Here is a 129,920-nt window from a genome sequence, read left to right on the forward strand (position 1 = left end):
TAACTATACTAACTATCTTCTCAGAAATATGTCGACATCTATCAATCGTAAGTCGGCAACTCGATGGCAGAAATATGCCACCATACCTTACTGCATCAATCCTCGGTTATATTGCATGGTGACATCAGCCATCCTTTATACAGCGTCCCCTTAACTTAGATTGCCTGACGTCATCACTTCTTGCTTGTATTGTCTGACGTCATCACTCCTCGCTTAGATTGCCTGACAACATCAAGGAACTGCAAAACGATGAACGTAATGTTTCCGCCGGTAGTTTCAATGTTTGCTTCGGCAAACATACGTTGCGTGTATTTTGATAAGGTATTAACACCTATGGACTGAAAACCAAGTAAAGGAGAACCTTTATACATAGCCGACGATATAACGGTCCGGACGGTGGAATAAGTTTAAAGCCCCCATACTCTCAAAGAAATATATATAAATGTTTACATGTTGACCTCTTCACAGTTTTCAGGCTTAATACATACCGAACAAGTTATCGCAAAAAAAAACCCGGAGGAAAATGTGTTTTTATGAAAGCATACGTGAAACCTCTAAAAAGGATAACTTGGTCCGACGGACAAAGTTTCTAATCAGTCCCAAAATGCAATGGGTGAGTTATCCGTCAACACAAAATGGAACAAAATGTACAAAACTGAGAACAAGATGGCGGAGGACGAGTGAAGACGTATTTGGTTTGATCTGAACTTTTTGTGAATTTTTACTGTGTGTGAACTTTTAAATGTTAACTCGTTTTTTAGATATATACTGTCATACTCCAGGTAAACATCCACCTAGTTTTAAAAAGACCACCTGGTCATTTTGAACGCATGGTTCGTTTATTATTCTCCGCGCCGGTGGGTGTGTGACCCTGCAGAAATAGACTGCTTGTATTACTATTAGTCATATTCATATTTCAACCGAAAAACTTACCTATAACACGAACTTTTAAACCAATACTTTTTTACCATAATTTCGGATATTTTACGTCCTCCTCTTGGTAATAGAAGGTCTGCTACTCTCCCAATAATCATCAGATACATAAATCCAAGATGGTGGCGGCCATTTCGGACAGCACAGCTCTAACAACTACTGTTGCCCACACGATTCCACAGTGTGATATACTCGTAACAACAGATAATTAGCTCAACATACAACAAATTCCAACTAAAAACTACATCTTGAGAAAAAAAATCTTCTCTATAGAAAAACATTGTCCCAAGACATCGGCAGTCAACTAAAAATCTAATGCAGCACAGACTGCTACGAACTATTGAAACATGAATTACTACTAGCATAAGAAAAACCTGACCTTCTGGATAAATTCGGTATCGCTTTCCAAACCGAAGTGTGTCAAGACCTTACAGGCATTTCACCTGAGCTAATAATAAAAGCCCACAACAAACTAAAAACAGGACTCCCGGGGAAAAAAACATAGGTTTACCATAAACTTGTACCACACGCAATGCTCCCTCTTGATCAACGGCAGAGATACTCCCCAATTTTAGGATGAAATTCTACCCGATATCTTTGATGAGTTGATGAAAACCTCCAACATGTCATCCCTGGATCGACATTTCGCCGCTCTCATTGACAGATGTCTGAAACAAAGTGTAGACGATCCAAATCAACATGTAAGTTTCTGTGGTAAACTCCTTCCTGTGGAAAACTCCTCTTGCGCCCAGAAATTCACAACAGGAACAGTCAGCTCCCGACTTTCCCCATCAGACGGCAGTAACTCCCATGATATCTCGAATGGTAGTCTCCATGATGATATATTATCTGACATCAATACATGTGTCCACTGTAAAACACCTGTGGAGGATGAGGGACTCGAAGGAATTGAATGTAATATATGTAAACAATGGAACCACGTTTCATGGGAGTACTTGGATGACAATTTTCTGGACTTCTTCCAAGAGTCTGATGATTGATCTGAAGCTCCATACAGCTGTCTCTCATGTAGACATCTTTCAGCAAGAACAGACATACTCCAAATACCAAAATGGCGTACCCATGACAACTCCCTTTTAATGCTAGAAGACCATGGCCGAGACGATGGAACCCATTTCCAATATATAGATAGTGAAATTCGTCCAAGAATTATAAACAATGAAACTAATCTTAAAGCTTAAACCTAAATCTGCAGATGTAGACAATCCATTGAGCAGCCCTATTCTAGGAGATGAGACATCACCGAAAATACCATCATCTACTGTTGTTGATTATACATCTTATCTGACTCCCACTTCACCTACAAAATCGCAGAATGTCCGGCTAACGAAACAAGCAAGTCAAAAACCTAAACCCAAGCCCAAACAAATGGACTCTGAGATAAAACAACAACTCAAGCTCTAGCTCCATGATCACAAAATTGGAGTCTAAGGTTAACGATCTTGAACGGAGCAACAGGTACCTACGTACTCAAGCCGTCTTAGCCTCAATCCCCGGCACGTCACAACAGTTACCTACTCTCAAACGGATAACTCCTACAACATTCAATAGCCGAGTACAGCATGAGGCCTTAACGTCCTTAGAAAATAAAATCCACCGTCTAGAGATAGAACAACTCCGCTCTCGAGTGACTCAAATGGCACATCTTGTTACATTACAGAATAGGCTTGAACTAGGAGCTACAGGACGTACTCTTTCCCAACATGCATTCCGCCACTGTACTCCTACAATCGTGACCCATCTCGGTTCCCACCGCCGCATATTTATGTTCTATTTCGGTTCCCGCCACCGCCCTTTCCTCAACCTTCGTACATACCACGTGTATCGCCATACGGGCCCGGAAATGTTCAGCTAACATCATATAATCCCACCATAAAACAGGATAATACTACATCCCCACCCGTCGCTGGGAATGATCAGTCTCTACTTCCTCGTAATTTCACTAATACACATAAAGTAAGAAAGGAAGGGTAACCAACAGGGAGTAAAAGGGGACAACAGCATAAAAATTGGAGAAGGCCAAAAGGCCCAACTTTGGGCGCGGAAAATAGCAATTGGAGGAATACAATTTGTAAAGCTACTACACCTAGATTTCAAACATAATCGGCGTACACAACTCTGAACGTTCCAATGGAGCAGGAACGGAAACGCAAAACACAGACCACTGAGCACCTTGGGACATATACTTCTGCCATCTATCCCCTTCAACCAACTCCTGCACAGCACTCGACTCCGAAAAAGGTGAAATTAGCTCATGTTATGATCACTTCGACACCGGATAGTAGTACAGCGAGCATACAATTATTCCCACCAACAGTAAAACAGAAAAATCCCTCGAATAATAGGGGTATCGCTGTTACTACCATCATCCTCAATATCTTGGAACGTGTTCTGAATCACAGGCACAACATCATTCTAAACCCATCGCAATCTAAGCTTCTATCCGGATTAACAAAAGGTACAGCATCTATTAACTCTGCCCTAGTCGTCACAGAATGCTTAAACGACGCCAAACTACAAAAGAAAACGCTTCTAATCACTACGCTTGAAGCCCAGAAGACATTTGATGTGGTCGACCACAATATCCTTCTTAACAAACTCCATGAAGACGGAATTACCGGACCAGATTGGCTCATGATTCATAACCTCTACACTGACGTTACTTCAAGAGTAAAATGGGAAGGACAGACATCGGAACCATTCAACGTAGCTCAGGGCGTACGTCAGGGAGGAGTTCTTTCAACTTCTCATTACAAAAGCTACAATAATCCACTTCTGCTCGACCTGGAGACGAAATGTGATGGCGCTAAAATTGGACATATCAGGATCCCACATACCACATGTGCTGACGACATCGCCCTTCTGTCCCACGACACACTGGATATGCAACACGTGCTAACTAGAGTGGAAAACTACTCAATAATGGAGCGATACCTACTTAACCCAACAAAGAGTAAAATGAAAATGTATAACTCCAAAGATTTAGAAAAAATCTCTTTTTATGATGGACCTGTCGAGATTGCCAACGAACTTACCCATCTGGGTATCTACCGTAACTACAAGAATACTGCTGATTGCGAGGATATGACTCAAACTGGCAGGAAAACCGCTTACTCCCTCATGGGATCAGGCTTTCACGGTGAAACTGGATCATCCAAAACTGTAAAACCACACATGTGGAATACATATGTAGTACCGAGAGTGACTTACGGTCTGGAAACCTTAAATACCACAAAGACACAAAAGAAACGACTGGAAGCATTTCAAGCAAAATATCTACGGCAAGTCCAACATCTTCCTGACAGAACAGCTATCTCTATTGTATTAGCTCTTATGGGATTCCACCAATCTCGTCCATCATACATAGGAACACTCTCAATCTGTTTCACAAGATTATCAGCAATCCGATGTCCGTGTAATATGACATTGCCTATAGACAACTAGCTATGAGATCAAGAGAGAACAGCAGCTGGTTCTCACACGTCAGAGACCTACTCGAACAGTACAACCTACCTACAGCTTATACTCTGTTTGAACGACCTCCCAGAAGAAAGCAGTGGAAGGAAATGTTAAACAAAGGCTTAGCCTCGTGTGTACAAGCGTCGTGGAGGGATAAAATATTGACGAAGTCGTCTCTGAGATATGTAAACCCTAATGCACTCAAACTGAATCAACCTCATTATGTCTATTCGACTGTTAGGGAACAACGTACACGATGTCCAACGAGCTGAATGTAAGTCTCGTCTGCTTACGGGATCGTATACTCTACAGGCCAACAGATCGGCCTTTAATCAATACAAAGTGGACCCTGGGTGTAGACTGTGCCGCAGTGGCCCCGAGGACCGTAAACACTTCCTGGCTGAATGTACTTCTTTTCGAGACATCAGGCAACAGACACAGCATCGATTACTGGAACTTTCGGTCATAAACGAACGACCTTCACTGCTACAGAATCCTGACCTTTTACACAGCTCATCCTGGACAGCACTCACCCAACGATCAGCAAAACCCATGTATTTACGCCTAATGAGATAACCCGTCTTGAACTGTATAGCAGAGAATTCATCTACAAGCTACATTAATTGACGTTGCCAGCTGCTCCAAGTACTAATTGATTAAAAGAGAGTGGTAGACCTTTTTACCCCCTGTACTCATGCAAGATTTTAACCAACTGATGAACTTTTTACGAACTTTTAAACTTTACCCATGATTCCCCTAACCAGAACTTTGATGATATTTTAAGGGGACATGGACAGTGTATATATATTCCTAAGGCCACTGTATATATTCGTTGCGTGTGCATACTTATGTACAGTAAATTTTATTCGTGGGAAATTCCAGAGATCAACTATAATAACTTTATCTACACTGCGGTCAACGCAGTGGTGCCTCGCAAAGAATCCGAGGGAATCTACTAAGAAACCTGAATGGCGGAACGCCGAAAGCGTGGTCCCGCCAAAACGCAGACAGATTCTGACAAAAAGAAACGTAAAAGGGACTGGAATCGATAAAGCCCCATAATTTTCGTAGGAAAAGAATTGATTCGTTAGGAACTTAGCAACAGGAGAAAAAGGGAAAGACTCGAATTCCGATATTGCCGGACGTCTTTTTGATTACTGGTTAACTTTTTTCGTATTCCTCGAATATTGTCGAGACTTCACCCATCTGAATTTTATCGATTTTTTGTAGTATGCATATTGCTATATTTTAAAATCTAGTATTTACATGTAGTTGTATGTTTGTTTATATTGATCAGTTATTACGATACTACTTTGCTCATATGTTCAAAGGAAAGCATTATTAGGCAAGTTCACGTTTACTCGATCTGTAAGTAACGGACATGTGTGTAGTTTATGTGTTGTGTACGTTGTTGTAGCGTCGTTCTCGGCTACGCGACAAATCTTGCGATAAAATAAATGCGGCGAGTTATTTTGATACTCTGATGTTGCAAGGTCATTTTAATGATAGGAGAGCGTGAATGAGCATCTTGGAATGCAATTAATACATTTATGTACATGTAACTAGAATTTAAGGTTAACCACTAAGTAGTCCATGTCCTTAACCAATAAGTAATTATCTCCTTAACCACTTAGTAACTAATGTCCTTAACCACTAAGTAATTAATGTCCTTAACCACTGAGTAATTAATGTCCTTAACCATTAAATAATTAATCTCCTTAACCATTAAATAATTAATCTCCTTAACCACTTAGTAATTAATCTCCTTAACCACTAAATAATTAATTTCCTTAACCACCGGGTAATTATCTTCTTAACTACTTAGTAATTAATGTCCTTAACCACTATGTAATTAATCTCCTTAACCACTATGTAATTAATCTCCTTAACCACTATGTAATTAATGTCCTTAACCACTTAGTAATTAATGTCCTTAACCACTAAATAATTAATTTCCTTAACCACCGGGTAATTATCTCCTTAACTACTTAGTAATTAATGTCCTTAACCACTATGTAATTAATGTCCTTAACCACTAAGTAATTAATGTCCTTAACCACTAAGTAATTAATATCCTTAACCACTAAGTAATTAATGTCCTTAACCACTATGTAATTAATCTCCTTAACCACTAAGTAATTAATGTCCTTAACCACTATGTAATTAATCTCCTTAACCACTAAGTAATTAATGTCCTTAACCACTATGTAATTAATGTCCTTAACCACTATGTAATTAATGTCCTTAACCACTATGTAATTAATGTCCTTAACTACTGAGTAATTAATGTCCTTAACTACTTAGTAATTAATCTCCTTAACCACTTAGTAATTAATCTCCTTAACCACTGAGTAATTAATCTCCTTAACCACCGGGTAATTATCTCCTTAACTACTTAGTAATTATCTCCTTAACCACTAAATAATTATCTCCTTAACCACTATGTAATTAATCTCCTTAACCATTAAGTAATTAATCTCCTTTACCACTAAGTAATTATCTCCTTAACCACTATGTAATTAATCTCCTTAACCATTAAGTAATTAATCTCCTTTACCACTAAGTAATTAATGTCCTTAACCACTAAGTAATTAATGTCCTTAACCACTAAGTAATTAATGTCCTTAACCACTATGTAATTAATCTCCTTAACCACTAATTAATTAATGTCCTTAACCACTATGTAATTAATCTCCTTAACCACTATGTAATTAATCTCCTTAACCACTTAGTAATTAATGTCCTTAACCACTAAGTAATTAATGTCCTTAACCACTATGTAATTAATCTCCTTAACCACTAATTAATTAATGTCCTTAACCACTATGTAATTAATGTCCTTAACCACTATGTAATTAATCTCCTTAACCACTATGTAATTAATCTCCTTAACCACTATGTAATTAATCTCCTTAACCACTATGTAATTAATGTCCTTAACCACTATGTAATTAATCTCCTTAACCATTAAGTAATTAATGTCCTTAACCACTATGTAATTAATGTCCTTAACCACTAAGTAATTAATGTCCTTAACCACTAAGTAATTAATGTCCTTAACCACTATGTAATTAATCTCCTTAACCACTAATTAATTAATGTCCTTAACCACTATGTAATTAATGTCCTTAACCACTAAGTAATTAATGTCCTTAACCACTAAGTAATTAATGTCCTTAACCACTAAGTAATTAATGTACTTCATGAGGTGATGTATGTTAACTTTAAGTTTCCTATGTCTATAATAATCATTAAAAATATTTAATCCTCTCTGTCAATCTTGCAGACAATCGGAGAACATAATTGTGTCGTCCGCATAGAGCAAAACATAAGCCAGGGTGCAGAGATCGAAAGTGAACTTGACATCTCGAGTATCGAGGATGCGCCGGTTTAAAACTGATCCTAGCTGTAGCCTATTTTATACAATGTAATTATTAACATAATTTAAACCACTGCATACTCTAACCCTAGCGGTGTTGTCTTAACATGGACTTTAACAGAAAAAAGTTTCCCCACACACAGTTCTAATCTGGTTAAGTTTTGTATTATATTTAGTTTTGCTTAACCTGCTGAAGTTATTTATTACAGGTATTGACATTAAGGGTTTAACGACTGGAATTCAAAATTCAAAACCCGAGATCCAGTCTACACCGTAGCAGTTTTCGATTTACAGAGGCATTTTACAAGGATATGTCGATTTTCACGTTTGTATTATTTTAAGAATTATTTATATCACAAATAAACATTACATTATCGGAGACAAATCAACTAGAGTCTAATAATATTGTGTTTGGTGATGTATCGGATTTTTTTCATTGTCGGGGGGGGGGGGGGGGGGGGGGGGGGGGGGTGCTTCTCGTAGGACATGCTTTAATTACATCAAAATTTGCTATCAGGGACGTACAGTATATATTATAGATATAATACATAATGTAGCTCAATTGTCAGGGTCCAGGTATATATCAGAGTACAGCATAAACAGAATAGTTGGTGAATGATGACGTCACATATATTTGGACCACGAGTAATTACATAAGCTGATATAAAACTTGGACTTTGATTCATAAACTCTATACTACACATACTTTACTATATGAATAACATACATGTGACTAGGTCTTTCCAGCGAACCGTAACCGATGACCGTGTGTAAAATACCTGTGTATCGAGAGCATATATACAGGCCCACAAGGTTTCCAAACTTCCGGGTTGTCCCTAAGTGCGTACACTCGCATAACGATGGGCTAGTCGCACTAATAGGGTTGTTTTAAACTTTAGACGGGAAATATGTCATTTCTGTGTACTCGAAATGCTAGTCAGCCTGTCATATAGGTCTTAATCACGAAGTACCGGTGGATTCTGATGTCAGACATAGGAGAGACACCAGTATACATGGTTATAATTCTACATCACAGCATGGACGGATTTTAACTAGTGATCATACACGATAGTTCACACTCGTGAGTGAATATATATTTCAAAGGATTTTAGGCACGTTGCATAACAGTGTTTGATAAGCAAAACAGTGAATCTGATTTGTTTTAAAAATGGGAAGTACTTCATGGCTGATCCGAGCAGGATTCGCAGTAGCTGTCCATGTGTTTGGGTTATTGACGTCATCACAGGTAAGTTATTAAGTAATTACAGGTGACATGATCACACATGTATATAGTGTTTGACTTCGAAGTAGATGTCTTTAATTTAGTGAAACATGATGTAATGGAGTAGACAAACACAATTAAATATGATTGGTTAGCTTGATTTGGTCGTCAGTTGGGAAAGCTTAACATGACGAAATTGACGTCAGGTTAATTTAATACCTCTAGATAACGCTTGGAGGGGTATAGGAGGTGGGGGGTTAGACGATGTGAAGGGGAGGAGGGATTTGAAGGGGTTGTAAGGGCGGAGGAGATTATAGGAGGGGTTGGAGGGGTTGTATGAGTGAAGGGATTTAGGGGAGGGGTAGGGGGTTGAGGGATTTAGGGGGGGAGGAGTAGAAGAATGTTGTAAAGGGGTTAAAAGGGGAGGAATCTAGGGGAGGTATAGAGATGGAGAAATTTATGGGAGTAGGGGTGAAGGGATTAAGGGGTTAGGGTGGAGGGATTGAGCGGGGGGGGGGGGGGGGGGGGGGGGGGGTAGGGATTGAGAGGTTAGGGGTGGAGGGATTGAAGTGAGGTATAGGAATGGGGGAATTTAAGAGTGAAAGATTTAGGGGAAGTGCAGGGGACGAGGGGATTAGGGGAGGTGTTAAGTCTGGGAATTGAGGGAAGTTGTAGGGGAGGAATGATTTTAGGGAGGAGTAAGGTTAGGGATTCAAGGGAATCGTAGATGTTGAGATGATTAGGGGAGAGGTGTAAGGTTAGTGGGAATGGTAGGAGTAGATGTTGAGATGATTAGGGGAGAGGTGTAAGGTTAGTGGGAATGGTAGGAGTAGATGTTGAGATGATTAGGGGAGAGGTGTGTAATGTTAGTGGGAATGGTAGGAGTAGATTTTGAGATGATTAGGGGAGAGGTGTAAGGTTAGTGGGAATGGTAGGAGTAGATGGATTGAGGGGATTAGGGGAGAGGTGTAAGGTTAGTGGGAATGGTAGGAGTAGATGGATTGAGGGGATTAGGGAGAGGTGTAAGGTTAGTGGGAATGGTAGGAGTAGATGTTGAGATGATTAGGGGAGAGGTGTAAGGTTAGTGGGAATGGTAGGAGTAGATGGATTGAGGGGATTAGGGGAGAGGTGTAAGGTTAGTGGGAATGGTAGGAGTAGATGTTGAGATGATTAGGGGAGAGGTGTAAGGTTAGTGGGAATGGTAGGAGTAGATGTTGAGATGATTAGGGAGAGGTGTAAGGTTAGTGGGAATGGTAGGAGTAGATGGATTGAGGGGATTAAGAGGGATTTAAAAGAGGGATTTAGGGGAAGTGTAGTTAGATATAGTTAGTGCCGAAGAATGTTATCAAAACGATAGTATACAGCTAAAACTCAGCAGGACTAGGGGCTAAAAGATATCCGTGACACCCCGAAAGGTAAGTAGGTCAAATCTTGTCTGTGAAATATATGTTAAAAATAACGAAAAGGGGAGGTATCTACCCCAATAGTTTTGATTTAGTGGATATTCAAAATGTATGTTGTTTTCTTACGTATGCATTTATTTGTTTTCTGTGTCTGTATATTATTTCTCGATTTCTATGGTATAGAAGTTTTAAAAACACGTCTATACAATTATATGTGTATTAAAGGCCTTTTAAGATAAATTTAAAAATAGACTCCACACAATGGTTCAATCGAACCAGGAAGTTTTCGTCGGTAAACCTGGTAGATTGGTTTACTGTTTACTACGTATTATGTTCATTGTAATGTGTTACCGAGAAAGTGAATATTTATGACCTTTTGAACTTTCCCCAGAAACAGCAGAGAAATACAGCATGATTGTTATAAGCCTCACCAATAATAGCCAACACAACAGTATTGTACTGTAGTGTCAATAACGTTTATCAAAATGGATGCAACTGTTCAAATTAAATCATTTCGTGTATAAAATGCATTAAAGTGGACGTCGTTTGTTTACATAAGACTACGGGGGACTGTGTTAACAGTCAATTTAAATGTTCATATCGATGATAAGTATGTTGATTTTACTGTTCAAAATCATAATATTACGTATCACTTAAGTGCACCTGTGTAAGGTCTGACCGATTTTATTGGGTTATCACTGTATAAAAGGAGAAAGGGACTTTCATTCTTAGCAAATGTAGCAAAATTTAAAAATAAATTAATAAAAATATGCAATAAGGTAAGAAAAGAAAATTTGGTGCGTGTGTGTGTGCGTGTGGGTGAGGATACCAGTTTTTTGTTATCTTCATTTATGAAGACTAAAACTAAACTCTTTGAAGGAGAGATCCTTAAAAGCAGACAGTGTGGCGCAACAGCAATTGTCTCTTGGTCTGCATACAATTGGCGCTCATTATAGAATAGAACTATGGCAATTCATGACCCATATCATAATATTTTAAAAGGCCGACAAACCACTAGAAACCTACAGAACTATCGACAAGTCTTCCAAAGAATAAACTGCATTCAGAAAAGGTTTTTTTTCAGTAGATGTACCATGCATTTTTTTCTTTAATCGTGTTGAAAATATTTTGATTATTATGTTCTTGGTTATTATAATATGTCGGCAGAAAATGATTTACATATACCTGGTCCTGGGGGTAGGCGACTAACCCGGACTCCATACGGTCACGAAAAATGCTTTCCACAAAGAAACAATTAATAGTATCTTCGCTGTCTATATGCCTGAATTTTAAAATCAACAAGATGTGAGTGATACGCATAATATGCGTAAGAGGCCGATACAGACACTCGGGGTTTTCCAATAGCTACACAGAGGCGTGACATAGGGTCGTGACACAGGGGTGTGACACAGAACCATAACCAAAGGAAAGTCCTTATGTATCAGGGGTTGGGGATTCGTGCTAAGTACCGAGACCTTTGATACAAGGGACAGTGAAAATATATAATGTATGTTTGGTCATGCTATTTTTCAGAAAATGATTAAATAAAAAACAAAAGTGATACTATATATAGTCTAGTATAACTTTATTTTTATCTGTGTGTGACTGACATCGCGATCAGTATCTGTCGACCTGATATTGATATTTTTACGATTTCTGTGATGATGATGTCATCATCACGTGTCGTATTTCGCCTCGATCCACACCTGGTGATTAACTTACCTGGAAGGATTATGTGTAAAGTTTGACACTTTATGCAGGTACAATCGGCGCATTCTGACATCTGATGTGATAATAAACGAAACACTGATGTGATAATAAACGAAACACTGATGTGATAATAAACGAAACACTGATGTGATAATAAACGAAACACTGAAATGTACATGTATCGATAGTATAAATGTACACTGATCTATAGTATAAATGTACATGTATCGATAAACTGACAGTACACTGATCTATAGTATAAATGTACATGTATCGATAAACTGACAGTACACTGATCTATAGTATAAATGTATATGTATCGCTAAACTGACAGTACACTGATCTATAGTATAATGTACATATATCGATAAACTGACAGTACACTGATCTATAGTATAATGTACATATATCGATAAACTGACAGTACACTGATCTATAGTATAATGTACATGTATCGATAAAGTGACAGTACACTGATCTATAGTATAAATGTATATGTATCGATAAACTGACAGTACACTGATCTATAGTATAAATGTACATGTATCGATAAACTGACAGTACACGGATCTATAGTATAAATGTACATGTATCGATAAACTGACAGTACACTGATCTATAGTATAAATGTATACAGGGCTTTTTCTCACTGGTTTGGGAAAGGGCCTTTTGTCTCATTTTGGGAAGAAAATTGGTGAATTGGGAAAGATTTTTTCAAGAGTAAACTGCAAATTTTGGGAATTTGGCTAAAATGTGAAATAATTTCAATTGGGAATGGGGCCCATTAACGGCCCCAAGAAGCCCCCAGAAAAAGCCCTGGTATATGTATCGATAAACTGACAGTACACTGATCTATAGTATAAATGTATATGTATCGATAAACTGACAGTACACTGATCTATAGTATAAATGTACATATATCGATAAACTGACAGTACACTGATCTATAGTATAAATGTACATGTATCGATAGTATAAATGTACACTGATCTATAGTATAAATGTACATGTATCGATAAAGTGACAGTACACTGATCTATAGTATAAATGTATATGTATCGATAAACTGACAGTACACTGATCTATAGTATAAATGTACATGTATCGATAAACTGACAGTACACTGATCTATAGTATAATGTACATGTATCGATAGTATAAATGTACACTGATCTATAGTATAAATGTACATGTATCGATAAACTGACAGTACACTGATCTATAGTATAATGTACATGTATCGATAAACTGACAGTACACTGATCTATAGTATAATGTACATGTATCGATAAACTGACAGTACACTGATCTATAGTATAAATGTACATGTATCGATAAAGTGACAGTACACGGATCTATAGTATAAATGTACATGTATCGAGAGTATAAATGTACACTGATCTATAGTATAAATGTACATATATCGATAAACTGACAGTACACTGATCTATAGTATAATGTACATGTATCGATAAACTGACAGTACACTGATCTATAGTATAAATGTACATATATCGATAGTATAAATGTACACTGATCTATAGTATAATGTACATGTATCGATAAAGTGACAGTACACTGATCTATAGTATAATGTATATATATCGATAAACTGACAGTACACTGATCTATAGTATAAATGTACATGTATCGATAAACTGACAGTACACTGATCTATAGTATAAATGTACATGTATCGATAAACTGACAGTACACTGATCTATAGTATAAATGTACATGTATCGATAAACTGACAGTACACTGATCTATAGTATAAATGTACATATATCGATAAACTGACAGTACACGGATCTATAGTATAAATGTACATATATCGATAAACTGACAGTACACTGATCTATAGTATAAATGTACATGTATCGATAAACTGACAGTACACTGATCTATAGTATAATGTACATATATCGATAAACTGACAGTACACTGATCTATAGTAATAATGTACATGTATCGATAAACTGACAGTACACTGATCTATAGTATAAATGTACATATATCGATAAACTGACAGTACACTGATCTATAGTATAAATGTACATGTATCGATAAAGTGACAGTACACTGATCTATAGTATAAATGTACATGTATCGATAAACTGACAGTACATGTACACTGATCTATAGTATAAATGTACATGTATCGATAAACTGACAGTACATGTACACTGATCTATAGTATAAATGTACATGTATCGATAAACTGACAGTACATGTACACTGATCTATAGTATAAATGTACATGTATCGATAAACTGACAGTACACTGATCTATAGTATAATGTACATGTATCGATAAACTGACAGTACACTGATCTATAGTATATTATTATACCTCAGACTTGTATCACAGCTTCTGATTAGTGAAAACCATGTCACGTGATTAAAAACATTCGTTATGTCAACCACAACTTTCCAAATAATTCATTATTGACTTGCGTCGTTTAAAAACATCAACCCCCGAATATCAAAGATTGGACCCCCAAAAAAATTTTGCGGGAGGGGGGAAGGAAAAACCCCGAAGTTTTAAAAAAGTACCCACGAGAAGGGGGTTTTGCGGAAAAAAAGGGGGGGGATTTGCCAACAAGAGGGTTTGGCAAAGTAGAAAGAAAAGGTTAAAAAAAAAGGGAAGTGGGGGGGGTTTTAAACACTGAAAAAAGGAGAAAAGGGGAAAAAATTTTGACCCCCCAAAATTAAAATTTTCAACGGGAGAAAGGCCGGGAAAAAAAGAGGGGTTTTTAAAAAAATTTTTAAACCCCTTTGTAGTTAAAAATTATTGAAAAATAATTTAAAAATTTTTTTTGGAAAAAAAACCCCCCCCGTTTAGAAAGACCACCCGGAGGGTTGAGAGGGGGCCCCCCGGGGGTGAAAAAACCCCAAGGGGGGCTTTTTTTAAAAAAAGGGGGAAAAAATTTTTTTAAATAAAAAAAAACAAAAGGAAAAAAAGGAAAAAATTTTTTAATTTTAATAACTTTTTTAAGAAAATTTTTTAAAAAGGCCCCAGGGGGGCCCCCGGAAAAAAAAGGAATTTAATTTTTAAGTAAATTTTTAAAAAACCCTTTGGAGGAGGCAAAAAGGGAAATTTTAAAGAATCCCCCCCTTTTAAATCCTTTGGTTTTTTTTTTTTTTTGAAATTCCCAATTCCCCCCAAAGACTGGTGGGAACCTTTTTTTCCAAATTCAATTCTTTTAATTTCCCCCCCCTTTTGGGGGGGGGTTTGGACCCGAGGGGGCTACGGGGGGTTTTAAACTTTTTTTGGGGGTGGTCAAAATAAGTTTTTTTAAAAGTGACATGGTTTTAACAGAATTTTACAATTGAGGTATAATAATAAAAAAAAATTACTTACCTTGTTCCGGGGGTTTTTTCCCAAAAGGGGGATTAACCCCGGGGGCAAGGGCCCCGGGGAACACCTCAAGGGGGGGCCAATTCATGTAAACCCGGAACAAGGGCAAAATTGTACAATTACATTATCGATAAACCCGTAACTGCTATAATAAATAATTTAAAAAAAAATTTAAAAAGGGGAAAAATAAGGGGATTTTTTATAATTTTCCCAAAAGGAAAAATTTTTGGGGTGAATTTAACCCCAAAAAACCCCTTCAATTGTTTTAAAAAGGGAAACTATTTAAAAAATTTTTTTAAATTTTTTTTCTTTTTTTTTTGGGGTTTTTTTTTTTTGTAAATTTAAATTCATTTCTTTTTTTTGGGATTAAATTAAAAGGGACTCCCGTTTTTTGGGGTTTACCCCTTAAAAATGGTTTGTTACCTCGGGGAAAATTTTTATTAAAGCATGATTCCACGGGAAATTTTGCAAAATTTTTTTTTTAAAAAACCATGAAAAGGGAGGGAAAAGGGGAGAATAACCAATTTAAAAAGGCCCAACCCCCCCCCCCCCAACCCAAAAATTAACCCGGAGCCACAAAAAAATGGAGGAGAGAATAAAAAATTCCCATTTTAAAGCCAAACGGAAAATTCCCCACCGGAAAAGAGTTTGGGGGCCCCAAAAAAATTGGGGGGAAACATTACATTTTTTTAAAACCAATTTTTTAACCCAAAAAAAAAAAAAAAAAAAAAACGGGAAAAGAAACCCAAATTTTTGGGGAAAAAAAAAAAAAAAAACAAAATTCAAACCCCTAAAGGGAAAAATTTTAAAAAAATTTTTCTTTGCAAGGGGGGTTTCAAGTATGGAAAAAAAAAATTTTTTACCAAAAAACCAAAGGGGGAAAAAAATGAGCCCTAAAAAAATTAGGCGAGGGTTTTTGGGGAGAATCCCAAAAAAAACAAAATGCCAAAAAAAAATAGGGAAAAGAAAAAAAAAAAGTTTAAGCAATTTTTTTTGAAACTAAAAAAAAAAAAAACCCCCAAAACCCCTTAAAAGCTTCCTTATGGGGTTTTTTTAAAAATTTAAAAAAAAAAAGGGGGCAATCCCCTTTATAAAAAAAAAAAAAAAAAAGGGGTTTTGGGCCATTCTTTTTCTAAAAAAAATTAAATAAAAAAAAAAAAATTAAAGGTAAATTTAAAGTGCCCCCTTTTTTATTGGGGTTTTTTAAATATAAAAATTAAAATTTAATACGATTTTAAAAAATTTCTTTTTTCAAACCCCCCAAAAAGTAAATTTTTTTATTCCTGGGAATTTGGGGGGGGAAAAATACTTACATGACTTTTTCCCGTTGGAAAGATTTCTAAATAAAAAAAAAATTTTAATTTTTAAAAATTTTTTAAAATTTTTTTCCCCTTACAATTTAAAGGGGTTTCTAAAAAAATTTTAAAAATTTCATTGTTGGGGTTAAAATTTTTTATCTAATTTTGGAATTTTTTGGGGAAATATAAATAGTTTAAATTTAAAAAAATTAAAAAAATAAAACCAATAAACCTTAAAAAAAAATATAAAAAAAAAAATTTTTAATAAATAAATTATTTTAAAAAAAGAAAAATCAAAACTAATATTATGTGAACACCTAATTTACTCGGATAAATAAATGTGAAAATACAAAACATACAGTTCAAATATCTCATACTTAATTTGGATAAATATTATGTGAAAACGTAGAAGATGAATGCCAAGGTGCATGTATCCTACTTTATTGGGATAAATAATTGTGAAAATATAGAAGATGGAATTCAAAGATCCCATACTTTACTGGGATAAAAATGTAAAAAAAAAATATATAGACGATAAAGTTCGAAGATCCTATACTTTACTGGAATAAATAAATGTGAAACTGGGATAGGAATATTTAAAAATTCAGAAGGTAAATTTAAAGTGTCCCATTTTTGAATATTGGATGATTTTGAAATACTGCAGATAAGAATCTAAATACGTCGTGTGTAAGGAAATCGTGGATACAGGTGTCACCCCAGTTAAACTGTAAATCTGTCTCTTTTATGAATCCCTGTGCGACATCTCTGATCTAAGTAACTTGTACAGGACCGTGTGGTAAAGCATGTCTAGAATAAATTATAAATTTTAATTTCTTATACACCGCATGTCGTTTATATAATGTGCTATGTACCATGTACATGTACAAGGGTTGTGCTATATTAAACTAATTGCTATTCCGTTCCGGATTGAAACATATTTTATCATAATTGAAGAATCAATTTGCATAGGAAGAGTATAGACTATTACATAAAATTAACCTTTATCACACTAATTCAAAAACAATACAAAACTAAACTAAAAAGAATATATAAAAACAAAACAAACTAACGTAACTAAGAAAACGAATAAAGACCTGTTATCACGATGGAGTATACACATACCACAGACAAACAGGCCCTTCTTTCTCAGTTCTAATCACTGGTTTAGGAGTAAGAAGCTCTAAAGTATGAACTTAGTATTACAAAAAAATGTATCAAAAAAAAATATATTGGAAATTTTGTCATAATCACTTAAATTAGATAATGTAGAAATTAAATAGAAATGTAATCCATCCTTCAATGAATTGCAGGTTTTGCAGTCATTGTAGTTTTGAAATACTCCTTAATCTGCCCCTAACGAGATCAAGATCTTGTTCTCATGATCTAGATTTTACATTATTTACGATTTTGTATAGAAATAATTTCTTTTTCTCATCTAGCGACATCAGCTGATCACGAAATACTGGTAGGTGTTTCATTGAAGGTTTTACATACATATTTTATGAATGCATACAGTATGTAGATGTCATTATTATGAGCGATTTTAGTGCCTCGAGGACTGGCGTCATTATTGACAACTTTAGATAGGTAATTGGAATCTTATAATATAGGATTCAACAGGATAACGGCACAATTCTCCTCTGAGGCCAAACTGCTCATTTATATGACTAATGTACATATGCATCCTTGTATGTTTACAGAATTTAAGATGGACTTTTATAATGTCTTACCGTATCAAAGGGATAGTTAAAATGTTTGCTTTTTGTCCTGATCTGGTCTTTACACTAAGATTGTACTTTCATACAAATCCATATACATGTACCAAATTTCTGAGTTGTATATCAAAATTTACTGGACAAGTGAATAAAATAATGTGCATTGTACTTTGACAAGGTTCGACATCTTTATGTTTTAATTGCAAATAATGCTTTACATCGCTATATAAGCAAACGAGAGACATTGGTAAAAATACATGTGTACCATATTATTCCAATTGATGGAAATATTCGATATCGGAGGACCCGGATTAGATACGCCCTGGGGCCTGTCCCGTTTTCGCGGAAAAGGCTTGACGCCATATACAAAGTTCTTCCTTTTTTAAGATAGTGGGGATGGTTGTTGTACATATATAACAATGCTAGTTTTACACTTTAGCATCGCGATCTCAATAGCTTGGTGTATGATGACAATAATGTCGGTGTGGTCTTCAAGTATAAACTTCCGGGTTGCTCACTTTCATTCATTACAATATACTGTAGTCTGTATATGGCTGCATATGATGTCAGCCTCTCGAGGCTTACCGCGACAGTTAACAAATGTCACTAACATCGACAAGCAGCAGTTATCACCACGAGATATAAATGAGATGGTGTGGTTTGGTTTGTTTAACGTCCTATTAACAGCCAGGGTCATTTAAGGACGCCGGAGTACCCGGAGAAAAACCACCGGCCTACGCTCAGTACCTAGAAACTGCCCTACGTGGGTTTCGAACTCGCAACCCAGAGGAGGAGGACTAGTGTTAAAGTGTCGGGACACCTTAACCACTCTGCCACCGCGGTCCCCGAAGATAATGAGAAAAAAAAGTACAATTTACCAATGAAATTTCAGAAATGATCAATATTTCAACAAATCCAGTAATGGCGTTAAAATGGCGTCATCGCTATTCATTGATGTTTAAACTGAAATTACTACGAATTCATTAATGAAGATGCATTCTAAAAAAATGCCATTTTATCAGTTCAGGTACAGATAAAGTGAAGGTAGAATGCGTGACTAATACAGATTTTGCTATAATTCAAAATCGGTTACAATTATCAGTACGGGATGGCATTTCAATGATATACGCATATTGGTCCTGACTGACTCCAAGGGACTGGTCACAGGCGCTCGCCCCATCTGTCGATGTATTGATGGTGGTGTCAAAGTGGGTCAAATTGACTAATTCTCTTCAATCATAGAACAATATTTTGGTATTTCATTAAGAATATGGATTTCTTGACCCTAGAGTATCACGTTTTCCCCTGGGGAGGGGTAACTAATACTATACATTTTAATTATATAGAGAAATCACATTGATGCATCATTTGTTTAATTGCCATTGGAAATAATTCAAACATGGCGATAATAATCAGTATGTGATGGCAGTTTGACAGCGTGTATCGATTGGTTCCAACTAACCCCCGATTCTGATTGGTTCCAACTAACCCCCGATTCTGATTGGTTCCAACTAACCCCCGAGTCTGATTGGTGGAGCAAAAAATTGGTCGAAATGACTGATCCTATTATGTACTGCTACAAATTGTAACACATTTTATGATTTAAAACACCTATTTATAACAATCCCACGATCAAATGTCGCTGATCAAGTTAAGTTATCGTTGATATATGGTCATTTAAAATGCCAAATACTGAAAAATACGTTTTACATGTACTCGCTGGTCGTTTATCAACATAATTCTTACAGGTGTTGGTTCAATTTATATATTTGTCGTTTGGTGAAGGTTGTCTTCTTATGTTGTTTGGCAAATGATTTCTTCAATTAACGACTGACAGTTAAAAATATTAAAGGGATCACGTGGTCCAGTTCATTACAAACTTTCTGTCTCTCTAGAAGACGCTTTCTATTCTGGAACACATGGTCAGTTTTATTTTGTGACTTCATCTGTATCTGTGATTTACAAATGTGTATCTTATTCATATTCTCTCTCATTTTGTCGGGTTTGAGTTAGATTCACTGTTTATCCGCTGGTGTTATCGTGTTGCTTTCCGATTACTATACAATTGAATGTAACTTTATACATATGTATATACACTGTAGGTATTTGTGTGGAACGAACTTGCCACAAATACCGATAGTCCGTCATTGATGTATGGGCCGTACCGTGTACCAACATTAGGTATTCTAGGTTTATGTGGTCAAACTGACCACAGAAAGCCATTATTTACCTAGCCATCTATTGTATAGGGACCTTGAATGTCCCGTATCTATATATCAAAATTGTCAGCGGTAAACATGTAGTGGTTACACCTCAGCTTGAAATGTAGGGTCATAATTATCATGGCATCAATTAATACTTTTTACTAAATATATATTTAGTTCGAATGGCGACCAGTTTTACCGGAAAAGACAATTTTGTTTTCACAGTTTTGAGAAACAATTTAATACCTATCTTGTAATCAACGGTATTGATATGTGTCATTGTAGAAGCTTACGATGAATATCCTGTTAAATCTAGATAGAATATCAATCATTACATACAAAGTATTTATTTTAGATATCACTCGGAAGACATAAGAAAATACTGTTTAAGTAAGGCTGTTTCCATTAGACAGGAATGACTAGGAGGGCGATATTCACTTCATACTGAAATGCCTTTTCCGTTCAGCTAAGAATTGAATACACTAAGACACGTTAACGTAGGAATACCTCTGTTTACAAATTAATCTTAAATATTTTCAATTTATTGTAATATTAAAGAATTAAATAACCTGGATCAGTTAATGTACCATGAGAGTGCACTTCAATCAATTTGATGGCAAATAATCGATACATAATATTGTATTACTTTTGTATTATATTCGGTCATGAATTATTACGTATTCAGGTGTACCGACACTTTAACACTAGCCCTCCACCACTGGGTTGCGAGTTCGAAACCTTCGTGGGGCAGTTGCCAGGTACTGACCGTAGGCAGGTGGTTTTTCTCCGGGTACTCCGGCTTTCCTCCACCTCCAAAACCTGGCACGTCCTTAAATGACACTGGCTGTTAATAGGAAGTTAAACAAAAACAAACCAAACCATATTACGTATTCTGAACGTAATATTACATGTGTACACGTGTATCCCTATCGTATATTAGTGTAATATTACATGTGTACACGTGTACTCCGCCTGAATCTGACGTTGAATATACATTTTATTGATTTTTTTTATATCGATAAAATGTAAATGCTCAAGATGAATAAAGCATTTGAATGATAATAATTCAGATATCACTGTTATTCAAGTATAACTTCCTCCCTTTTTTCTATTAAAATGTATTCCATTATCACTGAAGTCCTAGTATGATGAGACTGAGGAATGACATTACGTCTGATACCTTACATTACGATTGTGGTTGTTTTTGTAACTTTATTATGTTACCTACATGTACCATACCATTTATGATAGCTTATCTTGTCATTCCCTATCAAATTATGTTTTTCTCTGAGAAGATATCAAAATCCACTCCATTTCTTCACAATAATAAACAATTAAGTGTTCAATTTTAAAACTGATTAATAATTCTCAACAGTTTAACACATGGACACCATGTGACTTGTTATTGACCCCTTACACCGTATACTAAAGTATTATGTGAGTATGCGTTGGCTAAAATGTGGAAATTTTACATGCTCACTCATCTGTATAGCGATTCCGGTTTTCCCCGTCACACATTTGTGATTCACGTTCGGGGTCGTCAAGGTCATAACACACAGACATATGAATACATTAGCAATATAAGATTGATGGATCTATACTTGATACTCTCGATGGGTTAGTCTATACAAAGGGCAGGTTTAACCTAGCAATTAATAACGGTTTATATCTAAAACGTTTCCTGTTCTCTATGATTAACGGTTTATATCTTAAAACGTTTCCTGTTCTCTATTAATAACGGTTGATATCTAAAACGTTTCCTGTTCTCTATGATTAACGGTTTATATCTTAAAACGTTTCCTGTTTTCTATGAATAACGGTTAATATCTAAAATGTCTCCTGTTCTCTATGATTAACGGTTGATATCTAAAACGTTTCCTGTTCTCTATTAATAACGGTTAATATCTAAAATGTCTCCTGTTCTCTATGAATAACGGTTTATATCTTAAAACGTTTCCTGTTTTCTATGAATAACGGTTAATATCTAAAACGTCTCCTGTTCTCTATTAATAACGGTTGATATCTAAAACGTTTCCTGTTCTCTATGATTAACGGTTGATATCTAAAACGTTTCCTGTTCTCTATGAATAACGGTTGATATCTAAAACGTTTCCTGTTCTCTATGATTAACAGTTTTTATCTAAAACGTTTCCTGTTCTCTATGATTAACGGTTTTTATCTAAAACGTTTCCTGTTCTCAATGATTAACGGTTTATATCTTAAAACGTCTCCTGTTCTCTATTAATAACGGTTTATATCTTAAAACGTTTCCTGTTCTCTATTAATAACGGTTTATATCTTAAAACGTTTCCTGTTCTCAATGATTAACGGCTTATATCTTAAAACGTTTCCTGTTCTCTATTAATAACGGTTTATATCTTAAAACGTTTCCTGTTCTCTATTAATAACGGTTTATATCTTAAAACGTTTCCTGTTCTCAATGATTAACGGCTTATATCTAAAACGTTTCCTGTTCTCTATGATTAACGGTTTATATCTTAAAACGTTTCCTGTTCTCTATTAATAACGGTTTATATCTTAAAACGTTTCCTGTTCTCAATGATTAACGGCTTATATTTAAAACGTTTCCTGTTCTCTATGATTAACGGTTTATATCTTAAAACGTTTCCTGTTCTCTATTAATAACGGTTTATATCTTAAAACGTTTCCTGTTCTCAATGATTAACGGCTTATATCTAAAACGTTTCCTGTTCTCTATGATTAACGGTTTATATCTTAAAACGTTTCCTGTTCTCTATTAATAACGGTTTATATCTTAAAACGTCTCCTGTTCTCTATGATTAACGGTTTATATCTTAAAACGTTTCCTGTTCTCTATGATTAACGGTTTATATCTTAAAACGTTTCCTGTTCTCTATTAATAACTGTTTAAATCTAAAACGTTTCCTGTTCTCTATTAATAACTGTTTAAATCTAAAACGTTTCCTGTTCTCTATGAATAACTGTTTAAATCTAAAACGTTTCCTGTTCTCTATGATTAACGGTTCATATATAAAACGTTTCCTGTTCTCTATGATTAACGGTTTATATCTGAAAACGTTTCCTGTTCTCTATTAATAACTGTTTAAATCTAAAACGTTTCCTGTTCTCTATGAATAACTGTTTAAATCTAAAACGTTTCCTGTTCTCTATGATTAACGGTTTATTTCTAAAACGTTTCCTGTTCTCTATTAATAACTGTTTAAATCTAAAACGTTTCCTGTTCTCTATGAATAACTGTTTAAATCTAAAACGTTTCCTGTTCTCTATGATTAACAGTTTATTTCTAAAACGTTTCCTGTTCTCTATTAATAACGGTTTATATCTAAAACGTTTCCTGTTCTCTATGATTAACGGTTCATATCTAAAACGTTTCCTGTTCTCTATTAATAACGGTTTATATCTGAAACGTTTCCTGTTCTCTATGATTAACGGTTGATATCTAAAACGTTTCCTGTTCTCTATGATTAACGGTTGATATCTAAAACGTTTCCTGTTCTCTATGATTAACGGTTGATATCTAAAACGTTTCTTGTTCTCTATGATTAACGGTTTATATCTAAAACGTCTCCTGTTCTCTATCAATAACGGTTTATTTATAAAGTTGTGGAGGCAGTTTGATTTTATTCTTCTCTATAACTAATGGAGGTGATTGGTGTGGTTCAGTTTTACTTTTTTCTATAACTTTTGATATATTAAGTAATACAGGGGATTGTTGTAGTTTAGTTTTACTGTTCTCTATATAATAAACAGTTAATATATTAAATAATGGAAGTGATTGTTGTTCTGTGTACTTGTTGTCCTGAGTGCGCCCTCCGCCATGCGTAAACTTTTCACATTTCAAACTTCTTCCCAAATTCCACTGGATGGATTTAGCTGAAACTTGCCTTGAATGATCCTCAGATGGTCCTGACCAAGTGTTGTTATTTTTTGGGTCGGTCCGAAATCAAAAATTGGCCGCCATGTCCGCCATCTTGAAAAACAGATTTTGAACTTCTTCTCCAGTTCCACTGGTGCCAATGAAGTAGAAATTGATGAGGATGTTAAGGAAGGGGAGCCAACAAAGTGTTGTTATTTTTCGGCTTCGTAAAAAACTTTGCCATGACAGCCATGGCGGCCATTTTGTAACATGATTACACATCTACCCAAGTTCCACCGGTAGGATTCAGCTCTAACTTACCTGAAATGATCCTGAGATGGTCCATACCAAAGTGTTGTTTATTTTCTGGTCGGTCCAAAATCCACAATGGCCGCCATGGTCAACAATGCCATCATACTTGCCGCTGAGTATGTATACTACAATAGTACAGTAGTATAGAGTCAGATGACCGGTAAGACCCTTTGGATTCGTGTTTAATTTCCAGACGGAGGGATTAATATAGATAATATATTTCATTCTCAGCTCACTGTACAAGGGGCATTTAAGAATGAAGTGATATATTCATCCTCGATGTCAGTAAGACAAACAGGGCAGGTTCTAAGATGCCTAGGTACATTTCTATGTCTACCTGATTCGATAAGAAGACAATGGGAAGATAAACGTTATCTAACAATAGCTTTTTTCTAAATTAGCAGGAATTAGTTTTAAAAATTAAGTTTGCAACGTTAGTTGATCTACAACATGCCTGTATCAAACACATTTCGGCGATGACACAAAACAAATCTCCCATTCTTGTTTGAAATTGTCTAACAATCGTTGTTTTACGATAGCTATGGAATAACATATATCTGTGACGTGTAAGGAAACCGACATGCCCATCATACCTAGTGTCAGAGCACAGCTCGTGTTTTTCTTTGCCAATCCAGTTTTAACCATTTGGTTTCACCTCACAATCGTTGTACATATATTCGTACCATGCTTTTAATATACAATTCTTGGCTGAGGTTAATTTACACCAGTATTTATGTATATTCAATTTACGAGAGAGGACCATTGGAAACCTTCCCAATGCAAAGTATACCATAGCATTTGGTGTCGATCGTTTAATTCCAAGAATATTTTTACAAAAATCTAAATGTAATTTCTCAATATCGGACACAAAGTGATCACTTGTTATTTAAACAGTTGCGATAGTTATCAGTATTTGAGATAAGGATGTTAGGTTGAGGAAGTTATGAACAGCCGCTACTTCCTACAGTAAAGGTTTAGAGCTAGACTAGTCTGTTACATTCCTGGTATACACATTTGTAAGTACGTTCAATCTAAGGATCACATCTCACATAGTTAAAAGTGTTATCATCATACAGGTAACTGATAAGCCTTTAGGGTTGATATATTAAATATAAAGATAAATAATACAGCTCTGCGTAAGGCTTTCTCTGTGAAAGAATACGAAACAAATCAAAAGAAATTTTAATGGCAAAATAAACTCATAAATAAATTGACTCTCACTTATTTTTTTTATTTAGACAAGAAAGCTTATTGATAAAAACTTAATTATCAGTCTTACTGTCTTAACTATTTAAGGACTCACAACACTAAATCAGCCAATCAACTTGTGTTTCATATGAACCAAGTCCCTGAAGAAAATGTATTTCTTAGGTTTTTAGCTATTTTCTAACTAGATAACATATGGAACGGGTAGTTTCTATATATGAGAATAAAGAGTAGGGTCTTGAATGACGGAGGGGGGGGGGGGGGGGGGGGGGGGGGGGGGGGGGGGGGGGGGGGGGGGGGGGGACTGTAAATGTCAGGATCACTGTCTTTTGAGTACCAGTGTGCTCTTATTTGCTATCAAGTCTAAACAATTATTTCATTTTTCAGGTAGCAACAACTTCCATCTATAAATTTCCTATCATTTGAACTTCACATGAACGATTGAAGGGATGGAGAAACTAGTAATAATATATATAGTGAAAAAAAGTTAGTTGTGTGAGCTCTCAACTGAATACTCTCTTACTATAAGTTAAACCTTACTATTGTCACATTGGGATCATCGTCTAAAACATTGTGAGTGCCTTTTCCACTGTGTAATCACGTTATGGTAAGCGGGTTGTGCCAAAGTAATGATACAGTTATCCTGTCATAATATGCAGCTATTCCAGACATAAATCTGATATTCATTGATTTCGGGAAAACTGCTATTCAATATCTTAAGTTTAATGCATCGAATTCATTTTAACACTATTCTCCACTTAATGTACGTATTTGTCTTAAACAATTCAATCAAAGCGCAGACATAATTCAATTTCAATTAACAATAAATAAATGAGTAAATACAGAGAGTAAATAAATAAATGAATAAAAAAATGGTCAATCGGATACGCCATTCTCACCTTAAGGTGACAACCGTTGGTAAGAAACATATTTATTGTATAAATGTATATTGATGTGATTGTGATAGGCGGAGGTACATCATTGTTCAATATTCTTAAGACAGTAATCCTTTCAAATAACACACAATTAGATACATGTATAAACAAATTAGATATAAACAATAGGATATAAACGAATTAATTTAAACAATAGGATATAAACAAATTAATTTAAACAATAGGATATAAACAATTATTTATAAATGATTCGTTATGAATACCAAGATACAAACAATTAGATTTAAATAGAGTATATTCCCATAGACCCTTTCTGTCAAAACATGACTGACCGGATATATGAGTTTAAATTAATGTGATAATATCAAATATGCAAATGGGATCAGACACAAGTTAAAAAAAAAAGACTTGTAATCCGTCTTCTCTCGGGGACAGACATGCACAGCACGTAACAACCAGATAGGAAGATGGTTGCTAACAAGCAGCATATTCCACGAGCGGCTTGACATGAGGTAGGACACATCACCTGGATTACAAATTACCTGGCAGGTGTCGGTGACTTTATATTTTGACCTCGTTTTATCGACTTTGAGTTAGAACATTCAGGACTTAAACGCCACAAATAATCACGTTTTATCTAACATGAACTATAAAAACAAACCATTAGGGATATCCACCGGACACATTTCTACATCTATATATAAGCATTTGTCAATCTCAGCAGACATAACCAGGATGTAGGCAAAACCTGTTTGAAGGAAAACAATGTATCTACACATGACAGATTTGTTGGTTTTTGTCCCATCATGAAGATATGTTTCAAATTTAATAAAGAAAATAAGCGTTATTAATAAAAATTTACTATCACGATAACTTATTGATCATGGAAACATCTGACATAAAGATGCGACTTCGTGATGAAAAATAGTTCATGTATTTTATACAAATTTTATATAAAAGTGTAATATCATAGAATGTCTCGTGCGTTATGGTGCTTTGTTAACATTATCCTTAGAGGTATGATGTGGTATGATACAAATGTATTAGGAGAAATTGAACTTCCACATAAAGGAGTCGTGATGATTTTAGGTTTGTCAGGTTATTGACTTTAGTTTAATACTAACATTGTAACAAAATCTATCAGCATTCCTGGTCGTTGACGTATAAGAATTCAACAGATAGTATACACAATGTATATCTATATACCGGATACCAGGTAAAACAACACCAAGCTGCCTACATAACAAAGCAATATTATGACATACATGCATACTACAGTAAATATCAACGATATATCGGAATGTCTTTATAACACACCAGAAAGTATTGACTCGCCACTAGATTATCTCCCCTTTGATTAAAACTTATGAATCGGACCTATCGAGACACCAGAGGGCCCAGTTTTTTCAGAGGTTATAAGTTTAATTACATGATTAGTGAAACTTCATTTCCCCTTTACTTTTGTGTTTTCTTTGAAATTCGGAGGATTTGGAGAGAACGATGAGTGCTGCATTGTCCCTACTTGCAGTCAAGTTAGCTTTACCACAAATTATTTTATCAAGATTATGAAATTGTTGCTAAATCGTGATTAGCTTAATCATCTTTTGAACAATTAGGCCCAATTATAGAGCTAAATTTTATCTATAATTTGATGTTTTAGAGACAAGGAACAGTCACTAGTATTACATCTCAAAATAATGCTGCTAATAATTTCCAAACGAGATATTCAAGCATGATCAAGCAGCAGAGAATTTATCCGCCATTGTGAAATAAAACAACCTATTAAGGCAGCCCCATTCGACAAAGAACCCCCCCCCCCCCCCCCCCCCCCCCCCCCTAAAAAGTATTGCGATGCGAAAGTATGGTGTTAAACAACCAAACAATCAACTTATAACGCATACACACATATCTCTGCTACTGACTTTTCTGTTTGAATCGAATTTCAAAGTTTAATATACTTAAGCATGTTAATGCCACCGGATTACCACCAGATACAAGTCTATTTATACAATATATGGCACGAATTCAGCTAACAAAGAGAACATCGTGCTGGTCTTATCTACAGATCGTGTTCCCTACTAAGGGTCAAATAGTTTTCTTATCACAGAAATTTCCTGTCGTGCGGCGATATCATTCGTTCAGATGACATCATTCAACCAACAACCAAAGTGTACTTCAAGTTTTGTATTCATGCAGGAATACACGTACAGTGTATGTTTTGTGCGTGGGTGCGCGTGTGCGTGGGTGCGTGTATGCGTGTGTGCGTGTGTGCGTGCGTGTGTGTTATGTGAAAAATGTAAGTAACTGAGTTTTCACTCGGGGTGTTAACTCTGTGTGCTATAGTGTCATTAACTCCAACGTGTATGACGTGAAATATTACTTTCATCAACACTACACGCACATGAACTAGTGTTATGTCTGATCACTGAACACACCAGCCTCCGACAACGGCTACTTCCATTATATTACATCACCATGAAACACTATCTCATTGTATAGGGTGATATTTTGCACCGTCATTTCCCCCCAGGAAGATTTAGTTGCTATAAATATATTCATGTAACAAACCGATCAACAGAGGGTTATCTCAATATCTTTAAACCTTATCACGGTCTTCATCAACTCTCATCTACGTTTGCCCGCAAGGAGTCGAAATCTACGTCTCGGTTCGTGATGTCGGGGCAAGTAATTTAGATTCGGCAAAAGCTTTTCGTTAAAACCCTGTTCATTATAAAGATTGTTTTGATGAATAATGTGAAAGCAGATTTTCCACGTCATACTTGAAAACTAAAAATCATACATTATGACTGCTTCCCGTCAGGTTTTTCTCGCCTTGGACGAACAATCGTGCTTTAGTGATAATTTTATGGCGGCGTCGCCGTCGTCAACATTTTATCTGAAACACTTCATATTGAGAGCTGTTGCTCAAAAGTTGTAAGTCAAACTTTAACATAACTGCATAATTAGAACACATAATGGAGATCTCGAAAATCCTTCATTTACAGAATATTATTTAGAATTGATGGTCCAGTCACTCTGGGAATCAGGGATGCTCGGAATCTAGACCTAAGGCTTTGTGCTGATCAAGGTTCTAAAAAGGATTATGTTATTCTAACCAGACCTGGACTATAGTTGTATTGTATTATGGATATCCGAGTTCACTTCTATACCGTACTATACATATTACGTGAATTCTATATTTTTGGTGTTTATGTTTGGATTAAAAATCTTAGATTTTGATAAATTCACATATGGCCTTTATTGCTCTTCCAAATGACTTGAACCAGTTTATAGACAAGTTCTTTAGCATATCAGATTGTTGTTGTCACTGTTCAGGTAGAGTTTAGGAAAATCAAACGTATATACTGTAATAATCTGAAATATTCTGAATACCAATATATATGTCGTAACTAAAATGGATTACAAAGTCAAAAACTATTATCAAATTACCAAATATTAAGAACGTGGCTTGGGTCTTTGTGTTGGTAGAAACCGGAATCCACAGACAACCCTACGGTGACTGATGACCCCATACTTTACCACGTACGACAGGTCAAGGTGAATGCGTTATAGGTGACCGGAAGTATAGCAATAATAAAACAAAACTTTATCATGATAAAACAATAAGATATTAGCTAACGGTTAACACTGCTACACAGTATGTACGTCCACATAGTAGGACTAATGGACCTACTCATGCTGACTCCTCCGCTCATTAGAGACTGCGTCATGGTAACCTCAGGTTTTACACAGCGTCACTAACTGTACAAACTTCCTGGTCCAGGATGTTTAAGTGTTTAGATTAGATAGACCATAAGTGTGTTAGTATGGTCACAGTGATGTTGATAAGATACTGATAAGGCAGCCATACTCTAACGGTTTGGTTTGGTTTGGTTATTTTGTTTAACGTCCTATTAACAGCTAAGGTCATTTAAGGACGGCCTCCCGTGCGTGCGACATACATGCGTGTGGTGAGTGCGTATGTGTGTTTTGGGAGGCTGCGGTATGTTCGTGTTAAGTCTCCTTGTGATAGGCCGGAACTTTTGCCGATTTATAGTGCTACCTCACTGAAGCATACTGCCGAAGACACCCAGCAGGACACCCCAACCGGTCACATTATACTGCCAACGGATAAAAATATAGATGGCCAAAGCCTATATAACCATCCCAGCATACAGGGTATGCTTGAGAAGAAATTACGTTTCGGTGAAATGCATGCATTTGTTCAACTTGACCTTTATTGTACTCAGAGAGAAATTCGAGTCTAGTACAATGATACAGACTTAAACATATAGTTTAGTCAACCGACGAATTTGAAATTGGTCATTACCTCACTTGTAATAAAGTGTATACATAATCGGTAAAAAAATCGGCAGGACCCTAGAAACACTTGAAAATGCACGGCCACTTCCTCATTGTAAATGTGTACCAACATATGTTACGTAAAGCAGAACCGGTTTTACAAGTGCTATCAATGCACTTCTGTTCGGATAAAGTTTATTTATAAAACTAGGGTTGTTTAGGGATAAATGTCTGACCTCGATTTGCATGGATATAAGTGCTGTCTGAAACCTTAATTCTACTGTGTCGTTAAAACATATGTAATGCGTACAACACTTAAACCCGTTCGTAAAGGTAAATGCAATAGATATTTCTTATTGATGAAAAACTACTTGTCTATCTACCTTTGGGTATTTAGTGACCATGTCTAACTAAAACAGATAGAATACAAATATACTCCATGGCGTTAATATCTCGGCAATTAAGCTAATAAGTCGACATATTTTTCGGTTTATGTCGACATATTTCTTTATGATGTTGACATCTTCTCGGAAATATGTCGACATCTTTATGTCGTAAGTCGGCAACTCAATGCCAGAAATATGCCACCATAATTATTTTAAGGTATTTTGATGTTTTATGACTGGTCGTTTTGATGATTTTTTTGAGATTCTTATAGATAAACTCATTATTTTGTACAGCTAAAACGGAGATCAATGTGAAGGTCCCGTATGTGTAGTATACCATAATTATAATATAGAACCATATGAGTTTAATTGATATGTTTATGGAAGCAGCTTTCAAAAACAGGACAATAAAGCTAGTTTAAAAACCAATTAAAAGGTACGTGTTGCTTTGGGTAAAACCACGACATAATGAATATAACTGGTATAAAGTCAGTAATTATAGGAATGATTGTAAGGGTATTATAAAGAACATTATTAACACGTTAAAACCTAAATCTCTTGTGTACTTTTTGAAAGTAAACATATCTAAATTCGTATTGATCGTGTTGTTCATATCAAACAAACCAGGACGGTTAAATGATTGGTCAGATTATACAAGGAAGTTAGTCGCCTGCTGATAAAACATGCATTGTCGTTTACGCTGATACGGTGTCAGGCTAATGCATACTGATAAATCAACCGTAATCTCGAGAAATGATCTGAAAACATAAACAAAAACAGAACATAAATATATATCCTGAAAAATGAAAACGAGAATAGACATGTCGAGACATCGCGGGACTTCCCGACCATGCGTATATGCGATATTTTGGTAGTGCCTTTGTAGTTTTAAAACTTTATCATTTCAAACTTTGCACAATTCAATTTTACAAATATTTTGTTTGTTCATGATATATAAAAACGATTTAAAAAGACTATCGAAATCAAGCATCTGAAACATTCAGAGCTGCACAGAATGGACGAAAACACAATTGTTGTATAACATACATTTTATTTACTTCAGGATCATATAATACAGTGTTATATCAAACCTTCCGCATATTAACTGTAAATTGTAAAGTTTGAGACACATGTATGTAGTTTTGATTTGTATTGGTATCTATACCATTATATACTATTCGCTTTAATCTCGGTAAACATGTGTAATATAGAATCAAGAAATAAGTATTTTTAAAATGTTTGTATTTAATATTTCTTAAACGTTATCTGCTTGAACAAAAACAGTGATGTGTTGTGTCTGATACAATCCATTAGGTAGGAAGTACATTCCTCTCTGGCTGTGATTTATCTGTCAGTGATTGCACGTGACGGTGATTGATAAAATATAAGGAAGACATCCTTAATACATACAGAAGTAACGCGTCGGGACTGATACTGCAGACTGATAGTGGATGTTCGAGAAGGAAGGAGATAGGGAGCTCTTATCTACGATAGTAGATGTTCGAGAAGGAAGGAGATAGGGAACTCTTATCTACGATAGTAGATGTTCGAGAAGGAAGGAGATAGGGAACTCTTATCTACAACTTTGTCTATTGATAATGTCTTTATGTGACACTTTCTTACATAAGTAGTTTTATGTTCTATGCTTTTGTGGTAACTGGATGATAAATTGAAATGAATAAATTCAAGGAGGTTAGATCCGGAACCATTTTTGGATTTCCGTATACATCTTTCAACGTGATTTTACGCTGTTTTTCATAATCTGTAAGGTATAATGGAGACAGCAAAATTTAGTTGTGCATCTTTATTATTCTTGTCCGAAAGTTACAATACAAGTTCATAGATTGTACAAACAACTGAGAGTCAGAATGACTTAGGGGGTCAGATCGGTCTGCTAAAACATTGAAATGAAGCACAAGCAAATGAATAGTACCATTTAAAATAAATAAACAGTCAAACTTGTGATAAGTGGCCACTCAAGACAACCCTAACATATAAGTAGTGTAATGTGCTTAGCCATGAATATGAAACAATACAGGCGTGTCATCCTTCGAATCAATGATATCAGGGTCCAAAAGTATGCAAATCCGGAAAGGAAGTCGGTAAATCCGAAATGGGACAGAATATATGTTTATTCTATTTATTATTACTTTAACAAAAAAAAATTCTGGATATTTTCAAAATGACCACGAAAGACTTCCATATACTGTTGACCAATGTTACTATTGGTTAAATTGTAAACGTAACATACAATGTACAGTTAAACAATTGGTAAAGATTGTCTAAAAATGCATTCAATGAATTGCAGCGACAATAATGATTGGATACAGTGATTCAAACTTCAGCTAAAAAAAACGAAAAAAAGGGAGAACAAAAAAACAAAACAAAAACAAAAACAAAAACAAAAAGATAGTGAATGGACTTATTATGACATTACATTAAGATACCCATATTGTTATGCTTTTAATAGAATTGGTATTCACTTTTAAGATGTTTCACGATCTCAAAATTTTAAAAATGAAGTTTCATTGTGTTTTGTAGGTGATATTGGACGATAAGCTGTTGTTCTGTAACTCGACCGCCAACATCACCTCTGATTGTTGTCTTCCTTGCGACATCAACGCCACCTGTAACAACACGTGTCCGGAGGGACAGCTTTCTCTTAACTTCACTCAACGTTTTCCAACATGTGTATTTTCAAATGACACCGACGCAAGTTCGACGTCCTCTGAGGACACGTCACGTGATTTTCTGGTCGTCTGTGTGGAGGCGTGTCCTGTGAAGTATTACACGGCAAGAAGCCGCTGTGAGAAATGTGATGACGTTTGTGAGAGATGCATTGGACCTGGAATCAAAGAAAATTGTACCTGCTCCTTACGTTACAATGGCCAATGTGTGGAGACTTGTCGTGAAGGATTCTACAATGATACCGGTATTTGCACCAAGTGTGATGACGCATGTAAAAATTGCAGCGCCTCCGGTCGTGGAATTGAAATTTGCAATTGTAAATTTGAATTTAATGGCACGTGCTTTGATTCTTGCTATCCAAACATTACTGATTGTGATGTTGATGGTGATGACGAAAACAATTTGACCATCATTATCGCCGCATCTGCTGGAGGTGCAGCTGCTGTCATAGTCGTCGTCGTCGTCGTCATTGTCATTATTGTCAAGGGTTGTCGTCGTAAGAGAAAAACCAAGTCACGTATGAGTACCATTATTGTAAGTATGTTTTACTCTCTCTCTCTCTCTCTCTCTCTCTCTCTCTCTCTCTCTCTCTCTCTCTCTCTGTCTGTCTGTCTGTCTGTCTGTCTGTCTCTCTCTCTCTCTCTCTCTCTGTCTGTCTGTCTGTCTCTCTCTGTCTCTCTCTCTCTGTCTCTCTGTCTGTCTGTCTCTCTGTCTCTCTCTCTCTCTCTCTCTCTCTCTCTCTCTCTCTCTCTCTCTCTCTCTCTCTCTCTCGTGGATATACCGGTATTCGTGGATATATGAAAATATTAACAATATTAACATCCGATGCACACATGTTATTCGTTCTTCCTGTTTTCCTGCTCATTCGACTGTTTCATAATAGAACAAGCAAATATTATTCTGTGACCGAACTTTCGAATTTGACATTTAAAAGAACTATGAATGAATAAGTTCGTGTATATTGAATCTCCTTCCATCATCAAAAATATTGCAGGAAAACAGAGACGTAGCCAAAGACGAGGAAGAGGAGACGGACATCCAACTCCCTATGCAGATCAAAGGGAAAAAACCAGGCAAATACGAAAACGTACAGGTACTAGGTGGCGCGGTATCGGCACAGGCGCAAGATACCCAAGACAAAATGACAAGATACGCAAAGGACCCGACTCTTCCCCGAGGGAAAACGCTTCAGGTATTAAATTGCTTTTCCTCTAACGTCTTTTATTCCTACTGTAGCGTCTTGATTTGGTTTAAAGATTATATAGTTAATTTTACATGAATATTGATTTAAATGACATTAGTGATAATATTTATTTATCTGTCTATCTCACAAATCGGTTTTTGATACGGTTATATGGCAGAATAGTATAACAGCGATGAACTCAGTATTGTATACAGACACAGTTGTAATTAAGACTTTCTGTTCTCATTATAAGGACCAAATGGATGCGTCTAACCGCCAGTCTACTTTGTATGAAAACGAGGATTCCATCAAACTCCACCGAAACCTAGTGAAAAGGGAAGACAGTAATACGAAGTTAAAGCATGGAGTCTTCAGCAAACTGAAACAGTCCGTCAAGAACAGGAAGTCGAAAAAGAAGCGTGATAGCCATGGAGGTATTTCCGGTTCGTCAAATCCCGTTTTCAATGATTTTGTTTCTAGTACTGACGGTGATGAATATGTAGATATGTCTGGGAAAATTCAAGAAGAACCAGAACAAGAGGATTATGTTCAAGTTACCCAACAAAAACATGATGAACCACAGGAAGACTATGAGAATTTCCAAAATACGTCCAAAATCGACACAGCAGATGAGCCACAGGACGACTACGAAAATTTCAGAAATACTTCTAGGATTTCTAATATAGACGATGAACCGCAGGATGAGTACGAAAATTTCGGTATGACATCTATAGCTGAAAGAACAGACGATGAACCACAGGACGATTATGAAAATTTCGGCAACACTTCCAAGGTTGGTGTTATAGACGATGATCCACAAGAAGAGTATGAAAATTTTAGGCCTGTAACGACGTTTCAGGAGGAATCACCTTACATCAATGTCAAAAATTTCCGTAAAGAAACAACATGAGGTGGTGCATAATCTAGGCCATTCGACTGACAGTCCAGGTCATTAGTTGGCTCAACACATTCACGTAAAACATGTATCCACTGTCTGTGTAGTTGTCTTGTGTGTTTAAGAAGACGTGTTAACCATACACAGATAATGTTATGTAAAAAAATAGTGCTATAATCACCAGACCCAGGCATCATTTTATAAACCACAGTATTAGTTCCTCCTTCTTTTTTGGTGCTTGGTAAGTGAGCTTACCTTGAACATACAATCTGTTATTGCGATATCATAGCTATATATATGTACTTACAGTTCTGAATAATGAAATATATCGTGCACACTATTGAACTGTAAATGGTGTCTCGTTTCGTCCTTTAACGTGTCTATAAGATCCCACCTCTCCTACTTGGTTGGTTGACAAAGACCATAACGAATACATGTATGTATAATATATATATATATCGTAGAGTATATCTTCAATGCATAATATCCATACATAAAGTCCGCGTAGCGGATTCTTACAGAAGTTTGAAAACAAAATTTGTTTCATACCCCGATGAAACTAAAATAAAATTGACATCAACGCTTATAATTAATTTTTGAAAATGATTTTCTAATTTAAGACATGTTTTATGTGCAATTTTACTGGTTTTAAATGGGATTCTTTTTCTCAAATCAATACGCAACGTCAATTGTCGTATTGTGACGTCACATTTTTCGCGCCATTCTCGGAATTTCTTTCATAGGAGAAGGAAAAGAATTTTTCGACCAATCACATTTGAGTATTTACCATGAAAACAAAGAAAAGTTAATTATAACACATATGTTTAATATATATCGCAAAGTATACCTTCAATGCATAATATCCATGCTTAAAGTGTTTCCCGTATCTCCACCTCTCCTTTAGTTACAAAGATCATAACACATATGTTTAGTATATATCGCAAAGTATATCTTCAATGCATAATATCCATGCATATTTTTTTTATAAAATAATATTACAAAATGAATCGCATATGCATAATGAATAACATAATTAGTAACAAAATATAGTTTGTATTATTGATTACCAAGTTGATTCTATAACAAAGTAAGAGTTATTGAATGACTTTGTGAATGATTTCTCTTTTTAAATCCCTACTGTGAATGTGTTATTTTTGTATGAAATATATGTAACATACAGTTATACGTATGAGGCAAGTATTATTTTATATAATGAAATATGCAAAGACTTGTTAGAGTGTCTTGTATTACATTGTTGAGTATGATAGAGTAATAGATGTTACGCCCTCCATACCATTACAACTGGGTCTTTGGTGTTCAAGGTTCGATTAGCTTAAGACATTATATTTTATGAAATTATTAATGTAATTTCTTTAAAATATTGTTTTACCCTTACAACATTCTACGTGTAATATCTATGACAAACCAAATCTACAGAGTAATATACATAAATTTCCAAATATTGATTTTAAGCTATTTTTATTGACAATTAAGAAAATTTCTGCACCCATCCCATGCTGTGTGTAGTTGTAGAAATATACAATTGTCAAAGCGTCAAAGGTGTTATGAATGTAAATAGTGATTTTTTAATGGGATACATGTATATAGTAAACTCTGTGTGTATTGATTGGAAGCGTGATGAATACATTGAAACTTATTGTTCAGGTGTACAAAAATGTATGTAGTGCAAAATAATCGCCATTTTTACGCGTATAAGACAGAACGTCAGTACCTTCGTTGTAACAGCTCGTCATCGTCTTTTCATAGCGTCATCAGCCTTTTCATAACGTCATCATCCTTTTTATAACGTCATCAGTCTTTTATAACGTCATCAGCCTTTTCATAACGTCATCAGCCTTTTCATAGCGTCATCAGCCTTTTCATAACGTCATCATCCTTTTTATAACGTCATCAGCCTTTTCATAACGTCATCAGTCTTTTTATAACGTCATCAGCCTTTTCATAACGTCATCAGCCTTTTCATAACGTCATCAGCCTTTTTATAACGTCATCATCCTTTTTATAACGTCATCATCCTTTTCATAACGTCATCAGCCTTTTTATAACGTCATCAGCCTTTTTATAACGTCATCATCCTTTTCATTATGGCATAACCTTTTCATAACGTGATCAGCCTTTTCATAACTTCATTAGCCTTTTCATTATGGCACCAACCTTTGCAACATTTACATCGATCATTAGTCTTTTCATCATTGTCCGAAAAAACGTTCATGCCTGGGTTATATAATAATGGAGTTTATTGGAGTTTATTAGAGTACTCTCTCCTTTTCACTTTTCGTATGTACTATAAGGCCACTTATAACTGATGTAGACATTAAATTGATTTACACTGCTATGACTGCCATATGCTATTGATACAAGTAACAGAATGTAATCTCACATGCTAATCTGAATGCTGTATCAAGCGTAATATACACTGTGTGGTTGGTAACAATAGGAAGCAGATTTTTTTCCTGGAACAATTTTATAGGAGACATGTGCGTGTTTTTGTACGGATGTCTTTTTTAAGACGCGTCGTCCGACGTCTGTCCGTCCATCAACATTTCCTTTAATCGTCACTTGTCCTGAACAACAAGTAGGATTTGAATTAAATTTGGTCGCAATCATTTGCGGGCAAGTTAATCTGATGTTGCATAAATGAAGAGTGTGGCTTCCCTTGGACCAGATGAATAGTGGCCCAAAAAGGTGAAATAGAGAACCTTACAATAGTACTTAATGAATTTCGATCAAATTTGGAAGAAGACTTATTGGGCAAAGGAGATCCAGTGTTCTATGAATACAGGACGTGGGCCCATGGGGTCGGGATAACGGGGCCCAATAGTCCTTTACAGGTTAGTATATTAAAATTGCGTCTGGTCCTAGATGACCGAATTGATTTTGATCAAATTTTGCTTGATGCATTATTTGGTGAAGGAAATCTATTATTGTGTAAGTGGATGATGTGACTCCCCTTTGACTGGAGGGGCGGTGTCTAATACGGGTAATATGAATAGATCATTCAAATTGCTTCTAGTCCTGAACGACAGAATGGATTTGGATGAAACATTGTCTGAGGCCAGAGGGACTGCAGTCTGCAGTAGGAATAACAGGGTTGATCTTAACTATCCTTGGGAGAGGGCTCTAAAATAGGAAAATAGTAACAAATTAGAATGTTTGTCATGATCAGTGGGCAGTGTAGGACTTCAAGGCATCATGTTCATAAGTATTGCATGTTTTATTTGATAATCGTTTTTAACAAGGACGTCATAATGTTTTTGTAGTTATGATTATTTTTATTGTCTTATTTTTATACGATTTGCTAACCTAGTTAGAAAATGATAGTAAGTATAAAATCACTTTAATTCCAATCGTGCCGAATTATCCCAATTCTTAGTTATATTTATATTGCACTTATAAGCAGATGGCTTTGTTCAATTTTGTTGGTTCAAGATCAAGTTTACACTGCTTTAATATGTCTTAAGTGTTTTAATCATATTTTGTAGTCCCTATCGCGAACTATGTATAATTCACGTCCATTATTGACCTGACTGCCCCACTAACCAATAACGAATGTTTGATACCGTAAAATATGCTTTTATAATCATGTGTGTATCACGTGATAGTGATTGTTCTACTGCTTTTACTGCTGAACATGTTTGTAAATGTTTTCAAATTGCATCTCCATGGAGCGATTTACTGTAAACGTTGATCTTTTCGCGAGGGGGGTTAATTTCGCGATTTTCATATGTAAACTATACGCGTGGGGGTAATTTTCGCGACGACCCACCTTCGTTTGTAGTACGAGATTACGCAAATTGATATCAACTTAATACGCGTGGGGGACTTTTCGCGATCAAAAGCGAAAATTTTCCCCTCGCGTAAATTTCCACGTTTACAGTATACAGTTTTTACTATATCATTAATATTATTGACATGTCACGTATAATGCACGGTCATTTTACTGATGACCATGTATTTCAGGAACGGTTAAGATATGATAAATACAATACACTGTTAGTGTGGCCCTGACTATGTATGTCAAATCATGAATCCGATGGCCGTTATACTATTCAAGACCTCTGTAGATATTCCATAAATTTGATCAGTAATGCTATACAGCACTCATATTATACCGTATTACATATTGACGGACCGCCATTGCATGCATGATTCATATTGTTTAATCATCTACTACATACAGAAAGTATGGGTATATGGGTGACTAGAAGGCAATATGTAACTTCCCATGACGTCACCAGAATTGTATCTGTTATTTATATAATATTATTTGTGGACAGATTTAGAATACAAAATCATCATTCCAATGGCAATTTAGTGTCCTCGCACAGGAGGGCCGTCATTCATATGCTCTCTCTATCAACTTCTTGTGTTTTGTTTGTAATATTTGCATATATACTCCACGTGTATATTATATAAGCCTTTTCCAAAACTTGGTTAAATTCCTCTCGTAATTAGATTTCATTTGGACCTTTAACGTTCATAAATTCGTCACAAAAGAATTGCGTAACTTACTATAGTAATTGAGAAACTAGCTCATCTGCAGATATGTGAATGAGATACATTCAAAGTAATAGCGTAGCTTATTGACTTCACGTTTTTTGTTAGCTATCGTATCAGTGGGAGAGAGGAGGTTGGTCAAATATTGATATATATTATTGACATATGTGATTGCTGTAGACGATAGAATTCTCCAATAATTAATTGGAAAAAAACATGTCATTCTCAAAAGGCGATCAAATGGCTTACCAACACTTGTAATTGCAATTGCAGCAATTATGAATGAATGTTTTTGTTAAAGTTTTCTTGCTTATAAAGTAAGTTGTTCACATTTATTACTAGACGCCGACCTATTTGTTCACATGTATTACTAGGCGCCGAGCAAGTTGTTCACATTTATTACAAGGCACCGACCTATTTGTTCACATGTATTACAAGGCACCGACCTATTTGTTCACATGTATTACTAGGCGCCGACCAAGTTGTTCACATGTATTACTAGGCGCCGACCAAGTTGGTCACATTTATTACAAGGCGTTGACCAAGTCGTTCACATCATTAAAGAACAGGACCAAGAATATGACTTCTTATCTTAATTACAATTTCACGCGCCTTATCATGACAAATTGTTATCATTGTTATGTATACTACCAATATATGTGTACTATGTAGAGCTGTTATTGTTGTATGTGTAAGATAATCCTTTTAGATCACGTAAAAATCTATACATCAATGAAAACGTAATAAATAAATAAACAAATTGACGTTTTTCCTTTTTCTTTATCCTGCGTTAACATCAATTGACACTGTCGAATGTGTTCGCCTGCACTTTACGACTGGATGTGTATATGTGTGTCAATATAATTATGATAAAATAATGTGGTTAAAACAATGAGGTGAATGCACCCCTAACACCCCAACACACCCACACTTCGCACACATCGCACCTTAATCAATGACTAAACAACCAATACCTGCTCCCAAGAGCAGATAACTCCTTTTTACGATTGGCCTCTACGGTTTTCCATATTTTGGCCTCTAGCATGAAATGCCTCGATGGATTAAACAGCAGCAGGTGCCGATTGATATCCTTATACGTATTTTATTGAAAGTTTTTTTCTTTGTATCTTTTTGTGAATCCCCATATGTTGTTACAAATACGTCTAAGGGGACATTGTATAAAGGTATTATAACACTGGAAATGCTATCATCAAACAAGTAGTTTTATACATGTCTGTGACCAGGCCTTACCTACACACTACAAAGTAATGATCACATGTAATTTAGCATTCTAATAAAAGATCACCTTCAATCTTTTAAGATAGTTTAAACTTTAAAATATTATTATATGTATTGCTTTATTATTGTATTGAGTAATTATATAACCTCTGTACTGTCATCTAGAGTCCACATGAATGCACAATCTGAATAAAAATACACATTTTAAACGCTGCAAAATGAAAACATAATCCAGCTTCAGTGTGAATTTGTTTAATTCATATGACACGACAAATAACTACAAATAAATAACGAACGATACACAACACAACAATTTATATGGTCACCACCATGTGTGAGAGATGGCCACCAAGTAATAAATACACAATCTCCGAAATATCACATACAGGACAAGTATCGTCGGACTTCAAACTCGCCATATTCCATATCCATATAACTTCAAGAATGTCCAGAAAAGTTAGCTATTGTATTTCCATCGATAAGTATTGTTAAAGTTAACTCAATCCTTTCTTAACTCCGCGATTTCTTAAACAATGGAGAGAGAAAGAGACAGAAAATGGACGTCTCAAAATCAGGGATCGCTTCAGAAACCCGAACTTAGATGTGTTAACATCAGATGAAATGAGACTGTCGAAATACATCAAATTGTACACAGATGTGTACATACATGTATTCCAATAACCAATATATAATATCTATTCCGATTTGGCATGGCTTTGGAACTTTGTCCATTCTGCGTTCTGTTTGTCCAAGTCAGTATTGTCATCCTCCTCGACCTCTTCCTCCCCTTGCCCTTCCTCCTCTTCATTTTCATCTTCCTCGTCCTCTTCATCGCTCTCTTCATCTTCAAATTCCTCGTCTTCTTCTTCTTCTTCCGCGCATTGCGCACGAAGCTTTAATCGCTTCCGTTCCCGTCGAGCGGCATCTCTGCGAGACTTCCGGCTTGCACGCACTTGCTGAATAAGCAAATAAAAGGTGCCTACAACAAAGCCTATTGTACAGATCATCTGTACCATGTCAATGTACCACTGTGACCACGTTTTTGGTACAATTTCCAAAAGCTCCAAATCAAAAGTCACGTACGCATTCTCTACAATGGAATTAAACAGAACAATGATTTAGTCTGGCCGATATCTGATAATATACATGCAAACAATTTATTCCTAAATGAATCCGCTTATTTCAAATGTATGGAGGTGTTGTTGTTTTTGTTTTTGTTATAGAAATGACTGAATAAGACTTTAATATTGAGTGATAATACAATGAAACATTTTCTATTCGTATTTACTTTGATTAACAGCATTTTTATTAATTATATACATACCTGGAATAACCTCTGGAATACCCTTTTCCCCCCAGGCTAGGTGAGGTGGGATCTTTAGTCTCCTCTTTTCTCTTTTAAAATTAGAAAATATCAATTGAATTAGAAACTGCGAAATCCTTATCGTGAAGACTATATCCTGTTTTGATTATGTCGCTATCGTATACAGTTAACTACCTGGCGATGTCATTTAGTCAGGCTTCGAAACCCTTTTTTTTCATTCTAATATTAAAACGCTTAGTATAAAGAGAAAAATGATGTACAAGTACACTCGTGTAATTGTACTTCTTAGTTTCATTATGGGGAGAGTGAATAGGTAGACTTGAAATATCATTTTTTATTAATCACTCTTCATTTTGTTCACAAAAAGCAAGAATTCATTGTTATTATCAAGGAAACTTAATTTCAGCTAGTTTGCTCAATCTGATGACAATGTAACATAACGTGTATTGGATAATCCGTATTAAAGTTCGATTTTACGACTTAAAACTGAAAAAAAATTACCATTTAAAAAAAAAATTTATATTGTGTGCAATAATCTAATAATCAACTTATTTAAAAAGTTTCTTTTGGTTGCAAAGATATACAGGTATATAACCTGGTTTAAATAAATATGTTGGTATCCCTTATTGATATAATTTTCGCCCAATATTCCGAAGAAGCAATTATATATTGGATGTTGTGTCAAAACGAACATTCCTGCAAGGATTCAGTAAATCAATGATGGTTGTTTAAGTTATTCTTAATTTCGTTGGAGTTTTCGAAAGAGAATATATTTAGTAGGAAAAGATCATTGAAAATGTTTGCCAAATACTCCAACTACGCCATATCAAAATGTTGTCCTCAAGCAAAAGTATGGATAGCAAAGTACACACAACTGAAAACTCAAAGACGAATATATTGGAATTGATTTTACATTGAATTATCAATTGTCAACTTAATAATCTAGTATTTCAGATGTCTTCGTATCTATTTTAGAGGTTCCATATCAATCTTGAAACAGTAAACATATTTTTACGGAGTTTTATTGATTTGAAGCTTGAGTACTAAAAAGACGAAATTTCAAATAATTTGGATTAAAACAAGATTTTGTTTGAAAAATCACAACTATGGAAATCCACAAGGGTTAAGCAGGGAAAGTAAAATAAAAAAAAATTCAGATCTTGCAAAAACGTAGTCATCGTAAGGAAACGAAAACATAACTAACATCACCATACCTGTAGGTGTCTGTTTAGACTGGCATCGAAGAACATACTCATTTAATTGATTTATCTTCTTCATTATGCAATACTTAAAACACTGCACATTTACAGCAGATACAAAAAGAGTATGATACTTACCCAATGCAGATGTTGGTAATACCAGCCTCTACACCTGGAAAATAAACAATGCCCCATACAACAATTAGTTTGTAAATTAATAACATAATTAGCCTTGGTGATATTCTATCAATAGTGTAACATGGAACGTTTCTATTGGCTACGCCAGTCAGAAATCTATTATGATGTCGACTATAATGAGGACCTACAGTCCTACAGAACCAAGCCATGCAAATTAATATATACATGTACTAATACCAACGAGGTTCTACAAGAAAGCTACATAAATCAAGCTATACAAATATATATACGAATACTATGCCCTACATAAGTTATTAGGGTGCTGAAATCTTCGCTTAAAAAAAAGTAGTCGAAAGGGTCCAACAAATGTTAAAACACATTTAGTCATAAGATAGCTGTGCATAATTACAATGCCTTACCCATGACACATACACATTAAACCTATGTATAAAGAAATATATATATCAGGGCTCCTATCGGGGGTACCATGGTCATAAAACTTAGATATATAGCCATTAAAAAATAACAGAAAATATTGATATAGAAAAACAATTTTGATTGAAATTCTAACTCGATAAACAGACAGCAATAAAAGAACAAAAATATAGATTTGCCTGGAGACTGATAAAACCCTTAGGTATGTTTATATATAAATGTAAGGCAGTACCTGGAATCACCATCCCTTTTCCAATAATAAACACCATTTTCTCCCCAGGTGCTTCTTCTGTGTCCTCAGACGTCGCAAATTTTGTCTCGTTGTCATTGAACCAGATCTGAAATACATATATGTATAAATCATCATCAAGAACAAAAAGAGACCTGTTTAGAAACAACACAGTATTAAGGACATAAATATGCAAATATCTACTGCCAATATAATTCAGTATGACAATGAATTGACAAATTATCAAGGTTTACCTTGTAAGCATATTGTTGTTTTGACTAAATCACATCTATAAACAAAAATTGCGCAAATATTGATAAAGACCGAAATAATTTTTAAATGATTGAAAAAATGCAGGTTTTCAATGTTACTACAGAGAAGTTTTTTTCTGATACGTCGATACATTTGCTCACTTTAAAATCATTAACCTTCGAGGTTTGATTTTCGTTTATTTCGTGGGTATACTTGATGGACGAATTAAAATTTCCACTAATTACTAAAAACTTCAAAGTACATATATGAAGATATTCTTTATCCACGAATTCATGTCCCCGCGAAATAGCATTTTTTGAGAGAACAAAGAGATTTTAACCCCACAAAAAATATATGATTTTACAGTGTCATTATATTAACATTTAACACACACAGATATGTCTTACGTATAAATGTAAAATTTTCTTTATTGTCATTTAATGACACGTAACGAGGAATAGTTGATTATGTGATATGAACCATTGTTATTCCATCACTAAAGGTAACTTACATCAAAGTCGAAGACTGCTGTATCGCCTTCTTTAGCCTTTACTTTGCAAGCATCGGGCATGTGCTGTGGAAGATAATAACAAAATGACATTACCTGTATGATAAATAACGCATCATGTAGAAAAAAAGGAAAAAAAACAAACAAAAACAAAAAACAAAATATGTAATAGATCATTTTGTGGTTTCCATAAGAAGACTATCAAAGTGTGATTCAGAGAAGGAATTGTCAGCCGAAGGCGTTATCTAATAATGAGCTTTGGTATTCCTATGAAGCTTCTGTTTCACTTTTTTAAAAATTTATTTCAGCCACCTCCCCCCCCCCCCCCCACCCCCCCCCACCCCCCCCACCCCCCCCCCCCCCCCCCCCCCCACCCACCCACCCCACACACACCCCCACACCCCCACCCCCATCCCACCCCCAAAAAGTCCCGTATGCGTAAACAGCGTAACAATATTGATAAGACCTTGCAATATTAATTCTAGCGCGATTAAACTTGTTAATTGAGTCTAAATTATAATTGTGAAAAATTATCGGTTTTTGGTTACCGTCACTTTTTATATTTAGCGTTTTAGTTCGCGGAGCATTTTGTCATTTTCCGCCTGTCTTAAAACTAAAATATTATGTTTCGTTTGAATACAGGTGGTAACTCGCCTAATTTATTTTTTTAATTCAGTTATATATTCTGGTATTAAAAAGATATGTATGCTCAAATACTGATGTGTTTTACTTACCTCCTCACAAACGTTTATAGAAGAGAGTGGTTCGAGAAATGTCAAGTGGCTTATTCATCTGGTTTTGCAATATATAATTATACATCATATATTAAAAAGTTTAGCTATTTACAGTCTGTAAATATGTACTGCTAATCTTCCATTGTATATCGTAAATCTGCTTTATCATGCAGGTATTGGCATTCTAAGATATTTTTATTTTGATGGTTTTGAAATAATTTTATCTTTTTATTTAATTTGCTTAATATTTCGCCTATGTGTTAACGGTTTTCATTTCAATGATACTGTATGAAAGCTGTACCTTGATAAATATCTCCCATGTATAAATATGATTTATGTTTGATATTAGTTCCTTGTTTACAACTTGCATCACATATTGTGTTTATTGACAGATAACACGGTTGAGCGTTGGCTTGAAGCGAGAGTGATATATAATAATAAAAATATTTATCTAGCTATATCAACTGTACGTGTCACCACATACAGGCACATGATGAGTAGTGGCAAAACCCGGAAGTGTGATTGTCACATGTGCCCCTGGCAATTACCCGTATGTGTACGACCCTGCGGTGAAAAGTGTGTCGCGTATGGTCATTAAAATACAGAAGTATAAAACCGTTTGATTTCTTACAAAATGAATCGGTGATTATCGGCGTTATCAGTTTGTACTATTGTGACATTAAGTATTTTACATTTCTTATACCATTCATTCCATATAAATACCAATTTCTAAGACGATGGACATATCGACATTGTTATACAATTCAATGATTTGACAAGTCAAATTCAATAGTTAAGCTTACATTTAGACTCAAAACAATTGTCTTCACATTTCAATTTGGTCCGAAACGTATTCACTTGCTAGTAGCGTGTCTGATAAAACAAAATTGGTAATATTTCACTTATGTGAAAAAAACAACATTAGAAGTCATAAACATGTAGCAGTCAAACCAATTGACAACAATTATGATATACATATCAAAGTCTAATGTACCAACGAAACGTATATGTGATTATCATTACTGGTAATCAATGACGTGTATATGAAATCAGCAACATAGATGTATTTTGAATATGTTAAATATTATTACATCGATTATATCCAGTACTGTCCTTTGATTTAACCTTAAAATTCCTTAAAGATAATGAAAATGTAATTGCCAATTTTTAAAATAAACCTGATATCTTTGTTTTGATTAATTTTAAAATCATGTCGATAAAGCCAATTAGGTTAATTAAACTGACGTTATCAAAAACTAAATTTGGCGAGAGCAGCGTTTAACAAAAACTGACAGTTACTCAATCCTTTGTATCATAAAATTAAAGCTAGCTATTACTAACCATTGTTCTCGATATAAATATTGATATTCAAAACGTAAAATTTAGATTGAAAACCGTTATATCTTACACTAAAACATCCCCTAAAGTGTCGTTTCTGGCAACAATGATACATTAGGTTTTACCGATATGTCGACAACCCAATATTGTAAGAGTTCTTGAAAATCTTGAATTTCAGAACTGATTATCTACATTATACAGCAATCTACACGCTGTGTTAAAACTTAATTGTATATTTACAAAAAGAACAAATCACCCCTGCTTCATTCAAATAACACTACATCCATGTTGGCCAATCCCCACGAGCATCGACCCATTTCTTCAAATCTCACAAAAACATCTGCATTTTTCTAAACCTACGCACGACCAACTTGACCTCAGTTGTGCTTGTTATTTCCATGTTATCACTCACCACAGTGTCAATTTTTAGTTCCGACTGTATAAGAATTTTTCCTGTACCAGCTGGCTTATCCAATATTGTAGGTTCCTGGAACATTCTTTGAAATTGCCCGGTTGTCCGTCCTAAAATGGACATGGCCATTACGAGTATCACTAAGCGAAGACACATGATCACTGGTCAAGGTTTCCACACCAAACTGACCACAAATTCAACGTCCCTTTTTTAAAGTTACACTAAAGACCTTTATCAAGATAACCATCCGGGTACATTGTCAATGACCATGCCTGTGATCGTCACTCACAAAATCAATCATGCGCAACGATATGTCGGTTTCTTAGAATTCAAACCGAGGATCAAGGAAGGTACTTGTACTGATGGTAGACGTTGACTACCCTCAGGGCCATATATACTTCGTCAATAAGTGGTTAAGCTGTACACCTACTACCTGGACTTCACAATCAGTCAATTCAAGAAAATGTTTATCGCCTTTATACATTTGTTAGAACTTCCTTTTAGAAAAATAGCATTTGATTGTAAAAAATCTGTAACACATTAGAAATATTTTTCTGTAACCAATATTATTTATTTACTCATCTATTAATATTCATTTATCAATCAGTTTTATTTGATATAAAGGACGGAGTTAAGTGAGTCTTATTCCAAAAATGAGGAATAGTGTTTCCGCAGGAAGTCATTTTTTCATACTACTATGATAATTATTATATATATAAATGACTGATAACAATAAAAAAAAAATCAACAAATATTTAGATAAGATTTAAAAAACCAACTTAATACATTAGTATATTTTATGAATACAATATATAATTATATCAATAATGATATTAACTTCAATACTAATATAAATTACTTAAGATTGACCAGGATATGACCGCTGCTAGATTCAGTATCAAGATTAGCGTAGTGAATTATAATTAAATAGAGGTTACACAACGAGTGGTTGTTGGATATGGAATTTATTTCACACGAGTAAGTTATTTTTTAAAAGTTACAAAAGACACGAGCTTTAGCGAGTGTTTTTTGCAACTTTTAAAAAATAACTTACGAGTGTGAAATAAATTCAATATCCAACAATTTCGAGTCGTGTGACCTGTTTCTACCACAATAATATCGGCTTGAATCAAAGGGAAACGTGGCCAAGTATAATTTCGCGTATGCAAATAAAGTGTACCGGTGACGTCCGAGACCCGGTGATGTGACGTCATTAGATTATTGATGACGTCAATAACAATTGCAGCTTGGGTCAAAGTTCACCGTGTTAGCCAATCAAAATGCGTACAGAGTTTATACCACGTGTGGTATAAACAGATTGTTAATCAACAGCTGTAATGATTAACTGATGGTCAGAGAGTTGAATAACACAGGGTATTGTGGTAGAAGGTATATTTCACTGAGCTATTTGCCGCATTATATGCCAGGGCGCAGGCGATTTAAAGTCCTGACAGACGTACTTTAATGAAAATAATAAATTAAAAACACAGTTAACAAACACTGAGGTTATAGTAAGTTCGAAATAAGAGAAACATGGTAATGATTACTGTGTTTTGTATGATGTTGATCAGATATCGGACAAAAAGATGTGGCAATGTAGTATGTAGTGACGATAGACTGCAAAGCACCCTTTCAAATTCGAATTTTTAAATTTGATTGGCAGTCTACAACATTGACAATTATTTTGCATCAGGATTAAAACTAAAGGGAAAACATAACCACATTCAGATTCCAGAATGAGTGACATATACTTTATTAAAGAAAACGATTTTTCTGAAGTGAAGGAATCCAATGCTTTGCATATTCCTCCATTTTCCTGAGTTGTCTCCCTTCTATACCACATCCCCCTTTAAGGTATCACACAACTATATCCGCCAATCAACTAGTGTTTCACCTTGACCAAGCTCCTGAAGAAAGTGTGTTTCATAGGTTTGTAGCTGTTTTCCTGAGTAAATAAGATATGAAATGGTTACTTTCTATATATGAGAATAAAGAGTAGGGTCTTGGGATTTGGCGAATGAAAAATATACACTCCTACTGAAAATAGAATGACGTTGGATTCCAGGTGTAAAAAGGCGGATATCCCCGTAAATGTAAATGTCAGAGTTACTGTCTTTCGAGTACCCGATAGAAAAAACTTCCTACTTTAATTTGATATAAACGTCACATCATTTTAACTTCAAACGAGCGAATTCAGGGATGGAGTCACTAGTAATAACATATAGCTAATTATTTAGTTGTGTGAGCCCCTTAAAGGCAAGGAAGCAACTTCAACAATGTAGGTTAGTTTTTATTCACGTTTTTCGTGTTATTTTAAAAATTTCGAGAAAAATACATTATGTCGGTATAAAACCCCTTTGCAATTCAACATTTATTCATGTCAATATTCATTTTCCTGACCTTCATGCTTAAATCCCACAGGCCTCTTTTAGTATGTTTTATATTTAATTTATATTCCGGATCGATAAGGTTGCCCGTTTCGGGTATTACTATGTCTGCAGACCTGGAGGTCGTGTGATGCTTTATTTATTTATCTAAGTAAAACCCTTTATAATATAGAGTGTACACACAAGTAAAAATGATATATAACCCAAAACCGTAAAAAAAGGAACACATGAAAAGCTGGGAAGGCGGTGGGTAATGGGGGGGGGGGGGGGGGGGGGGCTGACATTTTTTCGACAACCAAGGCGGTTGTTCTGTTGCAAAGACAACATAGATAACCTGTGTGGTTTGTGTATTAGTTACATCATACGAAATACGATGGTAATTATTATTACATTACCCTGGCAACGTCTACACTAAGTGTGATACTTTTGTATAACATAACATTAGGTAATGCTACGCGTATTGTAAAAATCATGTGGTTTTATAACAATAAGCATGGTAACAACGCTTAATAAAATAAATACTACATTAAGCGCTGTTTTTACATTGAGAGTTGCAACAAGAGCATATTCATGAACGCTCAGGTTTTTGTGTCTGTGGAACTCTTAGAAATAGTTACGCCGCTGTGTCAACCAATCAAAAGCATTACAATCGGCACCGTTTTACGTCATGGTTGAAAAACAAGCCAAAGCAAATGCTTGTTACAAACACTATGAAACGAAACCCGTATTGTGTTATTACTTAGTTCAGGTCTCTCTCTTCCAAGAAAGCAATCTAAGTACGAATATGTTTTGTAGTATTTTCAAACAAATATTGGGTTCCAACGAGTATCACACATAATCCATTAGTTTCTTACTAATAATATCTTACTATAAAAAAGCAAGTATAATATTCAAGGATTTTATTTGAGCAGCCAATAAATAGAGGTTACACAACGAGTGGTTGTTGTATATGGTATTTCTTTCACTCGAGTTAGTTATTTTTTCAAAAACTACAAAAACACGAGCTTTAGCGAATGTTTTTTGTAACTTTTGAAAAATAACTAACGAGAGTGAAAGAAATAACATACAAAACCACGAGTGTGTATGACCTGTTTCTACCAGAATAGAAAAGCTATTCTGAGGATGAATTATTGACCTGTTTTGTGTCAACGTGTTATTTTTTCATTGTTAGAAATGGGGTAAGGATATGGCCTGATTTAAAATGCCGTTAATTAATATGCAAAACTGACAAATTCGAAAATGTATGGAAATATTAAAATTCATATCAATTCATAACAAAATCATAAGTAGGTTTATTCTTTCAAAGCTATAAATTGATAAAAAAATCTTTATTTATTCTCAAGAATATAACAAAACAACTGCAAACCGTGTCAACAAATCAAAACACAGAGTTTATTCGATATGTGGTATAAACTGAATGTTATTCAACAGTTGTTATGATTATTCCATGCCTTTTGTGGTAGATTTTTAACAACACCTAAACATGTTACCCATAACCTAATTACAAGTATCTGATAAACATTACTGTGATTTAAACATACTGACATATATTTACCCCGGCCTATATGTTAGTATTCACGTTTAAACAAATATAAATGAACAAACTTCCATTTTCTCAACTGTAACCAAACGAGCCTTCTTGATTTTAAGCTGAAGCAAACTACACTTTTACTTGCTTAAGATGGCAGAGAATCGATGAGATTAATTCCAAATTGAAAACAGAAAAGGGTAAAACTAACATTTAAAACAAGTAAACTCACCAATATTTGGGAAATTAATACTGCCGAGTCAACGTATACTGATTATAAATATACTACCGATAACAACATGTAGATGTAAACAATATGACACATTGCATATGCGTGCGTCACTGGTCTAAGTATTCATAATTCCAATACATATCTTAATAGAAAATGTATCGTAATGTAAATACACGTGTGTATGATCCATTGATGTAGAGATTTATTGACCTAGCAATGGAACCAAGATAGCATCGCCTTTAGCCATTTCCAACTAGTACATTTGTATCTCGGTTAAAGTTAGTTTTTTTTATAAAACAAAAAAATGCTTCTGCTGTATGTCAGTGGAAGTGTGTCATATTGACGTGTCCTTTAGTAAGGCGAGTGATAAGTCGTGGGCGGGAGGTTATCAGGACGATAACCCCAATACATCGACATTGGACTATCGATCCTATATACGTACAACCACATGATATTAACAAATACCATAAATGTTGTTAAAATGAAAACAAAAAATAGGAAAGAGAGCTCATTGCTACCAGATAAATATTTACACATTTACAGCCAGTGTATGTTAATACAAAAGAACAACATTCTGAAATAGAGTTTATATAGTCATTGAAACATACATTGCATAATGTGCACCGTAAGACTTGGGTTCCTAGTTTCCTCACAAGGAATTCCACAGCAAATGATAGGTTTGCATCTGTTGAATACATTGGCAATAAACGTATGTACAATTGTATGACAAAAGCTTCCTGTTGAATTAGGTAAAACGCAGATCATTGTAAAATATATCCAGTAATTCCATTGCGATTTGATACACTTCACAAACTCCCAGCCTATGTAACCTAACGCATTACATACTGTTTTTGAGTTTAGTCAAGAGTCCAGAAGCTTTATTTAACGTAGCGTTGTAACGTTAGAAATGTACAGCCATTCAAACGTAAGTATATTTTTCAATGATATCCCTGTATACACTAATTACAACAGAAACAATACAAGTTCACAGCAGTGAATTATATGACAAAGACTGGAAGCAAACATCCGCTACGATCCAATCACCAACGTGCATAATCCATACTTAGCATTTATATCCACCACTTTTGACCGCAAAATAACAACAACATGATAGAATGCTAAACAGTAAAGTTTACGACGTGCAGTATAATTTGGGACTCCTCTAATGTTTTGTGTCTTAACACTAAGAACTACATTAATGTACGAGGGCCGATTGATATGCTGCGAGTCGCATACTGAGGATCTGAATTTCCCGGACATATTGTATTGTTTTTCAACATAATCCCCTTCAGTATTTATACACTTTTGCCAGCGGTGTTTAAGGGCCTACACGTCACTTTTGTATAACGTCTTTTCTTGGCTGTTCAGAAAGTCATCCACTGTATGGCATGTATGACGTCATCATTAGACTGACAGTTGGTGCCTGAAATAGCTGTTTTTAGTTTTGGAAACAGGGCGGACTCTCAATCAATTTAAAGCCACAATCGGGAATGGCAGCCATGACAATGGCAGACTTGTGAACAGGGACATTGTCCTGATGGAATAACACACCTTTAGTGTTTGTCCGTTTTTGAGACAATACATCTGCAGAATACAATCTACATCCAAGAAAACCGAGGCCATAACCTTCCCAGCTGATGAAATAGCATTTGCCTTCTTTGGCGGGGGAGAGCCAGGGTGCTTTGTTTCGATTGTTGTTTGGCCTCTAGGGTAAAATGATGGACCCATGTTTCCTTAATAGTGACAAATCTCTGAAGAAAGTTGACAGGATCTTCCTCAAAAGGTTAAGATTAGCACGCGATAATGTGCGCCTGGTGTGTTTCTGATCAACTGTCAGAAGCCATGGTACCCATCGGGCCGAAAGCTTTCTCATTGCAAAATCCTCGGTAGGAATAGAATGTTTTCTTTCCTATGAAATGCCAACTCTACTGGCTATATATCTTTCTGTGACTCGTCTGTCAGTCATAACAATATCATGAACTTTATCTACCATTTCTGGAGTTGCAACATTGACAGTCCTGTCCGGACAGCGGTCATCCTCAAGGCGCTGTCCGCCGCTCTTGAATTCATACACCCACCTTTTCACAGTAGCATTTGAAGGGGCATCTTTCCCTAGTGTTGCTACATGTACAGTGTGATTATGTATATCCCTAGGTGTTAAACATTTTATGCAAATATTGGATCGCTGATCTTTCACCGATTTTTTTCCATTTTGCAAAAGACGTTTGTCTTGTTTACTTAAGAGTTCTACCTCGTCGATATAAACTTCCCAAGTGAGACCAGTACACGGCCCTATATAGAGAATAGTATGGCTTTATACAGAGAATAGTAGGACTTTAAAAGAACACCCTGGAGTACCTCCTTCAATACGAGGCTCACAACATATCAATCAGCCTTCACGACCCAAAGAAACAATTCAGAAAAAACGGCTGAATATACGTCATTTATTATCTCAGATGTGCAAGCGTCAGAAACCATTTTTACTGTAACAAGTGAATAGTCGTTTTACCCGATGGTGAACATTGAAGTCGTTAGACTAAGTAAATGCAGTACATATATGTATAGTTAAATTGACTACCGTTATTGTTTTGATTCACCAATGAAATGTCAAATTATATCATTTTTTTAAATGTCTTTTGTTATTTCCAATATGAATTCGGCTAGTTTAAAAGTGCTAGATTATTTGTGTTAGATAAAACCTTGTGGAACACAAACTCAAACCATCGTCTTATCAGTTTCGTGATAGACATCAAACATGAAAGTCCTGATAGCTGTCGTTTGCCTACTGGCACGTAAGTCATTTATATAGTCCGTCAAAATGGAATCATGAAATTATTAAATTAGCCAAATGATTTTCATATTTATCTCTGTAAAATGAATTGCTATAATTAATAATCGGATTAGATGAACACTTCGTTTTTAAAATGAAGCAATTCCAATGTCCTTTTATATCACTGCTATATAATTATTTCTTTTGAACTCTATACGTTAAGAGATGAAACACGTGATATCTTTGATTGATTCGCTACTTAATGAAGTAATTTCATGATATAATGATGTTTATTAATCAAGTTGTATAGCAATAATTGGGATAACGCATTGCCTGTTCATTACAATAATAGTAAATGTGCTTTATCAAGTATGGGGTAAGAATTACGATATTTTCCTTTCTTACTTATTAAGATATGGGATACAATTATGACATTGTATTGTTTATTAAGTACATGTAATAGGATTAGAGTTGTGAAATTGTTTTATTTGTTAAGTTATTGATTATAATTGTGATATTGTATTGTCTATTAAGTTTATGGTGTAAGACTTATAATACTGTGTTGTTTATTAAGAATATGAGGTAAGAGTTTCGATATAGCATATCTTATTAAATTGTAGGGTTAGAGTTTTGATATGGCATTGGTTATTTAGATATCGGTTCAGACTTGTGATATTTTATTATCTATTAGGTTATGGTGTAAGAATAGATAGAGGATATCTAACAGTGTCTTCAGTAATACCAAATATATTTCACGAGTGGGGCTAATATTTTGATATTTTTCACGAATGCGCAGCACGAGTGAAAAATATCAAAATATTAGCCCCACTCGTGAAATATATTTGGTATTACTGAAGACACTGTTAGATATTCTGTTTATTACATTTTTTATCAACGAAAAACCTACCCCGTATGCTAACTAGGCCTACAGCGAAAGTTTGCATACAAAAAAAGTAGTTATCCCTGTCCAGGTGCTGACATATATGTCGGGCTTTCTGATTGGTCAATTATTTTTGTATTTTCTAATCATTAATTTGATTGGTCAAATAAGCAAAAGTGATATTTTTCACTAGTGAAAAATATGATCACTTTTATAGAATGAATAATTTTTGATATTTCACTGGTAAAAATGTAATAATGATATTTATTATTCATTAAGGTATGGGGTAAAAGATATGATTTTGTTTTATCTATTAAGTTATTGGGTACGAATTATGATATTGTCTTGTTTTTTAGAATGTGAAAGAATGTAATAATTATGGTATTGTAATATTGACAAATCTTATGATGTAGAATTGTGTTATTTTATTGTTTAAGTTATCAGGGTAAAACTAGTGATGATTGTATGGTTTATTAAGTTATAGTGTAAAAGTTGTATTAATAGTTTGGTTATTCATTAATCAAATCATATATGCTACTATTACATTTGCCTTTGTTGGAAAAAAACATTACAAATAGAATACAGTATATTTTTTAAGAAATGTTTTCCAGAAGTCTTGCATTTATTAACACTTCGTGTTTAGGTAATATGGAATTTAACCGTGACATACTTTTGTAGGAGACAGCAAAGTCAACGATAATGTCCTTATCTGTTTGCCCCCATCAAAGGACAGCCATGCATGTATATCAAGTATCAGGCAAACATACGAAACATATAAGTTTTATGAAGGCCTTCTCTCAGTTTTTAGTATAAAATATTTCAGTTTAATTACAATGTGTGACTTGCAGGAATGCATTGGTTGTAGATAGCTGAGTACTGAAATGGTCAATACCGAACTTAAACACTCTCGTACTAAATATTTACTTTCTTCTGACAGAAACTAATCATTCTATTCTATTGTCATGCAACTAACGAGAAAGTGATTTACACCAGCCTTCCCCCTAATAACAAAGTCAGCATTTTCTGAAACTTACAGTGTTATTAAAACAACAGCTGTCAGAATGCTTTAGAGATGTCCTGTCTGGTGAAAATATCCTCCGGTCGGTCGTGGAATCCAAGGAAGAGCAGGCATTTGAGTTTGTGTCTTGCTTGGAAGGCAGTGCGTGTGTTTCTGCGTAAATGAAGTCTCTATGGTCGTTGAGACGTAAGTTAGTGATAGGCGAAATCAGATTGATTGAAACTAGTGACTAATTTACTAAGTAGCCAGACCATTTTTATTTCACACGTACATGCAGTGCTGTACAAGAAACACTTGACCTTGACAGACATTTGAAAAGCACGTACCTGTGCGTCGTGCATATTATCTGTACTCTCTGCTACATCTATAATCCGAATTCGTGTTTCAAAACAAATAAAATAATTAGAACTGAAAAAAAAAAATTAAATCCTGAAGTCTATCAATATTCCATACGTGCATACGTAGTAGCGGCGGCCAGCAGAGCGAGGTTTGAATTGTGTACTTACTCGCGCCTAATGAAACTTCCTGCCAAAGGAGGTAACATTCAAGGTTAAATCACTGAAGCGAATTATTCGCTATTCGGAAGATGTAGTATTACAGGTAAGCATATTATAGAGAAACAGGTGTAATGTGACTGTGTAATGTCGATTCTGTGAGTTTGACAATGATATTTTTTGGTGATAGAAGTAATTGGAATAGTAATATGTAGTGTCCATGTTCAACACACAAGAATTGACCAGGCAAAGTGTATCAAGATAGGGTATCGATTTTGCTATACACATGCGTTTCTAATTTTCAGCATGGGTCATTGTATTTACGTAAATTGTAATATTTTTTTTCATTTTGCTCAAATTGATAACTCCTGCAGTGTCCAAGATGTGAAAAATATAAAGAAATCGTGAAACTATATAATCGCATAGATTCTTTGCACGTCGCCTACCTCTTAAACTAACAAAATGACAACCGGCTTACAGCGCTCCTTATAAATCCACGGATGTCCACACTCGTTACTAAACAAGAGATAAACTAAAATGTCTACTCGTCCTTAGATACAAAGACCGGAAGGTGTCGTTATAATTGGGAATAATCTCAGTATGAAATCCTTTTAACTTGTTCTGAAAATATTTCTGATTTTGTTACATATTCCGCTCTTAACGATTATCAAAGCTTCCTTGTACAACAAATCATTTATAAGCAAAATGTGCAGCTTCATTCTATACTTGTGTAATCAACACATCTCTAACCATCTGTTTACTTATGTAGATCATTGCTATTTTTCTCTTTTTGTGCACCCTTTCCCTCCTGTCCTATATATATATTTTTGTTAACACACGACCTTTCAAACCGTATGTACCACTGCCATATATACATTGTACTAAAAATTCAATTAAAGTGGTTTTAATTTGCTATGCATTGTCACTGTATACCCTTATCAAACAATATAATTTGCAACAATTTATGTAGTTCTTTTGTATAAAAGGTTTAAAAGGTGATAGCCTCACGGTGGAATATGCTTCTTACAAAGACGATGTGTTTATAGAGAGAAAGCGTCTTCTGCTTCATTGATCACACGCCATACAGAACTAGGTCATTGACCACACGCCATACAGAACTATGTCATTGACCACACGCCATACATAACTAGGTCATTGACCACACGCCATACATAACTAGGTCATTGATCACACGCCATACAGAACTAGGTCATTGACCACACGCCATACAGAACTAGGTCATTGACCACACGCCATACAGAACTAGGTCATTGACCACACGCCATACAGAACTAGGTCATTGACCACACGCCATACAGAACTAGGTCATTGACCACACGCCATACAGAACTAGGTCACGACGACACCCGCCATACAGAACTAGGTCATTGACCACACGCCAAACAGAACTAGGTCATTGACCACACGCCATACAGAACTAGGTCATTGACCACACGCCATACAGAACTAGGTCATTGACCACACGCCATACAGAACTAGGTCATTGACCACACGCCAAACAGAACTAGGTCATTGACCACACGCCATACAGAACTAGGTCATTGACCACACGCCATACAGAACTAGGTCATTGACCACACGCCATACAGAACTAGGTCATTGACCACACGCCATACAGAACTAGGTCATTGACCACACGCCATACAGAACTAGGTCATTGACCACACGCCATACAGAACTAGGTCATTGATCACACGCCAAACAGAACTAGGTCATTGACCACACGATATACAGAACTAGGTCATTGACCACACGCCATACAGAACTAGGTCATTGACCACACGCCATACAGAACTAAGTCATTGACCATACGATATACAGAACTAGGTCATTGACCACACGCCATACAGAACTAAGTCATTGACCACACGCCATACAGAACTAAGTCATTGACCACACCATACAGAATAAGATCACGACGACACCCGCCATACAGATCTAGGTCAAATCCAGGTTAAGTTACAATGAGAGTTAGGGTAATGGCAACGAAAATAGCAGGCATACCAAGAAGCATAAAACACGTCTGACTAGGAAATCTGATATTTCCAAATGAGATCGTGAGGCCTAACATAAAATATTATCTGGGTCTTCATCAGCCTTGTGTTGTTGAAATAGCCGTCATAATGGAGATGCGGATGTCATCAATTTATTGTTTTGGTTAAGGTTTGTCCTAGCTATTATAAGACTGGCCATACTTTAATATATTATTGTTTTACTGACTTTAGTATACAGAAGTAACTCTGACACAATTCACTAGAAATGCAATCTGGTGACCAGCACACCACAGCTATTATCCATTTGAAAGGGACAGTGTTATGATCACATTCATTAATCACGTTTGTTTGTACGGATGGAAGCACAGTGGGGGTCTTGGTGTGGGAGGTCACAGGGGAGTTCTCCAGTGAAAAACCACGTGGTCGGGCAGGTGACTCCTATACCTTCTCACGTCAGAGAATCGAACCCCGGCCGCCTAGGTTGGAGACGAGTACGTTACCACTGCGCTACCCGACCAACCACTACCCCCTTGTATACAGTGTACTACAGAAGTATACTTTATTTTACAGTGGTATACGCTGAGGATTGTATAGATTCAGCCGAGTGCCATAAGACCCATTGTGATCCAGACGCATCTGTCGCTTGTGAAAACCAGAAATGTACATGTAATGATAACCATTCTACCGTGATCGCAGGCCACCATTCCGATCTCATTGACGGTTTGACGGGTAAATATAGCCATGTTTTCTAAGATACATTATATCTGGTCGCGTGTTATCTGATGTAAAATTCAAAATAATTACCCATTTATTTATCTCATTTAAACAGCTTGTTTCAAAATAATTAGCTGTATTCTTACAGAACGGTGTAAGCTTTACAAACGATGATTATTATATGGTTTATTCCCGCCTTTATGATACCATTTATTTAATGTTGCTAGTAGGCCTACAAGCAATTTCATTGGCATAACATGACGTCATCTTTTTGATGATACGGCGGCGTAATAATTTCTTAGGGAAAAGAGTCCACAACTAGATCCACTACTAGATCCACTACTAGATCCACTACTAGATCCACTAAGTGTATTTCCACAGGAATTGTTTATAATAGAAAGTGTAATCTCATCAAAAACCGCAGTTTATTGAGAGTTCACTTTTTAATCTCAATTACAGGAAAAAAATTATTCAGGTTTATCCTTAAAACATCGATTAAACTTTACAACAGAAAATACAGGGGCCGCGGTGGCCGAGTGGTTAAAAGTGTCCCGACACTTTATCACTAGCCCTCCACCTCTGGGTTGCGAGTTCGAAACCTACGTGGGGCAGTTGCCAGGTACTGACCGTAGGCCGGTGGTTTTTCTCCGGGTACTCCGGCTTTCCTCCACCTCCTAAACCTGGCACGTCCTTAAATGACCTTGGCTGTTCAAAGGACGTTAAACAAAATAAACCAAACCAACAGAAAATACATAGTTTAAAAGTTATGTAACATCCATTTAACAGTTATGACAAAATATGTATTTAATCGTTATATGGTATAACTGATGGCAATAGGATAGGACCGAAGTGAAAAAAAAACATAGATATTATATTTTCAAATATTTTACAAATGTTTTAAATCACAAACATCCAGAACTTCCTTAATTTGTAGTATCCAGATTAAGATTTGAGTTTAAACTTGATTAAATGTGTATTGAAATGTACATATAATGTCTAACGTTTTAGTAATCATGAAAACCAACAGCTTGTTTTAGTGTGACTGACTGTGCCGGTCCTTGTATGCCTGTTGTACCTCCTACCACCACGGCACCTCATCATCACCATGGCCATCCCGACCCCCACCATGAAGAACTGGAGCCACATCATTACGGAACCAGTAGAGGGGCACCACCATGGTCATCACGAGGAACACACTCCACCACCTCCCATGAAGCAAATGCATTGTGTAGACGGGATGTGCAGGTGTCTTACAGTCTAATTTGTCAGTAGCCCCAACTATTAATAAATATGAATGTCTATATACGTGTTGTGTTTTATAAGAAAACCAATTCTGCTTAAAAAAACTTATTTTCATCAATGGCTTTATCAGTGTACGGTGTACTAATGCATAAAGTTGATAGTTAGATCACCGATCTATCAATCCATGTAGACGGCTAAGCTATGATGTCATTAGGTCTGATCTACACACCTGTATATCGAAGTCCAATCTATAATGTCGGTTGTCCGACCTATAAATCTGTATATAGAAGTCTAAGTTATAATGTCGTTTGTCTGACCTATACATCTGTATAGAAGACTAAGTTATAATGTCGGTTGTCTGACCTATAAATCTGTATATAGAAGACTAAGCTATAATGTCGGTTGTCTGACCTATAAATATGTATAGAAGACTAAGTTATAATGTCGGTTGTCTGACCTATAAATCTGTATATAGAAGTCTAAGCTATAATGTCGGTTGTCTGACCTATACATCTGTATAGAAGACTAAGTTATAATGTCGGTTGTCTGACCTATACATCTGTATAGAAGACTAAGCTATAATGTCGGTTGTCTGACCTATACATCTGTATAGAAGACTAAGCTATAATGTCGGTTGTCTGACCTATAAATCTGTATAGAAGACTAAGCTATAATGTCGGTTGTCTGACCTATACATCTGTATAGAAGACTAAGTTATAATGTCGTTTGTCTGACCTATACATCTGTATAGAAGACTAAGCTATAATGTCGGTTGTCTGACCTATAAATATGTATAGAAGACTAAGTTATAATGTCGGTTGTCTGACCTATAAATCTGTATAGAAGACTAAGTTATAATGTCGGTTGTCTGACCTATACATCAGTATAGAAGACTAAGCTATAATGTCGGTTGTCTGACCTATACATCTGTATAGAAGACTAAGCTATAATGTCGGTTGTCTGACCTATAAATCTGTATATAGAAGTCTAAGTTATAATGTCGTTTGTCTGACCTATAAATCTGTATATAGAAGACTAAGCTATAATGTCGGTTGTCTGACCTATAAATCTATATAGAAGATTAAGCTATAATGTCGGCTGTCTGACCTATAAATCTGTATAGAAGACTAAGCTATAATGTCGGTTGTCTGACATATACATCTGTATAGAAGACTAAGCTATAATGTCGGTTGTCTGACCTATAAAACTGTATAGAAGACTAAGTTATAATGTCGGTTGTCTGACATATACATCTGTATAGAAGACTAAGCTATAATGTCGGTTGTCTGACCTATAAAACTGTATAGAAGACTAAGCTATAATGTCGGTTGTCTGACATATACATCTGTATAGAAGACTAAGTTATAATGTCGGTTGTCTGACCTATACATCTGTATAGAAGACTAAGCTATAATGTCCTTTGTCTGACCTATACATCTGTATAGAAGACTAAGCTATAATGTCGGTTGTCTGACCTATACATCTGTATAGAAGACTAAGCTATAATGTCGGTTGTCTGACCTATATATCTGTATAGAAGACTAAGCTATAATGTCGGTTGTCTGACCTATAAAACTCTCTATAGAAGACTAAGCTATAATGTCGGTTGTCTGACCTATACATCTGTATAGAATTCAAAGCTATAATGTCGGTTGTCTGACCTATACATCAGTATAGAAGACTAAGCTATAATGTCGGTTGTCTGACCTATACATCTGTATATAGAAGTCTAAGCTATAATGTCGGTTGTCTGACCTATACATCTGTATATAGAAGACTAAGTTATAATGACGGTTGTCTGACCTATACATCTGTATAGAATTCAAAGCTATAATGTCGGTTGTCTGACCTATACATCAGTATAGAAGACTAAGCTATAATGTCGGTTGTCTGACCTATACATCTGTATAGAAGACTAAGTTATAATGTCGGTTGTCTGACCTATAAAACTCTCTATAGAAGACTAAGTTATGATGTCGGTTGTCTGACCTATAAATCTGTATAGAAGTCTAAGCTATAATGTCGGTTGTCTGACCTATACATCTGTATAGAAGACTAAGCTATAATGTCGGTTGTCTGACCTATATATCTGTATATAGAAGTATAAGCTATAATGTCGGTTGTCTGACCTATAAATCTGTATTGAAGACTAAGCTATACTGTCGGTTGTCTGACCTATAAAACTCTCTATAGAAGACTAAGCTATAATGTCGGTTGTCTGACCTATAAAACTCTCTATAGAAGACTAAGTTATAATGTCGGTTGTCTGACCTATAAATCTGTATAGAAGTCTAAGCTATAATGTCGGTTGTCTGACCTATAAATCTGTATAGAAGACTAAGTTATAATGTCGGTTGTCTGACCTATACATCTGTATAGAAGACTAAGTTATAATGTCGGTTGTCTGACCTATACATCTGTATAGAAGACTAAGCTATAATGTCGGTTGTCTTACCTATAAATCTGTATATAGAAGTATAAGCTATAATGTCGGTTGTCTGACCTATAAATCTGTATAGAAGACTAAGCTATAATGTCGGTTGTCTGACCTATAAATATGTATAGAAGACTAAGTTATAATGTCGGTTGTCTGACCTATACATCTGTATATAGAAGTCTAAGTTATAATGTCGGTTGTCTGACCTATAAATATGTATAGAAGACTAAGTTATAATGTCGGTTGTCTGACCTATAAATCTGTATAGAAGTCTAAGTTATAATGTCGGTTGTCTGACCTATACATCTGTATAGAAGACTAAGCTATAATGTCGGTTGTCTGACCTATACATCTGTATAGAAGACTAAGCTATAATGTCGGTTGTCAGACCTATACATCTGTATAGAAGTCTAAGTTATAATGTCGGTTGTCTGACCTATAAATTTGTATAGAAGACTAAGTTATAATGTCGGTTGTCTGACCTATAAATATGTATAGAAGACTAAGCTATAATGTCGGTTGTCTGACCTATACATCTGTATAGAAGTCTAAGTTATAATGTCGGTTGTCTGACCTATACATCTGTATATAGAAGTCTAAGCTATAATGTCGGTTGTCTAACCTATAAATCTGTATAGAATTCAAAGCTATAATGTCGGTTGTCTGACCTATACATCTGTATAGAAGACTAAGTTATAATGTCGGTTGTCTGACCTATAAATCTGTATAGAAGACTAAGTTATAATGTCGGTTGTCTGACCTATAAATCTGTATAGAAGACTAAGTTATAATGTCGGTTGTCTGACCTATAAATCTGTATAGAAGACTAAGTTATAATGTCGGTTGTCTGACCTATACATCTGTATAGAAGACTAAGTTATAATGTCGGTTGTCTGACCTATAAATCTGTATAGAAGACTAAGTTATAATGTCGGTTGTCTGACCTATAAATCTGTATAGAAGACTAAGTTATAATGTCGGTTGTCTGACCTATACATCTCTATAGAAGACTAAGCTATAATGTCGGTTGTCTGACCTATACATCTGTATAGAAGACTAAGTTATAATGTCGGTTGTCTGACCTATAAATCTGTATAGAAGTCTAAGCTATAATGTCGGTTGTCTGACCTATACATCTGTATAGAAGACTAAGCTATAATGTCGGTTGTCTGACCTATAAATCTGTATAGAAGACTAAGCTATAATGTCGGTTGTCTGACCTATAAAACTCTCTATAGAAGACTAAGTTATAATGTCGGTTGTCTGACCTATAAATCTGTATAGAAGTCTAAGCTATAATGTCGGTTGTCTGACCTATTAATCTGTATAGAAGACTAAGTTATAATGTCGGTTGTCTGACCTATACATCTCTATAGAAGACTAAGCTATAATGTCGGTTGTCTGACCTATACATCTGTATAGAAGACTAAGTTATAATGTCGGTTGTCTGACCTATACATCTGTATAGAAGACTAAGCTATAATGTCGGTTGTCTGACCTATAAATCTGTATATAGAGGTATAAGCTATAATGTCGGTTGTCTGACCTATAAATCTGTATAGAAGACTAAGCTATAATGTCGGTTGTCTGACCTATAAATCTGTATAGAAGACTAAGTTATAATGTCGGTTGTCTGACCTATACATCTGTATATAGAAGTCTAAGCTATAATGTCGGTTGTCTGACCTATACATCTGTATAGAAGACTAAGCTATAATGTCGGTTGTCTGACCTATAAAACTGTATAGAAGACTAAGTTATAATGTCGGTTGTCTGACCTATACATCTGTTTATAGAAGTCTAAGCTATAATGTCGGTTATCTGACCTATACATCTGTATAGAAGACTAAGCTATAATGTCGGTTGTCTGACCTATACATCTGTATAGAAGACTAAGCTATAATGTCGGTTGTCTGACCTATACATCTGTATAGAAGACTAAGCTATAATGTCGGTTGTCTGACCTATAAATCTGTATAGAAGACTAAGCTATAATGTCGGTTGTCTGACCTATAAAACTGTATAGAAGACTAAGTTATAATGTCGGTTGTCTGACCTATACATCTGTATATAGAAGTCTAAGCTATAATGTCGGTTGTCTGACCTATAAATCTGTATAGAAGTCTAAGCTATAATGTCGGTTGTCTGACCTATACATCTGTATAGAAGACTAAGCTATAATGTCGGTTGTCTGACCTATAAATCTGTATAGAAGACTAAGCTATAATGTCGGTTGTCTGACCTATAAAACTCTCTATAGAAGACTAAGTTATAATGTCGGTTGTCTGACCTATAAATCTGTATAGAAGTCTAAGCTATAATGTCGGTTGTCTGACCTATAAATCTGTATAGAAGACTAAGTTATAATGTCGGTTGTCTGACCTATACATCTCTATAGAAGACTAAGCTATAATGTCGGTTGTCTGACCTATACATCTGTATAGAAGACTAAGTTATAATGTCGGTTGTCTGACCTATACATCTGTATAGAAGACTAAGCTATAATGTCGGTTGTCTGACCTATAAATCTGTATATAGAGGTATAAGCTATAATGTCGGTTGTCTGACCTATAAATCTGTATAGAAGACTAAGCTATAATGTCGGTTGTCTGACCTATAAATCTGTATAGAAGACTAAGTTATAATGTCGGTTGTCTGACCTATACATCTGTATATAGAAGTCTAAGCTATAATGTCGGTTGTCTGACCTATACATCTGTATAGAAGACTAAGCTATAATGTCGGTTGTCTGACCTATAAAACTGTATAGAAGACTAAGTTATAATGTCGGTTGTCTGACCTATACATCTGTTTATAGAAGTCTAAGCTATAATGTCGGTTATCTGACCTATACATCTGTATAGAAGACTAAGCTATAATGTCGGTTGTCTGACCTATACATCTGTATAGAAGACTAAGCTATAATGTCGGTTGTCTGACCTATACATCTGTATAGAAGACTAAGCTATAATGTCGGTTGTCTGACCTATAAATCTGTATAGAAGACTAAGCTATAATGTCGGTTGTCTGACCTATAAAACTGTATAGAAGACTAAGTTATAATGTCGGTTGTCTGACCTATACATCTGTATATAGAAGTCTAAGCTATAATGTCGGTTGTCTGACCTATACATCTGTATATAGAAGTATAAGTTATAATGTCGGTTGTCTGACCTATACATCTGTATATAGAAGACTAAGCTATAATGTCGGTTGTCTGACCTATACATCTGTATATAGAAGTCTAAGCTATAATGTCGGTTGTCTAACCTATACATCTGTATAGAAGACTAAGTTATAATGTGGGTTGTCTGACCTATACACCTGTATATAGAAGACTAAGTTATAATGTCGGTTGTCTGACCTATAAATCTGTATAGAAGACTAAGCTATAATGTCGGTTGTCTGACCTATAAATCTGTATAGAAGACTAAGTTATATTATTATACCTCAGACTTGTATCACAGCTTCTGATTAGTGAAAACCATGTCACGTGATTAAAAACATTCGTTATGTCACCCTCTCGTGAGCCCTCCAAAATCGTTATGTCACCCTCTCGTGAGCCCCAACTCGGAACTCTCTTCCGTAACGTCTTCAAAAGTAGTCGAATCAGAGAAGTTCCGAGTATTCTGCTTGACAACAACAATGGCTGCCGGCGGACGCTATCGTCTGCCAACAGAGGAGGAATTGGCGAAATTATTGCAAGAAAAGGATTCTAAAAACACCAAAAGGGTCATCAATGTGGCCGTGGATTCCTTTAGACATTTCCTATCTGCAACAGGTAGGCCTAGACCAAAGGATTGTGAAAACTTCGACGTCCATACATTGAAAGTTCAACTGGGAGAATTTTATGCCGGGTCCAGAAAGACGATGGGGTACCTCTTAAAAACTGTTGATAGTAATAAATAAACTTATTGATACCAAAATTAATTCACTTATGTTTTTTTCGGTATAATAAAACAATTACTGCCCTTGTTCCGAGTTGACATGAATATTTGCCCATCCTTGAGGTGTCCTGTCACCCTCGGGCTACGCCCTCGGGTGACATGACACCTCTCGGGTGGTCAAATATTCATGTCAACCCGGAACAAGGGCAATAATTGTATAATGTCGCTTGTCTGACCTATACATCTGTATAGAAGACTAAGCTATAATGTCGGTTGTCTGACCTATACATCTGTATAGAAGACTAAGCTATAATGTCGGTTGTCTGACCTATACATCTGTATAGAAGACTAAGTTATAATGTCGGTTGTCTGACCTATAAATCTGTATAGAATTCAAAGCTATAATGTCGGTTGTCTGACCTATAAATCTGTATAGAAGACTAAGTTATAATGTCGGTTGTCTGACCTATAAATCTGTATAGAAGACTAAGTTATAATGTCGGTTGTCTGACCTATAAATCTGTATAGAAGACTAAGTTATAATGTCGCTTGTCTGACCTATACATCTGTATAGAAGACTAAGCTATAATGTCGGTTGTCTGACCTATACATCTGTATAGAAGACTAAGCTATAATGTCGGTTGTCTGACCTAGGTATCTATATATAGAAGTCTAAGCTGTAGTGTCGGTTTCTCATCTATAAAGCTGTATAGAAGTCTAATAAATAATGTCGTTGGATTTCTACCTAACTGTACTGCGCTCTTTTCATGTTCTATGTTTCCTTATTTCTATTTAGCTTCAATTAGCAATATTTTGCAGTTTCTGCTTTCGGAAAACTGTCCGTTTATGTTATTGAACAAATAAAGTAGTATTTTGGGCACTAGGTTTCGATTATGGTTGACAAAATGTAGGTAGTTATCATTTGAAACGTAACTTTACCTCCAAATTTATCAAACAAAGGTAATATATGAGTAAAATATGAATTGACATAAAGATCATAATAAAGTTAAGCGTCGTCTACTACATAAACGACCCTCGTCATGGAAATGTAGGTCAGATCAAGGTAATATCATGTTCTCCAACTGAGAACCGCGTTGTTGAAACGTGCTTCCTAGGTTTGGTTTGGTTTGTTTTTGTTTAACGTCCTATTAACAGCCAGGGTCATTTAAGAACGTGCCAGGTTTTGGAGGTGGAGGAAAGCCGGAGTACCCGAAGAAAATCATCGGCCTGCGGCCAGTACAAGGCAATTGCCCCACGTGGGTTTCGCACTCGCAACCCAAGGGTGGAGGACTAGTGATAAAGTGTCGGGACATCTTAATCACTCGGCTACCGTGGCCTCCTGGAATATCAACGAACATTGAACTTATATCAGTACATAAGTGTAATATGTTTTCCGTTATTTGAACCGTGTTATAACACCATGATGTTATTGTTTGCCCAATTAAGCGCCAGATCGACTGATAAGCTTACATGTTCTGTAACAGGCCCTTCCATAGCAAGAATGTAGCTATTCTTGTATAGGTAGATAGATTGCGTCAGTAATTGTCCTCACTAATAACAGTATAAACTGTCTCCATACACATCGAATTGTATGTAAGACGATTAGTCTATATATCCTACGATTAGTTCATACCATATAGAAGATACCGACATACGGCATAAGTCTTACATCCAAGTGATATGGTGAGGGCATATATGAGTAAAATGTAAACAGACAAATCGGAAATATAAAGCAACATTCCACCAAATGTAAACCGTTCCTACCAACTTCATTCAGGTCAATTCTAGATATATATTAACGATCTCATAATTTCTGATTACTGATTTTTTATCGATTTATATTAACGAGCACCGAGTACGTCAAATATCTTTATCGCATAAGAAAATAAATACGATTGTTGCATGTATTAATCTCATTTGGCATAAATTACAGAACATGGAGGTGACGTTGATAGGACGAAAACTACATTAATAAAATTACGGAGGGAATTTGACAAACCTAAGGATCGTGATTCTTTTTTGACATAAATAGAATAATAGGATTTGTAGTAATGTGTATATATGTTGCGGAACTGGACCGGATCGATCATCGGCGACCAGGTAGCTCAATTGGCAGAGCATTCGGATAGTATTCAAAGGTGAAGGGTTCGTCACTGTATATCTACTTCATAGAAAACCTTGGATAGAAATAATTTAGCATGTAAGCTCTGTGTGGTTCCTTTCAAATTCCTAAGCAAGGAAAATGTCTAAAGAATTATGTACATTTTGTTTGTGATTCCATGGAACAAAGTCTTAGATTGGAATAAAGCAATGAAATATCATAAATGATGTATAATTCCAATGGAATAAAGTCTCAGACGTGAATATAGCAATGTAAGTATCAGATATGATGTATAATTCCCATAGAACAAAGTCTAAGATGCGAAAATAGCAATGTAAGTATCATATATGATGTATCGGGCATTTTCAACAATTTATTTATTACCTTTCTGGTATATAAGGTATGGAGTTGCAAGAATGTTTGAATTCTCATCGAGTCCTAAATTTAAAAATACAAACATGTTTCTTAAGGAAAAGACACTTGCTTTGTTGAATAAATTTAACAAAGATATAATGTTCTAGAAACATTTACAAAAATTGTCCAAACAATGCCATGCCTTGTCTTCATCATGAGGGTCTCTCTTGTCAGGGGGTGGATGAGGTCCGTGGTGTTCATGGCCACACGACTCCTGTATATGTTCACAATCTAGCTTCATACCACAGGCTGTTGAAATATACAATAAACAACTTTTTGAACCTTATCTCCTTAATTCGGAGGCAAAAAAGGTACGTACTTAAAATCACCTAGATAACAGGTCATATTTTCAAACTCTGACCTTACTTCCCAAAGATTGGAAGTATTTAAAACCATACAAAAAGTACAATCTCCGTTATTGTTATTTGCCTGTGCGTACTTCAATGTCATCTTATTGACGGTTTGACATTTTTGGTTGAGGAACAATTTACAATATGAAATACCTTTTTATATCGCCTTCTTTGAAAACGACTACTTGAAGTTAATCAAATTCGTCAAAATTTTACTAAAGATTAATGAAAACAATGGACAGTTTAACGAGAAAAGTACAATGTTTGCATGTGTAATACTTTATGCAAGTTCAATCTAAAGAATGAGCAAAAGAAGTGAAAGTATGACCGAAATAATGCATTGAATAATCACTTTTATTAAATGCGTATCATAAAAACCATACAGAATATAGTGTCAATTTAAAGCGAAAGATACGAATTTGACCTCTATAACAGTGTATTTTTTTTGAAGCCGTGTGTTCGCACCTACCATTTCACTACCTTGATAGATAATATTTTATCGATAATATCAACTTTGAAAGGAAGATGAACAATTTCCATTCGAACATATAGTAAAACTATGTACTTACGAACTCGTGGGTCAATGGCACATGTGCATTCATCATGCTCACAGATCATCATGGTGTTGTTGCCAGAACACGCTGTTAACACGCATGTAGTGATAAGATTGTCATCTTTGTGGCAGTGCTCGCTCACTACGTACGCTGTTTAATAAAATAAATATTAGTTTGTACAGCGGTATAGCAGCATTTAAAAAACTTAATGGTAACGCCCACTTATACATAATTCACTGTCTGATACATAGTGGTTACACGACGAGTGGTTGAAGGATATAATATGTGTTTAACTCTAGTTCGTTATTTTAACGGTAACAATAGACACGAGTTTTAGCGAGAGTGAATAAATACGATACCCAACAATCATTAGACGTGTGACCTGTTTCTACTTCAATTTCGAGGAGGCAGCGACATGATTGTGACTTTGTTTGAACACACGTATTTGATGACAAATGCAAGTAAGGAGTATTGCTATTATCATATGTAAAAAAAAACCTAAATGATACCCCCCCCCCCCCCCCCCCCCCCCAAAAAAAAGCAAAAAAAAAAGATTTTAGCAAATGTATTACGTCAGAAACAGTTATATAACAAACAGTGGTAGTTAGATATGTCAGCAGATTTGTAGTACATGAACGAATCAATAGTGGGCTTTATGCACGTGCGTGTGTTGCAGAGCCATCTGCTTCCCGCCCAAACTCTCGACTAATCGCTGTCACTGTCGGAGGTCAAGGTCCTTTGTCTAGGACATTTCTGCCAGACCGGCCTGTTTTTTTAATGTTTATTGTTAATGTGCTGGAGTATATTGGACCTCTAAATGGTTACTGAGATGCATTCTCTACGACGGATATTGTTGAAGTCTATTGCTTTTCCCGAGAACAATCTGAAAGAAATCTCAACATTTCTCACATCACTAACAGTTTATGTGAGCTTTTATTTCTGAAGCAATTAGTCCATCAATATCAATATCATTGACATCGTACATATATTATATACCGGGAGATCGTATATATCGTTATGTTAATCCAACAGCCAGCAGCTTTACAATATGGTCCGATATTGGATAACACGGCTTGTTGTGGTAGAAACACAAATATAAGTATAGGACTAAGTGTAGCAGTCCTTTCTTATAACTCGAAATGAATAAACCATTCAAGAAAAAAAGCCAACCGTCTTGAAGCTACTTCTTACCAATTAGTTCTCTGAAAAAACAACATCATATCATTGCTCTGGTCAGGGCCATGTACGTTTAAATATGTCATTGGAATATAGCCTCATCAATTAAAATTATCTCTAAGTAAGTAAATATAGTATTATTTATTTGATAAAACATCACACAATTGCCGCAATAAGTTATGCACATCTAGTATTAAAGCGCAATTAAATTCCACCCGAAATTTAGGCGAGTAATAATATACTACTATGCTAAACGCCCTTGGATGGACTCCATGACTCTAACAGAGTTCATCGCGAATTTAAAGCCATTTTTGAGATCAACGTTCGCAAAATGATGCATTCGCAAATATCTGAAGATGTAAGTTCGTGAAATATAAACTTCACGAAATCTAAGTGATTAACGGAATTCCCTTCGTCCCTAGTATTTTGCCGAGATAATTATGTACCAAAATTATCAAGATAAGTCAAAACCCATATTTACCAACAAATGCTGCAAGGCAGGCGGTGACGATGCAGAACCTCATTGTAATGCGTGAAAAATTGTGTCTAAGCAATGACAGTAGATAACGTTTTTATACCGAGGTCTTATCTTACATAACTGATCTGTGCATGTGTTGCTTTTCTATTCATAGTAACATTTTTTTTCTAGCCTGAAGCTACATGAAATATTCCAAGCAAATACTTTCTTCAGTAACTGTGACCTTGAACTCCAGGCCTGTTAAGGCAAACAGGTACAAGTTGGAACTTTATAAAGACTTATTAGAGTAATCAGATCAGCAGAATTTGAAATATATTGTACTTCAACTTATTTTTAATTTATAGAAGTAGCGACAATGAGGTCTGATAAGAGTGCGAGTACAGGGCTGATCAGAAGTGGAACGAGAGGTCTAGAGAAATGAGAGGACAGGTCTGATGATAAGTGAGAGGACATATATGATGAAAAGTGTGAGGACATCTCTGATAAGATATCTGATAAAAAGTATTGTATTGTTTATTCACTTTCAGCCTTGCGGCCCATCGGTATTACAGCAAAAACAGAATAATGTCATGTGCATGTACAATAAGGATATCAAAAACATATACAAAATGTTAAGTATGATATGAAAAATAACCTACATTGTACAGGAATGAATTTGATAGAATGGCGGACAGCTGTGAAATATATATGAGATAATTGTATGAAGTCATATTCATAATTTGATAGAATGGAAGACGACAGGCATAACATATGAAGTAAAAAAAATGTGCCCGAAAATGTCATTTGCAGGAGGTAACCGGAAGAAAATATATGGTAATTAAACAATACATATTACATATTAAGCTTGAAACGTTGAACGTAATAATAAACTTGATCGTAAATATTTACCTAAATGACAAAGTTCCTTACTATTACGTACTGCTAGTAATTGTACAAGTTTAAACGACGACGGACGGTTCCAATAGTAAAATAAGAGAGGTCAGGTCTGGTGAAAAGGAAAAAAAGTTGGGTCAGATGGGAATGTGTACGGACAGGTCTGATGAGAGGACAAGTCAAATGAGAAGTGCCAGGACTGGCCTGGTGAGAAATATTAGGATATGTCTGATGAAAAGTGTTCAGAAGGTCTCGCCTTCAGGTCACAAATGATGGTCATGAACGTTGAGAAGAAACTTGGACTCCGTACTGACAGTTTGCCACAGTGGGATAAATCGGCAGAGAGTTAATAGTTACACCACTAAGAATCAAAAAGACTTTCCGTCAGTCGCAGCAAATATTACATCAGTCACCGCCAGAAAGGGAATTGTTCAGTTTAAACTGCATAGACAGTTAATTTGGACTTTGATATGAAGTGCTCTAAAAAGAAACTACAATTAAATTATATCAATTGGAAAAAAAAAAAAAAAAAAAAGTGTTCAGAAAGGTCTCAAGAGAAGTGTGTGGACAAGTCTAATGAGAAGTGAGATGACAGGTCTGATGAGAAATGAGATGACAGGTCTGATGAGAAATGAGATGACAGGTCTGATGAGAAATGAGAGGACAGGTCTGATAAAATGTGTGAGGGCAGGTCCGATGATAAGTGTGAGGACAGGTCTGATGAGAAATGAGAGGACAGGTCTGATAAAATGTGTGAGGGCAGGTCCGATGATAAGTGTGAGGACAGGTCTGATGAGAAATGAGAGGACAGGTCTGATAAAATGTGTGAGGGCAGGTCCGATGATAAGTGTGAGGACAGGTCTGATGAGAAATGAGAGGACAGGTCTGATAAAATGTGTGAGGGCAGGTCCGATGATAAGTGTGAGGACAGGTCTGATGAGAAATGAGAGGACAGGTCTGGTGAGAAGTGTTTATTTGTGTGTTGTCATGCTCATGTTAGGCATCATGGGATCTATTTTTGTTATCTGGACATACATACTGATGCCATTTATATGATCAGAATGTTCACTATATACCAAATATTTTTCTGGAAAAATATCATCTTGGTAGTGATAAGATTGTGTTTTAATTATCTTAATGTGTTATTTAATGTATAATTCAATATATAATTGAAAAAGAAAATTAACAAATGCTATGTGAATAAAAAGTTTGTCAAGAAAAAAAGTAATGACAATGACCTTTAATCTCTTGGCCTGGAAGAGTACTTAATGAATTGTGCAGCAACCAAACACGAGGCCCTATGGTCCTGCATCAATGATCTTCTTCTCTTGACGTCTTGGCTATTAAGAAATAAAATTAAACTTTTAAGTACGTTTTGACTCAGGTGACCTTAAATATACGTCAAGGTTGTTCATTTTGACAAAATTTGTTTCACTTCACCACAGTATACTACAGGCCCAATTTAATGTCTCTTGGTCTCTGGGTTATTGAGTAAAATATAATTCCAAGGTTTTTGTTTGTCTGACTCCCAGTGATGTTTAATGAAGGTTAAGGTCGTTCGTTCAAACAAACTTTGTGGAATTTCGGGCAGGTGATCAAGATAAAAATTGTCAGATAGAGACCTTTTAACCAAAGGAGTCAATGCGACTCAACAAAATAACCAATTTCATTTTTCGAACACTTTAAGATATCATCAGATGTACATGATGAGGTGCAGAACTGAAAAAAATGAATGGAAAACTGCTAGAATAAGATTAAAGGAAAGAAAACCAAGAGGCACAACACTTCAAGTTAGTGAAAATCCAGCCCTGAATTTAATATGTGATTATCTGTCATTTAAAACATTGTTCCTAAAACAAAGTAAAAAACTGTGAGAGGGCTTGTCAGTGTATAACTTCCGGTGTTTGGGTCAGATGAAACTCTGGTTACTCATTAATGAGTCTCATCAAGGGTATTTGACCTGTAAGAAATAGGGGTTGACATATCTTATAAATAAATATGCGCATTGAAATCAGAAATATTAAATATGTTTTACAACTATTTTAATCACACATTTGGGAAAGAAGGACATATTGTTTGTGCTTTAATGGTTCCAACAGATATAGGCCTTCACAGTATTCTAGAAAAAGATGATTACACAAGAGGCCCACGGGCATTAACGGTCACCTGAGCTTCGAAATATTTCCGTCAATTCGACCATTTTTACCCCGCCTATCAGCCCCTTAAGGTTACTCGAGCCAACATTTGCATACCAGCAAACTGCCTTCTAAATCTGTTCTAACCAAGTTAGAATGAATTCCCAAAGAAATCAAATAAATGATTATCAAAAATAAGATATTTTGTTTATATAAACTATAGTTTAGTTTACTCCCTCCCCCTAGGTGCCGCAGTGGCCGAGTGGTTAAGGTATCCCGACACTTTATCACCAGCCCTCCACCTCTGGGTTGCGAGTTCGAAACCTACGTTGGGCAGTTGGCAGGTACTGACCGTAGGCCGGTGGTTTTTCGCCGGATACTCCGGCTTTCCTCCACCTCCAAAACCTGGCACGTCCTTAAATGTCTCTGACTGTTAATAGGACGTTAAGCAAAAACAAACAAACAAACTCTCCAGTGGCAAACGTTCGACCCCAAGGTAATGAAATTCACAATTTTGGTAAAGCACCTTAAGACCATTTATGAAGAGTATTTGATTCTACCTTATTGGTGTCCTGAAAAGTAATGGAATTTCATTTAATTTGCCCCCTTTTTAGCTCAGCCCATCAGCCCAGTGGGTCAGTCAGGGCCAACATGTGCATGCCATCAAACTGTCATCAAATGCTAATACTGTTAATCAAGTTAAGTGACCTAATAATTGTTTCTGACTCTTAAGACATCAACAAGTTCATGACATCAGAAAAGTCCATGTATCAATTGTCACAGAAAGATGTCAACAAATAATATGATGTGGCGTGCAATGGATGTTATACGCTTGATTCCCGCTTTGTAGTCAAGGTGTCAAGAATAAGATTATTATCATTATTATATATATATGACTTAAAAAGTTGTTGCGAACAATTATGAAAATAAAAGAGAAAATCAGACGAACTAAAGGTAGACAATAAAATCTGTTAATTCGTGTTATTTTGTCTTATTTGTACATCTTTATAATGTGTTAACACAGTCTGTCATAACTGACTGAGAAGAACATATTCCATACATGCTTTCAGCTTCTTTATGTCGTTGTCATTTCCCGTCTAGTGTATTACATCTCATCTTCAATATCCAAAGTTTTATTTTCAAAATTCAGTTTCATGCTTTATTATTAACAGGCCTGCAATAAAATCAAAAGTTTAAACTAACCCGTTTGCCTGTTTTTTTCCCCAAAGTTCGGAGTTTTTTTTTCCTGAGATGCAGATTTATGCTACCATTGTGTAGTTCATTCCCGTTTGAACATCAATCCTGGTCAGTAATATGTGTAAAGTTATTAATTACAATCAAACTTTATATATCTCCGGGTTTTCTTTTAAATCCAACCTTCTTTTTTCTTTATCTGTTAGTATAAACAATCAAGCTTTTCAAATTAGTGTGCATCTTTTTTTAAGAGAAGCCAATGAAATTATATTACATATGGGTTCGTGGAAAGTCCATGGTAGTGTAAATAGTTATGGCAGCACCAAGGACTGAGTTGATTTGTCCAATATGTCAGATTTTTTGTCGAACAAAAAGTAAATATTTGATGAAATATTCTCTGTATTAATATTAATCGAAAGAGGTTAAATTGACGATATTCTTACTGTAAATGACAACCAAGGTAAGACATAGGTGGCCAGTGCTGGAACAATCTTTAAACTTTTCATAGTAAATAGTTACACTACTATGTGGCGGACGAGGGAAATTAAACACAAGGCTTAATCTGCCAAGGTTGAATACAAAACAATTAAAACTTTTGGTAAGCAAAGACGGTGAGATAACGATGTTCGACTATAAACAGTGATGCGTCTTTTCTTTTGCTGGCTGTCTTTAGCATTTTTGGTTTGCTTTAGTGTGGTAACACTAAAGTTGGCATCATATCCACAGTTCCACACTACCACAAGGAGATAAACATGAACATACAGAAGACTCCCGAAACATTTATTAATAACCTAACATTTATTTTGACATTAAGTATTTTCATTTCAACAAATTTTAATGACGTAGATGTTCAAAGTCAACAGGATCAAATAACAGTCAAAGTCTAAATAAATTCTCTCCTATGGTGCCTAAAGTAATAGATTGATATTTTGTATATTTCAGATATTGAAATGAAAATTATGAAATACAACAGTCAAGGGGAGATTACTCATTCGTATATCTAATTTACATTCACACATTATACACACATAATACACACATTATATAATTACAGCAACTATTTGATTATTATGAACATATATAAAGTATATATCGCTCTGAAATAAATAAAAGGTCCATGTGCATGCATTGCACTGGTCATAGCTGGCAATACTGTTATTTAGAATATAATTGAAAATAAATAGTCAATTAACACACACACATATATATATATATATATATACTTCAATTGATAAAACGTATGCTGTAAAATAAAAATGATTGGATAAAATACAAAACAAACATGCTCAAGGAAGAAAAAATAGAATTGACAGAAGAGTTAGAGTAGAAAAGGATAGTTCTGATATATTGTGAAGTGTACATTTTATAAAGATTAAAACGTCTGGTTTTGCCAATAAATAGTTGCACATCATGAAATAGCTGTCTGTTTCTTGTTCGTCACAGCCTCGAAGAAAAATGTTGGTGTCAATAATATGGTTATGATTTCCATAACTACTAACATAACTAAATAATATAATGTGGTCATAAATTGGACACCCAAGAAAATAATGTGAGATGGTTTCATATTGAAAAGAGTAGGCACAAGATGGGTTGTTTGTTGGGGGATCATTAAATAAATCAAATTATTACATAGGTTTCCAACTCGCAACCCAGGGGTGGAGGGCTAGTGATAAAGTGTCGGGACACCTTAACCACACGGCCACTGCGGCCCCTAGGGAGAGAGAGTAAACTAAACTATAGTTTATATAAAAAAAAATCTTATTTTTGACAATCATTTATTGAATTTCTAATTTGACAAAGAATAATATTAGCTCTTTTATCCCTCCTGTTTTAAAAGAATTGAGTTGATTTGATTTCCATAATGACATCTTTATCTAGTTGGTGTTTAAAAGCTGAAAAGGTTGGGTGGTTGAAGAGATCATTTTCAGAAGTGTTAATAGTGCGAGACATTAGAGGAAAGAAACTATCAAAATAATCATTAGTTCTACATATTGGTGGATTGAATATTTTTGTTTGTCTGAAGAAATAGGGGTTGTCATTTTGGTTGTTAACAAAAAGATTTAGGACATCTCTAAGTACTGAGGTGAGAGCCCATACATCATTGTTTTTTGTGTTTGTCTCTTCTTCCTGAAAGTGTTTTCCATCCAGATTTAAGTCCTGTTATGATTCTAGCTGCTTCTAATTGGACGGATTCTTAGATTATTGAGTGTAATTACCCCATATTATGTCTGCGTATTATAAAATTGGACGAATAATTGCTGTAAAAATGTTATCATTGACTTACGATTAATTTTATGTTAAATATAACGAAGGATGATCAATCAATTGTAAGCTTTTTCATATATATTGAGAATGCGTTGCTTCCAAGTTGCACCGTCTTTGTGCGAGTCCTAGGTGTTTGTGTTCTATTGTGTCAGTGATTTGATTGTCTTGGAAATTTATTTGGATGCCGTTTTTGTTATGTTTTCTAGAAAATAACACTGATTTGGTTTCGGTAGGGTTAAATTTGATGTCCCAGATACTTGCCATTCACCTATGTTAGAGGGATAGGATGTCAGTGATTGAGATGCTTGTGCTGGGTTTCCGTCTATAATTACGCATAAGGAAGTGTCGTCTGCAAAAAGTTTAATATTAGTAGAAACATTTTCAGTGATGTCATTAATATAGAAGAGAAAAAGAAGAGGCCCAAGAACAGATCACTAGGGTGCCCCTTCATTAGTAACATTGAATTGTGAGTGATAGCCTTCAGTAACCACTCTTATAATATATAAGAGAGGTAATTATCAAACCACAGAAGCAAATTTCCATTTATTCCATACAATTTAAGTTTTTGCAAAAGAACTTTGTGCCATACACTGTCGAAAGCTTTACTTATAACACAAAACAAAAATCTAAGCCCCTTTCCCTTGTCCATATTACTAACAATTTCATTATAAATAAACATTAGTTGATTTACTGTAGAATCTCCTGGTATTAAGCCAGACTGATGTTTGGTTTAGATGGAATTTTCAACTAGATAGTTGTTTAGATATTTAAATACAATTGTTTCCATTATTTTATTGAAACATGAGGATATCGAAATTGGTCTGTAACTCAGAACATCATTAAGTGAACCATTCTCCTGATGTATGGCATTTATATTTGCTAGTTTCCAAACATTTTGTAATATTCCTGAATCCAGTGTTTTATTAAATAAAAGACTGAGGGGAAGTATTAGTGAATTACTCATTTTGGTTTACAACTTTTGGAACTATACCATCAGGACCAGGGGGTTTATTTACATTAGAGTACTAATATAGTATGATTCATCTTGTCGGGTGATGAAGTAGAGGTATTAGTTAAACGATTATTAAGAATTTCTGCTTTATCAATAGGATGGTGGATGATTTGGTCATCAGGTTCAAGAGGTGAAATAAAAAAGAATTTAAAGGTGAACTTAAAAAAAAGATTTTGCTATCATCCACCATCTATTGGGGGGGGGGGGGGGGGGGGGTCATGTTTTCATAAAGACGATTTTCAAGGTTTTTAATATAGTTTCCTTTTGCCTCACGAATTAAGTCAATAGCTTTATTCCTAAGTAAACAAAATCTTTTAGGGGGTATTTGTGAATTTAGCCTTTCTATGTATTTTATTGGCTCATTTGTAGTCTGATAGTGTTATATTCATCCAAGGCTTAGCATTTTGGCGTACAGTAATAGTTTTGGAAGAAATGAAAGAGTTGACTTGTTCTATGATTTAAGTAATTATAGATGAATTAAATGTATTAGAGTCCTGATTTATGTTCAACCAACTAATTTTAAAGAGGGCATTATTCATACTTTCAAAATCTGTCTCGTCATATTTTCATATGGTTTTTTTGTTTTTTGTTTTTGTTTTTGTAAGATGCCTATTTGAATACAGTAAGATAATCTTGGGCATGGACTGATGAGTGGTCACTACAGAACAGTGGTGATACAAAGGTATTTCTAATTTAAGTTTAGGCCGTTAGTAAAGATAATATCAATGGAAGTGGACACTGTCAGATGCTATTCTTGTAGGTTCATTAATAAGACTAGTTAAGTTGTGTTTAATAAGGAATCGTGATAAATGATCAATTAGTGGTATATTAAACTTATCAACATTACGTATCTCACTGAAACTCTGCTAAATACTAGCTACATTATAGTTTTCATCTAGAGGGAACTGGCGTAAGATCGATTGGTCAAGCTGAATATTATGAGTAGTAATCCTGAGGTCCTACGTTCAATCCGTAGTAGAGGCATTGCAATAAATTTAATTTATCTTGTACCTTGTTTTACAAAACGGCATTCGCCAATAGAGCAAAGTGTATTCAATACCAACTTCCTGTGTTCATGCAGTCTTAAGCAATGTCAGTAGCGGCACAGGGCCACGTCACTATCGTATCGTTTTGTAAAAACTTGATATACTTATAATGTCTGTTTACCCTATGACTCATAATTAACCCGAGACACACTTGATATGTCTCTTTACCCTATGATTCATAACCAGTAAATATGTGACAGGTTATGAGTCATAGGGTAAACAGACATTATACAGTATATCAAGTGTTTCAAAACGATACGATAGTGACGTGGCCCTGACCCGACCAGACCGTTCAATTTCATAAAAACAAGGATACACTGTACAGGAGAAGATGAAGTATTCATATGACCTTTTACTGTAACACATTCATGTCTAAAAAAAACGAAAAAAATCCAGCAATATTTGTTTATATTCTGTTTTTTTTTATCGACATGTTTCTGTCGTGAACAAGCATTTCATTTCCGGGTCACGTTATGAAAACATGCGCGTTCGGTTACGTAAAGAAATGTCATTACCTGCGAATCAATTGAGAAATCTAATTTTGACTTTTAAATGAAATGAAATGAACGAAATTAATATTTCTTAAATAAGAGCATTTTGATCAGTATTGAGTAGACAATTAAATTTCCTTTGTAAATACAATTAAAATTAGTTTATAGTTTCTTTTATAATCTGAAAACATTTGATCACAAGATCATTTAGAAGCTTTGTAGTACTTACTGTTTCAAGCGCACAGATGTTTTAATGTGAACAAAGATGGCGATCTAAAGCTGTCAGGTGGCTTGGTTTGGAATTAAATTGCGTGTATTTTGGCAAATAAACATCGTTCAATGTGCCCTTGTCATCAGATCATCTATTTTTTTCAATATGTATTCAGAAGAGTTGTTGGTTAGTCGCTACCTACGGTCATTAACATAACAATTAGGATTATACAAATACTTATATAATAATAATTTGGTTGTTTTGACAAAATACTTTAAAACAGAAAAAAAAAATCCTTAAGGCTTTTGTTCATATCAACCCGAATCTTGTATCTTGACCTCAATTCTGGAAGTTTTGTTGTTTTTGGGAATCAGTCTCCAAAAAGTTTCTATAACTGTACTTCCGGGAAAACGTCAACCGATTGACATAGCTCTTCAGAACTCTGTCTAAAGGGCTAAACATAGGTAGGGGATGCCCAATCTCCATATCTACATATTTGTTGAATTAAGCATTTAAGTATGTTTTATTTATTTTGTCGATTGTAAAATGGTCATAATTACATAAAAAGCTCTTAAATATGTACATGATAAGCATTCTAAAGTTTATGGAAACTGACCCTTGGTAATGCATCCGTCTTTCACCTAGATGACCGGGGTTCGAACCCCGACCAGACGTGAACAGTTATTGTAATTGCTCTGCCCTCTGGCGCTTCCATGCGAACCAACCAGTGTGATAACCACACCTACCATGTCTGTTTTAATGACGATTACAAAGATTCTCTTTTATTGCATGCACATTCCTTGTCATAGCCATAGAAATTCTAGAGTGGGGATATGTCAAACGAACAAGTATGTACATTTTATGTCGCTTTCATAGGAATTCGTTAATTGGGGGTAGTAGCCGAACTGGAAAGCGATTTCAACATTTATCAAATGGTTAGGTAGTCCGTCTTAATTTCATAAAATGAGGCAAACATGTTGATTTATATCGATCCCATTGAAAAATACAAAACAGACCCGATGTTCCGGAACAATAAATATAAACGTATTCTGATTCAGCGACGAAACTTGCCATACATAAGTAGGTCAGATCCGGGTAATTCACGTTTTCAGGATGAGAACAAATTGGCATGTCAACAAACATCGGACACGTTGGACTCACCTCGAACAACGAAATAGATTTTGTCGTATAATAAGATCATGATAACGGTCATAAACGTGCCCGTGGTCTGTATCAAATTGCGTATCTCTAAACCATCTGTTGTTCTTCCGCCAGAAGGTGACATATGTCATGTAAATTGTGAAAATGGAATCAAGTCCTTGAATATCGAATCTAGTGTAAGGACGGATGTTACTATCTAAAAATGAAAAACAATTAAAAATTTAAAATCATCACACTTTTGATTGGGCTTAGTGGTACGCTGTCCCCGATTACTATATTGTAAGTAAAGATCGAGATAAGCGACTGATATTGAACAGTCCGTAGTGTCTTTGAAGTCACGTCCTACATGGTATCTGGTCAATAAAGTAGATATTAAAAGATAACCCCTCGTTAACATATAAAAGGGAGAAATTGAAGGTCTGGTTACTGTTCCGAAATGCTCTTCAATAGAAGTAGCCTTGTTCCTGGGACCACTGATTAATAACGCTCTGCCAGATGAACTAAGAGAAAATTCTCCCCTACCGAGTTTGTAGGTTACGGATCAGTAGTTATTTCTCTCTTTTTTTTTAGGTAACAGCGATGCTTGTGGAAGTTGAAATGACTATGTCCCTACAAGGTCGCTATCAACAATATATATTCCAATGTATCCGCTAAGACCCTTCTATCCTTCTTTGGCTAAAGGGAAATTCTCCAATTTAATAGAAGACATTATGAATAATCATTGAATTAGATTGGCGTATGCCATTCCATTGACAGCCCAGCCAGGGATGTTAAAGAACTAGCATGCATGAAGTATATCATATCCATGAAAAACATGTAGTGTAAATATGACTACTTGATGACCTCGTCGCTGTATATCGTTATCATTGAGAACCCTGGATGGGACAAATTCAGTATGTAAGCTCTGTGTTGTTCCCATCAAATTCTTAGGTCAGGACCCTGGATGGGAAAAATTCAGTATGTAAGCTCTGTGTTGTTCCCATCAAATTCTTAGGTCAGGACCCTGGATGGGACAAATTCAGTATGTAAGCTCTGTGTTGTTCCCATCAAATTCTTAGGTCAGGAAAATGTCTATAGAACTAAGTCTTTGACGGGAATATAGCAATGTTACTAGCATAAATGATGCATGATTTATATAAGATGTATATAAGATAATATGTAAGATGATCATATTGTAATGAAGTAGACTACAAACGCATTTACTTTAGGCTTAAAAAGCATGGCATTCCAAGATTTCTTTAATTCTAATCTACTTGTGATTGAGTGCACAATGAGAAATACAAACTAAAAGACGTGTTTTCATTAATGCTTTCAGATTAATGATTTAATCAATTGTAAAGATCTAGTGTTCTAGAAACATTTACAGAAATTGTCCAAACAATGCCATGCCTTGTCATCATCATGTGGGGCCCTCTTGTCGTGGGGTCCATGGTGGGGTCCATGGTGTTCATGTCCACACACGCCCAAGTCAGTTTCACAATCTGCCTTCATATTGCAAGCTGTTGGGTAATACCACAAAACATCTTTTAGTGTTTTATTTCTGCTAAATCGGATACGTGCATACTTTTATGCCATCTAATCATTATTAATCCACTACTTATTCAGACACTGTTTTGACGTTTTTTACTAAAAGTTAGAAATCATTGACGATTTGAAGCTTTTGGATCATAAACATGCTGTATTATGAAACGTTTTTGTTTCGCATTCTTTAAAAACAGTCAATTGAAGTTAGACTAATTTGTCAAAATTTCACTCGGGCACTATTAAACCTTTCCCAAACTAATGACGAAATTGGATAATTTCACGAGAAAATGACACATCACTCAATGTTTGCATGAGTAGTACTTTATGTAACAATCTTTAGAACGAGTGCTCAAATAATCACGTAATTGCACGTACTCAAAGCGCATAAAACGTCAGAAACAATTATATATCTAAATGTGGTAGAGAAAATATGTCCGAAATAATTATTCAATTAACCACTTTAAATGAATATGTATCATTGGAACCGTACGGAAAATGGCGGACAATTTTTCCTAGAAACAAGAAAATACGGAATTAGACTCAATATCAGTGGATTTATTTTGAAGCCGTGTGTTTGTATCTACCATTTTCAAAGCTAAAATAAAGCGCCATCACATTGAAGGATATTTATAGGTGCATCAATTACTTACGGACGTTAGGATCAATAGCACATGTGCATTCGTCATGCTCACAGATCATCATTGTGTTGTTGCCAGCACACGTTGTTAGCACGCACGCAGTACTAACGTCGTCATCTTTGTGGCAGTGCTCGCTCACTACGTAAGCTGTTGAATGAAATAAATATTAGTATATACAGCAGTATAGGAGCACACGAGCTTCAGCGTGAGTAAATAAATACAATACCCAACAACCACTTGTCTTGTGACCTGTTTCTACCACAATTTCGAGAAGGCAGCGACAGGATTGTAACCTTGTTTGGGTACTCGTATATGCTGACATATGCAAATAAGGCGTTTTTCAAAAGATGTACCATAATCAAAGGTATTTAGTCAGAGCAACTACTGTATATAACGTACAGTGGTAGTTAGACGGGTCATCAGTTCTGCAGTGCATTAATGAAACAATAGCCGACTTTAATCTGTTTCCCACCAAAACTCGACTAATCGCCTCTTTGTCTTCGATGTTTTGTGAGACTGGCCGTCATTGATGTGAACTATATATGTGCTGCCGTGTTCGGGACCTCTATATACAAAAATATAATAACGGAGATGCATTCTAAACAACAGATATTGTTCCAGTCTGTCGTTTTTCCCTAGAACATTTTGAACGAAATCTCAACTTCTTCACGTCACGAGCAGTTTTTGTGTTTGCCTCTGATGCCATAAAGCCATCAATATCAAAATCATTGACACGTCGGCGAAATATCTAGATGTGATAGCAGTTTGTACATCAAGTCTTGGACACGACTGTATGACGTCGAAGCGATATCTGATGACGTCAACAAAAGATCGCTTGGCACGAAACAAAACAGGAAAAAGTAGTTCAGGTCAGGGCAATCAAAAGACCGGAAGGCCATATATCCAACAGTCAGCACGTTTACAAAATGGTCCAATATTCGAGAAGCACAACTGATTGTGGTAGAAACAAAAATATAAGTATGAGTCTAAGACGGAGACAATCTATCGGTTACCAATAAAGATAATTGCCATGACTCAAATAGTACATAATTTCCGAATTTAAAGTCATTTTTGATAAGCGTTCACGAAATTGTGCATTCGCGAATATGTCTGAAGATGAAGTTCGCAAAATGAAAACATGACAAAATCTAGGTGATTTATCACTTTTTTTGGCCGAGATAATTATCTACCAAAATTCAAAATGTGACAGATATAACTGGATAAGTCACCTTAATGTATCTCGGCATTGTCTAGGAAACTACTTCGGTCACTTAACACTTAAAACCCATCTTCGATACTTACCAACAAATGCTGCAAGGCAGGCGGTGACGATGAAGAACCTCATTGTAATGGGTGAAAAAATACGTCTTAACATTGATAGCAGATCACGTTTATATACCGATGTCTTATCTGACTTATGGACAGCTACTGATATGATAGAGATCTAGATCACGACAAATTTCATAACAATACATGATTGATATGCCAGTGGCTTAGTTCTAAGACACGACTATTTAACACCTTTAAAGTTGTGTTTTGTTGGAGTTTTTGGCGTGTATGTTTTCTGTCAGATAAAGGGTTTATTCGCGATAATGTGTTTTTACATTAAACTCAGAAAGCAAAATAAACACACACAAAAAAACAACAATTAAGTGTGCATAAGGCTATAGTTCATAGCAACACGAACCATAGCCTCATTTCTTGAAGTTTTCCTGTTTTTATGAATCTGTCTCCATAAACTTTCCATAATTGTACTTACAATTTATACACCAGGCATGTTCTTCTGTAACACTGCTGCCGGTTGTCCTAATAGGTGAATCCTGATTTCTGTCTTCTAGTCAGAACTTTTAATTTGTGAAACGAATCGTGTACGTCTGTCTCTACTTGATGGTTTATCATTCCAGTTTATTCCACTTCGAGGACGATCACAGATTATTGGAAAGAAAAACACCTCAGAACAAGTGCATTACATATGTCTGCTTACTTCTGATACATAGACCCCCCCCCCCCCCCTCTCTCTCTCTCTCTCTCTCTCTCTCTCTCTCTCTCTCTCTCTCTCACACACAGAATTCGGCAGTATGCTTCAGTGAGGTAGCACTATAAATCGGCAAAACCCATACAATGTAGTGACAAGTACTCACGTGTAGTGGCTGTATGTATACATTGCGGGGTTCAGGATCAAAGAGGCCGCTCTCTGACACCCCGCGGGATTAAATACTAGCTCACGTGCGAAATGAGTTCCAACCAAGGGAGCTAACTCCCCCGATTTTCACTACACTAGTAACAAAGTGATATTTTCGCTCAAATGAAATGTCTACTCGTTTTACCTGGTATCTGTATCGGTTTATTGCCGGCACCATACATGTATCTACTGAATACGTATTTTTTATAGTCAAACCAACTTTTTAGACTAGACCTTAGCAAAAACTGACGACTGATAGATGTGAATCAATCAGAAAACGTTAGGGTTGTCCCCCTTGAATGCAGATTACTCCGCGCGAGCGTGAAATGCGTGTAATATAGATTTTTCTTACATAGCAATCTTACATGTGCAAACTCAATCAAACACGGCAAGATATAAGTAAAAATTAAGTAACTTACCAGAGCCCCTAAAAGGTTGTTATCAACAATATTTATTCCAATGTATCGACTAAGACCCTTCACCAACTCTCTTAAGCTGAAGCTTTAAACTTAGTTGTTGTATGCCATCCCATGGAAGCCTAGGACTAGCATAAATGTATAATTTTATGGAAGAAAGTCTTGGACAGAAAAATTGTAAATGGAACTAGCATAAATGATGTATGATTTCATTGAAGAAAGTCTTAGACGGGAAAATGTGAATGCAACTAGCATAAATAAACAATTAAATATTAATATTTAATTGCATTTATGTTAAGTGCTTGTGATTGTTGTATATTATGTATATTAACCTTATATGGTAATTTGACATCACATGACCAGAGTAAGACTGCGCTGTCAGGCATCACGTGATCATTGCGAGACTGCGCAGTACAGCTTTTGAGACGTCACTTTAGCGTCAGCCAGAAAAGGGAGTCAAAGGCCAAAGGTAAATGTGTTTTATTTGCATTTGACACGGGTCATTACCCGATTTTTATTGTACTTCCTCTGCTCATATTGTATATCCGGGTCATGGATAGTTCGCCAGTGAACGTGGCTGTTATGGGACATAGCTTTGTGCGCCGTTTATCGGAATTTGTGTCGAGTAGGGATGCAGAATGGCGGAATTTGAGGCTAGAGGAGTCGAGTATCAAGGTTTCCTTTCTGGGCAAAGGCGGAGGTCGAGTTTCTGATCTTTTTTCTGATCAATTCAGACGTTTCGTGGAGGCGGTAACTCCCGATGTGGTTATACTTCAAATAGGTGGCAATGATGCTGATTGTCCTTCGGCAGAACCTCGTCGATTGACGATTAACATTTTCTCGATTGCGGAGTGGTTGCTTGGGTATGGGGTAAAGCATGTTGTGATTATGCAGTTGTTACCGAGACAGCAAACTCGTCGGGTTTCCCCCGTTGTGTACAACGAGTTTATTAAGACTGTGAACCAACACATCAAACGCATGGCTAGCACACGAGGTGATATTTCTTACCACAAACATAAAGGTTTGAAGGGAAGTCCCACAAATGTGTTTCGTCGAGATGGGGTTCACCTAAATGACGCGCACGGGCTCCCCAAGTATGTAAGGAGCGTGCGCGGTGCGGTCATTGTAGGGGCCAGACAACTCAGCTCGTGAAGACTAACTGATCACAGTAAGTTATGTTTAAGTGTTGTTGTGTAGTTGCCATAATATAGCGGAAGTAATGGAAAGATTGTTGTTGCTCGAGGTTCTGTTTATTGTATAAACTTAGAGATGAGCTGTAACCAGTCAACTTACACGTGATCTCATACTTTCGGTTTGCTTCGTGTGTTTGTTTACAATCCGTTATGACCTAGTTAGGATACACGTTTCACTACATACGGTAACTACTAGTTTCACAGGTCATATAGTCGACATGCTAGGGGCCTTTGTGGCCTATGTACATTGGTTCTTCATACAAATATAGTTTTGCAGTTATTTCCAGCCTCTGTGGCGTCTTAAGTATGTGTTGGGTGCCTGTGTGTCACCTTTCTAGGTATATATAGGTATATATATATCTTGGCCTTTGTGGCGAATTTTTACATTGATAAGCCTTGGTGGCTGATGTCCATATTAACAAGCCTTTGTGGCATATGAACTATACCTGTGTGGATAGTTTGTTAATATTTACTTGTATGTGTGTCTGGGACATGGGTAATTAGTAATGGTGTCATCATTAATCAAATAAATAAACAAATGTGACTTACACATTGTTATGTGGTTTGCTAGACAAATTACTGAGGTGTATGGTTATTTTGATGATGTCTACATTTGCATTGTTGAGTTAGGGCAAATAATAAATACTAATTACATGCAAATAGGTTACAAGTTTTTGAGGCCAACTTGTCTCTAGCTAGCTTGTTTTCCTGTCACAAAGTACATGTTAATATGTCTATACTGGGGCATCCAATTATATGTATTTTCTTTCTTTTTGAGCACAATGCCTCTTACTAGACGGGCCGCGAAAAACCACAGGGTGATTAACACCACAAGCACTGAGCGGGCAACTGAGGTCCAGATAGAACCACCCACTCCACCCAACATAGTCAGGGGCAGAAGGGCCAGAGGGGCAGTGGAGGAGGTGCCAGTGGTGATGGCAACGACAACGCCTATTTCTCAAACAGCTGTTCAGACGCCATCAGTCTCAGCTATAGCAGCTGAGCTATTCCAACTTATGAAGGCAGAAGGCATGGTGATGAGAGAACCACAGCCAGTGTACCATAGCCTGGGTCAAACAGGGCAATCAACCACTATAAGTGCCCCTATGCAACAGCTGGGGCCTTCTACATCAGGAACAGCTACATCAGCAGCGCTTGGTGCTCCCGGACAGCAGTTGATACCTCCAGTGCGGACCACAACGCATGATAACGTATTGACTGAGAATTCGTTGCCACTGTCCGATATTGTTTTTGGGCCTGTGGCCGACAGTTTGACAGGTAATGGTACATTACCTGTTTTCCGCAGCATCAGCCGCCCGCTTGACGTAGGTCTAGAGCCCCGAATGAAAGAGAAAATTAATTCGGATCAGTTTGTTGAGTTTGGGGCCTTAATCAATCCCAATAAGTCAGAAAAGTATGACATAACCTTTCAGGCCAACACTTTGTCATTGGTGCCAAAAATCAGAGCAACACAGCTCAAAACCTTGGAGCAATGGCAGAGTGCCTTTCAAATTTTCGTAACAGTTCTGACAAAATCAAAACCTGCTTTGGCTGCTTCCCTCATGAAGTACGCCCACACGATTCAAACAATAGCAAAAAAGGCGGGTGATGCTGCGGCGTTAGCATATGATATTAATTTTCGTAAGTGGAGGCAGGCAACCCCTGATGATCTTCAGAGTTGTATTTAGATGCGCTGACAGCGGGAGTTCAGGCTAAACGCCCCAGCAATCAAAATTCCACACCACCTGGTCAACAGGGAAAAGTTTGTTATTCTTTTCGTAACAAAGGGATGTGCAACAAAGGAAATTGCTCCTTTCAACATGTCTGCAAATTTTGCAAAGGTCCCCATTCCTTTAAAAAATGTCAAAAGCCTGCCCAGCAAAGTCAGCCCACAAATAGCCAACCCGCCGGTGGTAACAAACCCAAAACACCAGGTCAATCAAAATGAAACCATTAGTACTTCTCCAGTGAATTTTAAAAATATCAAACAACATCTTGATAATTATGATAATGAATTAACCAGTTTTTAGGAGAGTGGTTTTCAGTATGGGTTCTCTTTGCGTTATGAGGGCCCTAGGATGTTTAGGCATGCTGACAATTTGCTTTCGGTAAAACAAAACCCAGAAATTCTGGATCAGAAAATTCAACAGGAAATAGCTCTAGGTCGTATTTCGGGCCCCTTTTCAACACCACCTTATCAGAATTTGCAGATATCACCGCTAGGTTTAGTACCAAAGAAAGAGCCCGGGGAGTTTAGGGTCATACATCATTTGTCTTATCCTTTGGGCTCGTCCATAAACGATGGTATTGCAGATAGTGATAAATCAGTGCAGTATGAAACTTTAGATAAAGCTGTGGAAATAATTAATCATTTTGGGCAGGGAACTTTAATGGCAAAAACGGATATCGAATCCGCATTTCGTATCATCCCGGGTCATCCAGATGATTATGAATTGTTAGGAATGAAAATAGGTTCTAGCTACTATTATGACAAGTGTCTGCCCATGGGATGTGCTATTTCATGTCAACTTTTTGAAAAATTTAGTTCGTCGTTGCATTGGATTATGGAACATCAGTTCCATGCATCTGGTATGGTTCACGTTTTAGATGAATTTTTATTTTTGGGACCGCCAGATTCAAACAATTGTCAGGTTGATTTACAATTTTTTTTAGATTTATGTCAACATGCTCGCATTCCGATCAAAGCTTCCAAAACAGTCATGCCAACAACCTGTCTTACATTTCTTGGCATAGAATTGGACACTGTTGAGATGGTAGCTAGATTACCAACTGACAAAGTTGAGAAAATGAGACAAACAATAGCTGCTTTTCTGGTTAAGGGCAAAGTAACGTTACGTGAAATTCAGTCCCTGATAGGGTTATTAAATTTTGCTTGTCGTGTTATCACCCCGGGCCGACCCTTCCTTCGTAGGTTAATATCATTAACTCTCGGCTTCAGTAAACCTAACCATCATGTGCGTTTAATAAAAGCCGCAAAGTGTGACCTGAGAGTTTGGCAGGTTTTTCTGAACCATTTTAATGGTACTACCATGTTGTTACCCACGGCTTGGCATTCATCAGATACTTTGTGTATGTTTACTGATGCCAGCAATTTAGGTTTTGGAGCTATTTGTGGGTCACATTGGTTCAATGGGGAATGGCCAGAAAAATTACAGATATATCACATTAATATCAAGGAACTGTTTCCGATTACAGTCGCTCTTGAAGTGTGGGGTCACAAACTTAGGAACTCTAGTATCCTGTTCTTTTCGGACAATCTGTCTGTAGTCCACATAATAAATAAACAGTCGTCGTCAGATCAAGTCATGATGAATTTAGGTAGAAGGCTCGTTGTTGCAGCCCTAACTTTTAACATTCAATTTAGGGCTCGTCATATTCCTGGCAGGTTGAACGTTGCAGCTGATTTACTGTCTCGTTTACAGGTCCAGGCTTTTCGTCAGCACGTTCCACACATGGACAGTTGTCCCATGCCAGTACCTCAGACGTTGTTACAAATCTGACACAAGAAGTACGCTGCCTGCTAGACAACGCACTTACCGAGAGCTCTAAACAATTATACAGGAGGGCTTTTCATTTACTGTTTACATTTTTGCATAACACTATGCATGTTAGATGTCACTTGCCCATTAGCATTGATCACTTAGCACTGTTCATAGCTCATTTGGTACAATCTGGCTTTGCCACTTCTACTATTTATTCTTATGTATCTGCTATTGGTTATGCACACAAATTGTTGAATCATACAGATCCTACTCAAATTTTTGTTATACGGAAAATGTTAACAGGATTACAGAAGAAAGGTAAAGCTCCTGACACTCGCCTTCCAATTACTCAATCGATTCTTCAAAAGCTTGTTTCTTCTTTGTCAGCAATTGATCTCACCCCTTATGAAATCTTGGCTTTCAAGTCCATGTACTTGTTGGCATTCCATGCATTCTTGAGAATTGGGGAGATTGCTGCGGGCCAAAGTAAACACAACCTTTTACAACTTAGCAACATTCAGTTCTTTAAGGTGGGGTCAGTTGCTTTTCCTACGCGTTTAGAAATCAAATTTGAGTCGTACAAAGGTCATTATCATACTGATCCTATGACTCTTTCCCTACAAGGGCATTCTGATAAGTCGTTTTGTCCAGTATACAATCTGTATTGCTTTCTACAGACAAGGGGCTCAAAACCAGGTCCTCTATACATTTTTCAGTCGGGCAAACCAGTCTCCTATGCATACTTTACAAGAATTATGAAACGTGTTCTGTTAGCTTCTGGTTATAGCACTGACTCATATAAGAGTCATAGTTTCAGAATAGGAGCTGCTAGTTTGGCCGCAACCATGGGGGTACCTGAGGGTGATATTCAAGCAATGGGCAGGTGGCATTCGCGTGCGTTTAAGAAATACATACGTATACCAACTTTTTCTGCAATTTAGTTAGCTAGTGAGTTGGATGCATGGCATCTTCACACTAGGTTAACATTGAACAATAATGGTTTGATTTGCCTGCCTCCCATTTTACATAACTTCATACAAACTATTTAATGTTAGTTGTGTTTATTACATTAGAACCATTCTATTGTTGGCGTCATTTAACACGCAGTGAAATTTATCATGAGCTGATTATGAGTGAAAAAGTGTATTAACTAGCTAGACTGCAAAGTGGAAATAAGGGTCTTGGGGTGATGCACCTCTGCTCCTTTTTTCATTATTTTATACACGGGGTATTACTGTGGTCAGTATACACCAGAAAGTTACATTTGGTTCAGTGCGGTTCTTCCTTAACATTTCCATGATATTCGTTGGACTTATCGTGTATACGTACAATCATATGGGCATGGGGTGATGCACTTCTGCCCTTAGGAGCCAATGGACGTATTTGGAATAACCGCATATAGTAAGCTTACTAGTGACACTTCAGTGTAAGCAATGATATTTGGGATGGCTTATGCCATTCATACGAAACTGTTCAGTTCATGAGACACAATTTTGAACAATGTGCATTTCTTAAAGGGAATTTGGGATGCTTCAGCTCTGCCCTTCTCATGTAGTTAAAGTTATATATGTATGTAAATAATTGTATTACAAAGTTATTCCTGTGTTAATCAGTTTTCAGTCAGACTGCTTCGGGTGGGGATGCATTTGTAATGTCACTGACCCATGGGTCACTGACATGACACTGCATGGTGGCTGATTTTCCCCCTCACCTACAATAGTCATATATAGAAAGTTATCCTGATTAGGATAAACCGTGTTATGTAATGTTAATTTTCATTACATAAGGTTATGTAATTAAATATTTCATGTCGTTTTAATAAACGGCCATTTCAATCTATCAAAGTGTTTCTGTTCTTTGTGACTATTGGACAAGCTTGCAGTTTGACTGAAAGCGCAGTGTGGTAAAACAAGCAGCTGAGCATAAATAAACAATTAAATATTAATATTTAATTGCATTTATGTTAAGTGCTTGTGATTGTTGTATATTATGTATATTAACCTTATATGGTAATTTGACATCACATGACCAGAGTAAGACTGCGCAGTCAGGCATCACGTGATCATTGCGAGACTGCGCAGTACAGCTTTTGAGACGTCACTTTAGCGTCAGCCAGAAAAGGGAGTCAAAGGCCAAAGGTAAATGTGTTTTATTTGCATTCCCACCTCCTACCCCATCACCGCTATGGTTGTTTGGCCTTTGCATTCTCTTTTCTTACAGTTGACAATTTACTTTTAGAAATCCTGTAAGACGTGTTCATTTTATTTACTTGTTGAGAAATCTTTGTAAGATTTCAATCATCGATTCTTTTTTACTGTTGCGAAATCTTTGTAGATTTCATTCATGTATATATTGTAGAATTATGAGGATATCTGTTTCATTTGGTTAGGCAATCTTGGTAGGATTTTGTTCATTTTAAGATTGTTTTTCAAACTTATGTTTAATTTTAATGTTTTTCTATATTGCATTTACTGCTTTATTCAATTTAGTATGTACATGTCCATACACACCTCAAGTGGTATTCGGTTATAATTGAGTGAGTAAACACTTACCAGCTGGCCTAGAGCACGGATAAATCCTACCTCCCTCTTCCCTAGAAAGGGGAGAGGTTGGGGCAGCCCGCTCGCAGCACACTTGAGGTGTTACATGTTACGTTTTGTACAATTTTTAGGTTTGGGCTGATTTTCCCCCTCACCTACAATAGTCATATATAGAAAGTTATCCTGATTAGGATAAACCGTGTTATGTAATGTTAATTTTCATTACATAAGGTTATGTAATTAAATATTTCATGTCGTTTTAATAAACGGCCATTTCAATCTATCAAAGTGTTTCTGTTCTTTGTGACTATTGGACAAGCTTGCAGTTTGACTGAAAGCGCAGTGTGGTAAAACAAGCAGCTGAGCATAAATGATGTATAATTCCATGGAAGAAAGTCTTAGACGGGAATATGTTTTTCTTGAATATCGGCACAGCTTACAAGAATTATGTATATAACTTCCACGGAAGAAAGCCGTAGACGGGAAAATGTCTGCAAAAACACACTTTGTTGGTTCCGCAGTAAATACATTTGTATCAAATGTATCATAAATCTTGAAAGTGTAAAAATCAAATTATTGACACGTGTAAATGGTTTAATGTAATAAGAAGATTAGACTTTAATTTGGAAGACTACAAACGCATCGGATGATTTCAAGAGTTTCTTTATTCCAAGCTTAAAAAGCATAGATTGCAAGAAACGAGGATAAGATGTTTTAAGAAAAGACAAGTGTTCTATTGATGTATTCCGAATAAATAATCAAATTAATTGTAAAAAACAAATGGTGGACTAGAAACATTTACAGAAATTGTCCAAACAATGCCATGCCTTGTCATCATCATGTGGGGCCCTCTTGTCGTCATGGGGTCCATGGTGGGGTCCGTGGTGTTCATGCCCACACACGCCCAAGTCATTTTCACAATCTGCCTTCATATTGCAAGCTGTTGGGTAATACCACAAACAAATCTTTTAGTGTTTTATTTCTTCTAAATCGGAGAAAGAAAAGCGTATCAAAAGTCATCTAGATAAAACGCCATTTCATGACCCATTAGCCTTAATTTCTGAAAGACTGCAGTATTTAGTTTAAAAATTAGAAAACATTGATGATTTGAAGTTTCTGTGTAATAACCATGCTTCATTACGATATATGGTTTTGTATCGCGATATTTGAAAATGACCACTTAAAGGTAATTATATTCGTCAACAATGTCCGCTGGTGCTAATAATCTCTATCTAGAGTAATGAAGATAGGGGTAAAGATATCACCTATTATTTGCGTGTGTAGCACTTTATGTAACTTAAGTCTATATTATGAGTTTCAAAAATTCACGTAACTGCTCTAATTTATAGCGCATTAAACGACAAATTAATACATATCTAAATGTATAATGGTAGTAAAGATATGGCAGGAATAATGCATTCAATATTTTATTATTTTATTGAATGTGAATTGTGGCGAGCAATTTTGTTATGAATTTAAGATACTGATTTAGCCTCTTTAACAGTGAATTTATTTTGAAGCTGTGTGTTTGTATAATCTTTTATCAATAATATCAATTTTAAAAATGATATGAACAGTTTCGAAAATTCTCCAGAAATCGACACCATACGAATATCTTTCTTTGAAGAACATGCATAATGAACTTACGAACTCGTGGGTCAATGGCACATGTGCATTCATTATGCTCACAGATCATCATGGTGTGGTTGCCAGAACACTCTGTTAACACGCATGTAATACTAACGTCGTCATCCTCGTGGCAGCGCTCGCTCACTACGTACGCTGTTGAATAAAATAAATAGTATTATTTGCAGTGTTATAGCAGCACATAAGATATTATGTTAATGGTAATGCGCACTTACATATAATTCACTGTCTGATACATAGTGGTGACACAACGAGTGATTGTTGGATATGATATTTAACCTGGTTTAATTATTTTTTTTAAAGTTACATAGACATGAGTTTTAACGATAGTGAAATAAATACCCTTTCCAACAGCCACGAGTCGTGTGACCTGTTTCTACCACAACTTCGAGTCTGCATTGGCGAGATTGTGACTTTGTTTGAATACACGTGTTGTATAATATGGCTGTTTTTTTTAATACGCGCGTTTTTCTAACATGTATGTATGCAATTAAGGAGTAGTGATGTAAAAAGTTGAAAATTGATATTAAGAAATTTTAATTTAGCAAATAATGTATCATATAATGATATTTTCTCTTCAAATATGATCAACTATATAACAAACTTTTGTATCAAGAAGTCTTTCAAAAAATGTCAGCAGTACTGTAGTGCATTGTAGCAGGCCGGGTTTTAAGTGTAAATACTGTACATATAGTTGTATGGTCGCCTTCTAGCTTCCGGCTAGGGGAGATTTCCCTTTAGCACGGTCGTTAGAGCGGCGGACCAGTAAGCCGAGGGTCGCGGGTTCGATCCCGGCTGGCTGCACACTACTACTCCTTGAACTTTTACAGCATAAATGAAACAATCACGGACTTTTTGAACGTATGTGTGTGTTGTTGTCGACGCATCGCTGTCACTGTCGGAGTTCAAGACCCTTTGTCTAGGATGTCTCTGGGAGACTGACTTGTGGTAATGTTTTATTGTAAATGTGCTGCCGTATATAGGACCTCTAGTAACTATATTGTAACGGAAATGCATTCTGTGCGACAGATATTGTTTCAATCGGTCGCTTTCCCCAAGAACATTTTGAAAGAAATCTCGACTTCATGCCACAAACAGTTTTTGAGTTTACCTGTGATGCAATAAAGCCATCAATATGATCAAAATCATCGTTTGCAACAGGTGAACGAACAAAAACAATACCGCGACAGATTTAGATTTAATACCAGTTTGTACATCAAGTCACAACTTTGACACGACTGTTTGACGTCGAAGCGATTTCTGATGACGTCAACAAAGGATCACGTGACACAAAGCACGCGAAGGAAAAGTAGTTCAAAATCACAAGCGATCGTAAGACCGGAAGGTCATATACCACTAGATATATATCGATAGATTTAACCAGCAGGTGGCATATTTACACAGTGGTCCTATATTGGAATAACAATAGCATATTGTGGTTGAAAAACAAAAAGAAATCTGAGTCTAAGTGAAACAGACCTTTAGATAACTCAAAAAGTCAAAACTTCTTGAAGCTTCACTTTTTTCAATTAAATCAATTAAATTTCTATAAAAAAAAAAACAACAACATATTCCTCTAGTTAGGGAAATGAAAATGTTATCTTTGTCATTGGAATATGTCTTCATGAATTAAAATTATCTCAAGCTGAATGTATTTATAGTTTTTCATGTCCTAAAATATCCAAAGGCGCCACATCAAGTTACTTCGATAAAGCAATTGATAAAATTGCATAGATTCATCAAAGAACCGATATTGGCGTTAGCATATGGTGCAATCAATTCGAATAATTGACCGAAATATTTAAACTGGCAGCACTTCGTAGGAAAGAAAAGACCTTTATGATTGTTAACCCAGTTTTGTGTATCATACAGCACATATAAATCAAAATATTGAAACTATTGAGATAAGCGATTGTACAGACACAGATGCGAATAATACCTCCCGACCTGTATAAAAATGCGGTACAACAAATATCAACTGCACCATACAGCAATTTTGTATCACTTATATTTCACGTCGAATTCATTTTCACGTTTATACCCTATGAGAATCAATCGCGAATTTAAATCCTTCGCGATGGTTTTTAAGAAAAACAAACATCTTTGGATAATGACAAGCTATCAGTTACCGATATAGATGATTGCAGCAGAGGCCATAACAACCGTTAATTGTTCGCAAATTTAAAGTCACTTTTATATCAATGGTCATGTAATAATGTATCCGCAAATATGTCTAAAGAAATAATTGCTATCAATACTTATTTTTTGCCAAGATAAATATCTATCCAAAATTATCATGATATGCTAGGGTGACATTGATAACTCAATAATTAATCTCGGCATAGCCAAACCAACTACGTCGGTCACTTAGCATATTCTACAGTGGCTAAAATCTATTCTCAATATTTACCAAGAAATGCTGCTAGGCAGGCGGTGACGATGTAGAACCTCATTGTAATGCGTGAGAATGACGTAACAAGGACAGCAGAAGCAGACAACGTTTATATATCCCGGTCTTATCGTACATACCGACAGTTACTGATATGCTTTAGATCTAGCACAAGATAAATTTTGCAAAAAAAACATTAATATGTTACTGACTTAGTTCTAAGACACGGCAGTTTTTTCTCTCGCGAAAATGGTTGTTAGACTAATAAACTACATGCTGAACAGCGATGGCCATCTTTTTGGTGAATATCAAACTGAATCAAAATATATATACATTTATGTTCGACCTGTAATATTTATAAATTATTGAAATACTTAATTAGAAGGCCTCTTAACTAGACTGCATTCAAATGTATAGAATGTTTATATATACTACAACGTAACACGATTAATATGAAGGATACAAAATCGCGTTATTTGTAAATAAAGTCGTACATGCGACAAAGTTTCGTTAAGGTTATGTGCCCGACATTTTGGCCTCTGGTTTGAGCATATGTCCCCGTAAGGAAGGTCTAGTGTGCTGTCTCCATGCACGCCGTCACGTACCAAAGGCATCAAAGGGGTATTTAATGTATCACGCTCATTTAAAAACGAAATTGCCATAAATATTTCATTAAACAAGTTTTCTGTCATTAGATGTATAGATAATGTTGTTTACCAGTCATGCGATCAGTATTTTCACTTTCGTACTAATATTTTCAAATTTACCGGAAAACTGCAAAGAGAGAGATAATGTTACGTCACGTAACATTATCTCTCTCTTTGCAGTTTTCCGGTAAATTTGAAAATAAAACGCTCTGTACACCACTTGCATATCTTCTGTTTTTTCTTATTTTATAAGCATTATGTTATGTATAGAACTTAATGTGTAATTCTGCACCGAAGTATATATCAAAATAAAACATAAAGACATGAGCACTTAGTTAGCCTCACTGTGGGAACTAGCTCTGACACAACACTAACGCCATTTACATAATCGGATTGATATGTTTTGATGTATATACAGACAATATGTTGGCATGTGTATTGATAAGAATATATATACCTATACCTATATAAGAAATAACAATCCATTCGTCCCAGGAATATGGCAGAGAAATGTCCCTTAATTACTTAATTTTGAACTATTGAGCAATGGATGTCTAGAATGAATTTATAAGCAGTTTTGAAACACCAAATATATGCATAAATACTTTTAATTACTTTTTCTTAGAAAGTCGTTACTGCCTAAATTCAATCAACTGCTTTAAGGTAAATTGCTGTATCACATGTTCTAAAAGAGCAGACTTTTGTCTGGGAAATCTGGTAGATGCTTTGATTTTTTGGCGAAGAAGTGCTTTTTGGAAAATGGCTACATTTCAAAATTAAATTGAATATTGTCGTTGCTTATGTATTCTTGGTAAATGAGCACTCTCATCCTCTGAGTGCCGAGGGAAGGTCATGCTTATTATGAAGGAAGGTCAGGGTATTATGAAGGTAGGTCATGGTATTATGAAGGTAGGTCATGGTATTATGAAGGAAGGCCATGGTATAATGAAGGAAGGTCATGGTATTATGAAGGAAGGTCATGATATTATAAAGGAAGGTCATGGTATTATGAAGGTAGGTCATGATATTATGAAGATAGGTCATGGTATTATGAAGGAAAGTCATGGTATTATGAAGGTAGGTCGTGGTATTATGAAGGAAGGTCATGGTATTATGAAGGTATGGCTTGAAAAAGGGTAAGACCAGCATGTTTTCTGGATTTTTCAGTTAAAGTAAAAAGATGACATGGGCGACTAAAATGATCTTTCCTAGCTTGAGAGAAGGAATAAAAAATGTATTGACTTTGTTAGTTTTGTTGTTAGGACAATAAGTGAAGATATCTCTCCTGAAGTGGAAATGGAGATCCTACTAATAAGTGAGTGTAGAACTATGGCTGTTTCCAGTTCTCCCCAAAACAACCACAAAACAACCACGTTATACGAATCATTCAAAGATCAGTCATTGTAAATGGTCGAGTTTGTAACACAGAGTTTATAGGAGACGAAAAGTGTAAAGCATCGAAGATGTGAAAAAGGAAATTTATCACACGGTGTACATGGGAATGAATCTCTCTCTCTCTCTCTCTCTCTCTCTCTCTCTCTCTCTCTCTCTCTCTCTCTCTCTCTCTCTCTCCGGCATAATTCACATTTCCTTCTGCTTGACCTCATGGGATTCTCTGGTTTATCTGGTTTTCTGCCACAGTAAGATTCCCCGCGCCCTTCCATCCAGGCCAACAAGATTGATAAATATAAGTTTGTATACCTTGTTTCGCAATCGTTATAAAATCAATAAACTTAACACTACATTTTCCCCTGCACTGTATCTCACATCCTTGTCTTTTATTTCATATCTCTACTTCTTCTTTCTTCTTCTTTGTTTTTTACTCTTCGTTTCACTCCATCCTTTCTCATTCCCCATGTCGGTTTTCTTATTTGATATGCAAATTTTTGCTAACCCTCCAGAAAAGCTGTTCTTGTTCATCTTTATTTCAATGTTTCAACGCATATATATTTTGCTTATATTGTCCCCTTCTTTTATTTTTTTTCTTTATACTATTATATTATTGAAAGTTTGTCCAAATGCATGAAACAGATAGTAAAATATTATGTTCCAAACCTTTTTGCCCGTCTCTGTAAGTCGTTGGTGAATTACTAAACACAATACCAGTGTAATATCGTATTTGAAAAAGGAGATATCTTACAATAAACATTTACGTGCAAATCGTTAATTTAAACTAGAAACTAAAAGATTTTATATCACAGATACAGGTTTCTTTTGAATGTTGGCACAAGGGAGACACCTCTGTTTGTTGTTCAGCAGCAACCACATATCCGTGGTGTTTTTATCAAATACGGTAGTTCACCTCTTTTGAAAGAGTAAAGATAGTGTTTATTCAATGCAGAATTTAAAAACTTCGACAATATAAGGTAAAAAGAATCCGAGCCAAAGATATTTGCAAGCGACATATATTTGACAAAATGCTTGACGAGACAATAAAAACAGTTATCGGTACTAAAAGTGTTATGATTGTTCGTTAATGTGTGGTGAAAAGGTAAATGAGGTTAGAGGAGATATGAATCTCGATTTACACACTTTACACACTTCGAGTGCTGGTGGAGTCATGGCGAATGGTTGAGAGATGTTGAAAACGGTGTTCACGAAGTGTCAAATCCTTTAGCGTCGGTTGCTGGTCAAAATTTAGATTTTTACGCCGTACTCCTAAACATTACTCTCAAACTTCCTTACAGATCTGTATTCTCAGATCATTGCATACATGAAAAATATGACCAGGTGTTCCATCTAAATGTAGGTCAAATACATGTAATGTCACGATTTCAAGATAAGACGTCAGTACCAACATACAACTGCTATCTGTAATAATAATCATACCAGATAGGTTAAACCAGGGTTTACTCCCACACAAACACGTCTGACTTATCACATAAGGAAACAGAATATTTACAAATCAGATCATAATGTCGACTTTTCCTATTGTCTACATCAACCTGCATTTATCGAAACCAAGCGTTGTGTTTTAGTCAGTAGTCGATATCTGGCGCGGAAATCGTGACAATGGGAACCAGTCCTTTAATATTAAATCATCAGTAGCATGCAAATATGTAGAGGAAGCAGGGATGTTGCTGTCTAGAATTTAGGAAATTGTGACAATGGGAACCAGTCCTTTAATATTAAATCATCAGTAGCATGCAAATATGTAGAGGAAGCAGGGATGTTGCTGTCTAGAATTTAGGAAATTGAATTTATTACTTTTAGCATACAGCTTACATGTAGTTGTAAACTGTCCCTGTTGGTTATGTTGTAAGCAAACATTGAGGTAAACGGCTGGTGTTGAATAGTCTGGAGTAACCTTGGTTTGAACTTTTCAAGGTTTTGCTTTTTAAAGATAACATATCGTCAATATACCTATAGGTGAAATTAAATGGCTTTGCAAGATCTCGGTCACCTGTTCTGATAAGCTCTTCACTATAATCATGCCCTCGTACGAAAACAAATACAAGTCTATTTCCATGAGTATGTTGATTGTCTGTTGGAAGTTCTGGTCACCAAACTCAACAAATATGCAGTCAGTCAGAACCTCAATCGTTGTCACGATTTCATCTTCGGTGTAGTTTATATGAGGTATATTCGTATGTTTTGCGAAATAATCATGTCCCCGTATAGTCCTCCACATGTGCTTATACATATAATGACTTTTGCCTTTCTTGGATATGAAAGCTCTCATCACAAGAGAATGAATGCGTTCCTTTAATTTAATTTAAGGTAGTTTAAACAGTAGAAAAATCAAATGTTTTGATGGAAGAAATATTCTTTAGTGGCTTTTGATCAAGATTAGTCAAAAGACCTTAGAGTTGTTCAAAATCCAGATTTCATTAACTCCACTTCTGGAATAAAAGTATTCCTATAGGTCTACAGTCTCGACTTAATCGGAATACGACTAGCAGTAAGAAGCCTAGATAATGTTTAAGTTGAGTTCACTACTGAAGAATGATTGTAAATCGTTTCATATTTAGAAGCCCGGCAATGTGAAGGTAGGATTAAACTGGTTGTCCAGCAAGCCTTGTTCTTTTTGTAAGCAGGACATTTAACAGTACATCACATCTTTGGACAAATGGACGAGGATTTCCCCTTAACGAAGTATTGCGTTTTTATTTACATTTACGATACAGAATATTAGAGAAAATTGTTACTTATTGTTCACAGGCTTATTATTGTTGAATTTCTATGTTCGCGCTTAGACTATGCCGTGAATGGAACAAAACCATTCAGTTCCGGTTACTGTAAAAGTGGAAATGTTCGCGGCGTGGAAATTTTCGCTTATTTCGCGATCATTAAATCTCCGCAAAATATCCACACGCGAATATAATAACACGTGAAAATATTGACACGCGAACATTTCCACCAAATAAACTAAATACACTAATATCCAAGCCGCAAGTTCCTGGTAGTAAACCATGTCGTCCATGATGTGTAACGTTGTCATGGTCGGTCAATTGTCTGAGACATGGTTATACTAACTTGAGTAATTAGTAAAATGATTTCATTTAATTTAATGTTGATTGATCATTTGGAACTTTCTTCATTTCATGATAATTACGATCGCTTTTACGTTACTGTACATATCAATCGCAAAGCTGGTCGGCCATTTTGTAGCTATAGGCCCCAAAACAGCACACGTTCACTCGACATGACCGGACGTCCGATCCTTTCAACTTGACCGCGAGCAGTGACGCCTTGCGTGGCCTGTCTACCTAGCTTGAGGGAGCAGGTTTACATGTGATCAAAATCAAATAATCAAGAGGTGTTCAGTCGCAATTAAATAATCAAAATACTTAATTAACACTGCATTCAACAGTACACGGATGATTTCTTAATTTACCACACAGTACGAGTACTGATAACGCATGCTATTTATACATTTTCGGGGCCTAAAGTTGCAATCAGGTGTCTGGTACGTGGTGTATTTTCAATGCAAAAAACTGAATCAACGCTAATACATCTGATATATATATATATATATATATTATCTGTCACACAGACGTAATGCAATGATCACACTTACAATCAATTAACCTAAACGTGTCTATTGATCAAAGTTAGGCATATTCAATGGAGTTTGCCGAAAATAATCTTACCTTATATACATTGTCAATAACATTGCAGCGCGAAAATATCTTTTCATCATGACTGACAGCGCGAAAATATCCACGCCGCGAACAGTTTGGAGGCTGACTAAGCGAAAATTTCAACGCGCGAAAATATCCACTTTTACAGTATTACAACATTGGCCTACTTTCAGATCAATTTTTAAATGATGCGCAGACATTTTCACATTTCTATATTTCGTGCAAAATTGATGAAATATATCTGCATAAAAATATCCAAATTTGCGTTATTTAATGAGCTAATATTATAGCTAAAACTGTTATGTCTAAGGAAGAACACCGTCTTCTCCAATATCTACATCACAGAAACATTATTTTTGATGAAACTATAAAAATAAATAAATAGATAAAATTCGGCGCTAAGGCAAACATGTCCAGAGCTGGATTGAATGGTTAAGAAATATGTTGCAGCCTTGTGTATATACGATGAAGCAAAACAAAACAATTTGTTAAAATATACGAATTTATTGCTCTTGTGAGGTATGTCTACAATAAACGCTAACATTTAAACGTGTAGGCGGGCTATGATATAACGCAGAATACCTGTAATTTAAATACCAACGATATGGATATCACTTTGACAGTGTATTCCATTAGATATACTCCTGTAAAAGGCACACAAATAGTAATGAGGTGAGTATGTTTAAGTTTACGAAGTATCTTGGTATTTAAAATTCTTACATACAAAACTCAATGTGATCATGGAGCTACTGTAACGCTAGTGTAGATAAGCATATATATATAGTTACATGGAACATAAACAACATTGCTTCACTCTGAGTTACTAGTTAGGAGACCTCTGTATATAGACATTGGTTTCCTTTCCTTATCTCGTCTTTCGTTAATATGAATATAAGAAGGATACGAGACATAATCAGGCATTAAAGTATTGAACATGATGTTAAACTAAGATCATCACTTGCCTTTTAAAAATCCTATCCACTCCTCCTTATCTTAATCAAAGATACATGAAAATGAACTTATTTCTGTACTTCGTTGCTAGACCAAACTAATTAGATAAGTAAGAATAATTTGGGTAAACGTCATAAAATAATTGGGTAAACTTAATAATATTCTAGGTAAACGTCGTTACAGGTTGGATAGTGAGTGAATAGTTTATTGCCTCTAAAATTGACTGAAAGTGTCCTGGTATTTGTCGTAACATACAGTAAAAAAAACATCATGAAATAACATATTTGTAATTCCATTGAAGATAAATAGTTTTAATCTGTTTAAAACACGATTATGTATACAAAGAATATTTGCATAAAATAAAACCTGACACGACATTTATGTAAAGAATGTCTTTATAAAAGTAAATAGTCACTGAACCAATACAATCAAGTTATTCATAAAAACAATATTTGAAATCGCAATATTTGGTCCATAGTAAATTTTCAAATGTTAATTACATAAGTAAAAAAACAAATTTAGCCCATTAGAAAATGTACTATTCATTTATCAAAATATGAATAGCACGTCATCTTGGTATAAATCTCAAACACCAGATAGACCAGTTTATTTATGGAACATATCATCGCTATTAGTTTCAGTTGATCACGTGATGTCCAGTATCACGTGTGAGGTTCGGCTGACAGTGCCTTCACAAATTCTGGAAGAAAAGTTAATAACTATTATTTAATCATTTTTATCTTATGTTAGGTGTCCTCAGAATAACGACAATCGTATAGTTTTTAGCTTATACCATTCTATCGACTTAAAACACTCACTAAATACTTCATATGTGTATAAAATGTTCAAATCATTCCATTATTTCGCATATTGAGAGTAATTTATAATCAGTTAATAATCCAAACACATAAACCCTAGAATACTGGGATATGAGCATATTCGTTCTCTTACCGTCTATAGAAATTTTTCCGTCACTGTTTACGTCGACAAGTCTGAAGACCTCCTCGGCCTCCTGGTCAGACATTTTCTCCCCCATACCCCTGAGAACCTGCTTGAGTTCCCCTTTGTCCAGGTAACCGTTTCCGTCACGATCGAAGGTACAAAAGGCCTGTCGGAGTTCCCGGTCTTGAAAATCTAGTAGAGCTACGTACTCTTCCATCATCGTCTCAAACTCCCGATAACTAATACATCCATTTCCTGTAAAGACACGCGATTTTCATGTATGTAAACCCTAACAATCTAGTAATATTATATCTTTGTAGGATAACCACTGAAGCATTGATGTAGCACTTAACTTAGTATCTTTCTTCTCTACAAACCACCCTACATTCTTATGAATAGCAATAACGTTAGGAATTCAGTTCCAAACAGACAAATCACCCAATAACATCAACTACTATCAGTTTTCTATCGACGATACTCTTTTAGTCTTAACTAAATGTAATTGTTAATTATACAGAAAAAAATGGTTATAGAATTACTTTGTATACTTTCGTAAATAGAACCATGAATATCCGGGTAGTGACAATAGGATTGCTTTATAATTCTAAGATGATTAAAACTTTAGAAAAACGTCATTTCTTAATGTACACCGATGGATTGTTTAATCCGTAAGTTTTATAAACGTGCTATGGATAAGGATACATACAAAATATAAAATTTAACGTAGACGTAAAACATTTTGGTCAACGATCAAATCTTAGTATGAGGACAATTATATAATACTGCACTTACTGTCTTTGTCAACTTTTCTGATCATTGCCATAGCTTCTTCTCGCGTTGGCTTCATTTTGAGCATGCGCGCAGCTGTCATAACTTCATTTACGCCAAGACTTCCGTTTCCGTTTGTGTCTAATTGGCGAAACAGCTTCTTCATCACTGGAGGTAAAAAAAATGTTTTGTGACTACTATCCAACGCCTAATCAACACGTTCAGTTCATTTAAGGATGATGTCTATTTAAAGTGGCTATTCTAAAGTAACATATGGGGATGGAAGCTGAGGGACACCAAGCGCCATGGTCATATGATGGGTGTGTATATTGGAAGAAAAACAACTAGCGATAGGGGTCAATCCACGGTAATAAAGGGTGTGGTTAGGGCTGCACAACATACCAATGTTTTATGAGCAATAGTACCTACGAAACAAAACCCCAGGATTTGCAGGGGACATCAACAGCAATGGTTACATGAGTACTATTTAAAGGGGAAAGGGGGATGGAGCGTTTGAAAAGGATTAAAAGGGACCATCAACATCCATATCAATTTAAGACGGATTTTTTTTTAGAAAATCATCAGCCAGAGCCATACGAGACGGATTTATAAGTACACATCCACTGCTAGGGCCAGGCTATATGAGGAATGAGTTAAAGGGAACATCATCAGCCAGGGACATTTGAGACGGAATTGTAGGGGTAGCATCAACAGCAAGGGATATTTGAGACGGAATTGTAGGAGTAACATAAACAGCCAGGGACATTTGAGACGGAATTGTAGGAGTAACATAAACAGCCAGGGACATTTGAGACGGAATCGTAGGGGTAACATCAATAGCCAGGGACATTAGAGACGGAATTGTAGGGGTAACATCAACAGCCAGGGACATTTGAGACGGAATTGTAGGGGTAACATCAATAGCCAGGGACATTAGCGACGGAATTGTAGGGGTAACATCAATAGCCAGGGACATTAGCGACGGAATTGTAGGGGTAACATCAATAGCCAGGGACATTAGAGACGGAATTGTAGGGGTAACATCATCAGCCAGGGACATTTGAGACGGAATTGTAGGGGTAACATCAATAGCCAGGGACATTAGCGACGGAATTGTAGGGGTAACATCAATAGCCAGGGACATTAGCGACGGAATTGTAGGGGTAGCATCAACAGCCAGGGACATTAGAGACGGAATTGTAGGGGTAACATCAATAGCCAGGGACATTTGAGACGGAATTGTAGGGGTAACATCAATAGCCAGGGACATTAGAGACGGAATCGTAGGGGTAGCATCAATAGCCAGGGACATTAGAGACGGAATCGTAGGGGTAACATCAATAGCCAGGGACATTAGAGACGGAATTGTAGGGGTAACATCAACAGCCAGGGACATTTGAGACGGAATTGTAGGGGTAACATCAACAGCCAGGGATATTTGAGACGGAATTTTAGGGGTAACATCAATAGCCAGGGACATTAGAGACGGAATTGTAGGGGTAACATCAACAGCCAGGGACATTAGAGACGGAATTGTAGGGGTAGCATCAATAGCCAGGGACATTTGAGACGGAATTGTAGGGGTAACATCAATAGCCAGGGACATTTGAGACGGAATTGTAGGGGTAACATCAATAGCCAGGGACATTTGAGACGGAATTGTAGGGGTAACATCAACAGCCAGGGACATTAGAGACGGAATTGTAGGGGTAACATCAATAGCCAGGGACATTAGAGACGGAATTGTAGGGGTAACATCAATAGCCAGGGACATTAGAGACGGAATTGTAGGGGTAACATCAATAGCCAGGGACATTAGAGACGGAATTGTAGGGGTAACATAAACAGCCAGAGACATTTGAGACGGAATTGTAGGGGTAGCATCAATAGCCAGGGACATTTGAGACGGAATTGTAGGGGTAACAACAGCCAGGAACTTGAGACGAATTTATAGGGACATATCCACGGGCATATGAGGACCGGTTTACTTTGGGACATCAACAACCAGGGCAATGTGAGGACGAATTTAAAGGGAAACATCAACAGCCAAGGCAATGTGAGGACGAATTTAAAGGGAAACATCAACAGCCAAGGCAATATGAGGACGGATTTGAAGTATGAGGACGGATTTGAAGGGTAACATCAATATCCAGAGCCATATGAGGACGGGTTATAGAACATCAACAACCAGGGCCATATGAGGACAGATTTAAAGGTAAACATCAACAGCAAGAGCCATATGAGGACGGATTTGAAGGGTAACATCAATAGCAATGACCATAGAGGGCGGGTTATAGAACATCAACAGCCAGGGTCATATGAGGACAGAAATCCAGATGGACACCAAAACAGAAACAGTAAACAAGGAGGAAACGAATCGACAAAACTGTTGCACAATGGGCATCAGCTCAATTTTAAACAATAAGTGTTTTGGTAGCACTTCCAGAGAATGTCGATAATATGGCTTATCATTAAAGTTTGGCATATACTGAATTGTTTGTTTACATATAATGCATTCACATTTAAAGACGGTATCCAGTTGTATGTCTTGTTCATTTCTTTGTAATATAGAGCACAGTTGTTCAAACGGTGATTAGCGTAATCACTTGATAAGTGAGAATCTCATTTCTCCTTTATTTAAAAATCTAGTTGCATGTAGGAGGAGACTGACAAGTGCTATAGTTTCATCTTTTGTCAAATAAGTTTTACCACAAATGGTTTTATTAGGTTCCCAACTTTTTTTCCTATCATCACTGGCTAGACAAGGAATGACGAATTCGAAACAGCTGTATGATTAATATTTAGCTATGAAAGGGCGAAATAGCTGTATATGTAATACAGTGTGTACTAGTACATATATGTATTAAGATATGAAAGGACGAAATAGCCGTGTGATTAATATTTAAATATGGAAGGACCAAACAGATGTACGATTAATATTTAATGTTTTGTTATTTTTTATCAAACCCTTGAAATGTATCTTCATGTATATAATTATATCCTTTTGGACAAATTGATTTATAACCCTTTTCCCTAGGATGTTCAGATTTTACCGTCGTTTACAAGTCTGCGTTGTCTTGTGTAGTTTCTTACCTATTTCGGTCGCATATATCTGAAGACTGTCAATGTCCGGTAGTAGGTCAAAGTCTTCCTCATGTACAAGATAGAAGGATTTTCTTTAGAGCGAAATGTGTTTTCTAATCATCATCATAGATGAATTTGGTAATTGACAGAAATAATGGACTCACCTTTTTTAAATGTCCGTTCGTCTTGTAGTTCCCGAAGAGCTATTTTCTGGTCCATTATCGTTACTGTATCTATATGAATATAAAAAATAGTTACATCAAACAGATATGTGTATTCTTTTTCATTACAGATTAATGATATCGCAAAATCAGAGGAACACAACTTCAAAACTGCTATGAAAAGAGTGCATCTTTACCATTCCCGTTGGAATGTGACCCTTTAAAATCTGGCTTTATTGAGGACAGTTGACACCATACGTTTACAATTCCGATCTGAGAAATCCAGCCGTCTTCTTTACATACGAGGGGTGATTCCAGATTTTTTAAGTTGCTTATTCGATCAATATGACTATTGAATGTTTACATTATTTCTTGAATTGGTACTACGTTCGTCATGACGGTAGTGGTTCTTACAAACGTAAGCAGACACAGCCATCGTTCTTGGATGAGGGGGTGTGGATTTGCGTAGGGTTTAACGATACTATCTAGAGTAATGATAGCCGCTGACGTATAAAAACACAATCAGAAATATATCATATGAAAATAAAATAAAATCGATGATAAAAATCCTCGCTGCGTGACATTACACCATTGTTGTTTACACGGTACGTATGGCCATCGATTCTCACTTACAATAGATACATTTCTAAAGTTGAAAGTGCTATCATATACATCGATCGCCTCGTATCTATTGTTCCGACATTGATCCTTCGCTATCCGTTCGCTGATATCCAATAACATGCTTTGCTGTCTGTTATAGATCTTGCGGCACGCGCTGGATTTTAAACGTGCTCTGAATACGATAACACTTAATTATTTCGCTCTGTTATAAAAAAAAAAGTTTCCTCGGTTTAATGAACCATTGCATGAATTTCAAACTTGTGTTTAACTGTTAGCAGAAATATAAATATAAATGTATGTATACCCATCATTTTCTAGATGCAAACGTAAGTCGACCAGTTAATAAGTTAACCAGCCTTAATATACCTCTTCATTAATTGCATTATTCCTGGCTTCCAGTAAGTAATCTCTAAGCCAATAAAGGTTAAAATCGCGGTTCAGAATTAGGTCTTGTGCCTAACTGGGTGCACACTTTCACGACATGGCGAGAATGCTGACTGCCATTATTGGTCCAATAATACCGTATTGGGAAATTATCGGATACGGTAATCGGAAAGCCTATCGTGGGTATTTCAATAATGTTCTTTGGAAAGGTAACTACGGATGTCCTTATGTCTTTCTTAATGTTTTGGAAACATAAATAATTAATTTAGATCTGCAGAAATGGTCCATTCCAAATAATGATGATGTAATAATGTAATGGTTTTTTATCGTGGTAATAATTTTATGATCCATTTTGTTATGCAGATTAAAGAATTGGTACTTGCATGTTTTAATTTGTGAAAATTTCTATTGATACAACCACAGTGAGTTGAATTATCATAGGACACCAACGTGAGGACGGGTATTTCTTATGGTCAGTATATAAAATATTTAGAAAAATGATCGAATCATTTCTTCTAGAAAAACCAATGTCATTTATAAGGCAAGCATCCATTGCAGTGGTTCTTGTACAGTTATGGAGGTCATTTGTAGGGGGTGTTGAGTATATGTATGTGATACTATATGAATGTCATTTCCGTGGATGACGACGATAATATGTAGTGTAACGAACAGAAATGTTAATTCAGAGATGGAGATGATATTCTCTGGTGTTATATATAGAAATGTCAATTTCGAAGGTGCTATTGATATTCTCTGGTGTTATATATAGAAATGTCAATTTCGAAGGTGCTATTGATAAAACATGTATGTGTATCATGACTAGGCGTCTAGTTCGTGTCTATGGCATATACAGTTTTATGAAACGGAAAAGTAAGTTTTAGTAAATATTGATAATCATAGAAAGATTACAAGTGACATGTTTGTAGTATGAAAGATGACGATATGTTTGGTATGATGAATAGATGCTGAAAGTTTTAATCACTCTCAATAATGATAGTATGAGACTATCAGCAAGTTGTAGTGAATGTCGGTGGGGATATGTAGCGTTATGAAGTGTAATTATATTGTATTGAACATCGATCGTGATATGTAATGTTGAGGAGTGTAATAAGATTGTAATGAACATTGTTTGTGACATGAAGTGATATGGAGTGTAATAAGATTGTAATGAACATTATTTGTGACATGTAGTGATATGGGTGTAATAAGATTGTATTTAACATTGTTTGTGACATGAAGTGTTATGGAGTATATCAAGATAATAATGAACATTGTTTGTGACATGTAGTGTTATGGAGTATATCAAGATAATAATGAACGTTGTTTGTGACATGTAGTGTTATGGAGTATATCAAGATAATAATGAACATTGTTTGTGACATGTAGTGTTATGGAGTATATCAAGATAATAATGAACGTTGTTTGTGACATGTAGTGTTATGGAGTATATCAAGATAATAATGAACGTTGTTTGTGACATGTAGTGTTATGGAGTATATCAAGATAATAATGAACATTGTTTGTGACATGTAGTGTTATGGAGTATATCAAGATAATAATGAATATTGTTTGTGACATGTAGTGTTATGGAGTATATCAAGATAATAATGAATATTGTTTGTGACATGTAGTGTTATGGAGTATATCAAGATAATAATGAACATTGTTTGTGACATGTAGTGTTATGGAGTATATCAAGATAATAATGAACATTGTTTGTGACATGTAGTGTTATGGAGTATATCAAGATAATAATGAACATTGTTTGTGACATGTAGTGTTATAGAGTGTAATAAGATAGTATTGAACATTGATGGTGATATGTAGTATCATGGAGTGTAATAAGATAGTATTGAACATTGATGGTGATATATAGTATCATGGAGTGTAATAAGATAGTATTGAACATTGATGGTGATATGTATAATATAATGTATTGTAATTAGAATATATCTGCTGTTGAAGGGATCGTTTTACATTTGCATGACAATTGCACTTTATAAGCTTTAATAATATGAAGTCTTACATATCAATCATCCTCGTATTATAATAATGTATATGTCTACTTTCGTGAGACCACCTAACATCATAGTTGTAACTTAAGGAATATCGACAGTACTCCGTTTAAATGGCGCGAAGTCTCATTAATAATCAACCGTTCAATCAAAAATATACGAATTCGCAGCGATATACTTATAGTATTTATAGTATTATAAATGCCAGTATTATTTGTAATTAATGTTGATGGTAATAGTGGTATAAACTCTTAAGACATGACTGTTCTTACCCTAATGGTAAGATTGTAGGAAAGTCACATATATAGGAGCGAATATTACTAAAAATGTATACAACACTACACTATACAACTGTTATGTCCTTCCATGATTCGTCAAATCAACCTATCAATTCCAACATTCTACACTAATTGAAGCTACTTACAGGTTTAAGTGGTGATTTAAAATGGCATGGGTTGTATATAGTTTGTATAGTTGCATAACTAATGAACCATAATCCGAGGACAAAATCGATTACATTCTGGTAATTTTCCATTTGCTTTTTTTTATATTTTGTTAAAACATGTCACTTTGGTGTTTGTGACCAATGGTCATGTAAACAGATGATTGTCATTTAAATAGCTCCCTGTGGCATCAATTTACCACTTCTTTGATTCGTTTTGTTGCGGGGATCCTGAGCTGCTAATCATCTTAATTGTTTCGCTTTAAAGTACTATTGATACAAAACAAAGTTTTGTATTTTAGTCAATACAAAACTAGATTTTATTTCTGAAATCCTTGAAATACTTGGCTTTAACACAAGTCTTCATAGATTTGTATTTAAATGTACGAATACCGTCTTGTTAGGAAATTACATATCATCGGTACAGTTAATTAACACGAAATGACAATTTACTTGGAATGACTTTTTTTATGAAAAGAGCAGTTTGATTGTCTCATGTAGTTAATGAAGCTATAGTATAGTGGATACGTGATTTACTGAAAACCCTTTAAAACTTAAAAGGCTAGTTCAATTTACCCACCAGGACGACGAACGTATTCATCATTTAGGTCTTTGTTTGGTTAATAAAAACACTTCAGCAAAATGGGATGGTATGAAGTCAGGTGTACAAACCAACTGAATAGGAACAGTGTTTTTTTTTCATAATTCGATAATTTAAATGGCTGAAGGTTATCTTCGTATAAACGTCGATAGATAATGCCTTTTCAAATATTTGTATATACTTTGTAGAACTTCAATTGTGATTTCAAAAAGGTTTCGTAAGTCTAGTTAAAAAAACAAGACAATGTCGATTACTGGTATTTTTGGCTCTGCTTCATTGTATGGTAACGCATCAAAACCTTGGTAAATCACTGCATTGTTGGTAAGATTGGCGATGATTTTAATTTTGCTGTATTTGCGGTCATTGAATATAGCACGAAAATAAATACCCAGCGAATATCTATGCCCTCAATTATAGATATTTGATATATTCACAAAAGTGTGTGAAATTTTTCGCCTGGTAACTGTTTGTGCAACATGGCGGTGTTGCGCAAATTTAATAACCGCTAACTAGTTCCGCTGGGACAACCGCAAAAATTAACAATTGTACAGTAGAATGAGCCACAAAGTTAACTAAAATACCAAGCGTTAAGGTTGATTTAACGTTACAATGTATGCTAGATATAACTTTACTATAACGTGGCAAAACTGAAGAAAATGATTGTTCTATACTAAAATGTGATATATGTATAAAGAACTACATTGTATTTGTTATAAAAGACAACAAATACACTTTATAAAAAAACATAGAGAATATCGACATAATGACGAAACCGTAACTTTAACTCAATATTGAAAAAACGGGGACAAAAACAACAGGGAATGCCAACATGATAATAAAACCTTAATGCATACTCATTTTTGATAAAACGAGGGGAAAACATAAGGAAAAATATAGATTTAGTTGGAGAACATTGAAAGAGTACAATGACAAGACTAGGTGTTCTCTAGAGTAAGCGTCTTCGGCTTCATCGGCAACACCGCCATACAAATCTAGGTCACAGCGACACCCGCCATACAAATCTAGGTCACAGCGACACCCGCCATACAAATCTAGGTCAAATCGACGACACCCACCATACAAATCAAGGTCAAATCGACGACACCCACCATACAAATCTAGGTCAAATCGACGACACCCACCATACAAATCTAGGTCAAATCGACGACACCCACCATACAAATCAAGGTCAAATCGACGACACCCACCATACAAATCTAGGTCAAATCAACGACACCCACCAAACAAATCTAGGTCAAATCGACGACACCCACCATACAAATCTAGGTCAAATCGACTACACCCACCATACAAATCTAGGTCAAATCCGAGCGTAGTCAGATTCTCAAAAATTGAATACTAATACATAACAGAATAAAATGTATACTAATAACAGTATTCGACACCGGAAATATCTACTGACGACTGATTTTTTTTCAAGTTTTCACTGTATATATGACTTAAATATGAACTGTCACACGAACGTTGGCGTTTGTCATCAGTGAGGGCACCTATAGTTTTAATTTAGTAGGTCAATCTAAGTGTGAGCCCCAATATAACGACTAGCGATGCTTGGCAAGTTTCGATAGAAAGACGTTGCCAGGGTTTCAAGGGAATTGCCGTCGTCAGCGTGGCGTAGTAGGCGAGCGAAAGGTTAGGATCGATAGCACTTGATTGATTTTCCTGGAGACCTAAGACGATATTCACCTTTCCATGATAACAAGCAATCATTATATCGTTCTACCACACAGGCAAAATCTGTTTTAAAGAACAATCTAATTTTCTGAGTATCTTACTTTATTTTGATCACTTAGGATAAACAAAGACTGCTGATCATTTATACCGAATACAAACTGCACATTGTAAATAAACAAGAGGTAAAAAATTAAGACGAAATTAAGAAGGAATAAATATTAGAATATACCAGTTCTACCAATAGAAGAAACAATATATTAGAAAATACAAATTCCGCTAATAAAAGGAACAGTATATTAGAATGAACCAGTTCTACAAATAAGAGGAAATTGATATTGAATTGTACCAGGTCCACCAATAGGAGTAGAGTAACAAAATAGTTATAACAATAGAATAAAGAGAATATTAGTAATAATTAGTCCATTCAAATAAACCAGAGTACTACATCTGAACTATTGAACATGAATTTAAATCGAGATGATAGTTTCATTTAGCATGCATATTCACCAAAAACAAACAATGTCATTTTCGATTTTTTTTACATATCTAATAAATATTCACCACAGCTGTATGATGTCCCTGTCACCATTGACGAGACCTACAAGGACGAAATAACTGTATTTTGCTGTTTCATAATCACCATATAATGTATCTAATGCTAAATTGATATCGACAAGATTCTCTTTACTCATAATTACGGCTGTTATCTATCGAATAAGAATCCCTTCACTATCGATAACTAATCGCGTGTTTTACAAGACCATTTCACAATGGAAATGGTTTGAAACCTTGGTAAATATTACAACTCTATCAATGATCGAAACGTTAAGATATTCTGGTGCGGTTTTGTATTCACAATTTGTTTTGACATACCCGTTGTAGTTTTACTATATTCATATTTAATAGTCCTTTGTTGTTAATGTGTGTCTTTGGTACATTTTTGTTAGCATACACTATTTCATAAGATGACGGGAATAACATAGAAACCACTATAAATATACACTAAAGAAAAATAACTAGATATAGCAGAACGAATCACCTTCACGGTCAATTATCAGTATAGCTGGCAGCTCACACCATCGAGATGATGATGAACAGGTTCTACAAAAAGTAATACAAATGAAGAGTTATAAAAAGTATAGCTAAAAATGAATTGAAAGTCATTCCTACCTCTATCAGGGTTCCAACTTACCTTAATACGATCGCATGAATATCACGACCACAGCTGTACGTTTAGACTCACTGAAGTTTATGTAAGTACAAATATTTGTTTTTACCTGTAATACAATGCAGCTATTATAACAACTTTGTTGACGTTGATTTGATACCTAACGCGCATGCGTGCTAATGCACGGCGGAAACAGAGCAGGTCATTGTTACATTGTTGACTAGATGCTGGGTAAATCTACCTGTTTATTTACATACAAACCTTAGACTTGTTAGCTTAATAATAAAACGTTTTAAAACATGTAGAAGAGGTAAGTTAAACATTCTTATCGCGATTAAAACGTGCATCAATCAAGGCATAACCTTAAACCTGGAGTCCCGAAATTAAGATTATTTTGAGCAAAATCAAGCATGGACATTATTTTTATGTGGTTTCTTAGCTGGTTGTTCTTTGGCCAGTAGAAGTTGGTCGATATATCAGCCAATCAGGAGTGATCAACCCGAGTTCAACAGCCAGATAGAATACGTATATTTGTAACGGTATCTTCCATCTGTATATTAAAACCTGTATTTAAGATTATATTGTCATACGTCGCTGTGAACATCATACCCCCACTGACCCCGTACACAACCTGTAGTTTGTTACGGGTATTGAATTATACCTGGTGTGTCAGGAGAGGGGCAGGGGTATCCACAGCGAGTCACGAGAGTCGTATCGATCACTGGTATCAACACAATCATGTTACAACAGCTCGGGGCAGTATTAATGGCTCAATGACAGGTTACATATTTAAACTCAAATCAATCAAATCAAATCAAATATTTTTTTTTATTTAAGTGTCACATATCAGATGCATAATACATATACACATTCTTCATAGAACATTTGAATCTGACGTCCATCCCACATTGGAATTATAATACACCAAGTTAAAACAATTTCAATAATATATCACAATTAATAACTATTTGTATGAAATTTGTTGTCCTCGTCGACATAAAATACAGCAGGTTTTGGCTGTAACACGTAATGCACTATGATTACTGAGGATCGCTGACATTTTATCCGTATTATTCATGTAGTTAAAATTATCAATGAAAGATGGAGCGTAGGCATGGGGCTCATAACTAATGTCAGCATACATTGGACATTCAAATTTAAAAAAAAAAGCAGTTCACATTCTACTTGGTCTGTACAATTAAAACCAAGCAATGTCATGTTCACAAAATGAGAACCGTGTAAGTGATAACGAAACCAAAAGAAATACTAATAGGTACAACAGTGTAATAGTATGTCAACTACGAAATTTCACCTATTGAACTATTTAAGGGTTCGTCTGTGATCGCCCGGAACAGAACGCTGAAATCGTGTGTTATGAAGACAAAGTCGAGAGTATAGACCAGAGTATATTACCCGGATTGTATTATCCACGTCAACGACAAAAACAGGTGTGGCATAAAAGAGAATATGTACTGGAGTTCTCTTTTTTCAATGTAATCATCAATTAATGCTCTTTATTGGGGCGACATCAAACTAGCCAGCGAAGCTTGAAAAAACAATGGGCAGCTACATGTATTATACCGAGAAGACAATGCCTCCATTAATAGAACAATGATCGACATGAATCAATCGGTGCACACAGCAACTCGACAAAGAATAATGGTTTAAAATAAACAGTCTGTATTGATATACAGACAATGGAGTATACAATACCGATAGAATGATACCCGACATAGCGTTGTATTGTCGTTTCTCGTGGTATCTTCTATAGGACATGGTAGCCAAATATACATATATATTGTTGATACGTCCCAATGTAACCTAGTACTGATAATATCATATTTAGATTTATTGTGTTTCTCGACACTTTTCATGTATCAAGATCCTTTAACATTATTCTTTCAACAATATACAATATAAATATTTGCATGCGATTTCGTAATTACTTTTCTTAATGAGTACATATAGGATTAGTAAAACGGAGCTCGGAATTGGGAAAGCATTCAGTGGATCAAAACAGCATGATTAGATCAGAGGATTGATTTAACTGTTATCTGGAATGTCACAAAATGATACAATTGGTCTGATGGCTCCAAAAGTAGAACATCAAATTGTGCAGCATTATTATAGGTAATTTGAGATGATGCCTGAATCTTGTAAAGTACAGTTCATCGTGATGCCGAGAAAAGCTAGATCTATCGATAAAACCATGCATTGTTGAAATCATAACCACGGCTTAATATAAGAAACATACTGATCAAAGGAGTCCTACACGCAGTCGGAAACTTTAACAGTATGAAATTGGTTAAATGTATGTCTCACATCACAGAATAATTTATTTAATACCATAGGGACCTTCACTGGATAAAGTACACCTTATTCTTAATATATATATATTATTACCATATATTAAACACACGTGCTTATGTGAAAGGGCTATAATGTTTTTATTAATGGCTACTTAAGGGTGCTTAGAGCTAATCTATTATTCATCACAATATTGAATATTTTAAGATATTGAGATAATCTTATTTACATTTATATTCCCATATCCCCTAAATGTACCATTAAAGCACTAGTGTTGTGACAGTCCTTATCCTAAAGTATCTGTGGGTACTTACTGATGCTAAGAGCATAATCCATTATGAAGCGCAATGTTTAATATTTTAAAATGTTCAGATGTTTTCGTTTACATATAGGTTAATTACAAATACAAGCCTAAATGTTTCACTTATAACATTAGCATTGTGAAATAACTATTGTCTTTAAGCACGCTTCATCTTGTATTGTAAAGCTATCTCGAATATATGGCAAGCCACTTCGGTACCGACTCCCCATATCCAACAATACCGCATCACCAATTGTGAGGCTGCACACGGTTCAACTTGCCATTTATTCAAGGAGCAATGTTAATCCAGGACATAACCAAATTATATAGGATCTCTTATATCTTAATTATATAAGATATCTTATAACTTAATTATATAAGATATCTTATAACTTAATTATATAAGATATATTATAACTTAATCATATAAGATATCTTATAACTTAATCATATAAGATATCGTATAACTTAATTATATAAGATCTCTTAGAACTTAATTATATAAGATATCTTATAACTTAATTATATAAGATATATTATAACTTAATCATATAAGATATCGTATTATTATTATTATTATTATTCTCTTTATTTCCTCCACAAATGAAGATTCACAAATAGAATAATTACATCATACAATCAACATATAAACAAGAATAGTCTGAATATACATATACAAAGTTATTTCACACACAAGTAATTATATTGAAACATCAATTGTTAGCAAATTGGGTTATATTTTTAAGCATTTCATTCAGAAAATTTACATTTGCTAATCTTACATATTCGTTGTCTTCGTTAGACATGTCATAGTCTAACTTGCTTCCTAATAAAGCATTAACTAGTTCAAAATCTGATAAATTGTGAAGGTACGCAATAAAATCAATACCCAACATATTAAATAAAAAACACCATAATTTATCACGAATAGCAGTATTCTTTTCACAATGTAGAATTATATGCATTAAAGTATCGTTGTATAAAATACCACAGTAGTGGCATAAAGCCATATGGTCCAACATACGAGATGTTGTACATAATTTTATGATACAGTGTATAGATTTATAATACTGAGGATATTTAATAGCCAATTTCCATAAATAATGTGGTTTAATCTTAGAATGAATAAATTTAAATCTGAAAAAGTCATTGTGGTTATGCATACGTTCTAACCATGCAGTTTCCTCTACTCTATATACATTTTCATAGACACTTTTTTTCCATTGTAGTTTCCCCGGAAAATACCCTAGCTTTATATAGTCAACAAAAGTCTCATACAATGAATATTTTCTTAAAATAGAAATAATGTCGGGTATAAATCCCTGTTGTTTTTCGTTGTTTACAATGAACATAAAAAATCTAGTAATAAATATCTTGTGTACTAGCATACTATTATCGATATTATAAATTCGTCCCAGAAATAATAATTTCTTGATATTAATATAAGATTCAATACTAGTCCAGCCAAGCAATGATACACACATGTCTGTCCTAGTTCTCTTTTCAAACCTTTGAATACTTTTCACAATAAAATTTTGTGCCTTTTCTAATAATAATACTTCAGTTTTGGAGAGTAACCATAGTTCACATCCGAAAAGTGCAGAAGGATACACTTTAATTTTGACTATTTTAGCAACAGTGAGAGGGTTAAGTGCGTTGGGATGAGCCCCAGATTTTAGAAGAGACATAACACCAGTTTTTAATTTACAACATGCTCTAGTAGTTCTTTCAACTGAATTTCTTCTGCCGTTTAACAATATTCCGACATGTTTAATTTCTTCAACTACAGGCAGTACAAATTTGTATAGGTAGACATTTTGTATATTATGGGATATGCGTTTTTCAGAAAACAATACAATTTTACTTTTCGTAGATGAGAAAGTGAATCTCCACTTCTTACTATAGGTTTCACATATATTAACCATTTTTTGTAGGCTTTGAAAATTTGTACTAACAAGACAAATGTCATCTGCCTGAGTTGGGATGTTAACTTTTAAATCTGCAATAACTGCGCCGTTTCCACAATTTTCCATTTCATTCAGTAATTCGTTTATGAAAATTAGGTACAGCTTGGCAGACAAAGATCCCCCTTGCAAAATCCCTCTCTCCATTTTGATCAAAGGTGATGTTAAGCCATTAAATAAGATTGAACTTTCTACATGTGTATACATTTCTTTAAGAATAACCCATATCTTGCCTCTCAGTCCAATTTCATGTATTTTAAAAAGAAGACCTGCGTGCCACACTGTGTCGAACGCCTTGTTGCTGTCTAAAAATGCAACATATACATTTGATCCATTTTCTAAATTATAATTAATACATTCTTGTAAGTTAAAAGATGTGCATAGGCTACACAGATTACTTTGGTATGCAGACTGCTGCTTATTGGGAAACGTATCAGAACATATGACTGGGCTGATTCTATTTGATATAGACATTTCAAATAACTTAAACATGACTGGCAGTAGGGTGATGCCTCTATAATTATTGGGATCATCTTTTACTTTCCCTTGACCTTTGTGCAACGTAACAATTAATCCCTTTTTCCACTGTTTTGGGATGTATTCATTTTTTATTATCATATTGAACAACGCAGCCATATGTTCGAATAGTTTATTACTTCCGTACTTAAAATGCTCATAAACTAAACCATCATGCCCTCCAGCTTTATTTGTGCTGAGTTTCTTGCATGACGTCGATATCTCTACTGACGTAATGACGTCATTCAGGAAATTATCCTGTTCAAACTTAACATTGGACTCAATATTGTCAATATGCGTGTTAATATCATTTTCAAAGCCTGTTTCAAAACATTCATCCGATTTATCTTGAAATATCGTACCAAAATGTAACGCCCATGCCTCTACAATGTCAGCAGGCTCACGTAAGGTTTTACCATTGTACCTTAATTCAGTTTGTGATTGGGGTCGTTTATTAACTTTACGTTTATACAATTGCCAAAACAATGTTTGGTCTATCTCACCACACTTATCAATTTCAGAAAACTGATTTGACATATAAGTATGAAAGGCAGTACGTAAATTTCTGCGAAAAATAGCTTTGTTTTGTTTATACTCCAAAAAACTGACGCTTCCGGATCTTGGCCTACCTTCTAAGATCCAACGTTTCCTTTTATTAGTCATTACCTTATGCATTTGTGATACTTCGTCGTTCCAATACGGTTTAAGATAACTTTTGTATTCACTTTTAGGTAATGTTAAGTCAGCAGCTTTCTTGACTGACAATACTATGTTAGAATAATATCCGTCAATGTCGTTATTCGATATAATACCTTCAGGTATAATCACTGAACTTAAATTATCATCTAGACATATTGTATAACATTTCAAGGCATTGATTGTTTTTGCCTTTTTCCAATTATATTTTACATATGCAGATCCCGCAGAATGAGGGGCAGAAACTGGTATGGATATGGAACATATGACAGGGTGATGTTCCGATAAATTATGAAGATCATCGTCTAGTACTTCACAGTAATTTATCAAGTCAAAAACGTTTGACTGAATTAAGATATGATCAATGGTAGTACAGTGTCCTGTTTGAGGATAAAAGGTGTACACTGGTCCTTTACAATTTAACTGAACGTTAGCAGAATACAAATTAGTTCTATCTAAAAAAGATTGGAATACACTTGACCTTTCATTTTTTTCAAAATTACTTCTGTGCCCTCTGATTTTAACATTCAGATCACCAATTATAAAAACCCTACCCTTTTTTGAGTAAACTGTAACTAGTGACTCTAGAATTTCAACATGCTCAATAAAAACATCAATTGGTCTTGATGAGGCTGGCATATAAACTGCGAAACAGTACAAATATTCCTTATTGGGAGTTTGAATCTCCACACCAACTATCCTTGAACTTTCAACCTCTATTTCCGAAAAAATAAAATTGTTAGATTTACAAAGAATTACCACACCACCTCTAACGTTACATTTATACCGGAAAGGGTCAATTTCATGAACCGGTTTAACTATAGCTGTATAACCATACTGTTTAAACATGTCGAAGAAAGATAAATTATATTCTCTCACCCAGTGTTCTGAAAGACCACAAATATCTATATGATATTTTTCTAAACATTCCAGTAAATATGGAGAGCCGGCCATAACGCCCTCTATGTTCCAACACATCATGTTAATTGAGTCAACCATCATTGATTTGGTTGTAAGAGACTTGTCTCGGAACCCATTCTCTCATACCGATTCCACTAGGCCAGAAGCCACCAGCCGATATGATTCCGACGTCCTCTGATTGTATATTTAGTTGGGCGGAGGCTGTGGATTTCCAACTGTTCTGAAAATACTTTATATGCGTCACGCGCACACCTGATTTATGAAGAAAATCCCTCATCGCTGATTCTGACGCTATTCTCTTGTTAATACCATGTATATAGAACCGGCTTATTTTTTGTCTCGACACAGCCTTGTATCCAACAAATCGGTCTGCCAAGCTTGACTGTTCTTTTACAAAATCAGATTTTTCACAACTTAATCATATAAGATATCGTATAACTTAATTATATAGGATCTCTTAGAACTTAATTATATAAGATATCTTATAACTTAATCATATAAGATATCTTAGAACTTAATCATATAAGATATTTTATAACTTAATCATATAAGATATCTTATAATTTAATCATATAAGATATCTTATAGCTTAATCATATAAGATTTCTTATAACTTAATTATATAAGATATCTTATAACTTAATGATATAAGTTATCTTATAACTTAATCATATAAGATATCTTATAGCTTAATTATATTAAATCTCCTATAACTTAATTATATAAGATATCTTAGAACTTAATTATATAAGATATCTTATAACTTAATTATATAAGATATCTTATAACTTAATTATATTAAATCTCCTATAACTTAATTATATAAGATATCTTAGAACTTAAGTATATAAGATATCTTATAACTTAATTATATAAGATATCTTATAACTTAATTATATAAGATATCTTATAACTTAATTATATTAAATATATTCTAACTTAATCATATAAGATAACTTATAACTTAATTACATCAGATATCGTATAACTTAATCATATAAGATATCTTATAACTTAATTATATAAGATATCTTATAACTTAATTATATAAAACCTCTTATAAGGTGTATAAGATATATTATAAAGTGTATAAGATAACTTATTTAAAGTTGATGTGGGGTTATATACATTAGCAGTCGTACAGGGCAATTAAGCAGAGTAAAATACGAAGCCAAAAGCTAAAATATTATGATACAACTTTTAAATATTTTTGAATCACGCCAGACAGGACAAGATAACCAGTTCAGTTGTGTAACAATTTCCAGATAAACATTTACCCATAGCAAGTAACATAATAAAAAGTATACTAAACAACTAAAATGTGAAGTCCAATGTTCAAGTACAATGGTACAACATTTAAATATGTCTAACCCACGCGAGACAGGATCACCACTTCAGTTATGTAACGATTTCCCTGAATAAACATAAAACGTTAAATATCCATTATTGTTTGATTAACGTACAAGTCTTGTAACAACATGATTATCTACTCTTGCACGTTAAACTTCCCGACAGGTAACCAGTCACGCAATAACGGATAGATTAAAGGGTAACTTTTTAGCTCTAAATTGATACAAATTGAACGATTTAAAAGAATTACGCGTGCATAACAGAGCGGCCTTCTGATCGTGGTTTTGAAATCTAAAACTCAACATATATTTTAAATCCAAATTCTAACTCTATATCTTAGTTAGCATGTATTTGGTGGTTAGATTTGGGATAAAAAATAGTGATTTTGGATCATATTTAGAGTACATTTTTTGTATTCATAAAACATGTTCTTCAGGTTTTGAAAGTATGGTTTATGTAAGGATTTCGTTACACAGCCAATGAATGTTTCTATGACTAGTACCACAGGCGCTTGCATAGAAAATGCGATTTTCAAAAAAAAAATGATATGACAGTGGTATGTGTAATCTGTTAATACCACATCATTTTTTTTTTTTTTTTTGAAAATCGCATTTTCTATGCAAGCGCCTGTGACTAGTACGGTAGGAACTGTCACCATCATACAAATGACACCAGATATAGACAACATCCACAGGGTCATAACGTTTTCGAAACCAAAACATTATGCTCTGCCAGAAACATGTATTGGTGTTATCAGAACATATTTGTGGTGTCATATATATTTCTGGCTGTACAAGCGTTGGCCTGGATGTTTAAATAATAATGCATTGAAAAACAATGGTGACTTTCATCCAAAACATCAGTCTATCAAATGTGAAGGATCAATATGTCTACGTTATAGCATTTATCTCAATGTAACCAGAAATCAAGTTTGAAGTGAAATAAGACAACCAGTACGGAATAATACAATGTAACCAGAAATCAAGTTTGAAGTGAAATAGGACAACCAGTCCGAAATAATAAGACAACCAGTCCGGAATAATACAATGTAACCAGAAATCAAGTTTGAAGTGAAATAAGACAACCAGTCCGAAATAATAAGACTCAAATGACAGCCAAAACATAATTCTTCCCGAAACGTCACACGTACGGCATACATTTAACACAACTCGTTTTCATCTCTCAACTATAAACTTATTTTAAGTTCATTGGGGAATCGTTAAAGCTAAAGAATTCTGTCGTTTTTAACACAATCTGGAATAATACCACAATGTTTGAGAAACGGCGTGAAACATTAAAGTCAAGTTTCCCAGCATCAATGTAAATTTCAGAGTCAATGGGCCATACCTCGGGATGATATTCTTTATCCGACTGGTAGTGAAATATTCACTAGGCGATATATTCACTGTGCCAGATTAACAGTGTATAGTATGGAGCATGCGTTGGATTTACCTACATTAAATTTTGGATAAGACCGATATAAACGCAAAACTTTAACGTGGAATCTTAACGCCACCACCATCGCTTGTCTAAGTCCAAATTGTGTCAAAAAACAGGTTTTCCCCCCAAAATAATATTTCTGTTTGACTCCGGGATAGGATAGTATAACCCCACAGGGAGCCTAATGTCAAATATCAGTATCCTAGTACAATTGTAAAGGGATGTGTTAATACCTTTCAACAATTGCACCAAAAACTTAAAAGTATTTTTCCATGTCCAAAATAGGTCAAAAAGCATTTTTTTCCCAAAAAAATAATATTCTATTTAGACTCCGGGAGAAAATAGTATAAACTCATAAGAAGCCGTATGCCAAATATCAGTACCCTAGTACAATTATAAAGTGATGTGTTAATGCCTTTCAACACTTGCACCGTAAACTTAAAGTTGGAAATCCAACGCCAACGCAAGACGCAGACGCCGGGGTGACAACGTTCACTTTCCTATTTTCTTCGAAGAGACGAGCTAAAGATTTACCACAATCAGAGATGAGATCTTATCAAGATTAGTGGTTTGAAGTCAGTTTTTTTTTTTATTAGAAATTCAATGTTTTCTATGGGAGATTACAACACACAAAGGTAAATCTGAAATCATATTAAAAGCTACAAATCCTCGTATCTGATGTACCTATAAACGTAATAACTACTGTCAGATCCTTTATGTTACTAACCGACCTAATCCATTCTTGTGCCTAACTCAATTGTCCAATATTGAGTCATAGAACATGAGATGTTATCCAAGATTTATCCAAAGGAACCACCAAGGAGGCAGTAAATAGCCCTTTATAAACTGTATTACAATGAAGGTACGGGTACTTCTAACCTGCTGTAGTAGCCGCATCCCGGCTTCTCCTGTCCATAGTAGGATACCCACGGTTTTTGCGCGTGCGTAGCGTAGTACAAACAATGCAACTGTGTCCGACTATGCCCCTACCGAGTGTCCGTCTATGCCCCTACCGTGTGTCCGACTATGTCCCCTACCGTGTGTCCGACTATGTTCCTACCGAGTGTCCGTCTATGCCCCTACTGTCTGTCCGACTATGTCCCTACCGAGTGTCCTAAAATGCCCCTACCGTGTGTCCGACTTTGCCCCTACCGAGTGTCCGACTATGTCCCTACCAAGTGTCCGACTATGCCCCTACTGTGTGTCCTACTTTGCCCCTACCGAGTGTCCGACTATGCCCCTACCGAGTGTCCGACTATGCCCCTACCGAGTGTCCGACTTTGCCCCTACCGAGTGTCCGACTATGCCCCTACTTTGTGTCCGACTTTGCCCCTACCGAGTGTCCGACTATGCCCCTACCGAGTGTCCGACTATGCCCCTACCGAGTGTCCGACTATGTCCCTACCGAGTGTCCGACTATCTCCCTACCGAGTGTCCGACTATGCCCCTACCGAGTGTCCGACTATGTCCCTACCGAGTGTCCTACTATGTCCCTACCGTGTGTCCGACTATGCCCCTACCGAGTGTCCGACTATGTCCCTACCGAGTGTCCGACTATGCCCCTACCGAGTGTCCGACTATGTCCCTACCAAGTGTCCGACTAATTCCCTACCGAGTGTCCGACTATGTCTCTACCAAGTGTCCGACTATGTCCCTACCGTGTGTCCTACCAAGTGTCCGACTAAGCCCCTACCGAGTGTCCGACTAAGCCCCTACCGAGTGTCCGACTATGCCCCTACCGAGTGTCCGACTATGCCCCTACCGAGTGTCCGACTATGTCCCTACCGAGTGTCCGACTATGCCCCTACCGAGTGTCCGCCTATGTCCCTACCGAGTGTCCGCCTATGTCCCTACCGAGTGTCCGACTATGTCCCTACCAAGTGTCCGACTTTGTCCCTACCGAGTGTCCCAATATGTCCATACCGTGTGTCCCACTATGCCCCTACCGAGTGTCCGACTATGTCCCTACCAAGTGTCCGACTATGTCCCTACCAAGCGTCCGACTAA

The 129,920-nt window shown here is 35.6% G+C and overlaps 7 protein-coding genes across 11 annotated transcripts; 3 read left to right on the plus strand and 4 right to left on the minus strand.

The window, feature by feature from the left end:
* The first annotated feature begins 8,577 nt into the window (after positions 1 to 8,577).
* LOC117316617 lies at positions 8,578 to 37,023 on the plus strand. The gene is made up of 4 exons (XM_033871291.1): positions 8,578 to 9,038; positions 34,208 to 34,888; positions 35,349 to 35,546; positions 35,791 to 37,023. The coding sequence occupies exons 1-4, from the start codon at positions 8,961 to 8,963 to the stop codon at positions 36,445 to 36,447; spliced, it is 1,614 nt and encodes a 537-aa protein (XP_033727182.1). The 5' UTR covers positions 8,578 to 8,960; the 3' UTR covers positions 36,448 to 37,023.
* Positions 37,024 to 42,425: 5,402 nt separating this feature from the next.
* LOC117316618 (FK506-binding protein 2B-like) lies at positions 42,426 to 49,105 on the minus strand. Its single transcript, XM_033871292.1, has 6 exons — positions 48,759 to 49,105; positions 46,278 to 46,340; positions 45,518 to 45,623; positions 44,851 to 44,884; positions 43,514 to 43,584; positions 42,426 to 43,279 (listed from the first exon to the last, which is right to left on the minus strand). Exons 1-6 carry the CDS (start codon positions 48,912 to 48,914, stop codon positions 42,885 to 42,887), a joined length of 825 nt encoding a protein of 274 aa, XP_033727183.1. The 5' UTR covers positions 48,915 to 49,105; the 3' UTR covers positions 42,426 to 42,884.
* Positions 49,106 to 55,629: 6,524 nt separating this feature from the next.
* On the plus strand, positions 55,630 to 62,097 carry LOC117316619. The gene is made up of 3 exons (XM_033871293.1): positions 55,630 to 55,697; positions 60,653 to 60,811; positions 61,824 to 62,097. The coding sequence occupies exons 1-3, from the start codon at positions 55,661 to 55,663 to the stop codon at positions 62,066 to 62,068; spliced, it is 441 nt and encodes a 146-aa protein (XP_033727184.1). The 5' UTR covers positions 55,630 to 55,660; the 3' UTR covers positions 62,069 to 62,097.
* An 8,726-nt stretch (positions 62,098 to 70,823) lies between these two features.
* LOC117316620 (serine protease inhibitor Cvsi-2-like) lies at positions 70,824 to 73,499 on the minus strand. The gene is made up of 3 exons (XM_033871295.1): positions 73,439 to 73,499; positions 71,797 to 71,931; positions 70,824 to 71,126 (listed from the first exon to the last, which is right to left on the minus strand). Exons 1-3 carry the CDS (start codon positions 73,479 to 73,481, stop codon positions 70,981 to 70,983), a joined length of 324 nt encoding a protein of 107 aa, XP_033727186.1. The 5' UTR covers positions 73,482 to 73,499; the 3' UTR covers positions 70,824 to 70,980.
* Positions 73,500 to 85,115: 11,616 nt separating this feature from the next.
* On the minus strand, positions 85,116 to 99,961 carry LOC117316622 (serine protease inhibitor Cvsi-2-like). Of its 3 annotated transcripts, none has more exons than XM_033871299.1 (3): positions 99,877 to 99,934; positions 85,998 to 86,132; positions 85,116 to 85,322 (listed from the first exon to the last, which is right to left on the minus strand). In XM_033871299.1, exons 1-3 carry the CDS (start codon positions 99,917 to 99,919, stop codon positions 85,174 to 85,176), a joined length of 327 nt encoding a protein of 108 aa, XP_033727190.1. In that variant the 5' UTR covers positions 99,920 to 99,934; the 3' UTR covers positions 85,116 to 85,173. The 3 variants fall into 3 exon arrangements, with proteins under 3 accessions (XP_033727190.1, XP_033727188.1, XP_033727189.1); XM_033871297.1 differs by lacking the exon at positions 99,877 to 99,934 and adding an exon at positions 87,288 to 87,418; XM_033871298.1 differs by lacking the exons at positions 85,116 to 85,322; positions 85,998 to 86,132 and adding exons at positions 96,467 to 96,759; positions 97,467 to 97,601 and having other exon boundaries at positions 99,877 to 99,961.
* LOC117316621 lies at positions 89,687 to 94,781 on the plus strand. The gene is made up of 2 exons (XM_033871296.1): positions 89,687 to 91,054; positions 93,220 to 94,781. The coding sequence occupies exons 1-2, from the start codon at positions 90,499 to 90,501 to the stop codon at positions 94,218 to 94,220; spliced, it is 1,557 nt and encodes a 518-aa protein (XP_033727187.1). The 5' UTR covers positions 89,687 to 90,498; the 3' UTR covers positions 94,221 to 94,781.
* A 6,113-nt stretch (positions 99,962 to 106,074) lies between the features above and the next one.
* LOC117316623 (putative calmodulin-3) lies at positions 106,075 to 118,554 on the minus strand. 3 transcript variants are annotated; one of them, XM_033871300.1, is made up of 7 exons: positions 118,443 to 118,533; positions 118,290 to 118,351; positions 117,812 to 117,848; positions 111,496 to 111,564; positions 108,272 to 108,415; positions 107,489 to 107,734; positions 106,075 to 107,237 (listed from the first exon to the last, which is right to left on the minus strand). In XM_033871300.1, the coding sequence occupies exons 3-7, from the start codon at positions 117,837 to 117,839 to the stop codon at positions 107,200 to 107,202; spliced, it is 525 nt and encodes a 174-aa protein (XP_033727191.1). In that variant the 5' UTR covers positions 117,840 to 117,848; positions 118,290 to 118,351; positions 118,443 to 118,533; the 3' UTR covers positions 106,075 to 107,199. The 3 variants fall into 3 exon arrangements, with proteins under 3 accessions (XP_033727191.1, XP_033727193.1, XP_033727192.1); XM_033871302.1 differs by lacking the exon at positions 117,812 to 117,848 and having other exon boundaries at positions 118,443 to 118,529; XM_033871301.1 differs by lacking the exons at positions 117,812 to 117,848; positions 118,290 to 118,351 and having other exon boundaries at positions 118,443 to 118,554.
* Between the last annotated feature and the right edge of the window lie 11,366 nt (positions 118,555 to 129,920).

Source organism: Pecten maximus, chromosome 18, assembly GCF_902652985.1.
Source record: "Pecten maximus chromosome 18, xPecMax1.1, whole genome shotgun sequence".
Taxonomy (NCBI): Eukaryota; Metazoa; Mollusca; class Bivalvia; order Pectinida; family Pectinidae; genus Pecten; species Pecten maximus.

What these genes read in the sequence shown, in the direction of transcription:
- LOC117316617 (XM_033871291.1), top strand. Translation starts at nt 8,961, where the DNA reads ATGGGAAGTACTTCATGGCTGATCCGAGCAGGATTCGCAGTAGCTGTC. An exon ending in GGTTATTGACGTCATCACAG is followed by an intron (nt 9,039 to 34,207) that starts GTAAGTTATTAA and finishes TGTGTTTTGTAG; the next exon opens with GTGATATTGGACGATAAGCT. An exon ending in CACGTATGAGTACCATTATT is followed by an intron (nt 34,889 to 35,348) that starts GTAAGTATGTTT and finishes AAAATATTGCAG; the next exon opens with GAAAACAGAGACGTAGCCAA.
- LOC117316618 (XM_033871292.1), bottom strand. Translation starts at nt 48,914, where the DNA reads ATGTGTCTTCGCTTAGTGATACTCGTAATGGCCATGTCCATTTTAGGA. An exon ending in ATTACCAACATCTGCATTGG is followed by an intron (nt 43,585 to 44,850) that starts GTAAGTATCATA and finishes TAATTTTAAAAG; the next exon opens with AGAAAAGAGGAGACTAAAGA. An exon ending in TATTCCAGAGGTTATTCCAG is followed by an intron (nt 43,280 to 43,513) that starts GTATGTATATAA and finishes ATTCCATTGTAG; the next exon opens with AGAATGCGTACGTGACTTTT.
- LOC117316619 (XM_033871293.1), top strand. Translation starts at nt 55,661, where the DNA reads ATGAAAGTCCTGATAGCTGTCGTTTGCCTACTGGCAC. An exon ending in TGTCGTTTGCCTACTGGCAC is followed by an intron (nt 55,698 to 60,652) that starts GTAAGTCATTTA and finishes TTTATTTTACAG; the next exon opens with TGGTATACGCTGAGGATTGT. An exon ending in TCTCATTGACGGTTTGACGG is followed by an intron (nt 60,812 to 61,823) that starts GTAAATATAGCC and finishes GAAAACCAACAG; the next exon opens with CTTGTTTTAGTGTGACTGAC.
- LOC117316620 (XM_033871295.1), bottom strand. Translation starts at nt 73,481, where the DNA reads ATGAGGTTCTGCATCGTCACCGCCTGCCTTGCAGCATTTGTTG. An exon ending in CTGCCTTGCAGCATTTGTTG is followed by an intron (nt 71,932 to 73,438) that starts GTAAATATGGGT and finishes TTTATTAAACAG; the next exon opens with CGTACGTAGTGAGCGAGCAC. An exon ending in TGCCATTGACCCACGAGTTC is followed by an intron (nt 71,127 to 71,796) that starts GTAAGTACATAG and finishes ATATTTCAACAG; the next exon opens with CCTGTGGTATGAAGCTAGAT.
- LOC117316622 (XM_033871297.1), bottom strand. Translation starts at nt 87,360, where the DNA reads ATGTTAAGACGTATTTTTTCACCCATTACAATGAGGTTCTTCATCGTC. An exon ending in CTGCCTTGCAGCATTTGTTG is followed by an intron (nt 86,133 to 87,287) that starts GTAAGTATCGAA and finishes TTCATTCAACAG; the next exon opens with CTTACGTAGTGAGCGAGCAC. An exon ending in TGCTATTGATCCTAACGTCC is followed by an intron (nt 85,323 to 85,997) that starts GTAAGTAATTGA and finishes ATTACCCAACAG; the next exon opens with CTTGCAATATGAAGGCAGAT.
- LOC117316621 (XM_033871296.1), top strand. Translation starts at nt 90,499, where the DNA reads ATGTTAATATGTCTATACTGGGGCATCCAATTATATGTATTTTCTTTC. An exon ending in TGTGGCCGACAGTTTGACAG is followed by an intron (nt 91,055 to 93,219) that starts GTAATGGTACAT and finishes TCTCGTTTACAG; the next exon opens with GTCCAGGCTTTTCGTCAGCA.
- LOC117316623 (XM_033871300.1), bottom strand. Translation starts at nt 117,839, where the DNA reads ATGGTGACAGGGACATCATACAGCTGTG. An exon ending in AGGGACATCATACAGCTGTG is followed by an intron (nt 111,565 to 117,811) that starts GTGAATATTTAT and finishes ATATTCATATAG; the next exon opens with ATACAGTAACGATAATGGAC. An exon ending in CAGAAAAGTTGACAAAGACA is followed by an intron (nt 107,735 to 108,271) that starts GTAAGTGCAGTA and finishes GTGTCTTTACAG; the next exon opens with GAAATGGATGTATTAGTTAT.